This window comes from Lygodium microphyllum, chromosome 24 (genome assembly GCF_053477565.2).
Source record: "Lygodium microphyllum isolate KBCC chromosome 24, Lygodium_microphyllum_v1.1.10, whole genome shotgun sequence".
NCBI lineage: Eukaryota > Viridiplantae > Streptophyta > Polypodiopsida > Schizaeales > Lygodiaceae > Lygodium > Lygodium microphyllum.
Genome location: NC_141158.1, coordinates 98470702 through 98614880, shown reverse-complemented (window position 1 = coordinate 98614880; position 144179 = coordinate 98470702). Strand labels below are relative to the sequence as shown.

The 144179-nt window shown below is 40.8% G+C and overlaps 4 pseudogenes; 3 read left to right on the top strand and 1 right to left on the bottom strand.

Moving 5' to 3' along the window:
- Positions 1-62327: 62327 nt before the first annotated feature.
- LOC148015425 (plasmodesmata-located protein 8-like) lies at positions 62328-132788 on the bottom strand (annotated as a pseudogene).
- On the top strand, positions 123268-123907 carry LOC148015426 (uncharacterized; annotated as a pseudogene).
- Positions 132789-135102: 2314 nt separating the features above from the next.
- LOC148015424 (thiol protease aleurain pseudogene) lies at positions 135103-136008 on the top strand (annotated as a pseudogene).
- Positions 136009-136118: 110 nt separating this feature from the next.
- LOC148015423 (thiol protease aleurain pseudogene) lies at positions 136119-138077 on the top strand (annotated as a pseudogene).
- The last annotated feature ends 6102 nt before the right edge of the window (positions 138078-144179 follow it).

The following is a 144179-nucleotide window of genomic DNA, read 5'->3' as shown; positions in this document are numbered from 1 at the left end:
GTTCTCGAGAATCATAAGAACATATTTGAAGTTTCCTCTCGGGTAAGTTACTCATGAATATATGTGCATGCATCATGTGGGTTCAAAATAAGGTATTTTTAAAATATAAATTGTATATATTTTTTACATATAGAACGGTGTAATATAAAGGGGTTATTTATAGATTGAATAGAAAAGGGTTATGTATTATTCATAAAAAATTCACAGACAAGTATATTTATAAATAGGCCTTGAACGCACGTGATGTAGGGAATATACATATAGTATCTTCCCTGAGAGTTTCCTCCAATATTTACAAAAGATAGATCTAGTATAAAACTTTCAAGCTTGGCAATTTGGAAGTTTTTAAGATTTTGTATTTTGTTAATGTTATGACCCAAGTCACCTAGATCCTAAAATGCAAAAAATTCTCCCAAAGATCTCTAAATGTTTTGAAATTTTAGCAATTTACATGATACTAAGCCTTGTGTGGTGAACATTGGTTTCCTTAAAGTTCCATCTATGTTGGTGATATGGAACAATGAGACATTTATTAAGTTTCCTCAAAGCATTTGAAAGTAACTAACCAACACCTAAAGTCACTTAAGCATTCTAATCTAGGTTTTTTAACACAAATAAATTTAGTAGATTCTACAATTAGCGTGCCTTTTAGTAAAATTGTAGATATGTTGTTGTAGAGAGTTATATCTCGATTATACCTTGTGGACAGGGCCATATCCACCCACTCCGAGCTTATTGTTGAGATGAAAGCCCCTAGTTGCGATTTCAAGTTGATTCAGAGAGAAGACCATGACCTTGGGCTGAAGGAAATCGTTATATGTATCTGTGTCCAAAGCCGACTATTTATTTTTAATATTAGCTTTTGATTTATTAAATGATTGGGTATTTGAGGAGATGAAAGTTACTAACCCATTTTAACGCTTGAGTAACTCTTGCATCGGTATTAGGTAACAAAGCACCACAGCAACTAAGGATGCAGCCAGGATAAGGGAACCGACAACCCCACCTAGAATGGATGCGATTTTGCGGTCTATATAGAAATTGTGTTGTACCGCCTTGTCCCGGCCAACGCCGTCAGCCTCTCCAGCGCCGCGTCCAGGTTTGTCTTGAATGCGCTGCTATTGAGCGTTGTTGCGGAAGTCGTATTGCGGAGCAAAGAAGTGTGCGAGCAAAGAAGAACGTACGTCTGCTTGGATCATGAAGGCGGTATCCTTTGACACCGTGAGGTTTGCCATAACCGACAAAGATAGCTTTGACAGCGTGATCATGAAGTTTATTGCGATGATCACTTGGAACGAACACGTGAGCAGGAGTGCCAAAAATGTGCAGATGCGCATAATCAGGTATCTTTCCGAACCATTTTGTATATGGTACTGCATCAATACTTTGAGATGGAACTCGGTTTTGAATATAACACGCAGTGGACACGGCTTCTTCCGAGTAAGACGGGGCAAGTCCAGAGACTTTCAGCATGCTGCGAGCAGCATCCATTAAGGTGCGATTGCGTCGTTCAGCGATGCCATTTTGTTGAGGATTATCGGGAACTATCAGACGCTGTTGTATTCCATGAATGCGACAATAATTGCGAAACACATGTGAGGTATATTCCCCCCCATTGTCCGATTGCAGAGTTTTAACGGTATAGGGTAATTGATTCCCAACAAGGCCACGATATGATCAAAAAGCTGTAGGACACTTTCAGAGGTTTTATCCTTTAAAAAGGAAACAATGGTAAAACGAGTATAATCGTCAATGAAAGTGATGAAGTACTTGGTGTGTGTTAATGATCTAACATGCATAGGCCCACATAGATCAGAATGGATATTCTGTAATGGCTGATGAGTAGGGTATCGATTTTCAGGGAATTTTGTATTGGACAGCTTGCCATAAATCCACCCCTCACATAGAGATAGGCTGCTCTCGAAGGATAGCATATAATTAAGTGCTAAACGGTTTTTAAGAATGTGTACCATGGATTGATGGTTTGGATGTCCTATGTGATAATGCCATAAAAGAGTTTTGTAAGGATTATGAGAAGAGGTGGTAGCATACGCAGAATGAGTGGGTGTTATGATACGACCTAAGAAATAAAGACGACCATACTTAGGATAGATCACAACATAAGTGCGATCGACTGATGGAAGGCGACGATGTATGGCACAATGATCATCATGAAACTCGACAAATGTGGAGGGATTAATAATTTTACTAATGGAGATAAGATTCTTTGCAAGTTGAGGAACATAGTAGACATGGTCAATAGAGACCGTGTTGCCATCTGATAGCTCTATGTCGGTTGTTCCGACTCCAAGAGCTTGCGAAATACCATTATCCCCAAAACGTATATCAAATGGGGTTGACAAAGGGCAATAATGACGAAGCCAATATTGGCGAGAGGTAAGGTGACAAGTAGCACCCACATCTAAAATCCATGTCGAAGTAGTATCTGGTAGAGGAACATGGGAGGCCATGAAGGCCAAGTAAGCATCTTCTGTAGATGATGCATTCGAGGATGTTGAAACATCATCAAAGTTGTCAGAAAGGGTATCGTTACCTTCATAGTCAGAAGCATAACTGACATGATTCCCATTAAATTTGGAATTTTCCTTATTATTTTTATTGTACCAATAGTCTTGTGAAAGGTGACCAGGATGATTACATTTACGATAGTGGTTTAGTGAGTCAAAACTTTTTGGTCATAGAGGATGAGTGGTAATTATTATAAGAGTTAGGACCGGTTTGATGACAATTAGTGGAGGAGTTTGGAGGACTAAAAGGACGAGAACGTGACTTGGCATACATAGCAAGTGTGGAGGATGAAGGCATGGATGACGTGGAAGTTTGGTTTCGCATGCTAGCCTCTTGTAAAATGGCTGGAATTAATAGTGGATTTTTTTTCATGAAAACGTTAAAGTGTAAGAAAAAATAGTTACGTCGATGACGTTTTTAGCTGGAAGTCTAACCAAATATGAGAAATGACCATTCGGATGTTAGGCAAAAAGAATGGAGGTTGCCTATAGCCATTATAAAAACACTGAGGAATATATGCTTGCAACCATTTAGGGTCCAAAACAGAAAAGCATCCTTAATTTCACCATGGGTTTTGCTTCATTCTATCTGTATAAAGCTGCATTTCATGCTACAATGCTGAGCTCTCTTATGTAGGTCTTCTAAAACATCTTCTGTAGAGAGGATGTGGGGGATACTTCCATCAACTCCTCTTGCCTTGCTATGACCAACCTTCTTTCTTCCAGTCTCTTCTTGCAGGCAAGTTCGTGGGCTTCCAAAACAGCAGCTCTATGTTCAATTTTGGCCTCCAACCACTTTTTGTGCTCCTTCTCCATCTTGGACTTGATCTATGGAACCTACAAATATACCTCATGTAAGAACATATGCATTGGGTCTATATTCTTTTCCTCAAAAATCTTTTTATTTCTAGCCAACCATACAGCCCAAAGAAATGTCCCTCTAAGCCAATTCCAAACAACAGGGGGGATCCCATATATTTCTCCCAGAAGTAATTCTTTCCAAGTCACTGCTATGGGGTGATAAGGAGTCATCAATACCTGCAAGACATTTAGCACATTAGTATTTTCTTTGCAGTTGAGGAACAGATGGGGAATGGATTCCATACATTAATAGCAGCATGGACATGTCCCATTATCTATTCCAAGTTTGAAAGCCTAGTCATTTGTCCATACTACGTGGCACAATATGAGCCACAACATACAAGAAATTTTGGGTTGATTTACACTGTTCCAAATCATTCCAAACTTATTTCCATTGAATGGGGTGCCAATTTACTTTCCATCTCTTATTAAGCCTTATGTACAATAAGTTCTTTCTTGTTTTCATATATGGGATGGGTAGTAGAGGCTTATTGTCAGGCTAGCAGATTTCTCTGATGTTAAATCTCATATTTAATTGAATAGTCTTACACACCCTCGGGTCCCAATAGTGAATTCTTTGTTGTATTAATGTGATATCTGAGGGTGATAAGGCATACCTTTCTTTGAGGGAGTTAGAAGTAGTCGAGTCTCCCCTGTCCTAGTCCCATATGCCCTTCCAGCTTATTACTCCTTTTTTAAAAATTTAAATTCGTGACTTACCTGGTCCTCTTCTATGCAATCATGGAACACACTAAACCAGATGGAGTCCAGAGTAGCCCATGAGAGAGTAAAGTTTTTATTATTGGACAGAGTAGTCAACTCCTTGTAGGACATCCAGGTCCCCCTAGATGCTCTTGGTTAAATCTGAACTCCCTTGGATCTTTAGCTTTAACTTATTGAAGGCAACACTGATGACATTCGAATTCTTTCATCTTTTGCACTTAGGGGGATAGAAGTTTTTGCAGCTATTGTGCAAAAGAATGGCCCAATCTTCATTCTCATGAAAAAAGGATCGAACTACCCATTCAGCTACAAGTTGAGGTACATGTTTCCCAAGAAACTTTAGGTATTCTGAGTTTTTCACTGTCACCAGCCCATAGGAAGTTCCTCACTAGATTTTCTAGATTTTTAAGACCAGTTTTGGAGGGTTTCCAACATGATAAAAAATAGATGGTTGTTGGGATAACAACATGCTTTAGTACTATCCTTCTGCCTACCAGATTTAGGTGTAGAACTTTTAAATATTCCAATTTTTTCCTAACTTTACTTAGTACCCAATCCCATCTCTGCTTTAGGGTGACACCAAAGCCCATAGGTACACCTAGTAATCTGAACACCTGTCCATCTTCTATTTCTTTGCACCCTTCATCCAATAGCCATTAGGGAGGAGGCTTGATTAAGGACTTAATCCTAGTTTCTACAGGATTAACCAGTGATCCAGAGGCATACAAAAGGTCTACTAGATGACACCCTTGCTTAATGGATCTGAATAAGGGGAAAGGTTTTGATATTTCTCCATTAATGGCTACATTAGCAGTGGCATTACCAAAAAGGGTGCTCACTGCTTACATATCTAATGAATTTTCTGCCCATTCCCATGTCCTGCAGAAACCACCAGTCTAGACGATCGTACGCTTTATCGAAATCTATTTTTAAGAACATGAAATCCTGGTTATTTTGTTGGGCATATTCAAGTCCTTCCCACAACCCAATGATGGAGCCCAATGATAGAGTCTAGGGCCCACACGCTGGAGTTGGCGGAGGCGTAGCCGCCCTCGGCGGGGGCCCTGCCGATCACGTCCTCCATGAATATACTGGTATTTACTTTATTGGCCTGCAGGGCCACGGGGTCGCTGGTCTTGGCGACGCAGAAGCCGATCACCCAGCTGAAGTCCGGCCGCGACGCCGTGTAAAAGTCGGAGGTGTTGTCGTAGCGCACAAAGCGCTGTTGCGGAAGTCGTATTGCGGAGGCAGTTCAGGTAAACCTGAGCTGTCGCCGTTGGCTGAGGCTGCAGCTCACCATGACCAGCTGGAGAACATGTGTTTTCTGCAGACCAATCGGCCATTCCATTCCCTTCTCAAACCTGCGCTAACTACAGAAATCAAGGTTGAAACCTTCAGTTGGAGCTCATAATGGCTAGCCTGCACTCCATTCAACCGCCTTTGAGACGGTTGCGCAAGCATTACGGCCGTGGATTTCTGAAAGTCTAAAGATCTATCATGGCTGGTCACATTTGTGGTTGAACGGCAAGGGCAAATACCTTTTACGCTTTAAAGCAACCAATCACACAAGTTTGGTACTCTTTTCGCCCATTCATAATTTCTTTCTACACGCATTTGATAATATCGCTCTTCTTTTTTCTTCAAAAGTGACTATCACGCGTCTTCCTCCATTCAAACATTTAATGTTGGCGAATTGTTCAAACTTGGTACAATAAGTAAGTAGCACTCCTTAAATTGACTCGGTAAATTACCCTTCTAAAGTTCCCTGCTACGAATGGAGAGAGAGAAAGAGAGAGAGAGAGAGGATGAATAAGCCCACACGAAGGTTCAAGTCCTAAGTTAAAATAATTTCTACCATGACAAAAGTCCAATTGTCTATTTCAATGAAGGTTACATTTCTATTCTCTTCTTTTCAACCATAGAAAATACAAACTCAAAAAATGTATAGCCTTTATGTAAGGATAGAAACCTATTTTCCTTTCCCAAAAGTCTTAGAGAAGAAAGATCTTGCAATCACTAATGTCTAAAAGTTGCAATGAAGAAGTAAATCCTCTTCCTAATCACAAGGGTATAAAATACAACTTTCTTTTCATCACAAAAGTCATCAAGCCTTGGTCAAGGAGCACAACATGTATATGCAATATTGTCCTATAATTGCAACTAGGCACTGCACACCTAGATTCTCTCAGTGCTTCATGTCGATGTTCTCCCAATGCTTCACACTATTATTCTCCTGGTGCTTCACACTAATATGAGAGAGAGAGAGAGAGAGAGAGAGAGAGAGAGCTCTTTTTGCATACCAAACCTCCCCTTTTATGCCACATATGTTTGGGGATTTTCTCATTGGTTTGAGATTCTCAAACCAAACTTTTAAATAATATATAGAATAGATTTGGCATATTATGTTGGAGCGCACATACAACTCTTGGAAAACATACACGCATACACATACACACACACAAAAACATGTTCAAAAATGAATAAGTAATCTATACTACTTTCTTATTTTAGCTCTTAGTTCAACCATCTCCCGAACCTCCATTTTTTCCCTCGAGCCTATTGTTTCTCCCAAGCCTGATTTTGAATTTCTCCTAGGCTTAATTTTGAATTCAAATCATCATTCATTTTATAATCCATGATTCCATGATCTGTGATCATTGAGGCCAGTTGAGGTGGCTTTAATGCCTGATGTCCTCTTTCCTCTCTTCTCTATAGATAAGAAAGTAGTGTAGATTCTCTTTCTCATTTTTGATTTTGTAGGCTTGCAAGGCTTACGATTCTGAGAGGAAGCTAGGGGGAGCTTGCGGCAGGCGTCGTAGTTAGCAGGCACGCAGGTTAGTCTGTCTCTCTGTGTCTCAGGTGGGTAGTACACAGGTGGGCAGAGCACACAATCTGTCTCTCCCTCTCCCCGACTCTCTCTCTCTCTCTCTCTCTCTCCCCCCCTCGATGCCTCTCTTTCCTCTGTGTGGCCGACATGGCGAGCAAAGTGAGAGAGAGAGAGATTAGTTAGATTATTAATTAATTATTAATTATTAATAAATAAATAATAAATAAAAATAATCTCCTCCCCCTATCGATGCCAAATAGGTGGCGGGGGGAAGAAGAGAAGATAATGAAGATGATAATGATGAGGGAGGGAGGCCATGTGACCTACCACCCCCCCTAGCCATCTCGCCTAGTCCGCGGGCCACCTAGGGGGCTGAGGACTCCCCACCACCATGTGTACGCTGGCGCGTGGTGGTTGGGGTGAGACACCACCACCACCACCTCCCCCATTATAAAACCACCTCCCTTTCCCCCCCATGAAAACAGAGAGGAGGATGCCTCGGCACGCTGTACAAGTAAAGAGAGAGAGAGAGAGAGAGAGAGAGAGAGAGAGAGAGAAAGAGAGAGAGAGAGAGAAGGTTTTAGAAGGTTCCCATTTTTTCCCCTCCTTAGAGGGAGACCACATGCACCTTCCCTTTTCCTCTACCCCATGAGCTTATTCCCCCATTTGCCCCTCTAATTGAGCAAGAGGCTGCTGAAGTTCTTGCGAGGGTCGCACCTAGAAGAGAAGAAGATCGAGAATGGCCCCCAAGTGAAGAATGTTGCGTGCGAGTGGCAATCCCACAACCAGCAATGAAGCTTTAGGCGAGGGTATCACTGTTAATACAACTATGGTACTAGATATAAGTATTACATTTCCAAATTGTTAGATGCTTTCTTTGATTCCCACATGAGAAACATTAGGTCTCATTTTATACCACATGAGAATAGGTCATTAGAAGGGATAAATTCCATCTTTATAATTGTAGGATGCATATTCTAGTGCAAGAGTTAAAACTATGAAAAAAAACTTGTACTCATCTATGTATGATAAACACATCTACACCTAAGTGTAATTAGAGATGCAAAATTTATACTTGGCTGTGATTAATTAGAATCATGTGTACCTGATGGGATGGATAGGTTAATTTAAGTCAAAGGAAAGAATTTAAGTCAAAGGAAAGATTGATTCTTTTATACTTCTTTGGGAAGTGTAATATTTCCGCACGAAATATTAATGAATTTTGACCACTACACGCCCCGTGCAAGAGCAGCTTAAAATAATCTCCCTGCGACTAGAAGAACCCTGGGCTAAATGCTCCACCCTCGCATGTTAATAAACTCCACCCACATGGTGCATAAGAGGCCGCGGCTTGAAGACCGCAAGGCCGCACGAGAACACCCTTTACGAGAAAGGCAAAAGGATAATGGTTAAAATTGAGGTAAATTTTTTAATTAATAACACCTCCCCCTCAGCCGATGCATGGTAGGGGAGAGGAGTGTGAGAGGGAGGGTGAGAAGTCCTTGAGAGGTGGAGAGCATGGGGGAGGGAGAAGGCATGCAAGTATGCCACGGGGGTGGCTATTCCCCCTTCCCCCCCCCCTTAAAGGCGATATAACCTCCCCCTTAAGCTTGGGGGGAGGAGAGAGACGGATTGCTGCCACTTGAGGAGGACGCCGTGCTCCTTCATGCTGCCGTATTTCTGGCGCCAAGCTGCATGCCTTGCCGTCCCCATCTCCATCTTCGTCATAATCATCATCACCGTCATCAACATCATCACCCTCTCCTATTCATCATCACTCTCTCTCCACGACTTCAGCCTGACACAAGAAGCTTGGAAGCTTCTATTGAAGCTCTCCATAATCCTTGTTCACCCCATGTTTTCAGGTTTTTCAAAACCGTAACTGAAAGGCCCCAGTTTTTGCGTTGGAGAGGATTATCGGCCTAATAGGCAGTTTCGGAGATCAAGAACAAGGGCAATGAGAATTGCTGAAACGAAGTTGCTGCGACAAAATACACTACATAGAAGGCTCTAAAGCTAAAGATGCGAGGCGCACATGCGGGAGCTTCTACTCCGAGTTCGCATGTGGATAACACCTCGAACCCCAATGCCCAGGTTCTTAAAAGATTAATTCCGCATAAAAGGGATGCACTAGGCACGTTTAATTTTCATGGGAAAAGTTTTGAATGCAATTATTCATTCGTCTTACAAGATTTAGTTGCATGTTGCACATTGCTTGCACTTCCAAGTTGCAAACCTAATCGCATATTGCATAAAAGGTGGATTTGTTAAATGCATCCTTGATTGCCCGCAAAAAAGAAAAACACATAAGGCATTTAGGTAATAATTTTCTAGTTGTGGATTCGTATGGGATAATCGTTGTTGTCCATTGGATGTTGTCAAAGTAGTTGCATTGCATGAAAGGGATTTATGTACCTTGCAAGTTGCATGCGATGTTAATTACATCCTAGGTTGGGTTAGGTGTTGTAGGATGGATTAAGTCAATAAATAATCCTATGACAATCACTCATTCATGAACTTCTTTTATCGAAGTTGTTTTAGAAAAAGATGCATTTCATATTAAAGCTTGAATTCAATGCATTAAGCGAAGGGTTATGAGCATAGTTCTTATTGAAATTCAACATAGGGTTTATACGAGTTAGCCCTAAATTGTCAATCTTTATAGTTTAGGCAAAGAAAAGAAATGGTCATTGTAAATCTCATAGTTGCATAGAAGGAAAAAGTCCATGAACCGCATATTTGCATGGAATTTGCATTTTGAAAGTATTTACATCTTTCTAGGAAAAAAGTATTTGCATCTCTAAGAAAAGATCACCTCTTGTCGCAAGACCATTAGATCGATTAGGTAATTCGCTTGCAAAGGTGTAACTCAAGCGATGATCACCTCAATGCGCTAGGTAGAGTTAGGCCACGTTAAAATTCTGCCTAGTATCGCACTCGGCAAACTGACTTAATATTTTCAATCCTAAAGACCCTATCCACATTCACAGAATGTTAGGGTTAGTTAAATGCAAGAACGATCTAGGGTTTTTATCCTAAGGGTAAATTGGCCTAATACTAGACTTCTGATTGAGTTTAGAAACCCAAGGGCCAAACGTTGTCGGCCTAGTAAGATTAGGGTTGGGTTGAGTCAAGAGGACATCCCAAAACCCTACATCTTGACCAAACGTATTTCTTGACCAAGGAACATCGTTCGATGGGAGAAATGATCCCACAAGGTTGGCGGGATCTAAATACAAGTTTAATTTGCAAGAGGATGAGTAGTCATCCTGTTACATCACCCTTCTGTGAGGCTGAGTTGCCAAGTTAGGGTAACTATGAATTGCCTAGCAAGTAATTGACAAATCAAGTTAGAGTGACAAGGTTGCTCAAATTTACTATCTTAGTTTAAGGAACCTAAGGTGTTTGTTAGTTGGGTTAACAGAGTATAAACTCTAATCCAAGGTTAAAAGGGTAAACAAGCAACGAAACCCTTGGGGATCTTGCCAAGTGCCAATTGATCCCGGATCGAATGTTGGATGCATTCGGAGAGAAGGATTCACACCTTAGCAGTTGGCCAAACAAACGACCACTAGATTAATTGTGTTTGTACAGTTAGGAGCACTGTTTGTACTTCATTGCTCAAGGAACTAAAGATGGAAAAATAATTAATGCTTCAAGTTGAAGGCCTTGAGGTAGAGGCAGCATCAATTACCATTGACTGTTTGCCTGACCCTAACCAAGGAGGTTGTTAGCCGCGCCGGGTACGTGGACCGAACCCGCCGCAAGAGGTCTGTCCATGGGTGCTACTTGGAGCAAGAGGATGCTCGGGTGCCAAGGGGGGCTCTGGCCGTAAATCCCTTGCCTCCACGTCCTGCACAAGAGGCCGATGTGACTCGGGATCGGATCTCGAGGCCCGCATACTAGTCTACAGGCAAAAACTTGGATTAGTAAGCCCTGTGGATTAGCCTTCGGGTGGATTATGGATTAGCCTTCGGGCGGATTATGGAATAGCCTTCGAGCTGGATTATATGATGTATTCTAAAGACTGATAAATAAGATTAATTGTTGAAAAGGAACTTGTTTGACACTGTAATTAGGCAACTAAAATAACCCTGAGGAATGTGCGGTGGATGTGACCATGGATCCATTCTACAGAAGGGTGGTCCCGGTTGGCTGGGAACTTTTCTCAAAGAAGTTGACAGCAAGGTAATGATGACCTAGAATCTAGGAAGCTAGAGTCCCGATTTGTGATGTTTTAGGGGAACCGAATGGGACTATGCCTTATGGGAAGAGAGGTTGAGCTTTGCATCCCTCTCGTTTCCCATTCTCCTTGAACCAAGTGCAACATGAATCCGCTTCGACCCTGACGTTTTGGTGTAAAGTAGTTCGTCTAGGGCTCGACGCTAGTTACTTCCAAGGAACTTGACCTTTAGAAAAACCATGATTCAGGTAGATCCTAAGTGGGAATGACCGGAATGCTTTTGCTACATGGCAAACTCGGGAGGACCTAGATTGCAAACCTCGTGACATTCCGTGGGAGTCCCGGGCGGCACTTTCTGAACTCTCTTCCCGATGGGCTGCTAAGACGTGTCCTACGAGTGAACATGTGGACACGTTACAGTTGATATCAGAGTGAACCAACGAGGATCTAATAATTTGATGGAAACTTAATGAGGAGAAATAGAGCAAATTTTGCTATTAAGAACATTTCCTTACTTACTTATCGATGCTGACTTGCAAAGCCTGAAGCATGGAACAGATTCTTGGTATTCTAGATTATGTTTATCACTGCGATGTGTGCCTCGAGTTATCGATGGAGGCTAGATATTATGAATATTCTAGACCTCATCTACAATCCTTCACCCCTGTCCATGGAACGAAGATGGACGGGTGATTCAAGAATTTATTACATAGCTATCCACTGACTTGCGTACCTTCAGACCAACTTGAAGAGAATCAAGTGGATGGAGGACTTAAAGATTGTGAAGTTGTTCATCTTTGTGGAAGCTCACGCAAATGCAACCCTACATGTCAGCGGTCGAAAGGTCAAGCAGAACACATATGTGTATGAGGAAGTGACTTGAATAATCCCTACTAACAGAATCAAGGTGTTGGGACGTTATGAGAAGAATGGGTATCAAAGGAAAGGATACCCCAAGCTTCCTATGATCTATCGATTCCTGAAAATCCATGACCCCAATCCATACTATTACTCAATTCCCGTAGCTGAATGTAACACAATCTTATTCTCCCCAAATTAATGTATCAGCTTGTTCCATTATCCCAAGAATAATTGTACTCGAAAAGGGCTATGCCCATATGAATGAAATAGATTTTTTATCAATGATTGTCTTGATTGAGTATTGATAAAGAAGTTAAGTGATTAGGTCACTTGGCTAAAAGCTGAATTGGGCATGTAATGTAATGTGAGAAACGTTTAGCAAGTTTTTAACGTAGAGAATTTCAATGCCCAAGCATAACCTCAAGTGCAGATTCCTAGTATGACCCCTATACCAAGTATGGTCGTGATTCAGGAGAAGAAGCTTCTTCTCAAGCAAATCAAGCCACCATAATTTGATGGCAAGGGAAGGACCGTCCAAACTGATGTCGAGATCTGGATTAAATCCATGGAGGATTATTTCGAAGTAGCAAGTACTGCACCTACTAACTAGGCTATGCTTGCCAAAGCTGAAGCTTACCGACGAAGCAAGACTGGTGTGGAAGCAATGGTGCAGAGACCAAGGGATCTCGAAAGGGTCAGTTACTTGGGAAAAGCTTAAAAGAGCTGTGCAAGAAAGATATTTACCACCTGCCTACCGCATGTAGAAGATGAACGACTTCTATGAACTGAAGCAGCTTGGACTATCTCTTGATGCATACTATTCAAAGTTCGTCTCTCTTTTGAAGTACACACCACAAATGGATATGACACAACAAGTGTCAAAGTTTTGTGCCGGATTAAACCCACCTACAAACACCCGCCTCGAATCAATGTTCCCAACAGATCTACAGGATGCACTCATTTGAGCTGCACCCATAATTCAGGAAGTGCAAACCAGGCCAAGAAATAACAAGACTTGGTCTTACAAGGATCAAAACAAGGGAGTGTATAGGTCCCAGGCCAAGAGAGCACGAGCGAAAACTAGGGACAAAGGAAGAAAGTTAGGCCCAACACTGTTAATAATTTTGTTCCCACCCAAGGTAATGGCCACAATCTCCATTGCTTTCATTGCAATGAGCCCGGTCATTTTAAAAGGCAGTGTCCTAAGCTTAATGGAGGACAATGTCAAGGACCATTCCAGGGAACCGTCCGTTGGCCAAGGAGCCGTCGTCACGGCTAAAGGAAGAACCTCTAGTATTACCAATAGGAAGATGTGCGATGAAGAAGACCCGACCATGGAAGCAGACTTTGAGAGGGCGATAGTCCATGCCCCCCTTCACAAGAAAAGCCCGAATAGCCAATTTTCGGTGATTCGGACTCCATTGGATTATCAAGGTAAAGGCTTCAGAACCTTGATTGATTGTGGCAGTATACATTCATTTATCTCACCAGTTTGTGCAAAAAGATTAGGAATAGCCACAATAGATGCACCTACCTTACTTGTGGAATTCATGAGGTCACTTGTATACCAGGAAAACTGCTAAGGTGAAATTCCTATTGGGTGGAAAGTCGACTTTAGTCAAATTCAGGGTTATGAACCTAGGTATCCATGAGAGTCTACTCGGAATGGATTGGCTTAAACCTAATGATGCCCATATTCACTGTGGAAAAGGGCCAAGTTTCCTTTCAAATTTCTGAAGGGAAATTTGTCACAACTCAAGGAGAGGTTGGGAAGCCAAAAATTTAATTGGCCAAAGCATCTCGAATAATAAAGGGAGTTAGAAAGGGACAACCTGTCTATTTGATTAAGCTTAATAAGCTAGATCAGAATCAGGAGTCTGAGGAAGAACCTTCATGGCTAAAGGAGTACACAGACGTATTCCCTAAAGAGTTGATAGAACTTCCGCCTCAAAGGGAAGTTGATTATGAAATCAAGCTAGCGCCAAGAGCTGCACCAATTGCAAAGAGACCTTATAGAAGGTCCATCTGAGAAGCGATTGAGCTGAAGGAGAAACTCAAGCAACTGTTAGACCAAGGCTACATCCATCCTAGCAGTTCACCATGGGGAGCTCTAGTGCTATTCCAGAAGAAGAAAGATGGAACGCTTCGGCTATGTATTGATTACAGAAGGTTGAATTAATCAACCATTAAGAACAAATATCCTATTCCAAGAATAGATGAACTTCTTGACCGTCTTCAATGTGCAAAGATCTTCTACAAGATTGATCTCAAGTCTGGATATTATCAGATAAGGATCAAGGAATAGGATATCCCAAAGACGGCATTCAACACAAGATATGGACACTTTGAGTTCCTAGTCATGTCATTCAGACTGACAAATGCACCTACTACCTTCAACATGTTAATGCAGGATATCTTTAGGCCCTATCTTGATGACTTCATACTCGTCTTCTTCGATGATACCTTAGTCTACTCCAAACAGGAAGAAGATCATGAACCCCAGCTTTGCATTGTCCTTGAGACAATGAGGGCACACAAGCTTTATGCCAAGAAAAAAAAGTGTGCATTTTTCAAGCGACAGATTGAATATCTGGGATTCATTGTTTCAGCGGAAGGAATTTCAGTGGATTCGGCCAAGGTCAGAGACGTTCTGGAGTGGCCAACACGAACAAATGTCAAAGAAATATGTAATTTTCTTGGATTGACAGGATGGTACAGGGTCTTTATCAAAAACTATTCTTTGATTGTAGCACCGCTGACCAATCTACTGAAGAAGTAAACATCAATTGTATGGTCAACTGCTGACAATCCAGCTTTGACAAACTAAAGCAAAGCTTGGTATCAGTACCTATCTTGAAACTTCCAGATCATAGCAAGGAGTTTGAAGTAATAACTGATGCTAGCACACTTGCCTTAGGATAAGTGATTATGCAAGAAGGTCATTATGTAGCATACTCTTCAAGGAAACTAAAGAGCCATGAGAGGAATTATGGTACCCACAATTTGGAGCTGTTAGCTGCCATCCACGCTTTCAAGCTTTGGAGACACTAGTTTGCTCGGTAACAAGTTTACCCTAGTGATGGATCACAAAAGTCTCAAATGGATCTTTACCCAAAATGAGCTCAACATGAGGCACCGTCAATGGATCGAAGTGCTGGAGGAATATGATTTTGAAATCAGATACCAGCCTGGAAAGGAGAATGTGGTTGCCAATGCACTCAGTCGCAAGGCATTTCTGAATTCTTTGATTTTACAAGATCCATCAACAGCTAGATCTCTAGCGACAAAGGTATCCATGCCAAACAACCCAATTCTTGAGCTAGCTAGAGAAGAGGCATGCCATGACCCAACCTATCAGAAATTGTTAAGGGAGATCCCCATCAAGGATCAAGACCTGAAGCTATAGGCAAAGTATCTAGAATTCTCTATCAATAGTGGACTTGTCTACTATAGAACGAGATTATGTATATCGACAAGCGAGCCACTCAAGTAGAAAAGACTTTGGAAAGCTCATGACTCCCCTTTTTTAGGACATCCTGGCTATGCCAAAACCCTCAATACAGTCAAAAAGAGCTATTACTAGGAGATGCTTAAAGGTGACATTCTCAAAAATGTCACTGAATGTTTGTCTTGCCAACGTATTAAAGCCGAACATGTTAAAATGCCAGGGAAATTGCAACCACTTGACATTCCCCAAGTGAAATGGAAATTCATTAGTATGGATTTTGTTGTTGGCCTGCCCCAAGTTCAAGGACGATACAACTCCATTATGGTTGTGGTGGATATGCTCACCAAGGTTGCACATCTTATCCCTGTTAAGACAAACTATAAAGCCTCAGACATTGCAAGGTTATTTATCAAGGAGATATTCAAACTGCATGGGTTGCCCAGAAGAATCATTAGTGATCATGACTCTCTCTTCACATCACACTTCTGGAGGTCTATCTTCGATTGGGACTCAACTCTGTTTTAGTACATCTTACCATCCCTAAACCGATGGTCAAATGGAGCGAGTCAACCAAGATATTGAGGATATTCTAAGGGCACATTGTTGCCATGAGCCCAAGAAGTGGATTCAATATTTGCCACTGGTTGAGTTTGCCTATAATGCTTCCTATCAATAAAGCATTCAGATGACACCTTTTCAAGCATTGTATGGACACGATTGTCGAAGTCCTTTAAACTTTTCGGATCCAACCCTGAGGGTTGAAGCTTCAAGACAAATGTTGGAAGATATGGATGACCAAATCAAGTCAATAAGACAGGACAACCAAGCTGCCAAGGATAGACAAAAGGCTTTTGCGGAGTTGAATTGGCAAGATAGATCCGTCGTTGAAGGTGACATGGTCTTCATTCGTGTACGTCCAAAGAAGAGTTCCCTATCCTTGGGTGAATGCAAAAAGCTAAGTCCAAGGTATTGTGGACCCTACAAGATCCTCAAGTGCCTAGGGCCCAATGCTTATAGACTACAACTCCGTGAGAACTTAAAAGTTCATAATGTATTCCATATCAGTCTACTGAAGAAGTATGTACCTAATCCTAGTCACGTACTTGACGATCAACAAGTTGTAATGCCTAGCCAAGGAGTCCTTGAGCTATGGCCTAAGAAGATCTTAGATGTTAGGGAGAGGCATTTGAGATCCAGAACCTTGAGAGAATACCTCGTCCAATGGAAAGATTATCCCGAAGAGGATGCCACTTGGATGGATGAAAGTGTTCTCAACCAACAATACCCCTAGTTCTTGTCGAGATGAGGACATCTTGATTCCTCTAAGGAGGAGAGAATGTAATCTTTCCACATGAAATATTAATGAATTTTGACCACTACACGCCCCACGCAAGAGCAAGTTAAAATAATCTCCCCGAGACTAGAAGAACCCTGGGCTAAATGCTCCACCCTCACGCTGTCGAAGGGGTTTTCGAAAGCAAAGTCCTGTCTTCAGAAGACCTTGACAAATTTCAAGATAGAAGATCAATTCTATAGCAAGAAATATCTGTAATAATAGATGGATCAATGGATCATCCTGTGTTAGATCTTTTCTATTCAAAGCCGTGCACAGTTGAGAAGTACAAGGTCTCAAAAATAAGTTCTCCCCAACAATATGAAATCCAAGTTCAAGGAGAAATTGAATCAGTTCCACATTGTTGATCCCTCTATCCTCAAAATCACAGCAGTAGAAATGTATTCACAAACAATTTTCCACAGTTGGTAATTTGTATTCATTAACAGGATTTGAAAGCTTGTTTTTGTTAATTTTGCAGCTTCCGTATTTCTGGATAAAAGACCAGCACACTGAAAAGTGTGGATCACAAAAGGATTTTGCAATTCATGGTCACTTTCTGGAAAGCCTGAGCTTACAAGTTGTAAAAGGACACCTTCCCATTCTCAGCAAGAACTAGATCATTGCATTTAAAGTTTCTGAAGGCTAGCTTATTGAAAAGTGCAGTTAACAATACCATAAGTATATAGAATCAGCCACAGGTTTGGTTTAAACCCCCAGTTATCAAAGACATCATCAGTTCTGTGTAGAACTCCATATTCATTGAATGAAGAAGAAGCATTATTCTCTGTCTCCTCCTTGATTCCAGAGATTGGTACTGAACCTTTTTCTCTTGTCAATCATCTGAGTCAATGCCAAAACTCATCTCCTTTCGTCAAACTCTTCTTCTGTCCCACACTGGATATCCCCGCAGTAACGTGGAGGGCTCTGCCATGTCGAGTGTCATGTGAATTGTCACCTTGGCCAATCTGATTTGTGTTGTCGAAGTAGGTAGGCGGGAGATCCTAACGGCTACGCAGGTTGGTTAGCTCATCGACCCACGGTTAATCACATGGAATCAGATATTGACTTCTCCACAGAAGAGTCGAGCTTTTTCGTATTGTCTTCAATCATCAAGCTTTTCTTCTTCAGCTGCTCTCTAAATTCGATTTCCCCCCCTTTTGCGTGGACTCTCCGTCTTCTTCTACGTTTGGCTTCGTCTCTATCAGAGAAGGTGATCACCGAAACGTCTTCTCGTCCTTTCGGCTTGTCTACACGTTGCGTCCTCTCTCCGTTGCTTCGTGTTTGTTGATGCCGTTTCTTCTGTTAGCCACTGAAACTCTGATTACTTCTTTCTCTTCGGCTTACCTATCGCACTAGAATTCACTCTTCCAAACTTCTCAATTATCACAGTGTTTGCACCTCCGAGCTCTTTTGCCACAGCATCCTTGATTCCTTACTTCGTCCCAAGCTATCCCTTTGTTCTCCTCTATCACAGCAAATTCGTCCTCTTAGCGCAGAATATCCTCCTCCTTTGTCTTCTCTGTTGCATCTACGTCCACATCCTCTGAGCTCTTCTGCACCAGCAATCGTTTTCCAAACATTCGCGTCTGATTTGTATGCTCTACAGGGTTCGCCCCAGGCATTGCATCAAGCCTCTCCAAAGTAAGCAAGGTCCAGCCCTTCCTCTGTGCAAGTCGACTCCTTTCCTCCCGTCAATGGAAATGCAGTAACAAGCGACATCAAGAATTCAATTTTTCCAGTAAACTCCTCAATCCTGGAATTAAGGCATCATAACCTGCGTTCCCAGGGTACAATCCTCCATATCACAGCGTCCTGTGACTGCCTCTCCTTCTGCTACAGTGCTCACAATCCGATAGCTCCGTCCATGGCGTTCCTCCTTCCTCTATTTTCTTTCCTCCTTCATCTATTTTCCCTCTCTCTCCAATTCGTCCCGCACTCTCCTCCCCTGTTTCTGCCTGTTCGTCCCGCCCAAAATGCCTCCTTTTAAAAATAGCTCAAAAGCTTTTACTTTCCAGCCTGATCCACATCTTCTTTATCCCCTTGTTCTAAAGACTCTATCCTTGGCAATTCTTTTGCAGTTCCGTTACAACTAGTAGAGACAGTGTTACCAAGTATATGTTTACCATCCTCTGCAACCTTTTGATTCTTTCCACACGCATTCTTCTTTTCTTTCTTTTCAGCTAGACCATTACCTAAAGCAGGATAACTCGCACGTGCATCAGCTTGCTTGCCTTCAGTATTTGCCACTAATTCTCCTGAGGTAAACCTCAAATAATACTAGGTTCAGCATCAGTTACTTTGGTTCCTGATTGACCAGAAAAAATCTGAATTTCCCCTTCCTTTGGGCTAAGATCTGCAGGTAAGCTTTCCACACCTTTATTTGCATGTTTCTTCTTCCTTTTTGGGCAGTTGCATCTCGGGTTACCAGTCTACCAAAATTACTTATTCTTCTCCGTCTTCGGCATAGAATGAAAGATCAAACATAACAACTAAGTATGTACAAAGCATTAAATCACACACATGACTTTTGGGTGGTTTGCACACCTCGAATGCGCAGCAATACGACAACGCGTTAATAAACTCCACCCGCATGGTGCATAAGAGGCCGCAGGCTGAAGACCGCAAGGCCAAAAAAGGAACACCCTTTATGGGAAAGGCAAAAGAATAATGGTTAAAATTGAGGCAACTTTTTTTTATTAATAACCCCTCCCCCTCAGCCGATGCATGGCAGGGGAGAGGAGTGTGAGAGGGAGGGTGAGAAGTCCTTGAGAGGTGGAGAGCATGAGGGAGAGAGAAGGCATGCAAGAATGCGATGGGGGTGGCTATTCCCCCTCCCCTTAAAGGCTATATAACCTCCCCCTTAAGGTTAGGGGAGGAGAGAGATGGATTGTTGCTGCCTGAGGAGGATGCCGTGCTCCTTCACGCCGCTGTATTGCTGCCAGCAGGCTACGGGCCCTGCCATCCCCATCTCCATCTTTGTCATAATCATCATCACCATCATCAACATCATCACCCTCTCCTATTCATCATCACTCTCTCTCCACGACTTTAGCGTGACACAAGAAGCTTCCTTGAAAGGCCCTAGTTTCTGCGCGAGAGAGAATTATCGGCCTAATAGGCAGTTTCGAAGATCAAGAACAAGGGCAAGGAGAATTGTTGAAACGAAGTTGTTGCAACAAAATACAATGCATAGATGGCTCCGAAGCTAAAGATGCGAGGCGCACATGCAGGAGCTTCTACTCCGAGTTCGCGTGTGGATAACACCCTGAACCCCAATGCCCAGGTTCTTAAAAGATTAATTCCGCATAAAAGGGATGCATTAGGCATGTTTAATTTTCATGGAAAAAGTTATGAATGCAATTATTCATTCATCTTACAAGATTTAATTGCATGTTGCACATTGCTTGCACTTCCAAGTTGCAAACCTAATCGCATATTGCATAAAAGGTGGATTTGTTAAATGCATCCTTGATTGCCCACAAAAAAGAAAAACACATAAGGCATTTAGGTAATAATTTTCTAGTTGTGGATTCGTATGAGATAATCGTTGTTGTCCATTGGATATTGTCCAAGTAGTTGCATTGCATGAAAGGGATTTATGTACCTTGCCAGTTGCATGCGATGTTAATTACATCCTAGGTTGGGTTAGGTGTTGTAGGACGGATTAAGTCAATAAATAGTCCCATGACATTCACTCATGCATGAACTTCTTTTATTGAAGTTGTTTTAGAAAAAGATGCATTTCATATTAAAGCTTGAATTCAATGCATTAAGTGAAGGGTTATGAGTATAGTTCTTATTGAAATTCAACGTAGGGTTTATATGAGTTAGCCCTAAATTGTCAATCTTTATAGTTTAGGCAAAGAAAAGAAATGGTCATTGTAAATCTCATAGTTGCATAGAAGGAAAAAGTCCATGAATCACATATTTGCATGGAATGTTGCATTTTGAAATTATTTACATATTTTTAGGAAAAAAGTATTTGCATCTCTAAGAAGAGATCACCTCTTGTCGCAAGACCATTAGATCGATTAGGTAATTCGCTTGCAAAGGTGTAACTCAAGCGATGATCACCTCAATGTGCTAGGTAGAGTTAGGCTGCGTTAAAATTCTGCCTAGTATTGCACTCGGCAAACCGACTTAATATTTTCAATCCTAAAGACCCTACCCACATTCACGGAATGTTAGGATTAGTTAAATGCAAGAACGATCTAGGGTTTTTACCCTAAGGGTAAATTGGCCTAATACTAGACTTTCGATTGAGTTTAGAAACCCTAGGGCCAAACGTTGTCAGCCTAGTAAGATTAGGGTTGGGTTGAGTCAAGAGGCCATCCCAAAACCCTACATCTTGACCAAATGTATTTCTTGACCAAGGAACACCATTCGATGGGAGAAATGATCCCACAAGTTAGGTACGATACTTGTCTCGTGCAACAAGTTGTAATGTCGCATGACCTTGTGTTTAAATCAAAAGAGAGATTTGCCACTCCTTGGAACAAGGTTGGCGGGATCTAAATACAAGTTTAATTTGCAAGAGGATGAGTAGTCATCCTGCTACATCACCCTTTTGTGAGGCTGAGTTGCCAAGTTAGAATAACTATGAATTGCCTAGCAAGCAATTGACAAATCAAGTTAGAGTGACAAGGTTGCTCGGATTTACTGTCTTAGTTTAAGGAACCTAAGGTGTTTGTTAGTTGGGTTGATAGGGTATAAACTCTAACCCAAGGTTAAAAGGGTAAACAAGCAACGAAACCCTTGGGGATCTTGCCAAGTCACAATTGATCCCGGATCGAATGTTGGATGCATTCGGAGAGAAGGATTCACACCTTAGCAGTTGGCCAAACAAACGACCACTGGATTAATTGTGTTTGTACAGTTAGGAGCACTATTTGTACTTCTTTGCTCAAGGAACTAAAGATGGAAAAATAATTATTGCTTCAAGTTGAAGGCCTAGAGGGAGAGGCATCATCAGTTACCCGAGACTATCTGCTTGACCCTAACCAAGGGGGTTGTTAGCTGCGCCGGGTACGTGGACCAAACCCTTGTGAGAGGTCTCTCCATGGGTGCTACTTGGAGCAGGAGGACGGTTGGGTGCTAGGGGGGGATTTGTCGTAAATCCCTTGCCTCTGGGTCCTACACAAGAGGCCGACATGACTCGGGATTGGATCTCGAGGGCCGCATACTAGTCTACGGGCGGAAACTTGGATTAGTAATCCCTGAGTATTGCTAGATTAGCCTTCGGGCGGATTATGGATTAGCTTTCGGGCAGATTATGGAATAGCCTTCGGGCTAGATTATATGATGTATTCCAAAGACTGATAAATAAGATTAATTGTTGAAAAGGAACTTGTTTGACACTATTTTTTTCTATTTCAGTGCTAAGATTACGTGAAGGAATCAGTGATTAATTGGCTAATTAAGGAAGCTCTTTTTGTGCGTCAAACTAAATGTGGTAGGTAATTAGACAACTAAAGCAACCCTGAGGAAAGTGCAGTGGATGTGATCATGGGTTCGTCCTACGGAAGGGTGGTCCTGGTTGGCTGGGAACTTTTCTCAAAGAAGTTGACAGCAAGGTAACGATACCTAGAATCTAGGAAGCTAGAGTCCCGATTTGTGTTGTTTTAGGGGAACGGAATGGGACTATGCCTTATGGGCAGAGAGGTCGAGCTTTGCATCCCTCTCATTTCCCATTCTCCTTGAACCAAGTGCAACATGAATCCGCTTTGACCCTGACGTTTCTGCGCGAAGTAGTTCATCTGGGGCTCGATGCTAGTTACTTCCAAGGAACTTGACCATTAGTAAAACCCTGATTCAGGTCGATCCTAAGTGGGAACAGCCGGAATGCTTCCGCTACGTGGTAGACTCAGGAGGACCTAGATCGCAAATTCCGTGACATTCCGTGGGGATGCCGGGCAATGCTTTCTAGACTCTCTTCCCGATGGCCTACTAAGACGTGTCCTACGAGTGAACAAGTGGACATGTTACAGGAAGAATGTTGGATTGTCGATCAATGTAAGTGATCAATAGAACTTACAACTTGTATAGTTGTATGAGACCTTAACATACGCCTTAGCCAAAGGAAGGGAGTGTTAAGAAAAATTTTGCATAGTATTGCTCCCGCATCCCAAGGGGGAGAGCAAACATGAGGAAAAAGTGATATTGTACTTATTCGTGTACCTTTTGAAGAAATGCAATGGTCTTGCTGGTTGATCAAACATCTGCCATAATAGTTGTGCTTCCAAACTAATTATTGGTTGGAAATCGTCCAAGTGCTTGATTAGTTACATAATTTCGTGATAGGGTCTGTGATGACAAATTTGCCATGGAGATAAAAGGATGCATTTTTTGAAAGGTGATATTAGGATTGAATGCCTTGATTGTGCTTGAATTGGATTAATTAAGGAATTATATTTTGCACTGGTGGATCACCTCCATGATTGCATCACAGATCAACCCAAAAAAAGGCACTGCTTGATTCATGGGCTGAAGGTCGAGTGGTGAAAAGGCCAACTACGGGAATAATGTTTCACTCTTAGGCAGCTTGCGGGTCAAGGGAGCTCTAGACACCCCTTGCCAAGTCCGGAATGGAGTTGAAGACCTCCGTGGCCTCAACATTTGTGGCATTGGAAGATCCTATTCTAGATAAAGGATGGAAATTGTGGTGCCATGTGATTTGGACCAGTTACTTTTGCAGGGTAGAAGGAACATATAATTTCTCCTGTATGAGTAGGAGACAAAGATTAACTTGAAGATAAGTTCAGGAACTTGTTTGACCTTGTTTGCCAAAAGGACTGCTTGCTTTGTATTCGTGTCTGTGCTATAAATTACATGAATGAACCACGTTCCCTGAAAGACTTAATTAAGGAAGTTGATTTTAAATGTTAGACATAATTGTGGTAGGACCTAATTAAATAACTAAAGAATGCCTACTGAGGGAAGCGAGTGGACGGAACCCTCGACAGATCCACCTTACGGCAGGGTAGTCCTAGAGAACTGGGAGGCTTCTCACAAGTTATCTTGATCTTAGAAAAATATTAGGTTAGAACCCTGGTTCATATCATTTTAGGGGACTAGAATGGGACTACGCCTTATGGGCAGAGAGTTTAAGTGATGCATCCCTCTTATTTTTCATTCTCTTTGAACCAAGTACGACATGGATCTGCTTTGGCTTGTGTATCTTTGTGTAAAGTAGGATATCCAAGACCTGATGCTAGAATGTTGTTAAGAGACCTCGACCACTAGGAACCCAAATTTCAGGTCGATCCTAGTGGGTTTAGCCGCGAATGTTTCATTGCAAGGTGGACTCGAGAAACCCTAGGCGACAAACCCCATAACATTCCATGGAAATGCCGATGCGCAGCTTCGCTTAGATTCGTCTCTTGATGGACTGCTAAAACATACTTGGACACAAGCATATTACAATTAATTTAGATTAATTATTGATTAGTTAAATATATACTTATTAATTATTATTATTATTAATGTTAATATTAGTGTTAATATTTATTGTTATTATTATTAAGTTATTATTAGTACGATTATTATTATTATTATTATTATTATTAAGTTAATATTTCAATATTTTTTATTATATTATAGTTATAACTATAAATACATTATAGATTATTGTTACTATTAATACTAATTAATAGTTAATAGTTAATGGTTGCTTATTATTAATAATTATAACTATTATTTAGTTTAGATTTTAATATTGAATTGAATTGATTGAATGAATTAATTGAATGATTGATTGATAATTAATTACACACACACACACATATACGCACACACACACACACAATTAAGATAATATTATTTTAATATTATTACTTAACTTATGAGTTATTTTTATATTGTTATAGTTATTATCATATTACTATTATTATATTATATTCTATTATTATTATTACTATTATTGTTATTGTTAGTTATTAGTTGTTTTTATATAGTTATATTATATTGTATTTGTTAGTTATGAATAGTTATCGTATTATATTGTATTATTATTATTATCAATTATTAATTAGTTAAGATTATTAATTGGTATTGAATGAATGGATAATTGATTGATAACTAATAAGTTTAGTTATAAAGTATTATTATTATTATTAATTTAAGATAAGATAAGATAGGATAAGATTATATTGATATTATTATTATTATTATTATTAGTTATTTTTTATATAATTTATTATATTGTATGTATTTGTTAGTTTGTTATAGTTATTATATTTTTATTGTTGTTATTATTAGCATGGTGATTAATTATTATTATTATATTATTATTATATTATATTTATTGTTGTTGTTGCTATTGTTAGTTAGTAAGTTATTATTTTATTATTTTTAAGATTTTTTTATTAATTAAAATTGTTAATGTTAATGTTAATGTCAATGTTAATTAATATTATTATTGCTAATTATTGATTTTGATTAGTTATTTTGTTATTATAGTTATAAATATATAGTTTATGGTTAATGCTAATTATATATAATTAAATAATTAGAGCATAGTTAATTTAATTGAAAATGATTATTATTATTTAATATTTAACTGATAATTGATTAATTAATTAATATTTATTAAAGTTATTAACAATAAGAATTCAGATTAAAATTAAGATAATATGGTTAGTTAAGTTAATTGTTAGTTATTAGTTTTTTATTAGTTATTAGGATAAGATTAGATTATTATTTTTAGTTAAGTTTTTAGTTTTTTTTTATATAGGTATATTATATTGTATTTGTTAGTTACTAATAGTTATCGTATTATATTATATTGTTATTATTAACATTGTTATTGTTATTATTTGATATCATTATTATTATTGTTAGGTAAGTTATTATTATTGTTAACTATAATTGTTAATGTTAATATTAATGTTATTGTTGTTGTTAATTGTTATTGCTATTAATTATTGATTTTGATTTTGATGAGTTAATAATAATAATAATAATATAAGATTAAGATAAGATTAGTTATTAATTATAAGTTATTAGTTGTTTTTATATGGTTATATTATTATTAAAAGTTGATAATTAATATTAATAATGATAAGATTAAGATTAAGATAGGATTTTTTTAAACTTGTTATTGGTTATTAGTTGTTTTTATATAGTTATCATATTTGTTAATGGAGAAAGAGAGCAAGAGAGTGAGAGAGAGTCCTTAACTAATTATAGTTAGTTGGATATTGATTAATTAGTTATTTTTGTTTTGTTTTATTATATTATATTTGTTTGTTTGTTAGAGTTGGTAGTTAATAATTAAAGTTAGTGAGAGTTTTCTTTGTGACGTGGAGAGAGAGAGAGAGAGAGAGAGAGAGAGAGAGAGAGAGAGAGAGAGAGAGAGAGAGAGAGAGAGAGAGAGAGAGTGTGTGTGTGTGTGTGTGTAGTTTCTTATTTGTTAGCTTATTTTATTTGTTAGTGGGAAGAGAGATCTACCTTAGATTAGAATAAACATTTTAAGATATCCATTTTAAGACATGGAATGGAAGATATCAACAATACATGGATTTAAATCTATGTTTATTTTATTACCTTTTACACTGATTTTAGTACATGGAGTGGAAGATTCAGTTCTCTCTCTCTCTCTCTCTCTCTCTCTCGTGTAGGGTATGAATTTTTAGTATTTTGATTTGAGTTTGTGTAATAATTTGGTTTTATAGGCAAAATGTGTGGGTATGTCTCTCTCTCTCTCTCTCTCTCTCTCTCTCTCTCTCTCTCTCTCTTTCTCTCTCTCTCTCTCTCTCAGCTTTTAAAATAGTGGAGTTTTCAATGTTGGATTTATATAGAGAACACCTGCCACACACTTTAAAATATGAGGATCTACATTATGTATAAACATTTTAAGATATGCATTTTAAGACCTGGAATGTAAGATATCAACAATATGAGGATTTAAATCTATGTTTATTTTATTATCTTTTGTACTAATTTTAAGATATGTGTTAGATTTTCAACCCCTATAGGTACCAGGATGGTGCCATATATCTTAAACTCAAATGTAGAGACTACGAATTTCTATACTTATATTCTTCACGGATTATCAAATAACACTTTTCTAGGGAAGGATATTGTGTGGTGTGCACCCTTGGACTATAGGGGTCCATCTTATACATGCAAATGAGATCAAGTAATGAGGCTGTTTGTGCTGGAGAAAAGGCCTCATTCAAATTGAAAAGCCAACTCATTGGTAGTTGTAGCATTCAGTGCACCATGGGCTAAGTGATAATACTATTTATTCATGACTTTCATTATTGAGAGATAGATCCATCCTTTACTTTGTTCATTGCAATTTGTGAGGCTAGTATGCATATAATAATACTTTAATGACATAAAAAACCCTATTATTCACATTTTTAAACTTTGGGAGTTTTTTAATGTGGATTTTATTAGCAGGGATGGGGATTGTTGCATTGTTGCAGAGCATGATTTTCTAGGGAAGGATGTTTTGTAGTGTGCACAAGTAATGAGACTCTTTGTCTAGGGAAAAAACCTCATTCCAATTAAAAGGCCAACTCACTGGTTGTTGTAACATTAGGTACATTAAAAGATCCATCCTCGATTTTTCTCATTACAATTTGTGAGGTGGGTATAATTATAGAGAACTTTGAATTTTTCCATCGGTTGTGAACAAAGATAAATTGTCAAACTTGAGACTAAGAGAGGGGTTTCGCATCATGATGGATGTATTCATAGGGATATTCAAATGAATACATCCATCGTGACAAAAACTCTAATCTCTCGCCTACTAGGAAGCTTGAACACACGTGCATGACTTGTATGTGAGTTGGTGAAAGACCCACTTGAGTTCTCTGTGTGAGATAAACATATTGGAACCTCACTCCAAGTGATGCTTGCTATAGTAAATCTTATCGTAATCGATCACATGGTGTAAAGCATGTATGTTTCAAATTTAATGCATTGGAAGGCTAATCTAATGCCATCTAGGATTTTTCCATGTTTCTAAATTTTAAGGATAGTTGATATGCACCTCAATGTTAACGCATGTGTTTTGCGTAGCATGAAGAATTTTGTAGCAAACAAGAACGTGTCTACATCAAATGTTGTACAATGCATTCCCAACGTGGAAATGGGTATGCGTAAGGCAAAAGAGATTACAAGGAAGAAGGCAATTCATCGTGCACTCAAGCATGTTGGAGGGTATGATAGTTCTATTGGGTTCTTGAGAATCATTCATTGCTTGGATAGGATTGAGAAGTAAGTGAAGACACTATTTCGACATCAAAGAGCTTTGATTTCTCTTAGTGAGAACATTAGTAGCCATCTACAGAGGATTGAGAGAATATTGGGGAAGAAATATGAAGGGAACCTTGGTGATGGAGTGAGGATATATGACGAGTTAGAAGAAATCAAGGGCCATATAGGGGAGATATATGACCATATTTGAAAATATTGGCCACATGCTAGATCCTTGGAAGATCGTGATGAGAAGATGAAAGATCTCATTGACAGTGCAGGTCGTATAGAGGATGGAGTATATGAGTTAATTGCTCACAAGAATGAGAGCTTGGTCACACCCGAGAGCATTGCCCTTGATGTGCAACTTACTTCTTTGAAAGTTTGTCTTAATAGGTTCTCAATGATGTTGACCCAGATGAATCGCCATGTAGGCTCATCCCCTTGCACTAGAGAACATTGCCGTTGATGTGCAACTTGCTTCTTTCAAAGTTTATCTTGACAGTTTTTGGCAATGTTGACTTGGATGAATAGCCACACAAACACATCCTTGAATCCATGCTTTGCTTTATATATATACATAACCTCTACAAGGCTTCTTGAATGAGTTATGATGAAAATCTCCATTTTGAAATACATTGTTTATCTCTTCCAAATTACAAAAAAAATTTAGAACCATTTTAATGGTTTATTTTCCCATCTTTCATCTTTGAGTCTAGGTCATCGATTTAGGGTTTTCGGTTACAAATGTGTTTATTAATTGTATCTTGAATATCTTTGAGATTTCTCTATTAGAACTCTTATACTCTCTTGAAAGTTTCGCATAGCCATCATGGAACAAAACAAAGCCATGGACTATGTTCTAGACATAGTGCATTCAACTTCATTGAATGCAGTTCATTCAGTAGAAATAATGAAAACGACCACGACATCATCTCTTCCTACTTGTAGCTATTCACATGGGTATGGGAGGTAGTTCTAATTGTGTTTATATCAAGGTGTTGTATGCTTTTTTTGGAGTTAATTATTTTTATATTTTGTTGTAGCCAAAATGTGGAGTCTAATAGAGTGAATAAAGTTAATGTGAGGAAAATGAAAGAAGTGGCAAGGAGACAGGGAACACATGTTGCTAAATCTACAAGAACATCAAGGATTCGAAGAACCACAAAGGCTACTTCAAGTTCTTCAGACTTGAAGCATCTCGAGACCAATATGAATGAGTTGATGAGATTGCAGATGAGTTTATATACACTGTCGATCATGCACTTACCATTTACTCTAAAAAGCTACATGAACAACTAAAGGTTTGTATAGTGTTGTGTTCAAGACAAAGCACACCCAGACTGTTCTTCAACAAGTTTTGAGTGGTTTGGGTGGTGAAGGGAACTTTTGACAATTGTCTCTGAGACAAGCAGGTTGATGAATTTATTGGTCAAAGGGGTTGTCGACTACCATTCTTGCATTTTCAAATGAATGTTAATAGGTTTAATGCTTTGCTGCAATAATTGAATTCTCAAATGAATGGTCACAACTAAGGAGGAGGACTTGCTCGGGATGAAGCTTATGGGCCATTATTATCTCACTTATTGTCTTAAAGTGTGTGGGCCACCACTTTTTTGTGATGATGTGTGCTCCCTTTTTGTGAGGTCTGCGTTGGTTTTGATGTGACGAAGCTAAGCTGAGTAAAATGTATTGGGTACCTACAATGTTATGTATTTGTTGCTCGGGATGAAACTTATAAGCTACTATTGTCTTGTTGATTGTAAAGTGCTTGGGCTGACCCTTTTTTGTGGTAATATATACTTCCTTTTTGTGAGGCCTGCATCGGTTTTGAATTGTAATGGGTACATACAATGTAATGCCTCTTTCTTGAGGTTTAATCTATGTAAAGACTTATTGTGTCTTGCAATCTAGAGAGAAGACTTAATTGATTTTTGCAATGTTATACATGTGAGAGAGTAATATTCTCTACAAAATACTTAGTGTATAGTTTAATTTTGATATCTAGGATTTAATATTCTCTACAGAATACTTAGTGTATAGTTAAATTTTGATATCTAGGATTTAACATTCTCTACAAAATACTTAGTGCATGACACATTCTTTTTGTAATGTTGTGTGCTTTCTTTATATAAAGTTGCATTTCATGGGTGCAGCACTTTTGATGTGACAAACATATCTAGGATTTAACATTCTCTACAAAATACTTAGTGCATGACACATTCTTTTTGTAATGTTGTGTGCTTTCTTTATATAAAGTTGCATTTCATGGGCGCAGCACTTTTGATGTGACAAACTTAAACTAAGCTAGAGAAGATGTATCAAGAAACAATTTTGCTGCTGTTTTTGTCATGGCAAAGGTAGTTTCTGAATCTCCATCAAGTCTTCGGTAAGTAGTGGCATAATTTCATATTAAATGCATATGTATGCATTGGTTTCTCTCCCTCTCTTTCACTTGCACACACACACTCTCTCTGTGCATCCATTGCACTTAGGAAGGTAATTGATAATGAAAAAAGCTTTGAGAATCATTTAGATGTCCAGTTTGTGGCTAGAGATTTGTGTTTGAATTTGTATATAGATCATGTGTAGATAATTTAATATTGAATAATGTTAAAAACGTATTCTCATTTGGGTCTCTCTCTCTCTCTCTCTCTCTCTCTCTCTCTCTCTCTCTCTCTCTCTCTCTCTCTCAACTCTTAGTGATACCCATGTATAACGTTTGAGGAAGTTATTAGTGTTGGAAATAGTTTAAGAATCTTAATGTTTTGGGTATAATGCGCATTCATTTGAGTTATAGGCTTGGGGGATCGCTTATTGGTTAGATAGACTTTTTATTTGTCTCTCTTTGGATGAGATATAGGATTATATAGAATATGTAATTTTAAATTTGATTGCTACAATGTTTTGGATTATGTGATTCTATTGATCCTACTTTTAAGTCTTTTTGAAAATAATAATCCCAATCAAGTCTCTCCTTGAAAGAACACATAAAAACTCTTGATGTGTAGGCTTTGTGGGAATCCAATCAATATGGGATTTTCACATTGGACAATTAGTAGAGATAATGTATTACGTGTTCATAGGCATAGACTCAACTCTATGCGGCGTACATGACGACAAGTTGCTAGGCTTAAGACGCAAATGGTTTGGCTACAACATAATCAGAGAAGGCACAAAGAGATGTGTTCTGCCATTGTTGGATGCCAAGATATTTCACAGAGATAAGCTCTAAGTCATGATAGCTTGATTCATGTGGGAGTCAGGGTTTGGTGCATGTATGCAAAATATGCCTTCTCGCGTGGGGATTTTAGGTGGGAATAGTGAATCGAGCAACAATTTGCTATGAATTATAATTGCAATACTAAAAATCACCAAAATCTAGGAAATCCTATTATTGATGAGTCACGTGTCAATAATGCTCCAATCTTTAGCCCTCAAAGTGGAGGTTTTTGCTCCATTTTGCATGCTTTACCCACAATGGATATTCATCCTACAACTACAATATTTCTATTTCAAGACCCGATTGTGCATTCCATGGGAAGTCTTTCTAAGGTGTGTGAGCAATGTTCAACTAAATTGTGGAGATGTGAGACTCAAGTGCAAGGATCAATTTTGTTTGGTAAACATTGTTGTCAGAATGGAAAAGTAATGTTGCCACTGTTGCAACATCCACTGCAACCATTGCATGATTTGTTGCATGGCATACATCCTCAAAGTAGAGTATTCAAAGATAGTATATGGGCATATAATAGTGCTCTTGCATTTGTGTCACTTGGTGCCAATGTTGATGAGTTTTTGTCTATTGCAGGAATTATTATACCTCTAGAGTACATGGCTCCATTTATCATCATATAGGCCCTCTACTTCCTAATGTGCAACGACAGGAAAGGCCAAGATTTGCATACTTTATGTTGATGATACTAAGCATGAGTTATCTAATCGATTGGGTGTTATGCCTAATTTATTACCAAATTTACTTGGGGATCTTCAGTCTATGATGCATCAACACAATGTGTATACACAAGCTTTTAGATATGTGGATATGCAATTGCAAAACAATCCCTTGCATGATTTAAGAATGACTATTTTTGGAGTTCAAAAGGCTAATAGACAGTAGTCAGCTCCAAAGGCAACTAAAGTTGCGACTATCATGCCAAGATAAGGTGATGAGAATACTCTTGATCATCGAGACATGCATGTTATAGTTGAGATGGATAATTTTTTGCTATTTCAAACTTGCATAGGGCATGTATGTCAATGTTATATGTTCTTCTTTTTCCTATGGGTGATGATGGCTGGCATATAAAGATACATTATAGCAATGTTGATATTTCAATTAATATACATGCATTGTCTAATAAGGACCGTGTTACTTAGATGCAATTTTGTGCATTTTGACTACAAGTGCATGAGGACACTGGGGTGTGCATGTTGCGTGTGGTGGTCGATTGTTGCAACAACTTGTTGTTGATTCTTATTGTAGTATAGAGCAATGTAGATTGGCTTGGTGTCATTCAAATCAATCAGTTTTACGCTTGCAAGTTTATAAAGGCTTGGTAGATATGATGGGAGTGATGGATAATGGGACAATACAAGTTATTAGTGCCTCTATTGGTAAAAGGGTGGTTTTGCCATCTTCTTTTACTGGTGGGCCAAGACACATGTATCAGTTGTATCAAGATGCCATGGCTATAGTGCAAAGTAAGGGGAAACCTAATCTCTTTATAACAATGACATGTAATCCAAAGTAGCCAGAGATAACTAATGCTTTGTTTCTTGGACAGCAGACTGATTATGATCGACTTGATTTGACTGCTCGGGTCTTTCATTAAAAACATGCTGATATGATGCATACATTGTTGAAAGGGAATTTGTTTGGAAATGTTGTAGGCTATGCTAGTGTGATTGAGTTTCAAAAACGAGGGCTACCACATTCTCATACTTTGCTAATTTTGGAGCATCCTTTTAAACCCTCTGAAGCATGACATTATGATAGATTTGTTTGTGCCAAGTTTCTTGATAGAGCAAGGTTTTCAGCTTTGTTTGAAACTATCTCAAAGTGCAATGTCCATGGTCCTTGCAGTGCATTGAATCCCAGGAGGCCTTGCATGCATGATGGTCAATGCACTAAAAATTTTCATCGGAGGTTTGTGAATGTGACAACTGTTGATAGCTCTGGCTATCCTATTTATAGAAGATGGGATGATGGAAATAGAGTCACAATAAAGGGTAATACTATTGATAATCGATGGATTGTTCCATACAATCCTTACTTAAGTAAAAAATACAATGCACATATAAATGTTGAGGCGTGCTCAACAATGGCAGATGTTAGGTATTTGTATAAGTATATATACAAGTGACATGATCGTGCAACCATTAAATTTTTTATTGGAAGCTCAGGGTTGAATGGTACAAGCATCCATGAAGTGGACAAGATTGAGAGTTATTTAGATGCATGATATGTTTCTACTTCAGAATCATGTTGGTGAATATATGACTATGCATTGCATAATGAGAAGCTTGGTATATAGCATTTTTATGTGCACTTTCCTCGTGAGAATTATGTGGTGTTTCAAGATACATCAATATATTAGATATTATGCAAAATGAAGATATCAAGAAAACCACTCTTATAGAATGGTTTACATGCAATTGTATTCATCCAGAGGCTCGAGCTATTTGCTATCAAGACTTCCAAGTGTATTGGGTGTGGAATGAACAGTTGAAAGGTGTGGACGAAGAGAAAGTGTGAAAATACATGTGGTCGAATATAATTTGTGATGCCTATGTGTGGGGAGAGTTATTACTTGAGAATGCTCTTGACAATGTCTTGGGGATGTACATCTTTTGAGGATTTGTGTAGCATTGGCAATGTGATATACAATACTTTTAAGGAAGCGTGTGTTGCAAAGGGCATGTTAGAGGGTGATGATGAGTGTGCAATGTGCTTGGAAGAAGCTGCCTCTGTGCAGATTGGTGCTCAATTGCATGCTTTGTTTGTTGCAATTTCGGTCTTTTGTGAGCATGCTCAGCCTGGTTAGCTTTGGGATAGGTTTATGGCACCAATGGTAGAGGATATTCTATATAAATTACAGCTAGAAGATGTGAATGTATCTTCTATAATTCTACAATAAGAGGCATCAAACAAGGCTTTATTGCATCTTCAAGATCTTTTACAACAACATGGGAGAAGATTATTTGACTTTGATGGATTGCCAGAACCTCATCAAACAAATTCTCAATTATGTGCTAACCCTATTTTGGAAGATATGATGTGTTGGAGCAATGTAGAGTTTGTGTTTCTATGGAGGCAATGTTGAATGATGGACAGAGAGTTGCATATAATGCATTTATAGATGCTATTGGTGCAAACTGGGGGAGATTTTGTTTTTTCTGGGTGGTCTCAATGGGTCTAGGAAGACATTTCTTTATAAGTATGCTAGGTTATGGAATGATCATTGTATAGCATTAGTAAGGGCATCATCTAGCATTGTTGCTTTGCTTCTACAGGGTGGTCGTACTGCTCACTCGAGGTTTAAAATTCCATTAGATCTAAGTAATCGATTCACCTGTAATATTATTGTTTAGAGTGATCTTGCTCAACTATTGAGATGGTCAAGCCTTCTTTTGTGGGATGAGGCTCCCGTGATGCACATGTATGCATTTGAAGTGGTTGATAGAACTTTAAGGGATATTATGAGTTGTGATAAACCATTTGGTGGAAATGTCACTTTACTTGGAGGTGATTTTAGATAGATCCCACATGTCGTGATGAAGGGCTCCCATGAAGATATTGTTAATGTGATGCTATGTTACTCTCATTTATGGCAGTATGTTAAGGTGCTAAGGTTGTCTCGGAATATGCGAATGTCAACCATTGGTGATGTAATGGATAATGGGTTTATTAGTTGGATTCAAGGAATAGGGGATGGAGTGGGTATTACAAAGAATTGTGATAAGTTACATATTCCATTTGGCATGGTATTGAAAGGACACTCCATTGAAACATCGGTTGATAGTGTGTATAGTGAAGCATACACAATGAGAGACTTTGGAGCATATTTCAACGAGCGTGCTATCCACACAATAGCAACTTGCTTCTTGAGTAAATCAATTAGAGGTGCAACAATCAAAGCATAATCCTTGATAAAAATCATGTACCATCCAGTTAAGCCCAAAAACCTTTGGACTTTCTTAACCATTATTATCCCTGGTAGGGTCTACCACAATCCCTTTATTAGATACGATAAATCCAAGACACTCAACGTGTCTCTTGAAGAAGCCACATTTCTTATTCTTCACATAAAGCTTGTGTATCCTCATTCTTTTGATGACAACTTGGAATTGCGGGTCATGATCCTAATCTTTCTTTGAGTAGGTTAGGATGTCATTGAAGAAGATAAGGAAAAAGCCATTAAGATAGGGCCAAAAAATGTCTTGCATTAGCTTGTTGAAGTTTGCAGGCATATTGATTAATTCAAAAGGCATCACAATGAATTTGTAATTATTGTACCTTGTGTTAAAGGAAATTTTTGGAATGTCTTCTTCTTTGATCCTATTCTGGTAATAACATGATCTTAAATTAGTTTTTGAGAAGATCTTTGCACCTTAAAAATGGTTAAGTAGTTGATCTATCCTTCTAATTGGATACTTTTTCTTGAATATCACCTAGTTTAGCCCACAATAGTCGATGTAGAGACGAAGGGTCCCATCCTTCTTCTTTTGGAATAACATTGGGGCTCCCCATGGTGAATTACTTGTCTTGGTGTATCTTTGATCCAAGATTTTCTTGAGTTGTTCTTTCAACTCAATGGCTTCTAGAATAGACATATGATAGGTCATTTTGCTACTAGAGTAGCTCTTGGTATTAGCTTAATTTAATGAACAACTCCTCTTTGTGGGGAAGTTCTATCAACTCTTTCAAGAATACATCTACGTATTCCTTTAACCAAGATGGTCCTTCTTCAGCTTTCTTTCCTTGCTCAATCTTATTAAGTTTGATTAGGTAAATATGTAGTCATTTTCTTAGCCTCTTCACAATCTGAGAAGCTTTTGCTAGTCGGATTCTAGGGTTCCCAGCTTCTTCCTAAGTGGTTACTAACTCTCTTTTTTTATCTTGGAACGCGACTTTGGCCTTCTTGTAATGAATATGAGCATCACTAGGGATTATCCAATCCATCCCTAGTGAACACTTGTAAGCTCCTAGATTCATAATTGTGAACCCCATATTGGAAAGATTGCCTCTTAAGTGAAATTCCACTTTTCTAATCTATTGAGGAGAAATTACCTCTTTCCCATTTGCTAATTCTACTAACAACTTTGATGCAGTTGCAATGTCTATTGCTAGTATTTTTGCAAACTTCAGTGATATAAATGAGTGGGTGCTTCCACTATCAATCCAAATCTTAAAGGCTTTACCTTGATAGGTTATCAAGGGTTGGATCACCAAGAATTGGCTATTTGGGCCCTTCTTGTTGAGGGAAGCATGTACTATTGTGCTTTACATGTCTCTCTCTAAAGTGGGATCTTGGCCTTCATCTATTTTCTGATCCCTTCCCTTGAAGGTTACTCCAGCAACCTTCCCCTTTGTTATTCAAGCTGCTCGATTCTAGCCACGAAATTGTCTTTAGTGTATTGTTTAGCCTAATTTTGGGCATTGTCTTTTGAAGTGGTTAGGCTCCTCACAATGGAAATACCTTGAAGCTTCCTTATTGCCAATTGTAGGTATAAAGTTTCCAAGTGTATTTGTCTTTGCCCTCTCCTTTAACTGGTCCAATATTATCCTTGGATCCTCTTGACATATCCATGTAGTCCTTTGTATAGAGCATCTTGTCCCCACCAAAATTTGCCACTCTTGGATATTTTTTGAAGCTCTTGGACAATGGCCCTTGCTCCAATTAATGTGTCTTGTAAGTCAAATGGGTGTATTTCTTGAGATGAGTATTCAATGGAGGGTTTAATCTATGGAGCAAAACTCTTAAGGATTTTCAAGAATTGAACCCAGATTTTAATTTTACAACGTAAGTCTAGAATAAAAATACACAATCTTGCAAAGAATTTGAGACCCTTTTCCCTTATTCATGGTTGCAATAATGCTAGCCAAATTTTCTTTATTACATCAAGTAGAGATTATTAAGATCAAGCTAGGAAGATTTTTGTTACAACTTGTTAGCTGTTGACCTGACACACTATGTTTGCCCTCAGCATGGTTTAGAGCCTTAGTCTTTACTATTTGTTATATGAAATTGTCTTAAAATGCCTCATGAAGCGTAGTTTATAGGCAGTTGTAAAAACATGACGTGATGAGACACACGGTGTCATTCTCGTTTTTGGGCTCTTCTCTGATGTTTATGACCTGTGTATAATGGATTCTCATTAATATATAGCAGATCTCACAATTGGTGCCCTCATTTATTATGTTCTTGTTCTATTCTTAGCATGTTCTTTGTGTTCTACTTCTCATTGTCTGATTATGAGTGTTGAAGTTTGAGTTCTTATGTCTCTATGTGATTATCTTTGAGTTTCTATGAGTTTTTGCTATAAAATTAGGTATTCTTTCCATGAAACACTATCTGACATTTTATGTATTCTGCATAGATAGGGCAACAACACTTTGGTAATCTTGCCATGCTTTTTGAAACTCTAGTGTGGAAGTTTAATAACAAAATGACTTCAATTGATGCCAAGAAAAAATGACTTTGTTTTATGGACAAAAAATGAATTTGCTATATGAAGTTCAAAGGGGATACGCAGCAACAATTGTTGAGGTGAAGAGATACACTTGAGATTTTGCAAACCTCTTTGTAACATGTGAGACATTGGACCAATTGAGGTAGCAACTAGAGTGAGCTATGTATGGACAAGGGACAGAGCATCTCGAAAATTAAATCTTGATTGATGAAGAAACATTTATCATTTTTGAGAGCATGGCTCCTACCCAGATATAGATTTTGGCCAAGAAAGAGAGAGTAGCCAATGACTATGCTTTGGGCCATGCTCAAATGCAATGTGTGCTTTTTCTGTAGGGGTAATTCTCTCTTCCAATGGGGCTTCCATCATGGCTCTTTGTTTTTTGGTATTTATGTCTTTTTCTCCATAATGGTTCTTTGTGCGGTTGGTGGTCTTGTGGTGACTTGGAAATTGAACACTTTTGTACAAAGACCTATGTCATCTTGCATTCACTTGGAAACTCATGAGAGTACATGCAAGTAATATGCTTCAACCATAATGAACAAATGCAGCTCAAAGAGACATCACTTATCTGAATCCCATAGTGTTGACTTCAATAGTATCATCTGCACTTGATTATCATTGCTTGTGTGTGTGATGACTTTGCTTTTTTTGGTATTATTTATACGTAGTCACAAAACACATTGTTTATTTATGTACACATTTATGAATCCATGTCACTTCGTGAAGATAAAAACCAATTGTAGAACTCATGATTGTACTAGAGTGTGGCATACATATCTACTAATCATGGTAGGCTACTCAATAACAACAGATATTTTGCAACATCGAGCAACATTGAGTAGCATGGTGTCTTGTCTGAGTCTACTAGCAACATATAGCTCCTCCTTAGTGAGAATTTTATCAATCAGAGATTTCTCTTGGCTAGCTTCAGCTAAGTCTATACCTCAAACTGTAGTCAATACCTTGAAAGGAAGTTGACACCACATAGGTCAGGTCTCTTTGAGAGCGCCGCCATTTGGCTAGTCGCTCCTTTGAGACTTTTGTCATAATCTGGGCTCCAAGTTCCATTATAGTGCAATTTTCAAACCAATGTTTTCAAATTGACTTTGAATCTCTAATTCTCGCTTCATTGAATGTCACAGTTTGCATGCATTCATGTAGGAGCTTATCATATACTACAACAAAAAGGCCTCATAAACGCACTTTTAGACACGATTTTTGAATATAGAGAAAATCTTACGAGCACGTCTATTCGCTCGTCTATTTGCACGTCTACCGTGTCGCGTCTATAATCGCATGTATAAATGAATTTACATGCAAAAATAGACGCGCAATAGACGCACATACACACGCGTGGATACATGCACATAATAAACCAAAATTGCTATTTATTTAATTCATTTTGTGCATCTATTAGCACGTCTATGTGGCAGTTATACGGGCATATAGACACGCTTATAGACGCACTTTTACAAGCACCCGTAGACGCGAATGGAAAACAAAAAATCTCATTTTTTATAAAAATATTTAATTTCTTTTTTAAATCTGAATTATGAAACGTGTGTATAAGCGCATGTACTCTGCACTGTAGACGCGCGTATAAACGCGTATTTTCTGCAATTTAAACGCGCAGATAGATGCGCAAAACAGAACTGGAAAAAAAAACCCGGAGAGCATGCAACCACATGCTCTCTGGGTTTTTTTTTCCCCTCCCATACATCAGATTGTGCATTTGGAAAAAAGACAATGGATCTAAAAGCACGAGAATTGAAAATAAAAGTCCATGTATTCATTATAGATCAAAAGCATTTACATGGGAAGTTTAAGTACTTGCGACCTAAAGCGTGGCCGCAAGCAGTAGGCTCAAAGATGGATCATACATATACAAGAAAACAAGGCCATAGAGGAGGTATGGTGCTCCTCTACAAATCTGAAGAAGAAACATCTTCGCTAGTACCACCATGGCTACTAGCGTTGCTATCCCCCTTCTCGTTATGCTCCATATCCGGGTTCGCCTACAAACAAAATGCTTACATAGACATGGTGGAGAAAAAGTTATAATTAGCTATACTTTTAATAGGAAAGTAAGAAAAACATACCTCCTCTGGCTGTTGAATCCTCATGGCCCAGTTGTGTTGGTCCTCAGTGATGAGACTCTCCTCATAGAAGTGAAGTCATGTGGCTACGAGGTTATGGCCTCAATGATAACTTACCTCTCTAGGAGTAGGTATCCTACCAACGATAGTACTCTGCAAAACAATTATGATATATACAAACAATTATGAGTCACAATATATTAGAATAAATTATATAAAGAATTGAAAGAAATATAAATTTTAAAAAACTAAAAATCAAAATATACTTACAAAATCTGCCTCTCATGACTCTCTGCCGCCCAATCCGTAATGCGATGATCCCAGGGTTTCCATTTGGATCCGTCGCGCCTTTGCGTGCTGGAGACTCTTCACTTTCTCTGCTACTTTCTTCTTGGCTTTCTTCCACTCTATGCGGTGGCACATAGGTGGTTGGCTATAGGCTCCACACCCCTCCTCCTGCCTTCGCAGTGAGTCTCTCGCACGTGTCATGAGGTGGGATCTTTTGTTGTGAAGCATATCCCTCACTTTTGTGCATCCCCAATCATCCAAGAATCACTGACCCTCAGGATTTGGATACCTTCTATGGACTGCCCTCAACACCTCCTGCCACAAGCCACTTTTCTGATTTTTAAAGGCAATGAAACAATCTTTATACGTCGTATACACGATGCTCCTCATGTACGCCATTACATCCCTTCCTTCATCATCATGGAAGATGCCACCAGCATCTGTAACTATATAGTACTGGAGTACAAGCTCCTCTACGTGATCTACTGGTGAGGGTGATCACTCGCCACCTCCTAGGCAACCCCCACACAAGCCTCGTCCTCCCCCTCGACTCTCTCTCCGCCCTCTTTGTCAACTACCCTCTGCCTCGCTGGATGCACGTGCTTCTGCAGATGCTTGTGCTTCAGTTGATGCACATACAGGTGTTGCACGTGGAGTACCTGCATATGGAGTACCTGCATGTGGAGTTTGGGAAGTAGTGCCAGGCAAAGACATCAGAGGCGTTCCAGACATGACACTGAACACCTCGTCCGCTGTGGGAGAGTGGCCAAGGTGTCTGGTCATCTCTCCCATGAAGTCTTTCCTACTAGGAAAACCTCCAAAAAATGCATTGATCCCCTGCAAAACGAGGCCAATGTATCATTCATGCGATCCAAATCCGGGTCATTGCTAGATGAACCAGGATACGACATCTGCAAAAAAAACACAGGAAAAAGACAAATTTGTTTGCATACAAAAAATAATATATTACCTACATTTTCAAAGAGCTTTCTTTAGACATTAAGCATAAAACTTAAGTGCTAATGCTTCTCATAAATAGGAAAATTGATAAACACAAACATGGGATTGGTCACATTCATCATTACAAAAATATATTGTTTTTTATCAGAGCTAGGAGAGCTGGCGCATGTATAACCGTGTCTAAATTGTAGGTTAGACGCGCTCTCAGACGTGATCCTAAAGTCAACCTTCTGTTCAGGGCATCTATATTCGCATCTAAGATGCAGTACAAACGCGCTGTTAGACGTAAATTCCAGGTCAATCTGCGTGCGCGTGTATCATCGTGTGTAGATTGACCAGTACACGTGCTCTAAGAAGCACCCTCAGACGCAATGAGAGGAAAAAAAATTTCGCGTCTATACCTCGTCTACACTGAAATGTAGACGCGCTAGCAGGCGCGCTCAATCGGCTGATTTTAGCTCGACGACCACCATTGATGATTTACAAAATGCAATATATAATGAAATCAGAAATCCTAATACACAGACAGAGCAGAGAGAGAAAGAGAGAATCAAAGAGAGAGAGAGAGAGAGAGAGAGAGACTCACCTTAGGTGTTTGGTGTGGCGGGTGGTGGCTCTTCTTCCTTCTCCTTCTTCCTCTCCTTGGTAAGTTACCCTCCCTTGATGCTTGCTTGCTTGCTTGCTGATTCTTCTTGTTCTCCTCTCTCTTGTTCTCTCTTTCTTCCTCTCCTTGGCTCTCCTTTTTTCCTTCTTGTGTGTTTGAAATGAAAGAAGAGGTGAGTCACGACGAGGTGAGGCATGAAGAGACTGCATATCGGCTAAACTCAAGCTTCAGAACCGCAAAAAACGCAGGAAAGGAAAGACGCAGTTTGAAAAGAAATGATTTAAGTATGGTTTGAATTTTGACGTGTGTGTCTATTTTTGCGTGTATATGCGCGTCTATTGTTCATGTAGATGTGAGTATAGATGTGAACATAGACGCGCAAGTAGACGCGCATAGAGACGTGTACGTAAATGCGGATATAGACGTGCATTTAGGCATTATCATAATTTTTTGTTTTTAAGATAAGTTTTGATAGTGAATTCTTATCATAAGTTTTAATGTATTTATGATGATTTTTGTGTATTTAAAATTGAGATCTTAGAATAATTAATACGCTAGCTTTAAGTTTTTATGTAAACATATGAATGACAAATATTTTGATGTTGTCATGAATTAGGTTTAATCATGTCGTCGTCATCACCTAGTGTGGTGCATGCTAATGAGTCAATGAGCACATCCTCAAGTGAGGATGAAATATTGCGTCTTCATAATCGAGATGCATGGCTACAACGAAAAATTAAATGCATGTGTGATCGTTGTCGAGGGTATATTTTTCGAGCACATCGAATTGCAATGTCACACCTCAACTTGTATGGAGAATGGGACCAAGAAAAATCACCGGTATTCATTTGTTTTTTTTACCACTAAGATTGCTAGTTTATGTTACGAGAATTATATATCAACGTACATGAAACTCCCTTTTGTGGTTGAGCAGGATGCGGTACCACATCCTCAGATGCTTCCTCCCGGGTGTTGAGAGGCTACAAAATGTCGATGCGAGGAGGCAGAGTCTTCAAGAAGAGTAGAGATTGATGACCATTATAGTAACCCTCATGAAATGCCCCATCAAGTCGTAGAGGGTGAGAATTTGGACAACATGGTACACCATCTATTTTCGCAACCGGTTTAGGGAGAAGGTCACTCTATGAAGCCAGATGATCCACTATATGTAGCATCATCTACTCCGTTGTATGAAGGTTGTACGCACTCCATTCTTCGTGCGTCCCTCGAGATACTTAACTTGCAAACAATTTATGGATGGAGTAATGTCAGTTTGGATGCATTATTGAAGTAGGTATCAATTCAGTTTGGCTTATGAATCATAATATTAATTGTTCTATTTTGAAATCAGACAGAAATATATGTTGGTGGTTTTTTAACTCACTTTTAAAAATATATATAGGTTATTATCACAAATGCTTCCAAAAGGAAACAAATTGCCAACTAAGAGAGAGCAAGCAAGACATTACTTGATATCTCTGGGAGGCCTCGATTATGTCAAGATCCATGCATGTGTCAATGATTGTGTCTTATTTCGTGGGATCCATAAGTTCGCACGAGAGTGTCCTGTTTGTGGCGAATCAAGATACGAAGTTGAGATGAAGTCAATGAATGTGCCTCGTAAGGTTTTGCGACATTTTTTGATTGTTCCACGTATAAAACTTATGTTCAAGTGTAAGTCTATTGGAAAGCTCATGTCATGGCATGCTAGTCATCGTTCAAGTGATGGAAAATGGAGGATCCCTGCAGACACACCGGCATGGCAACATATAAATAATTTGTGGCTAGTTTTCAAAGAAGAGCCAAGAAATTTGAGATTTGGTTTAGGTATGGATGGAATCAATCCATTTGGCATCAAAAGCACATCATACAGTGTATGCCCAGTGGTATTGGTGAACTATAATATTCATCCATCCATGGCAATTAAAAAGGGACATGTAATATTGTCCCTTCTGATTCCTGGAAAGCACAAGGTTAAAAACATGGACATTTACTTAGAGCCTTTGATTGAAGAGTTAGAAATTTTATGGGAAGGTATTGAGGTGCAAGATACAAGTGCATCTGCATCCTCTAGAGATTTCACATTGAAGGCCATGTTGTTGTGGACCATGCATGACTTTTCAGGATACGGAGATTGTTTGTTTTTTAGGTTCTCTATATTTTTTCGTCTTCCGTACTGGACTGAAATCTATATACATGTGATACATATACATAATATAATAAGTATTTAAGTTTCTTGCTTTTGTTTTTCAAATACAAGTTGTGTATCATCCAATGGTAAACAATAACCGATGGTGGTATGTCATCCCTATATCTAATCATTCAAAATCAATATATGGTAATATTACCAACATGGAGATAGTAGATGACAATCCAACAATTAATGACGATGTGCATGATGACACCATAATGGATTATATGCGTGATATAGTACAAGATGAACCTCGTGAGGATGTTCAAGGAAATGCAGAAGAAGACAATAATGTGATTGTCGATGATATTGATGAAGTTATTGAGCAATATAGCAACACATGTGATAGTGGGATAAACTTATTTGTTTCGTTACCTCTTGGTAACATAGACCTAGAAGTAGATAGTTTAGAAAGGGCTGATCTCATTGAAGATGAGATGGATCATTCACTGTAACATACTTAATTTGCTTAATGATTTAATGTGTATTCTTAATTCTATGGTTTAAATCATGTGCACACGTGCATACTCAAGAATCAATAGTCAAGTTTAAAGCTAAGTTGAATATTCCATAATAAAAAGGAGGTATTTTTTATCATCTTCAAGTAGAGAAATTACGAGATACATATTGAAATGCTTGCTAGTAATTGTAAGGTTTCTGTCGTTTGCCGCTAATTACTTATATTAGGCTTGTCAACTGGAGGAACTGCCATTCATTAGAGAGCAATGAAAAAGTAATTATTAACTCTATTTTTTTAATTCAATGATTCAATGTGTATTCTTAATTCTATGGTTTTTATCATGTGCACACGTGCATGCTCAAGAATCAATTTCAGATGGTTAAAGAATTATTAACTTTGGTTTTTAATTATATTAATTCCAATTTTAGGTGGTTAAATAATTGCGCGTCTGCCGGCGCGTCTATATTGGCGTCTATTTGCACGGATATATAGACGTAAAATTTGCGTCTATTTACACGCACTTTTACACGCACATTGTCGTATTGCTGCGCATTCGAGGTGTGTAAACCACCCAAAAGTCATGTGTGTGATTTAATACTTTGTACATACTTAGTTGTTATGTTTGTTCTTTCATTCTATGCTGAAGACGGAGAAGAATAAGGAATTTTGGTAGACTGGTAACCCGAGATGCAATCTCATGGGCTACACTTATTTCAAGATATGCTGATTATGGGCTTTGTGAGGATGTTTCCAATAATTACAAATGGATGAGGCTTATCAAGTATTTGACACACTTTCAGAACAAGAGAACGAAGTCAGTTTGGTTTTGAATGCCATACATGTAGGTAAACTTAATGAAGTTGGGACATCATCCCTGTATCTGTTCCTCCCTACTTGTCATGGTGCGCCCCTAATTGGATGAAGAGGGAACTATGCAAGCTTGTGCTGTTTGGTTGGACTGTATTTGAGCCAAACTGCACCATTTCCAATGGGCTAGCTGGTAGTCCGAGGATGATTTAATTAATGACTGGTACTTTGGTCACCATCTTGTGATTTAATGACAATCCAAAAAAATTGGTTTGGACCGTGCTCATATGACAGTGCTTGCTTTCTTTTATCCTTCAACCTATATTTCAGAGGAGGAACAGGGTCTAAAAAAGGAAGAAAAGCAAATGGTTATTTTTGAAAAGGGAGCTTTTTGAATTGAAAAGAAAGAGGGAAAAGGCAAGGAGTTTGAAGAAGGGAGAGAAGGAGGATAATACGGGCGCAGAATTCTGGGGGAGGAGAAGAGTCGACACGCAGAGAAAAAGCTCTTGAGTCTGAGTGAGCAGCAGCTCGTGGATTGGGATCATGAGTGTGATCCAGATTATGGGAAGGATGGTTATGATTTAAGGTGCCATGGTGGTCTGATGACCAGTGCTTACAGTTACATTATGAAAGCTGGAGGCTTACAGCTAGAGGAAGATTACCCCTACAAAGGCAGACTGAGTGCGGATACTCTGCGTTGGAAACAAAATGGAGGACGGCATCAGCTGTGAGGAGGAGGCTTCAACGGAAAAGCATCGAATACAGGAGAGGGGCCTTCTCTCTGTATGAAGGCACCGTCTTGCACGAGAGGCGGACTCCCATCCATCACAAGTTCGCATATCACGTCCGATATGCCCTCGTCAACCTGGATTCTGCACCTTCCTGGTTCAATTCCGCAGCCTCTCGTCATCACTTGAGTGCTCAGCAAGCTCGCAGTATCGCGTAGACCGTGGGCCCAGTATACTTGCTTACTGTGCCTACTAGTGTTGGTTATGAGCAGAATCCACTGAGTGTCTACTATTGCTTCGATGGAAATGAGAAAAATCTGTCCTGCTGCATTGCAGAGGCCTTTTTCTGGTTGATGCCTCATAAAACAGCACTGGGAATTTATTGCAGGCACATAATCAGGCTCTGTATGACAGTGCAAAAAGCAAAGAGAAGATCATACGAGTTTATAAAGGGATGATGCACTTTCTTCTGCAAGGGAAGTCTGATGACAATGTGACCATCATATTGAATGATATCTCATCGTGGTTATTGACGATCTATCCTTCTATCTTGAAATTATTCAATGTCCTCAGTGGTCGTGACTTGGCTTTCGAAAACCCTTCGACATCTTTGGTGAACCCGACGTGAAAGCGTCGCAGAAATTTTAGGATGGGAGACACTTCAGCCTCTATTTCAGCTTCTTCTACAATTCCAGCTGCCTCTACTTCAGCTGCATCTATGACTGCTGCGTCAAGTACTTCAACGGAGGATCTAAAACAGATTTTGCAGAATATGTCCATGTATATGCAGCTCCAAAATCAGCAAACACAATTGTATATGCAGCAGCAACAACAACTGCATCAACAACAGTTGTCTCAGCAAAGGCAACTCTATTCGGAGCAGGAGAATGCAAACAGCGCGACTAAGGCTATTGAAGCAGTTGAGAGTGAGAAGAAGCTATTTGACGGGCGTAATGTTTCAGCATATTTGAAGACATATGAGATCAAGATGGGGTTTTTTGGAGTTTCTGCTGGACTTATGAGTAAGTACTTCCTTCGTCTTGTCACACCTGCTTTGAGGACAAAGGTGACTGATCTTTTTATTCAAAACACACATTGGCAAGATTTTAAGAAGGCTCTAAAAGAAGAATACTTCCTTGAGGACTTTGGTATGGCTACTCGGCGGTCATTCCGAGAGTGGGTCTACATGCCAAACAAAGGTCTTGCTGCTTCGGAGTTGATTCGAGAATTCGAAGAGAGGTATAGTCAGCTTGATGCTATTGAACAAAGAGCATTGGATGTTGAAAAAGTTGAGCTTTTCTTGCAAGCTGCAGATCCTGCTCTTCAAAAAGAATTGGGTGAGCTTCTTGAAGATCGTACGAAGCCTATGGGTCTTAAAACTGATTGGCAGGATGCTCAGGATGCAGTTTCGACTTTGACCAAGAGGAGGATATGGAAGACTCGCCTACAGAATGGTTCCATGACACCTACATCATCATCTGCTCCTATGCCTACTTCTATCCCTGTTATTTCTTCTCCTCCTCAGCCAGTTTCTTGGCCTATGCCAGTGCCTACTATTTCCACTCCACCTATTCCTCCTGTTCCACGACCGATGCCTACACCTTCTACTCCAAAACCATCCGCTCCATCGGTGCCTACCTCTCTTGATGACATAATCAAAGGCATCACAGATTTGACACTTGAGTCAGTCAAAGCGGAGTTGGTGGGTAAGTTGAAGGAGCAGTTTGCTTCGACTGTGCCTACTACTTCTTCTAGTGCTCCTAGTGCACCTAAGAGTGCTCCTAGTGCACCTAGGAGAGATCGGAGATGTATTTGGTGTGATAGTACGGAGCATCAGCATTGCAGGGATTGTGACTCTTTCCAGGATGCAAGGAGGCAGAATTTGGTATATTGGGGGCAAGATGGTAAGATTTGGTTGACTGAGACAGGAGCTCCACTTGCTACTAACTTTGGTAAAGGTGGAATGAAGAAGTTAGTGGAGGACATGACTGCGCGTACTTCTTATGTGACAGTTAGAGGTGATGCTTCTGCATATGGAGTACAGATTGAGAAGGGATCAGAGACTCAGTCCACACTATGGACTTATGCTATGGAGACTGCAAACAAGGGAAAAATTCAGCAAACTGTTTTGACTAGTGCAGGCTCTAGCATCAGATCAGAGACAGGTTGGGACTCGCCTGTTGACAGGTATTCTATTTATGCTTATTTGGCTAAATCTCATGGTGCAGATGTATTTGTTGAGGAGAAGTGTAAGAGGGGTGAAGAAAATCCAAGTGCAGCTAAGAAGACTAGAGGGGGTGAGTTTGTTACTCCACCTACTGCAGGACCGTCTTCACGATCAGGGCCAGATCAACAGATGGAGGATGCTCAAAAGAGAGAAAAGAGGCAAGAGCCTAGAGAGAGAAAGCAGCCAGGATTCAGATTGATGTCCGACATTGAGACCTCTACAGACATGAAGAAAATCTTTAATGATAAGATACTTGGCAGTGAGGTGACTTTCACTATTTCTGAGATTTTGGGCATCTCAAAAAGAGAGTTTCAGGATCAGTTTCAGGAGGTCCTGAAGAGAAAAAGACATGCATTGGCTACCACTGATACACAGTGAGTTTTAATTGGAGAGTTGGATGAGGATGATGATGAGGTTATGGTTGATAATGCTTCTGTTTTGCCGCAGGTAGAGAAGAGGGTTCAGCCTATGCATTATGCTGAAATTGATGAGCCTGTTTTGATACCGCGTAGTCACTTTTCGCGGAGCCATTGGGCTAGGGAAACTACAGAGACGATGGTAAAGATTGGAGAGAAACAGGTGCCTTATGTTGCATTGGTTGATCATGGTTCAGAGATTAATCTCATAGTTCGTGGAGTTTATGAGAGTAATAGATGGCCTATGGATGTAGAGCATGGGTGGCGTATGAGAGCCGCCAATAACACTGCAGGTGATTTATATGCTGCTTGCCCTAGTGTTAGGGTTTCTATTGGTGATGTAGAGGAGGATTTTCATTTCTTTGTGCAGGATTCATGCTCTTATCCCATAATTCTTGGACAGCCATTCATTACAGAGATGCGCATGGAAACAAAGGTCATGGATGATGGATCTGCTTATGCACGGATTCGCAGTAAAGATGGTATGAGAGCAGTTCAGTTTATGAATGTATGTGTGAACCATGTTAGAAACAGGGATACTCTCAGAGATGCACCCTTACCCACTGTGAGGGATTCGGGTTTTCATTAGGTACCGCCGTTTCGCGAGACGACGGTGGTACAGAGGAGAGGAGATTGGAGTTCTCGCCTCCTGGTAGCAGTGTTTTCTCCTCCGGTTATGTTGGGATTTCAGCAAACAGTTCGATGAGCTATCAGAAGACTTCTAGGTTGTCTAGAGCTGCCAGGCAGTATATATGCAGGAAGGAGAAAAAATTGAAAAATGCAGGAATTTTGGAGGATGATGAGCACATAGATGGTATGTATGACAGTGTGATTTGTGCAGATACGATGACAGAGATGGGAGATATGCTGAAAACTGATATGCTGAACTGTCATGGTAATGTATTAGTGCAGTCCCTGGACATGTTTCATGAAATTGCAGATTTTATGTCACAGATTGAGTCAGAGGCTGAGGTAACTCAGCAAAGAGTGTTGAGTGCTGAAGAAATTCAGCAAACAGAGTTTCCAGCTGGTTATGATCAGCTTTCAGAGAGACAGAGGGCTGAAAATTTTCAGCCAACAGAGTTTACAGCTGAAATATTTCAGCATTCAGAGTTTGGGGCTGTTCCTATGCAGTCCATAGAGCAGAGGGCTGAGAATATTCAGCCATTGGAGTGCAGAATTGCTGATTTACAGCAAGGTTTATGTAATGCAGAAGAGCATAATGAAGCCATGGTTGACATGAAATACAAAACTGTGGATAAGAAGGTGAAGCCGGTTGCTGTACCGCTTCCACCTGACAGTGATGAGCAAATAGAGAGGGCTGCTAAACAGCAGATTTTGAGGAATCCGGAGCATATTGGTCATAAATTTTCAGCAGAGACACTTGCTGAATTGAAAATTGGAAATGGTGATTTCTTGTTACCCATAGAGAAGCAATGCTTTCAGGATATGCTTGAGCGTCATGGAAGGGGATTTGCTTTTGTCCCACATGAGATTGGATGTGTGAATCCTGATGTTGTTGCTCCTATGGTCATTTTTACTATTCCTCATATCCCATGGAATCTCTGACCTATTCCAGTGCCTAAAGCACACTTGCCAAAGCTGATTGATTTATTGAATGAGAAAATCAGGATGGGAATCCTTGAGCCTTCATCTGCACCATACTCAAACAGGTGGTTTACAGTTCCAAAGAAGAATGGTACTCTCCGATTTATTCAGGACATGCAGCCAGTGAACAGAGTTACTATCAGGAATATTAGTATAGGTCCAGTTGTGGATGAGTTTGCAGAGGCATTTGCTGGACGTTGTTGAGATGGCAAGCTCAACACATGTGGACATGGATGATGGACCGCCTGGTTAGATGGGTCCACACGTCTACACTTAGCACGTCGGTGGTCATTATGACTCTCACATGGCCACTGACTCATTACTTATTATATTCAGGTTGTTACACCTATTTACAGCTGGCATAGTTATAGCGCTAGTCGACTAGTATAGTCGGTTATGCATTGTTTGACTTAGTAGGCCACTTTCCTTTTATGTTGTATCTTATCTATACTTTGTGTACATTGTAAAGAGTGTGGAAGAAGAAGAAGAAATCAGCAAGAAAACGTTTTGGCCTCCATCTCTCTTCTTGTCTCTTGAGTGAGCTTCTCCTTGTGCATTCTGTGTGTGTTCGGCGCAGCATCTTGAGCATCTCCCCCCACCACGCGATTCTTGACATGGTATCAGAGCCGCGCCATTGAGAGAGGCTGATTTCGAAGGTTGAAGTGAAGGAGAAGAAGCAAGGTTCGAGCAAGCAAGCTACGGGTAAGAATCTCTCCCATTCTTCCACTCCTTCTCTTGGATAGTGCCTGTGGAGGCACCGGAAGCAGGGCAGAGCAAAAATCTCAGATTGCAGTGAGATTTGGTGTGCGCGAAGAGCGCTGTGTATTCTGCAGTTCAGCCCTTTAGGGCTTTCCCACAGAGATTTTGGGCATTTGAGGCCGTTTCAGGGCCCGTTTTAGAGCCGCAAGGTTGCGGACAGCAGTTTCGGGGTACACTGTGACTTCGACTGTATTGACCGAACGTGGGTGCGCAGGTTACAGATTTCAGATCTATAAGTTCAAAGGTGTTTATCAGTGAGTAAACACAAGGTTTATCTGCAAACTGGTTGCAGATTGCATGTATTGTTGAGCAGACAGTAAAAAAGGCTGTCTGGTGTATTGTTGTGCACTACAGGTCAAGGGTTGCAGAAGATTTGCTTGCTGTTTGGTATTAGTTTTGTGATAATGGCAGAGAACAGTGGAAGCCCCATCATTGAGAAGCTTGACAAGAACAACTACCCATCATGGAAGTTTCGTGTCACGAACTTCCTTATTGGAAAAGGCCTCTACGAGTTCGTTTCAGGTGAAGAAAAGGAGCCGGAGGTGAGCGATCCTCCAACTGCAGAAGAGATAAAGGCACGAAAGGAATGGAATGCAAAAGACAAGAAGGTCATGTATTGGTTGTCTGCAGTAATTGACAATAACATGCTGGGACACATTAGAAATGCAGAGAATGCATATGCAGCTTGGACCATACTTGAAAGTATGTTTTCTGTAAATACAAAGGCACGAAAGATTCAACTCAAGCAAGAGTTGAATACATTGAAGAAAGGGAAGATGTCTATCAATGAGTATGCACTGAAAGTAAGAAGCATTGCAGATGCATTGGCAGCGATTGATGCAATGCCCGATGATGATGATTTGGTGTCGTCTACCTTGGGTGGACTTAACAATGAAAAGGCTTGGAAGTCTTTTGTAACTTCCGTATATGTCAGAAAGCCATTTCCAGATTTCGATGAGTTGGTCTCCCTTATGATCACTGAAGAGATCAACATGCAGAGTGAGACATCTGAAAGAAGTGGTGAACAGGTCCAAGCTTTCTACTCCAGTTCTGGAAGGGGACGTGGCAGGTTCTCTTCAAGAGGCCGTGGTACAGGACGTGGTAGTGACAACCAGCAAAACAGATTGAATCAGCAATTTGGCGATATGCAGGTTTCAGGAGGTCGTGGTAACTTTAGAGGCAGGGGGAGCTTTAGAGGAAGAGGTGGATGGCAGAACAGAGGTTCTAACAACTCTAGTATTGTGTGCCACTACTGTGGCAAAACAGGTCATATTGCAGCCCAATGTTATGCTAAGAGAGATGATATCCGCAGTGGTAAGTTGCAGCAAGGAAACTATGCATCGTCTTCACGACAGAATGAAGACAAAAATGAACGATTGTTCGTTATGCAGCATATGCTGAATGCTGTTACAGGAAAGGAAACACATGAAGATGTTTGGTATGTTGATTCAGGTGCATCCAATCATATGACCAGCCATGCAGAATGGTTTGGAGAGATGCAGGATTTGCAGAATGCAGGTTATGTGCAGACGGGTGATGACTCATGCCACCCAATTTCACACATTGGAAAAGTTCCCTTGTCCTTGCATGATGGTAAGACAAAGAGTCTTTCAGATGTATTGCATGTGCCATCTATTACAAAGAACTTGGTGTCAGTCGGTCAAATGGTAGAGCAAGGGCTGCAAGTCAGATTTAATGCAAAGGGCTGCTTTGTAGAAGACTTCAATGACAAGTGCAGGTTGGTAGCAAAGGGAAGTAGAGTTGGACGTATGTTCACTCTAGATGTTGGAATTCCTACTATGAATGCGGCTATGTATGCCAAAGGAAAAGGTGTTGTTGCAGACATTGAAATTTGGCACAAACGCATTGGACATGCAAATGTACAAAGGCTGAAATTAATGCAGTCCAAAGGGTTGGTTACAGGTTTGCCTACATTTAAAGTTGCAGAATTTCAGAAGGTATGTGAAGCATGTCAGTTTGGTAAGCAGGCAAGACAACCCTTTTCACATGACAGAGATGTAAGTAGAAATATCCTTGATGTTGTGCATACAGACATTTGGGGGCCTACACAAAATGTATCTCTTGGAGGCAGTTCATACTTTGTCACATTCATTGATGATTGTTCTAGAAAGCTGTGGGTATATTTTATGAAGGAAAAGAGTGAAGCTTTTGAGCACTTTAGAACTTTCAAGGCTGCAGTTGAAAGAGAAACAGGCTTGAAAGTAAAGTGCCTGAGGTCAGATGGAGGGGGAGAGTACCTCTCAAATGAGTTCAGTGATTTTCTGAGGTCTCATGGGATAAAGAGACAGTTCACATGTAGGTATACCCCACAGCAAAATGGGGTTGCAGAAAGGAAAAACAGGCATATTGCAGAAGTTGCACGCGCCTTGATGGCTGAAAAGAATATGCCTAAGCATTTTTGGTCTGAGGCTGTTCATACTGCTGTTTATATTATGAACAGAACTCCCACAGCTGCAGTTCATGGTATGACCCCCGAAGAATGTTTTACAGGTAAGAAGCCTGATGTTTCACACTTGAAAGTGTTTGGCTGCATTGCGTATGTTCATGTACCAGATGAGTTGCGGAAGAAACTGGATCCAAAGGCTGAAAAGTGTGTCTTTATTGGATACTCTTTAGAGCAGAAAGGGTATCGCTGTTACAACCCTGTCACATGTAAGTTCAGAGTGAGCAGGGATGTCATCTTTGATGAAATGAGCAGTTGGTATGCATCTAGTGGTGATGCATTGGATGATGATGATGATCATGACACTCATGTGCAGGCTGAAAAGCAAGAATCACGAACTCTTAGTGGACCAGAGACATCATCTGGTAGTCCTTGGTCTGGGAGACTAAGGAGTACCTCTACATCTTCGGGTGCATCTAGTAGCACTACAGGTAAAGACAAAGGAAAGAATAAAGTGTCAGATGGCATTGAGTACAGAGAAGCTTCAAAAGTTTCGAAGCTTACTTGGAGTTGCAGAGATGCAGTTGAGCTTGAGGGGGAGTGTTGAGATGGCAAGCTCAACACATGTGGACATGGATGATGGACCGCCTGGTTAGATGGGTCCACACGTCTACACTTAGCACGTCGGTGGTCATTATGACTCTCACATGGCCACTGACTCATTACTTATTATATTCAGGTTGTTACACCTATTTACAACTGGCATAGTTATAGCGCCAGTCGACTAGTATAGTCGGTTATGCATTGTTTGACTTAGTAGGCCACTTTCCTTTTATGTTGTATCTTATCTATACTTTGTGTACATTGTAAAGAGTGTGGAAGAAGAAGAAGAAATCAGCAAGAAAACGTTTTGGCCTCCATCTCTCTTCTTGTCTCTTGAGTGAGTTTCTCCTTGTGCATTCTGTGTGTGTTCGGCGCAGCATCTTGAGCATCTCCCCCCACCACGCGATTCTTGACAGACGTGCCATCTATTCTTTGGGTGATTTGTATTCAGGTTATGATCAGTTTTAGCTGGCTTTGGAAAGCATGGACATAACCACCATGAGAACTCCTATTGGGCTTGTGAGGATGTGTACCTTGCCTCAAGGTGCCACTAATTCTGTTGCGCATATGATGAATGCCATGCATAAGGTCCTTCGTGATTACATACCTCAACTTACTATGCCTTTCTTGGATGATGTGCCCATTAAGGGGTGTGCAGAAGAAGAGAAGAATGAGAGCCTAAATGAGCAGGGATGCAGATACTTTGTGGCTGATCATATTTCAGCATGTGAGAAGATTTTGGCCAGGTTAGAAGAAGTGAACTTGACACTTTCAGGGCAAAAATCTGTTTTTGGAGTGAATGAGGTTGTCATTGTTGGGCATATGTGTGGATATTATGGCAGGAAACCCTCACCTGATAAGGTGAATGCTATAGGCAAGATTGCAGAGTATTGTTCTACTACTTCAGAGGTACGGAGATTCATTGGTGCTTGTGTATTTTATATGATTTGGATACCTCATTTTGCACACATAGCAGATTGTTTGTATCAGCTGCTTCGAAAGGGGCAGAAATTTTATTGGGATGAGAGCCACACTAGAGCCATGCGGAAATTGAAGAAGTTATTGCAGAATGCTCCTACTCTCAGGAAAGCGGATTATAACTGTGATAGGCCTATTGTATTGACAGTTGACACTAGTCCAATTGGCATAGGTTGGGCTGTGGGTCAAGATGATGCAGAGGGAAACAGGTATGCTATTCGGTTTGGGGCGAAAGTCCTAAGCGAGAGACAGAGGAGATATCCGCAAATCAAGAGGGAGTTATTGGGGATTGTCACGGCTCTCAAATGTGACAAGGAGTACTTTATTGGAGCTTCAGTTGTGGTAGAGACAGATTGCTTGCCATTGATTGGTATGATCACGAGTTGCTCTACTCCGGATATAGCCATGTTGAGATGGATTGCATACATCAAATCATTAAATCCGGAATTTAAACACATAGCAGGGAAGGATAATCCAGTGGCAGATATGTTGTCTAGAGCCAGATATGATGATGAGGAGACTCTACTTGCAGAAGAGGATGATGCAGAAATTTTAGCCACTATGGTTGATCATGTTTGTCATGTCTATGATATTGTGGCTTTCACAGAAGAACTTTATGTTGGAGATTGGTTGTAGATTGGCAGGTACCTTAGTACACTAAGCAAAAGAGATGAATGGACAGATGAAGAGTTCAAGAAGATCAGAAGGAAAGCCTATGGTTATTTTCTCAAGGACGGATTTCTTTGGAAACATCCGAAGAAAAGAGGCGGATTACCTTTGCGGGTTGTCTGCGATAGAGAGACACAGTTACAGGTGATGAGGGAGTTTCATGAGAGTCCTTGGGCTGGTCATAGAGGAGTATGGGCTACTTATGAGAAAATCAAGGAGAAATATTGGTGGAAAGGTATGTACAGAGATGTTTCTCACTTTGTTGAGACTTGCAAAGACTGCCAGATGTATTCAGTAGTGCGTCATCGAGATGAGCTTCATCCGACCTATCCACTATGCATTCATTATAAGTGGGTAGTTGATTTGGTTACCATGCCTATGGGTCTATGGCAGATGAGATACATTGTTTTGGCTAGAGAGGATCTTACCAATCATGTTGAGGGCAGATCTTTGAGAACGAAGACCACTAGTGCAGTGTGTAAGTTCTTATTGGAGGAAATTTTCTGCAGGTATGGTTGTGTGGGTAAGATCACTGCGGATCGTGGTGAATTGGATGCAGATGAAGCTAGGGAGTTTTTCTCTCAGCTAGGAATCAAATTGGCTCTAACCACAGCATACAATCCAGAGGGAAATGGAAAGAGTGAAAGAGGGCATCCGCCGATAGTGAAAGCATTAGCCAAAGCATGCAGAGGACGGATTGGAGAATGGCCAAGACTTTTACCATTTGCTTTGTGGGCTGATCGTACGACTCATAGTGTTACCACAGGATATATGCCTGCAGAGTTGATGTATGGTCAGAAACCTGTTATGCCGATTGAGATTTGTGCTTTGACTTGGTCAATTTTACCTTGGCAGGAGGATTTGACGAGAGAGGAGCTCTTAGCTCTTCGGATTCGACAGTTGGAGAGGAGACCTAAGGATATTCAGCTAGCTATTGACAGGTTGAAGGTTGCTAGACTAAGGAATAAGGACAGGTTTGACAGCAGGCATCGCTTGCGGCCTAGAGCAATAGAAGAGGGAGATTGGGTACTGGTCTTTGATAGCAGCCTTGAAAATCAGCATACTGCACTTCGGAAGATGGTGAAAAGATGGTTTGGGCCATACATAGTCAGACATGTCTTTGATAATGCAACATATGAGCTGACAGAATTGGATGGGACAGTGCTTAGAGTGCCTATTGCTGGAAAAAGAATCAAGATTTTCAAGAAAAGAGATGATGAGGATTATGCATTGGAAGAATTTTCAAGAGAAGAGCAATGACAAGAAACTCTAATGGAAGAGACAGATGATATGGCTGATAATCTTGTTGATCTACCGGAAATGCATAACGAAGAGATTGATTTGTTTGTGGATCTTGATGATAATGATCATGGGTAGTTGGCCCATCCGGAGGATGCGCAGGATTAGAGGGGGTGGATGTCGTATTGCTGCGCATTCGAGGTGTGTAAACCTCCCAAAAGTCATGTGTGTGATTTAATACTTTGTACATACTTAGTTGTTATGTTTGTTCTTTCATTCTATGCCGAAGACGGAGAAGAATAAGGAATTTTGGTAGACTGGTAACCCGAGATGCAATCTCATGGGCTACACTTATTTCAAGATATGCTGATTATGAGCTTTGTGAGGATGTTTCCAATAATTACAAATGGATGAGGCTTATCAAGTATTTGACACACTTTCAGAACAAGAGAACGAAGTCAGTTTGGTTTTGAATGCCATACATGTAGGTAAACTTAATGAAGTTGGGACATCATCCTTGTATCTGTTCCTCCCTACTTGTCATGGTGCGCCCCTAATTGGATGAAGAGGGAACTATGCAAGCTTGTGCTGTTTGGTTGGACTGTATTTGAGCCAGACTGCACCATTTCCAATGGGCTAGCTCGTAGTCCGAGGATGATTTGATTAATGACTGGTACTTTGGTCACCATCTTGTGATGTAATGACAATCCAAAAAAATTGGTTTGGACCGTGCTCATATGACAGTGCTTGCTTTCTTTTATCCTTCAACCTATATTTCAGAGGAGGAACAGGGTCTAAAAAAGGAAGAAAAGAAAATGGTTATTTTTGAAAAGGGAGCTTTTTGAATTGAAAAGAAAGAGGGAAAAGGCAAGGAGTCTGAAGAAGGGAGAGAAGGAGCATAATACGGGCGCAGAATTCTGGGGGAGGAGAAGAGTCGACACGCAGAGAAAAAGCTCTTGAGTCTGAGTGAGCAGCAGCTCGTGGATTGGGATCATGAGTGTGATCCAGATTATGGGAAGGATGGTTATGATTTAAGGTGCCGTGGTGGTCTGATGACCAGTGCTTACAGTTACATTATGAAAGCTGGAGGCTTACAGCTAGAGGAAGATTACCCCTACAAAGGCAGAGTGAGTGCGGATACTCTGCGCTGGAAATAAAACGGAGGACGGCATCAGCTGTGAGGAGGAGGCTTCAATGGAAAAGCATCGAATACAGGAGAGGGGCCTTCTCTCTGTATGAAGGCACCGCCTTGCACGAGAGGCGGACTCCCGTCCATCACAAGTTCGCATATCACGTCCGATATGCCCTCGTCAACCTGGATTCTGCACCTTCCTGGTTCAATTCCGCAGCCTCTCGTCATCACTTGAGTGCTCAGCAAGCTCGCAGTATCGCGTAGACCGTGGGCCCAGTATACTTGCTTACTGTGCCTACTAGTGTTGGTTATGAGCAGAATCCACTGAGTGTCTACTATTGCTTCGATGGAAATGAGAAAAATCTGTCCTGCTGCATTGCAGAGGCCTTTTTCTGGTTGATGCCTCATAAAACAGCACTGGGAATTTATTGCAGGCACATAACCAGGCTCTGTATGACAGTGCAAAAAGCAAAGAGAAGATCATACGAGTTTATAAAGGGATGATGCACTTTCTTCTGCAAGGGAAGTCTGATGACAATGTGACCATCATATTGAATGATATCTCATCGTGGTTGGATGACAGAATAAGGTCCCAGTCCGTTCATGACTGAAGATTCCCATCTTCATATGTACTAAATTATTGTTACCCGAGGGGAGACTTACCGAGTTTTGATGTTTCGTATTAAGGAGTGATTTTGCTGGTTTTTCTCCTATGCCAAGAACAGATTTGTGACTTCAAATTCCTTATAGTATTGGACATTATTATGATCTATACTAAAACTGTTTTCTAAACCTCTTGTATATACCTCTGAGGATCTTCTGTACTTGTCCTTTATTGCTACTGTAACTATTCTGAAGAAATATAAATATGATTCTTTGTGGAGGCTGCCGCTATTGACGATCTATCCTTCTATCCTGAAATTATTCAATGTCCTCAGTGGTCGTGACTTGGCTTTCGAAAACCCTTCGACAACATATAGACACAATGATAGACGCGCCTGACTTTGCGTGTCTAACATGCGCGTGTATGCCTCGTTTCTGTTATAGTGATATAGTGCCCATTAAGATATCCTTGCTCTTCCCAGGATAGCGAATATGGCAAATATTCCTCAAGTTGCTCCCTAGGGAATGTGCCCATGTCTGCAAGGACATAGACACATGCAAATAATTTGAGTCTAGCATCCAACTCAATCAAGCACTATGTTTGATGAGGGCTTGCTTAGTTGCTATCTCATGCAAGGTCCTGGGAGTTTCCCTAGGCTTTAGCATAGCTAGGGGCTCACGCCTAGATGAGCAAGATTGGTCAATGCTAGGATTGCTTATGCCCTCATGGTTTTCATGTTTCTCCTGAGGCCTTACTGCTATTGTGTTATGGTTCTCCTTAGATGTGACTAATAGAGTTTTGTCAACTTGTTGTGGCAATGTTGTATCCACTCTTGATTGGTCAATGTAATTTCTGTTGTCGATGGATTGAGCGTTGCAAGCAACCGTTGATGGTAATGGTTGCTTTGATTTATCAAAATACATGGATGTGTCTAAGGTTTCACCGCCATTATGAGAGATGGCAATGGGTTCATTCATGGGTGGACTTGATGCTTTATTCCTCAGCTCTTCAACACTCTTGGTCTCAATCTTCTTGGAGTCTATAGCCACTTGCAATTGCCATTGTTTTCTCCTCTTTTTCTTGGGAAATCGAGGTATATCCTTTAAAGACTCAAGACCTTGAACTAGGTCAACCGTTGATGTGCTTGGTTAGGCCTCAGTATTCTCTTTCTCTGGTGTGTCCTCATGGATCATAGCAGCGGCCTATTGCTGAAAAGCCTCTCTAGGTTGTGAGGGTAACTACCTTTTTTTTTGGATAATCTATCTCTTCAGCTAATTCCCCTCCATTTAGCCCCTCATCCGATTGTATTGGCAGTTGCTCCTTGTCGAGCATTTTCTCTAGACTCTTGTGTTTACCCACTAGAACATGCCTCCAGTGCTTCTTATCAGAGCAGGCATTGTGTTTAGAGTTGTTTTTCTCTTGCTCTGGAGGTTTGGGTGATTCTAGTGTAGAACCAAGAGACGGTTTAGGGTTCTTGTCATGTAGGCTTGGACAAAACTAGCCAAAGAAGTCAAGGTCGTATTTATGGAAAGCATATAGATCTAGGATTGCAAGGTCTTGAGTGAGGCAGAAGACATATGTGCTAACATTAAGTACCATGCTCCCTACACCTAGCCTATTAGCCATGTGTAGATCTTCTTCTAGAAGCAATTTATCATACAAGGGATGTTTTTAGACAATGATAGAAAGATGGACCTCATGGACCATTTCCAACACTCTTAATGAGGTCGGGGAAATGTACGTGGGATCATGTATTGATGTCCAAAGGGCTTTCTTGTGCTCAGCGAGTGTCATTAGTCAGTGGCCAATTTTGGCTGCCAAACTTTGATTAGAGTACCATTTCTGCACAAGGTTACCTTCTTCTTTCCCTTTTCATTTGATTGCTTCAAGCTTTTCCTTGTTTGTCTCACATTGAGCACTATAGAGTGAGGGTATCAAGTGTAATTCTCTAGCTGTGGCTTTTGGGATTTCCTTTATGACTTCTTCAACGACAACTACATCGCGGGAGCAAACATATTGGGGAAGGGCAAAAAGTGAGTTTTTTGAGCAAGTTTTTTTTTGGCAACCCCTCTATTCTTATTCCACATAGTACTTATTCCAGCTAGATGTACCCACCTCCACTTCCACTTCCACTTCTACTACCACCACCACTGCCATCGTCGTTGCCACTAGCTCTGCCACCACCACTGCCACTATTACCTTCACCACCACCTTCACTCACTCACTCACTCACTCACTCTACATATAAATATCCAATTTTCTCTATCTCTCTCTGTCTTTCTCTCCTCTCACACAACACACATTCTTAGTCTCTCTCTCTCTCTCTCTCTCTCTCAACCCAAAAGTAATTTGTGCTAGTAGTCTGGATTGATAGAATCTATATTATATTATATTATGAAAGGTGTTTCAACAAATAGTTCTCTCTCTCTCTCTCTCTCTCTCATGTTTGCAATATGAAAACATTTGTAGAAGCACTCGAAATTGATATAACTTGTATTACATTGGATTGTGATATGTCTTGCAACAAACAATTCTCTCTTTACTGATATATAGAGCTCTCTCTCTCTCTCTCTCTCTCTCACACACACATTTGCAAGACAAGAGTATTTTTGTGAGTACTCTAGGTTTAACAGAACTTATTTTACATTGGATTATAACATGTATTGCAATTGCTCTTTACTTGTAAATAGTTCTCTCTCTCTCTCTCTCTCTCTCTCTCTCTCTCTCTCTCTCTCTCTCTCTTTTACAATACAAAATAATTTCTACAAGCAATCCGGATCTAGATTTATATTACATTGATCTGTGGAAAGTGTATTATTGTTCCATAATATAATAGACAATGATAGTAAAACATTATCATAAGTTTGATCATAGCTAACCAAGTGATGTATGCCTGTATTTTCTCAACAAAATAAAATACATTTGCTATAAGAATTAGCAGTCTTTCCTTTGCTAGTTACATTATAGGCGATGTTGGAAAACTTTTTCTCTTTCCAAATATGAGATGCAAGTTCTCTTCAATAAGCATGGATTGGTGTATAAACATGTCTATATTTGAATCCATTCCAAATACTCGCTAAACATTTTTCTTTATACATGGCTCTAGCAACCTCATTAAAAATTGGTTAAAAAATAAAAACTTATTATTAAAGCTTGCATATTTGTGAATTATTTGTTGTGGTGGCAAGAGAGGATATTGATTGGTGAAAATAAGTATAAATTTGATGCTCAATCAATATGCTTAATGAGAGAGAGAGAGAGAGAGAGAGAGAGAGAGAGAGAGAGAGAGAGAGAGAGAGAGAGAGAGACCATCATCTTGATCTCTCATTGTGCATGCCTTTGCTAACTTAATATCATGTTGTTGTAATATTAATATTCATAGGCTATAAAATATGTATAGTTATATTTTTTTGAACTAATCATATGTGTATATATGTGTGTGTGCGTATTAGGACTTCTAAAATACACAGATAAATACATGCACACATATATATGTATATATATTAATGAAAGAGAGGGAGAGAGAGATTTTTAGTGATAATTGTTTTTTAATAAGAGAGAGATATAAAAACAAGTTCTTAATGAGAGACACACACATTACAAGATACATGCCTCATACCAACATTCAAAGCGATGAAACTATTCACAAAAAAAATTGCCCTTGTCATTGCTAAATACATTAGTGTTAATGACGCCATAGAACTGTCACTATTGGCATCCTTATTTGTGTCATTGTTTGTATCGCATTTGTGATGCAAATAACGACGACACCAATAGCGACGGTTTGTGATGCAAATTGTAACGATAATAGCGATGCATACAGGTAAATATGTGATGCTAATAGTGATAGTTATAGAGAAAAAATAATTGGACTATACAAAAGGGTTACAGTAAAGTGTACAATGGTCGTCAAAATGAAGGCAAAGTATACTTGAATCCATAAGATTGATACATAAAATAAATAAAAGATCGCTTAATGAAAGCGCTTATGGAATCATGGCAAGATACAAAGGATGATACTAACATAGTGCATAGAAAATGCCCTACATAAATCACAATACCAAAAAAGAAGAGGCTGTGCGCTCCATGGATCCAAGCGCAAGCTATAGATCCTTGCCATTCGAAAGCTCATCTCCTCGCAAAGGAGCATCGGACCGACTCTACAAAAAAAGAAACAACTACACATCAGTCCACCATACAATAATGCATTTTAATTAAAACTAGTAACTATGGACAAGAAAAATGAGTGACTCACTGGGCAGTCGCGTGCATGCAATCTATCGATCAATTGCAGTGAGACCATGTTTTTCTGCATATTGAGTCTCTAGGCCAATGGAATTACAGTTTGTAATGGAGTGCTGCAAAGAAAATAAAATACAATTGTTAGAAACATGATTGTTAGTACAAGTGATATTGCAAAAAAAATAAGTGAGAAGAACAAAAAAAAACTTTCAAAGTCCTCAAGATAAGTCACGCAGCCGCCACTCCCAAGATGATGGACCACTCCTACCACCAATCGTGCCCACACTGCCTTGTGATATTATCTCCAATGTCCTAGAGAATCTGTAGTCTCCTCCTCGAGTCGATACCAGTCATCTACGTCTAGCTACTCAGGCTTTGAAGTCCCACTCTTAAGTGCCTTACGTGTGTCCGATCATCTATGTGACATGTACACACACATGCACTCCATCATCTAGCCTATGGAAAACCTATCTACTATGGTAGGTACCAGAAACTCCTCATGCAAGGATGCTACTATGTAGTCCTTGCTTCCCTCCAATATGTTCTTCCAATGATCTAAGACGTGCCGAAAAACTTGTTGGCACAACTCTCTCATACAAGCCATCACCCTCCTCCCTTCATCATTCATGATGACGGCTCCTATCCTATCATCTACAAGGCATCCATACCCCTCTGGGGTATGTCTAACATGTGTCATCTCCTACCTACAACCGCGGTCGTGGGCATATCTAGGAGACCCCTATATATCTGGTGTACCCACCGGGGTAGTATCTCTCAGACTAGTACCCATAGGGCCTGCAGATGGCTGGAGCAAAAGCTGGAGTGACTAGAGTAGACATTCCCATAGATGTGACAAATACCACATGTGATGCAACTCTAGCAGAATGACAAAACGGAGACACTATGTCGGTACCTCCATAACAACCACTTGAGCCACCCTCTTTTGAACCTGCATGAGAGTGAGGAGTAGCACCTGTATCTCAAGCCGACTGTGGGCTCACCACATCCATGTCTCTACAGCATTCCTCGAAACCACTCCCTCAGTCCGGCCCACCGGACCAAGTGTGGAGTGTCGATCTCATCTACTGGAAACCAAAGCATCAGAGCGTGCTGAAGTAGATCTAACGGAATGACATGATGGTGTTTGAGACAGCTTTACCATATCTCTGAATTGAGCCATCTGCTCTGGAGACATACATGTGAAGATCTCCTATAGGCCCTCTCGCTCATCCCTTGACTCATTGTGTTGTCCAAATATCCACAAAGGTTACCTGCATTAACAAAAATTGATGTTAGCATAATCAATATAAAGATTCTAGCAAAGCATGATAATATAACTCTTAAAAAAATGATCTTACTTAAAATGTATATTCTAGAGTACCCTTATAAGCGATTCATCAACGAATTGAGTAGATGGATGCTTCAAGTATGACATAGCCTATGGTCCTATATCAATCTCCCAACACAACTCCGCATACACTAGAAGGTCGATAGAAAGGTCACCACTAAACGATGAGTCCACCTCGTTCTCAATTCTTGGCCTCCTGTCTTTCCATCATTGTTACCCGATTTTGCCTCCTTTACTTGCTCCAAGCTTTGGGCAGCCTCTACCCTTTGCAATATCGACCCCTCTATTTGCATACAATCCTCATCTACATTGGAAACATTGCTTTCATCATATACTCTTGCAGTTCAGGGAATTGAAGGTACAACATACCACCATCGAGGTTGTCGAGGGTTTGAATAGAAAATTACTTGTTCAAAATTTGATATAAGAGAGATTTAACATTTGTGATATATACCATGTCGTAATAAAATTTAAAAAAACATGAGTTCATACACCTGTTCACAATGGGCCGACAACACAAACATGTCGTGCAAATCCATCCTACGTATTTCTGGAGTAAGGCATCCTGCAATCACGATTGGTAGTACAAACTGCCACAAATGAAGAAACATTACGAACAATGACTACACTCTAAATAAAAAAATATGCAGGACACTTTACAATGCATTCGTAAAACAAACTTGACATATCTTATGCCAATCATGGGATTTTAGCCCTAATAATTAGTCGTCTTTAGAAAATACGGATCTAAGAGAATGCATTGTACATGTTGGAGTGCGAATAGACCTGATAATTTGCTTCACAAAGCACTCTTCTTTAGTGGAAAAAACCCAAGGAGTGTGAGGTAGTTGCAAGCAACTATCAACACTCAACTGCGGCCAACGACTATGGCCAAAGCGCCTCTATCTTGCCTACCTCCTTCAAATCCATTCGTGCCCCTACAATGTCTCTCTTTCCTGTGATGTGGTCCCATAGTAAGCTGCCCACATTCTTGAAAATATGCATGGGATCCAACTAGTGGTTGATTTGTAAGTGGGTCTAATATGACAACTCATAGAAAACTGAGAGCCATCACATTCCATTTGGATGTGACTCTGAGGGAACCATTTTCAGCTTATACCAACTTTGGCATTCATTCGTTCTAGAGGTCATCCAAGAAAACCTTTCCTCAGTTCATGACCCTCCGGCAAGAAAGTGATGTGTCCTTGATATACCATCTTCTTCACGGTTTGTGACCTTTGGGAGTCTAACTGTGTCCTACACAATGGACATGCATGATACCCTAAGGTAACCAGCCAATAGCTCTATCATGTGAATACAAACTTAAACGAGCTATGATAGATATTACCGATGAGAACGGAAGCCTAATTACCTAAGCACTCTGCGAATCCCAAAAATTCATGCATAGTCCACATGAGAATGCTCGTATATTGGCAGACCGTCGACCATCATGCTTGCTCATATCTTCCATGGAAACCTCCTCCTCCCACAAAATCTTAAGCTCATTGACTAATGGACAAAGATAGAAGTCCATATTCTTGACTTTTTAGCGGCTCAGAACGAGCAAGCTAAGGATCAGGTGTCCTTTCTTCATAGAAAGTCATGGTGGGATGTTGTAGTTAACAAGGACTACATGCCACACACTGTAAGAAGTTGAGTAGAGACCGAATGGGTTCACGCTATCCATAACAAGACCAAGCGCCGAAGATTCCTTGCCTCTTATGCAAAGCCTGGAAAGGTAGAGTCAATGTGGCTCCATGCACATGAATCTGCTGATATTCATTAGACTCCATCAATGGATCTATTTTGTGCATGCCACGTTGTCAAGCTCGTCATGCCTGACGTACGAAACATGTCATATATACGGTGGATAAGTGGAAAGTATCTAAGAACTTTTTGAGGGATGGTTTGCCCTTGCAAGTCCTGTCAATACTTGTGAACACCACACTTTGGACATGTCTCCGTAGTCTCATATTCTCCTTGAAACAACACACAATCATTGACACATGCGTGGATGTTGTTGTAGTCCATGCCAAGCTTTTCTAAACATGCTACACATCATCATGAGACTCAAGCATGGTATTTGCAAGTGTTAATATATGATACTTTAGCAACCCGAAAAGAAATCATAAAACACCTTGAAAAAGCACGATTGTTTTTTATAATGTTACCAAAAAGAAATCAATGAAGCATTCGTAGAAGGTACCTAAACAACTCGGTCACACTTGCATCACTCCACCCGTATTTTGCTTTCACACTTAGGAGTGCAAGCAACGTCTTCATGTGAGATACTCGGCACCCATCATATAATGGTATGGATGCTTCCTCTCTAATCGAATTAGATGTCTCGGCATCCATGGGCATCAATGCATCGATCATTGCCTCCATCTCAGGCTCCAAGTTTGTAGGAATTTTTGAAAGGCTACCTATCTCCTCTGGTATTAATGGTATAGACTAGGTAGTGCCTTCCAAGTGGTGGATTGGCTCAGGCACTCCATCCATCGAATGCCCTTGAACTCTTCTAACTGGCTGCAATAGGGGCACTCTTCCTTGGGATGAGACATCACCTCCTTGTAATAAATTTTACGACCACATCCAATGTTTTAGTATATGATATTCAATTAGTTTATGAATACAATGCATGATTGATATACACTTTTCTTACCATTTTCTCAAAGTCTAAGATCGCCTAATCAATTATCTACGATTGAAACTTGTCGAAGCGTCGTACGTGTTCTATAGACAATCGGTGTTTTCATTTAATTCATGGCTTGCATTGAGAACAAGGGCACGGGACACACTGATTAAGATACGCCTCCCGATCTTGAACATCATGACCTTCATCATTTTCCATTGGGTCTACGTTATGGCAAACAATTTGTTTTTATTCTCATTATCTTTTTCTTTCTTAAATTGTTTGAGAAGGGATTTCTTCTCTTGTAACTCAACAAAAATTAACATCAACTAAAGTCTTGGTTTTCTCCCCCTTTCTTTGCAGCTTTCTTTGCGCTCTTTGTTTTATGTTCTCTCCCCTTTCTCTTTCATGTTTTGTTTGTCTTTCATGTTTATTCTCTCTTTCTCGTTCTCTCTTCCTCTTCCTTTCTTCTTCTCCCTCTCTTATTTTCTATTTTTCTTTATTTCTCTCTCTTTCTTTGTTTCCTCTCTCTTTGTTTCTCTCCACCCCCTTATGGGCGGGTCTATAGTATGTAAAGTCTAATATGCTATGCATGGGGGCGAGGGACTAGCTACCCTACGTCGGAGTGTTCCCCATCCCATGTTATTGTACTGGACCTTGCTACATTTTTTCATTTGTGTGTGACTCGATATACAGAGCGTGGGAGGAGGTAGCACAAAACATGTCAAGAAAACCATCCATTCACCTCCAAGTCCAATCTCTCGTTCGCTTTATTAGGCCTGGAGACACAGGCCTTCCGCACCTTTCTAAAGCATCGAACAAACCCAAGGTGTACCTTTAACAAAACCTCTCTCTCTCTCTCTCCACTACTACTACTACTACTACTACTACTACTACTATAGCCACCATTCCACCTTTCATATATTACTCAATAGTTTCAAAACACGAGAGTACAACAGATGCAATGGCCATTTCTCTCTTCCTCTTCCTTTCTTCTTCTTCCTCTCTTATTTCCTATCTTCCTTTCTCTCTCTCTCTTTCTTTGTTGCCCCTCTCTATTTCTCTTCAACCCTTTATGTTTTCTCACTCATTCTCATCTCTCTCTCCCTCCCTCCCTCCCTCTCTCTCTTTCCCCATTTCTTTGTAATCTTTCATGTTTATTCTCTCTCATTCTCTCTTCCTTTTCCTTTCTTCTTCTCCCTCTCTCGTTTCCTATCGTTCTCCCTCAATGCACCACATTCTCCGCCCTCTCTCATTTCTTATCTTATTTACTCTCTTTCTCCCTCAATTCACATCATTGTAAAAAAAAACAAACAAGAAAATAAGAAATTAAAGAACAAAAACAAACCCTCTCTTTGTTTTTCTCTACCCCCTCGTATTTTCTCATTCATTCTCCTCTCTCCCTCCCTCTCTCTCTATTTCTTTCTTTCTTTATTATGTTTCATGTTTATTTCCTCTCTCTTTCCCATTCTTTCTTCCTTTTTCCTTCTTCTTCTCTCTCTCTCTCATTCCTCACTTTCTCCCTCAATGCACATCATTGTTAAAAAGAAAAGAAAAGAAATTAAAGAACAAGAACAAACCCTCTCTTTTTTTTTCTCTACCCCTCGTGTCTTCTCATTCATTCTCCTCTCCCCCTCCATCTCTCTCTCTATTTCTCTCTTTCTTTATTATGTTTCATGTTTATTCCCTCTCTCTCTCATTCTTTCTTCCTTTTTCTTTCTTCTAATCTCTCTCTCATTTCCTCTCTTTCTCCCTCAATGCACCTTATTCTCAACAAAAACAAACAAAAGAAAAGGAGAAAGAACAAGAATAAACCAAGACAGAGCAATGCACTCATCGCAAAGGCCCAAGGATAGATTCTTCATCTCCTCTTCGCGACAGCGGCTCCTCTTCACCCTTCGTCCACTTTCTCCTCTTCTTCGCGAACATTGGCAACAACGGTGATAATGTCTCCTTCTCTCCTTCTCTCTTCTCCCAAACGCGCGATCTATTTGGCTCTCTCTTTCTCTCTTTGCAGTAAAATGCTGCACTCGGGTTTCAGCTTGTTTTTTTTTGTCTGAGTATCGTCGCTATTAGCGGCATTGCTAATATGCATCAAAACTACCTATCACTATTTTCCTATATCCTTGTAATGATAGGCGTGTATGCATACACATGCACATACACATAGAGAGACGAATCAAAGTATTTGAATAAGAGAGAGATATAGAAACAAGTTCTTAATGAGGCACACATGTGGGTACATGCATATACACACATATACACATAAAGAGACAAATCAATGTAGGTTTATCTAGTATATATTATAGAAATAAAGACATATCTTTAAATATTATTTCTCATACAAACTCTAATCCACCTTGATTAAGTAATTAATCAATGTTTTGCTTAGTCTTTAAAAAAAAAATACATTCTCTAGATACTTTGAATGTAAGGAATTTCAATTGGAAGGGTATTAGGACTCAATGGAGAAGAGAGGGAGGAGAGAGGTATAAAAATAAATTTTGGATGTGAGATATATATATAAATATATAAATATAAATATATATATTGATTTCAATCATGAAGGGCTCAATCACTCCAATGTTGTTGACTCGAGACTTTGATTTTTGTTTAGATATCCTCCTATGCTTCTTTGCTTTTGATACGATTTGGTCTTCTGCTGACATAGGTGGTTTAACAGGGGGTTTTGGTACCCAAATCAATCGGTTACTTGCATAATACCCTTGAGCGCATAGCAACATTTTGGATATCCATCACAGCATTGTACTGGCTCTCTATCGATACCTTTGTCTATAAGGCTTGGGCTTCTTTTGTGGTCTTCGACGATATTTGTAAGCCCAAAGTCTATCCTTAGCATTCTCTCCTAACCTTCTCGTTTCAAGCATGGCCTCACTCACTGGTTCTCTTTGTTCAACATGCGCTTGTATCAACTCTTTCAACAAGTCCTTGTTCTCGTTACTAGGATTTCCTGGTATGTTAGAATATTCAGTCTTTTCCTCGAGGTTTGATTGGTCACCCTTGCTAAAGGTTGTGATTATCCTCACACCTGGTAGTGTCAAGTGTATCCTCTATGCTACATAATCGCCCTCACACTTTGTTGCTCTTTTGAAGGGTCTTCCTAGAAGGGTTTTCTTTCCACAAATTGCACTATTTGGAGGAACATGGAATGGGATAGGAAAGCTTTTCGTTTCAATAGTTACAAGGATTCTTCACTTCCCTATAAGTGCTTGTGGGTGTCCCCCATAAGGATTAAGAGTTTCATTAGTCGGTCTGAGCTCTGGTTAGCCTAGTAGAGTCCATGCTTCATAGGTCAAGATATTAAAATCTACTCCTTCATTGATGAGAGCATCGACACCGTGCTCTCCTTTTGTGGTGAGTTTGACCCTAAGATAAGAAAGCCATACTATGTCTTCATCTTTTGGGACTTGACTTATAAGTTTAAGCCTTCTAATCAATGCCATTGAGTCCCCAACTGCACAATTAGATGGATTCTCTATTGATTTCTTGTGTCATCTGTGTAGTGCCATTCAAGGTGCATCTATCGTCAAGGCTGTCATATCTAATCATCCTCGCAGTTGCACTTGATGTTATTGCATTCCGCTTTTCCTAGATGCAGTCCGAATGCAACATATACATGTTTTTGTGGTGTGTCCTTTTTTCCCTTATTGGTTAGATTGGCCCATTGAGGTTCTAGGGTCTCTGTTTGTCTTTCTTCGGGTATGGGCTTTTGGTTATTGTTTTGCAAGTGAGAATCTATGCTTGTGTAGAGCCATTACTACACTAGGATCTAATTTGGAGGACTTAGCATGGTGCACATTTTCTCTCCAGTCTACTTGGGGGAGGTGCAGAGGGCAGAGCCCCCTCTGCAAGGGTTTCAGGGGTTAGATGTGTTAAATTTGTTTTATGCTCACCTATCCAATTTTGACAATTTTCTATCCGATTCTCAAGAGTCCCATTATCATAATCAGATATCCGATTTTGGGTTAGTACTGATCCGAGCATCTGAATCGGATGAATTCTGTGTGTTCGATCGGATGGGTTTTTAGGATATCCGATTCCGAAAATTGGACTAGGGAATCAAACCATCCGAGTTTGATATTCTAGGAGTCAGACTCTGGTAACAGTGTTTGATTCCTACATACAAGTTTCTTAGGATAATGAAAATCAACTCAATTCTAATGATTTTAGTTATAAGGGGTCACACAAACTTCTAGAATCTAAGAATAGACCCTAATGAAGGATTGTATATACCTACAATAGTAAGTAAACTCCAAAATACAAATCGGCAAACAAATCAAGCCCTCTTGCCCTGTTATGACAACAAAAACCCTAATGCTTGTTTTCCTTTTTTTTTTCCCCTACCCTAATACATCCAAATCAAAAAGCAAACATCTACACTAGTCCAACCTACTTTTCCAAATTAAAAAAACCAGAAACTTACTTGCTAAGGGGATCGAATACCTCTTCAAACTCCCTCGCTTCCTACCTATCTACCTCAAGCACTGATTCGAGGAAAGCCCTACTTCAATGCTTGATTCTGAGCATGCAAGTACTCAAGGCTTGAATCCATTGGTCCTAAAAATGGAACCAAAATGTAGAGGCGCTCTCACGCTCAACCATCAAGACCCATGGACTGCTTGTTGTTCAAGCATTTCAAGTGAACACCTATGGCTATCTCTCACCTAGCCAATGCATATTTGATTCTATCGGGGTGTAGTGAGCTTACCTTGATGCCCAAACGAGTTGCCTCTTGTCTTAAGCACATGCAAGCAAGCAAGAAGAGAAGAGAAGAAGAGAAGAAGACGAGTCTACTTTGCCACACACCAAAGAATGAGCTTCTCATTCACTTTTTGAGTTTATATACAAAACCCTAAATCCCTTTTGAGCGATCATCCCCTTATCCCCTTTTTTACATGGCTGGCCATGGCCTACTAGGCCCTCTTTCCCATTGTCCTCCTATCTCCCTAGCTTCCTTTCTACTGCCCATCTACCTTTACAATTTGCACAAGAGGGAGCCTGGTGCTCTTTTACAAAATAAATCATGATGCATCTTGCACTCTTTTACAAAAGTATTGACTTGCGCTTTTTCTTGTGCACCTCTCTCCATGATTTAGGACTTTTTTGCACCTCTTGTGTTTCCAGATTTTTCTTAGTACGCCTTCGTCTTCCATTTCACTTTTGCCTTGGCCTTGTCTTTTGCTTTAGATTTTTCAGATTTTGCACCTTGTTCTTCTAAGGGTTAACACATTTATTCATGAAAAGAATGCTCTTAAGAAGAAAGTTGATGGGATACATGTTGAGTATCATAGACTTCTAGAAATGGTTGCTAGTTTGTAGAGTGTTAAGTAGATTGATCATGCTGAAAATTGGTCTTCTGATGTTGATATTATCAAGGCTAATATTACTAATGTATTGCATGCCATTAGTGAATGGGTAAAGATTAGGGAGCTTACAGTTTATAAAATTCATGACATAAATGTTTTACCTCTTGTATCACATGAGCAGCATGCACATGAGCAGTTTATTACTGACTCTCATGATGCTCATGAGCATCATAGCTCATGAGACACTTTCTTGTTCCACTGTCAAATTTTGTCTCTTTGTTTTTTCCATCGTACTTGCTATGTATGCCTTTATGTTTTGTGATTGTATTTTGAGGGAATTATACAACCATTTAGAGGGCCATAAGTATCCTACAAAAGAGGCTCTACTTATCATTACTCTTTATGGCTTACTTCATGGTGCAAGGCTATGAGTAAGGCATAATTTTTCTCACTATATATGTTAGTTTTCTCAGATAAGGAATTTGACACCATGATTCATGCAAGGGTTTGATCCATGGCTATGCCAACCATCCACCATGCTATGCCAAGTGTTAGTTGTTGGCCTAATACACTATGTTTGCCCTTGGCATGGTTTAGAGCCTTAGTCTTTACTATTTGCTATATGAAGTAGTCTTAAAATGCCTCATGAAGTGCAATTTGTAGGCAGTTGTAGAAACATGACCTAATGAGGCACATGATGTCATTCTCATTTTTGGGCTCTTCTCTGATGTTCACAACTTGTGTATGATGGATTCTCACTATTATACAGCAAATCATCTGATAGTTGGCACCATCATTCATTATGTTCCTGTTCTATTCTCAACATGTTCTCTGTGTTCTACTTCTCATTCTCTGATTATGAATGTTGAAGTCTGTGTTCTTATGTCTCTATGTGATTGATTTTCTATGAGTCTCTGCTATAAACTTAGGTATTTTTTCCAGGAGGCATTGTCTATCCTATTATGTATCTGTAATGATAGGGCAACAAAAGTGTTTTAATTATAAAATTCAGATACATCAATGATTATATAGGTTGGAGGCTCATCAAATATATTTAGGATTTTGAAAAGATTTGAGAAATTATATTTACAATAATTATTGCAATGCAAGTGCCCTAAAATGGAAACTTACTTGGTTGGGAGAATGCAGAGCACTTGATCACAAAGATAACGATTTTGGCGAATCAATTCTCTATAACTCTTTAAAGATGAATAGCTTGACTAGCTTAAGATCTTCCATCCACTTGATTCTTTTGAGGTTGTTATGAAGATAGGAAAGTCAATTGGCATTGATGAAACATTAGAGTTTGCTTTACATTGATTGACACTCCCAATACAGTGGTGAGGGATTATATATACGCTCCAAGATTCTCATGAAGCAATCCCGGTAATCAAAATCAAGGGAATACATTATAGAGGTAAACATTGCTCAGAACGCCAAGATTTTTTGCCAATCTTCATTAATCTGAAAGAGATCCCATCTATTAATCATTTTTGCATCAAAATTTTGCTTAAACAAGGTTGCAAACAAATATTTCTATACATCAATTCAATTTTTGCTCCGATACCTTGTGAGACATGACCAACTAAGATATCTTCAACGGCATGATTTAATGGTCCATCGAGATATTTTTCTATATAATGCTACTTGTGGTACTCTTTCAAATAACAACAGTTTGTTGCCTAAGCTCTCTCAAGTTCACTTCACAATGGAAGGTCTTGGCCATTCCCACAAGCATCAACATGACTTCGAGCATCTACTTGTGCTAGATCTTTTGAACTCACTCATGTCACACTTAGTTTGAGGAGGGTGACTATGGGCACACCAACCCTTTGCCTATAGGGCAAAGTCTCACTTCGTTCCCCTAAAATGATATGAAGTCAAGGTCTAATTGATTTTACGTGGTCAATGCTACCTATACTATAATGCTTCGAACTATGAAGAAACTCTTAGCTTATCGAGACCACCCAATGTTAGAGCGGATTCATTGTGAATCTCGCTCTCCCGCTTCCCTCAGTTGAATTATAGCTTTAGTTAACCAATTACCTAACACATTTGTGTTGCATAAATAAAATCAACTTCTTAAATTAGCCTTTTAAGTCACAGTGTTTGTTCACGTAACTTAAGTCCCAATACATAAACAATGAAAATAATGCTTTGAAATACAATTTCTTTATGTATTAAAGAGTCTTATACAAGTGTCCACCATATGGAAGAATGACCTGAATGCCTTTATTTGACCAATATTTCACCTTTAACTAGTAACACGACCATCAAGAAGTCCATCCTCAATCACATAGGGGTTTGGGCAATTCCTAAGAGTCTAAGGAGTTTACTACCCAGAGCCCCCCTGGCACTCTTAACTCCTCCTATCCAAGGGTTCCCTACAGAGCGACCTCTCAATCGAAGATCTTCGAGGCAGAAAAAAAGCCAATCCCCCTTGGTGAAGGGTTCTGTAGCCAGCCTTAGGGAAGGTTTAGAATGATTCCTTTTATCCTATTATAAATTTGGTGTATTAGGGTTCTAACTAGTACAATCAATTCTCCTAAGTGCATCAAGTTTTATCCTATTGTAAATTTGGTGTATTAGGGTTCTAACTAGTACAATCAATTCTCCTAAGTGCATCAAGCAAAACTTGCGTGCACCATTGCAATCACAAGCAATTATTTTCCAATATTATTTCTATAACCTAACATCAATTTTTTCCAACTTGATTTGTTCCCTTCTTGGATTTTCTTAGGTTTCCCTGAACCCTCAAATGGTTCTTTCTATTAGACCTCTCCTTAAGCATTATCTGTTTATCTCCCCTTGTTGAAGGTTGGTCAATTTCCCTTAATACGAGCCCTATCTATTTTACTAGAGTTCTATGTGTTAGGGTATGGATAAGGCTTATCTTAGCTTGCAAAAGCTAAGTTGACAACCTTAGAGTCCTCTCAAGTGAGCTTGTTTAGAAGCTACATAAGCTAATAAGGCAAATATTTTTCCTAGGAAAATTTAAGCTTCTAACTTTTCCAAAAGAGGATCACTTAGGCTTTTACATTTTTTTTTTAGCTAGCTAATCTTTGTACTAAAATATTTTATAAGTTTTATTCTAATTATCCTTGGTTTCTAATGGCTAGGAACACAATTTAATAATTTCATCTTAACTAACGACTAAGTATGTAATTTGATCATTTCATCTTAGCTAACAGCTAAGTATGTAATTAAATAATTTCAAATTAACTAATAAAAAATGTGATTTACTCTATAAAGAAAGTACCTTCCATTTAATTAGTTTAAATTAATAACCAATTTAATAAATTCCATTTAACTATCTTAATCACTTTTTTCTATGACTACATGGCTCGTATGCCTAAAATATTTTTGATACAACTGTATGCTCCCTATTTATTAATAAAAAATTTGACATAGATTTAACCCTTTTGGATTTAATATTAATCTACTCCATACACATGTTTACATGCAACTATGCTTGAGTTTTTTCTTTTAAAGTATGAGCCTATTTGATGCATTATGATGCCATGCAATTATCCTTCCTTTCAAAATTAATATTTCCTACTCCATTCTAATAAAAAATTTAACTTGTTTATTTGTTAATTATAAAATTTGCATCTAAAATCTAGAAGAGCTTTTGTTATGCCTATGAAAGGAACTTGGGATTGTGTTGTGAGAGATGGTCCGTTGTATACACTCGTGGCTCCATTTGCAACTCCCTCGCTCCCCGCTCCAGAGTATCATCTCTTGAGAACCATCGTAGATAGGGTAGCCTTCCAAGCTTTATAGATCTTCAAGATGAAGATCTTGTAGAGATGAAGGAGATGTTCATAGATGCTATAGTTGAGGCAAGCGGAGTTCTGTGAAAGGTAGTGGTTCTTGGTCCAATAATCTTGACCCTCTTTCTTTTGTAACTCTTCTCTTCCATCTCTTTACTATTCCACCCTCTTCTTCTTCTCTCCTTCCCTTCGTTCCCTATCTCTTCTTCTTCTCTCTTTCTACTTCCCTCACTCCTCTATCCTTCTCTATCCCCTTCTAATCCTTAAAATGTTTTACTTCTTCTCCTTATAGTTCTTCTCTCCTTTCTTCTATCCCCTTCCTTCCTCCTACTCTTGTCTTTCTTCTTCTATCCTCTTCCTTCCCCCTCCTTCTATTCTTTTCTTTGTTCTTCTATCCTCTTTCTTACTCTCCTCCTCCTCCTCCTCCTCCTCCTCCTCCCCCCCCCCCCTCTCTCTCTCTCTCTCTCTCTCTCTCTCTCTCTCTCTCTCTCTCTCTCTCTCTCTCTCTCTCTCTCTCTCTCTCTCTCTCTCTCTCTCTCTCTCTCTCTCTCTCTCTCTCTCTCTCTCTCTCTCTCTCTCTCTCTCACTCAGAATATATTAGCAACAACTAGAGGGTAGAAAAGATTTCTTAGCTAGCCTAAGCTAAGGATTTTATAAGCCTTAGCTAAGGGCTAGGTGCCTTATTGTGGTAATGGTGTCGTATGCTCCACTTCAATTGTAACGCATGATGTGTGATGGCATGGTAGCCTAGAAGGTGTTGAGCAGTAAGCATCGTTTATTTTTAATGGGAGGTGGTTATGCAGATGATGGCGGTAAGCTCAAGGGAAGGTGTCCTCGTTTGATCCTATGACGGTAGCATAGTTCGACTGGTCTTGACGTTCAATTTTTTTCCTATGGTTTAATTTTTTAAAAGTGCACCCCCTCCTAGACCCAAGTTCAAACGGAGGGGGGTGGGGTGGGAAAAGAAAGAAGCATTACAAAGAGTGAAGAGATTGCCAAGACTGATCATATTTCTGCTATAGTGACCCTGCTATGCTTGGATATCTTTTCTCAATGGAATCTCAATTTTTAATGTTAGTTCTTGGTATTTATTTGTACCTCAATAGCATTCCTACTAAATGCCTTACATGCATTGGAATAATATTGTATAATCTTATTTCACATAAATTTCAAAAGCTTTATGCACTACCACAAATTGGAATAATAGAGAGTTATTGCAATAAAATCCATAGCTAACCTTAGGTACAACATGTGAAATTCATATATGGATATTATAGCAATAATATCCATAGCCATCCTTGGGTACAACATGTGAATTCACCTAAGAACTATGCTAAAGAGAATAACCTTATCTCTAAATGACATTCTATCCTTCAAAACTTTGTCTAGCACCTCAAAAATGCAACAATACATCATTGGGGCTCCATCTTGTATCCAAGTTGATTGCCTTGAATTGGACCAAGAAGATGTGGAACCAGCAAAGAAATGAAGCTAGAAAAGTTCAATGTTGAGTCTACCTCAAGATGTGGATAGTGATGAAGGCCTACAACCAATGTGACTTCCCAAGATGAATAGAGACCCTAGAGAAAAATTGGTGTGATAGCAATAAACCATATACTTGTAATGGGCCTTGCTTTGCTATAGCAGTTGAACCACAATGTGTTGCAATAAATTTGTCTTTGATTTCATTGTATTAACTTAAAGTTTGAATACTTCTGTGCAAGTAGAGTAGCACAACAAAAGTATTGTGGATCCATAACCCATAATTCCTCGGATGATCCAATAACAATTCACCATTGAACACACTAACCCTAATTTTTCTTAAGATGAGAACATCTTGATTCCTCTAGCAGGGAGAGGATGTAATGTCCTAAGTAGACAAAATTTAGTACTAATTCCCAAATAAATTTGTTGAGTTGAACTTTTAAAATTCAATCACAACATGGTACCCTTCCACATGTGCACACTCCCTCTTTAGAATATGAGAGCTTAAAGCTAGTAGAATACAAGCGGGTGTGGCTACGAGAGAGAGAGAGAGAGAGAGAGAGAGGCGTGTCAATGTAAGCGAGGAAAGGAGAGGCCCGAAATTGACCAGATATGGGATGCCTTCATCCACTTGATGAAAAAAAGGAGGAGGAGGAGGAGGAGGAGGGGCTATTACACACACTTGGCCGCGATAGAAGAAGACCATCGCCTTGATGTAGAAGAGGGATGTTAATGTACTTAGCTTGAACAAGCTGCACCCCACCCCATCCATCACCTGGCACCCACTGTCTTCTAAGCTACTTGATTAGACCACCTACTAGAGAGAGAGAGAGAGAGAGAGAGAGAGAGAGAGAAAGAGAGCACAACAATACTAGTTTGGAGACACAGTACCTTATCAAGATCCTTCAAAGAGCATCAAGGCTCAAGAGCATTCAAAAGGGGACGTGAGTCTTGAGTGTATTGTAATATATTAAAAATATAAAAGAATTTTTTTATTAGCCCCACGGCGGCGCATCGAGTTGGCATGTGTGAGGGGGGATGGAGGAGCCAGCAAGCTCCTCGCTGGAGCTTGCTTGGCTCCCGTGCCATGCAGCTTGACAGGTAAGGGGGGGAAGGATTCCCTCCCCTCCCCTATATAAGGAGGAAGGGCCGTAGTTGCAAGGGAGGAGGGGAGGAGGGACGAATCTGATACTACTGCCGTCGACATGCTGTGAGAAGAGAGGGAGGTCCGCCATATCGCCACCGCCAATGGTGATCAGACCGCCGTCCGCTGGTACAAGGAGCCGCCACTTGCTTGCTGGGTCACGACCGTCGGGCCACATTCGACTTCGTCATTCCATCTCCCCTCCCTGCCACGACTGCAACCTGAAGCTATATAAGATTCTAGAACTTCTAAAGGCCTCCTCCCAAGCCCCCTTTCACCCCCCCTTATATCCCTTTTAACCTTTTCACCACCCCCCCTCATAACTCTTTTTTACACAACCCCCTAAGCCTTTTTTTTAATCCCCCGTGTCCCCATTACTTCTTTCTTTTCCCCCCCCCTGGACCCCAAATCCAAACCATCATCATGGGCCCTGGATGTTGTCCCGTGAGGAGTAGAGAGGAATAAGGTAGAAGATAAAGAAAAGAAGAGGGGTGAAGGAGGAAGAGTAGAGAGGAGTAGGGTGGAAGAAGATAAAGTAGAGAAAGAAGAGTAGAGTGAAATAGGGTAGAAGAAGATAAAAGAGGTAAGAAAGAAGGAATAGAGGGAGGTAGAAGGGTAAAAAGGGAGGAAAAAAAGAGGAATGAAGGAGGAGGAGTAGGGAAGGAGAAGAAAAAAGTAGAGGAAGTGCAAGGAAAGAGAATAAGTGCCTTCTATACCTTTTACCCCAAGCCCAAAGTTCTCCAAGGGTTCATGTGGTTGCAAAACCACACTCACCCATAAACTTTTTGCCAAGTATAGACCCTATAGGGCCTTCTTAGGCTTTGTAAATCTTTCCCTTTCCGAAGAATCTAAGAATCTAAAGGTCCTATCATTCCTTCTCGTGATCAACCATTCAAACGGCACCTTGCCTCGAAAAAAAGTCGGTGGAAATCCGGAAGAAAGAGTAAAAGCTACTGATCCGAGAAAATCACAAAAAATATTTGTCTAACATTTTGTTGATTTTTTGTACATTTGGAGCTTTGAAATAAAGAAGAGGGTGGGAACAACCTCTTGGGAAATCCAAGAAATCACTGGATGAAAATATTTCATGGACCGGTTTACCAAGGGGGGGTGAAGAGTAAAGATCAATGGAGGAAGGTGAAGGGAAAATGTATAATGTGAAAAGGAAAGATATGAAATGGATTTGGATCCATCCAAAGGGCATGTGAGGCTCATAATGTCATGACTTTGGAGCCTTATGACAATTCAACCAAATGGGACCCTTCTTGGAAACATTAGTGGAAGAAAAATCAGGCACATGATTTTGTAAGATTTTTTAAAAATACTTCCACTCCGATCCAAAAAAAAATTTCAACATGAAAGTTGTAGCGCGTGAGCTGAAGTTTTGGCTGGTATTTTTTTATAATTTTTTGGAGCTACGAGTCGGGAGATATGGCCAAAATGGTGGATGCCAACTTTTTCCAACTGCAGTGGAGACCACCTCCCAATTTAATACACATCCATACTTTCTTCCCCACACTTAACACTTCCATAAAACATCATTCATTAGACCCCCAACCCTTTCCCCTCTCTTATCCTCTCTCTTAAGCTAATAAACCATTAGAATTCCCCTCCTAAATCACCCTCAAATCATCCTTAGTTGTAGTAGTAATGTATGAACTCTCATTACTCTCTCTCTATTATTGCTAGATATGATCTTATTTTATGAAGATTCTCTATATTTTTTTATAGGAGAGCTCTTGGACTCAAGCTATGGGGGGGAGAATGGAGACAACTCACCTATGATGGAGCTTGATTAAGTACAAATTGGTCAACAAAACATCTAGATGGAGCTTCCATATTGGTGGAACCGCCTTAATGCAGCTTTGGTGGTGTTAATTCCTATTACATCTTAACCTCCTCCCTAAACACCCTCAAGGCCTATATAAAGAGGCCTTCTCCTTTGTAATTGGGAAGAAGAGGAGAGAGAGCAAAGAGGCCTCCTTCAGCCCTATTGAGCCTTCCCCATTCTCCTTCATGAGCTTATGGAATTCCTTCTCTTACTATAGCTTATGTATGCTCTACAATGTAATAAGCCCAGGATATTGGTGTCCATATTGTGTATATTGGTTATGTCCCGAGGGTTCTCCATCTCTTAAGTTTATTGATTCATCTATTTTTTCGTAGTTCTCTCATTCTCACTCATTCTCTCTCTCTCTTCCTCTCTTAGTTTTCATCTCTTCTCCCTTACAATCTCCTCTCCCTCTTGCATAGCGTCCTAGTCCGCTCTTCCATGACTAGGTGGTGCCCTTATCTCATTCACTTTGTGGCAGAAGGGAGTTTGGCATAGTATAGAGGCTGCCATACCGAATTTCCTTCGTCATAAATTGGTGCCCCCGCTGAGGACATTCTCATCCATGCGGGACGATACAACACATGGTGGTGCATCCTCTAAAACAAGTACTCCAAGTGGCTCTTCTCCAACGCCTTCACCAACTCTTTTTGAAGCTGATCGAAGTCCACGACTCCCACAATGGTCTCCCAAGGAAGCCCAAGAAAGGAAGTATGCCTATCGGATGACGGCACGTATGCGGGTAAAAGGTGTTCACCTCAGAAATTCCATTCTCTCACAATGGAAAAAATCATGTTGCCATCAATTGCTAGGTTCTCATAATTGTGGTGAGTGTTTTGCAAACAAAGTAAAGGCTCTTCCGGAGGGTCCTCGTCTCCAAATCATCAAATCCCTCTCTCTCTCTGGCCTAATCCACATCAAAGGAGGACAATTATGCATGAACGGTGTGGAGTTTTGTAGAAGTGCAAAGTATGAAGACTACCTTCAACTGTTGTTAGCTCGAAGGTTGGGTGTGGTTGAAAAGGTGGCCATCACACCTTATGAAATATATGTCGCCGAGGATGGACACACTAAGGCAAGAACAATCACTGGTGAGCAAATTCTCCGTATAGCAAAGTTGGTGGGATCCAAAAAGAAACATTCTGGGAAAAATCCTTCATAATTCAAGAAAGTGCATTCCCTCTACTCCCTTAAGTAGTTTCTACTCATGAATAATAATAATGGCCTGAATTTCTACACCTTCCACTCTGTACAAAACATCCAAGTTAATGTATGCATCAGTAGGAAGATTTTCTTCCAACAGCGTCTTGTCATGTACTTTGGAGCTGAAAGATTAAGGGAGATTCTTGTATCACCAGAACCTATAATCTTCCCAATGCTAGACTACAATGCATCCTTCAATGTACATGTCTTTATCCTATTATAATAGTTTCTCATGAATCACAACGAGTTGTATGGACCTATCCGTCCACTTGCTATGCAAACTGTGCATATTGTAGCTAGCACAAAGCTTAGATTCCAAGGCATTATTAGAAGCATATTGGGGCCTAGACGTCTTGCTGAAATCAATGCATCTGTAAACCCATTCATCCTTCCCCTCATAAAATACAACTTAAGTCTAGACGTGTTCATCTTTGTACTCTACTAAGGCAACATGGCATTTCCAAGCTTCTTTGGGCGCAATGGAGAAAATGCATTGGATTTTTTGGACAACCTTGAGATGGCCTTCCTTGTCTCTGGGAGGGATGATGAAGCATTAAAGTTGAGGGCTTTTCCTTTGGTGCTCAAGGAAGAAGCTAGAATGTGGTTCCAAACTCTAAATCCGGCCCAAAGAGCTGAATGAGAAGGATTGAAGGCAGCTTTCTTGCAGAGATTTCAACAAACTAACTCAGCTGAAGAGTTATGGCAACGGCTTTTGGCCCTCCATCAAAGTGATCCTTATGGTTATGCAACTTATGAGGAAGGGTTTTTGAAGCTTTGGGGACAATGGTCAGACTCACTAAACCCTGGAGAGAGAGCTCCAAACTGCCTTCAAAAGGATCGATTTATTTCAGGTTTGTATCCCTTGCTTAGGGAGAAGGTAAAGGTGAAATTTCCAAACACTTTTGAAGATGCTTTGAGAATCACTAGGGAAAAGAATCGAAAGATTCTGTACCAAGCCCAAGCTAGCCAAACAGGTTTGGGAAACAACATCACAACTATGGAGGCCTCTCAAGTTTCCCCAAATGTATCTAATGCACCAGGCCTTGTTAGAGGTCAAGAAGACATGATCCAACAAATAAACAATCTTACTAATCAACTAGAGGGTTTGAGAGTGAATCTTGTGCAAGGTGCAAGAAGACCTATCGAGGGGAATGGTGGGAATCGACCACAAATGCGGCGACAAGCAAGGGAGATGTTGTGTTACAACTGTGGAGAAAATGGACATGGCATGTACAATTGTCCTCACCCTAGAAGATATGATCACCCTGCCAGAGGTCCTCGACAACAAGTAAGCCCTCCTCGTGCTAGGACTCAAGAGCAAGAGCAGTCACGACCTGCAATCTTACAACCACCTTATGTTCAAGCTGAAACCCCTGTTGTTCAACCAAATGTTAATGTCATAAAAATAGAGGAGGTGGTCAGGGATAGAAGGCTCCAAGAAGAAATAGCAAGAGGTAAGATGAAGGTAGATGTAGTAGAGACCATGCCTATCAAGCGGGTACGTGTCCAGACTGAGGCAAGCAAGGAAGCAACCAATGAGGCAAGTACATCACGGGCACCTGGAGATGAAGGGAAGAAGAGAAAGACTCGAACTAGGTCTAAAATTGATATCTCTGACTTCCCTTTGGGTTCTCGGACACAACCTTATGATCTGGTAGCAGACGTGAGCTCTCAAGGGCCAAAAATTACTTGGCCACAACTACTTCATGCCTCTCCAAAGCTACGACGACAATGGTCAAAAATGGTAAGCACAAGGGCAAGGCAAGGTAAAATGGTTAGTGCAATCAAGGCATATGGACTCAAAGATATAGTGCCTATAGTGGAGGCTCAAATTAAAGGTCAACGGATTCGAAAAACATACATCGATAGTGGAGCAGAGGTTTGTGTCATGACAGAAAAACTTATGCATCAATTAGGTTTAGAAGTAATGGAATCCTCAACCTTCAGGGCAAAGATGGCCAACAATGATGCGGTCACATGTGTGGGTGTAGTGAAAGCTTTGAGAGTTTCTGTTTTTGGAATCACTGCAGCAGTGGATGTTTATGTGATGCCAGTAAAGGGGGAAGGATATCCCCTCATCCTAGGGAGACCTTGGCTTATGGGCATCGGAGCTAGGCAAGATTGGGCAACAGGAGATCTGGAGTTGAGGCCACGTAAGGTGGGTGGCCACGATCAAAAGGTGGTTTACAACTTGAAGAGTGGGCGTCAAGAGAACCTTGAACTAGAAACATCTACCGATGAGTGGAGCTCAAGTGGATGTTCCTCATCAGTAGAAGAGGAAGAGAGTTCAAGTGGAGAGAGTGATAGCACTCTCGAAGTTATGGGCGTCACCTTAAAGGAACCTACCTTATCAGAAGACAACCCAAGAATCCAAGGAGAAGATGTGTGGGATGCTAGCCTAGAGAAGATGATATCCAAGGATATAAAGGATGAAGAAAGGAAGGGTTATGTGAATGTTCTCAAGAAGCATGCATCATTGTTTATTTTTGATTATACTCACATTACAGGTGTCACTGCAGTGAAGCATCACATCCAACTCAAAGAAGGAAGCAAACCTATAGTACAAAGATTGAGAAGACTGGGAGTTGTGCAACAGGATGCACTGTTGATGGAGGTGAAGAGACTCTTGAATGCAGGATTCATATACCCAGTGGAAGATTCAGAATGGGTCTCCCCAGTAGTAGTGAGGCCAAAGAAAAATGGTAAGTGGCGAGTATCCATAGATTACAAGCCACTAAATGCTGCAACAAAGAGGGACCACTTCCCTCTCCCATTTCAGGATGAAATCTTGAATGAAGTAGCGGGACATGAGCGGTATACGGTGTGTGATGGCTACTCTGGCTACTTCCAGATTCGCATTGCAGAGGAGGATCAAAAGAAGACCACTTTCATCACACCATGGGGTTGTTTTGCCTTTCGGGTCATGCCCTTTGGTCTCACAAATGCCCCAGCAACCTTTCAACGATTCATGAATATGGTTTTCCAACCTTACTTTGGTAAGTCCATAAGGGTTTTCATAGATGACTTTTGTATTTACAGCTCAAGGAACATACATCTACGCAAGGTTGATGAAGGATTTACTCGCTTAGCTAGGTTGGGTGGACAACTAAATAAGGATAAATGTCACATTGGGGAAAGCAAGGTTACACTACTAGGGCATGTAGTGTCAATTGAAGGAATTGAGGTAGATCCAAATAAGGTAGAAACATTGCTAGCTCTACCTTCCCCAACCTCCATCAAACAATTGGTCTCCTTCTTACAAAAGCTAAGATATTTGGGTAGATTTATACACTTACTCTCTCAGGCCATATACCCCCTACAGCAACTGACACACCAAGAAACACTTGTATGGAGTGAACAAAGTGAAGGACATTTTAAGGAGATAAAGAAAATGTTGGGGTCACTTCCTATAATCCTCCAGCCTTGTTGGGAAGAAACATTCTTTGTAAACCCTAGTGTGGGAGAAGAGGCCATTGGTGCTGCTCTCCTACAAAAAGATCCAAAAACATCCTTCATGAGGCCTGTGTATTTTGCCAGCCGCCTCATGAAAGCCTCAGAGAAGGCTTACACCTCCATGGAACAACTAGTGTTGGCCCTCATGTTTGCAGTAACCAAATTTCGGCCATATTTACTTCCAAAGAGGTTTGTGATCATCACTGTGGAGGATATGTTTCCCTATGCACTACAACATATGGAAATCTCTGACAAAATAGCAAAGTGGGTGGTCCGACTTCAAGAGTTTGACTATACAGTGCAGGTTGAAAAAACAACTCGGGCATGCTTGGCTGATATTTTGACAAATAGGAGCTATGAGAAAAATCTCGTGGCGAAAAGAAAGAATCTTCCACCACCCCCATCCATAAAAACTCTTGTAGATGCTTATAGCCTCTACTTTGATGGTGCATACAAGAGAACTAAGGATAAGGCAGCTGCAGGCATCGTTGTTTTCTCTCCTTTAGGAGAGAAAATCTATTGTGAAGGAATCATCTTGGAAGGTGTCCACTCTAACAATGAGGCAGAATATCAAGCTTTAATTCATGGTCTTTGTTGGTGTCTTAGTAATTCAATCGAGAGATTGAATGCTTTTGGAGACTCCATGCTATTGGTAAGGCAGATGCAAGGTACATGGGCATGCAAAAATACAAACCTCTCTAGTAAAATGAGAGAGGCCAAATCTCTTATGAGAAGATTTAGGGAGGCACAAGTACATCATGTGCCAAGAGACCAGAACAAAGATGCCGACCATCTAGCATCATCAAAGCTGAATGAGTCAATGGTGGGAGCAGTGGCGATCAAACCCCCACTTCGACAAGGCAAGGAAGACTTAGAAGATATTCTACATCTCTTAGAACAAGGAGAAGCTCCCAAACACCTGACTAAGGGAGAAAGACAGTGGCTAGCTCGGAAGGCTACAAGATATCGCATAGTAAATGAAAGTTTGTATTGTCTTGGTAAGGATGGTGTGCTTAGGAAAGTGCCATCAAAATGGGAAATTGAAGAAATCTTAAAAGCTTGCCATGATGATGTGTGTGGAGGCCACTTTGCACACGACATCACAAGTAGAAAGGTTCTACAAGCCGGCTTTACTTGGCCCAGTCTACACCGAGATGTCAAATATTGGTGTCAAACATGTGAAGAATGTCAAAAATCAGGACCACGACGGCTCATAGCAGAACCCCAAACCCCAATCAAGGTCTATGGACCCTTTGAGAAGTGGGGAATTGATGCCATAGGGCCTCTACCACGCACTCCATCAGGAAAAGAGTATATTATCATGGGGGTAGATTACATGACTAGATGGGCCGAGGCTATGCCAACTAGAAGAATCACTGCTAAGGAAGTGAGTAAATTCATCTTTGACCACATTTGTTGTAGGTTTGGTACCCCTCTTGAAATACTATCAGATAGAGGACCAGGGTTTAGAGCTAATGTGGTGGGTGAACTCATGCAAAAGCTAAATATTCAACGACGACACTCTACCCCTTACTACCCTCAATGCAATGGATTGGTCGAAAATGTAAATGGAATGATTTGTAAAATCATCAGCAAATAGGTACATTCAAGGCCCCGGGATTGGGACAAGCACCTTAGTGGAGCTCTATGGGCTTACAGAACCTCCTTCAAAACCATGTTAGGGTTCACACATTTTCATCTAGTTTATGGACAAGAGGCTCTTTTGCCTATTGAGGTAAAATTAGCTAGCCTTCGAGTATTAGGTGGCACAGTAGGCTCTCAAAAGGAGAAGTTACATCAAAGATTACTGGACCTAGAGAGGCTACAATTGGATCGTGAAGAAGCCATCAACCACTACTCCCAGGAAGCTGAGAAGCGTAGAAAAAATTTCAACAAGAAGCTAACAGATAAAAACATCAAGGAGGGATCTTTAGTGCTTCGATATGACAATCGCTTTGATAAAAGAAAGGATGGCAAGTTTCTCTACCGGTGGGAGGGACCGTTTTGGGTCACAAAAAAATTCAACAATGGCTCCTACAAACTTCAAGACATTGAGGGAAAAGTTCACAAGACCAGTGTAAATGGATGGCGCTTAAAACCCTATCACATCAGGGTGGGGTTAGCTCTAGATACCAAAGAGTGTCTAGAGGCATAAATACCTCTAGCCAGGTTGGGGGGGGGGGCTATATGATCCGAGAAAATCACAAAAAATATTTGTCTAACATTTTGTTGATTTTTTGTACATTTGGAGCTTTGAAATAAAGAAGAGGGTGGGAACAACCTCTTGGGAAATCCAAGAAATCACTGGATGAAAATATTTCATGGACCGGTTTACCAAGGGGGGGTGAAGAGTAAAGATCAATGGAGGAAGGTGAAGGGAAAATGTATAATGTGAAAAGGAAAGATATGAAATGGATTTGGATCCATCCAAAGGGCATGTGAGGCTCATAATGTCATGACTTTGGAGCCTTATGACAATTCAACCAAATGGGACCCTTCTTGGAAGCATTAGTGGAAGAAAAATCAAGCACATGATTTTGTAAGATTTTTTAAAAATACTTCCACTCCGATCCAAAAAAACTTTTCACATGAAAGTTGTAGCGCGTGAGCTGAAGTTTTGGTTGGTATTTTTTTATAATTTTTTGGAGCTACGAGTCGGGAGATATGGCCAAAATGGTGGATGCCAACTTTTTCCAACTGCAGTGGAGACTACCTCCCAATTTAATACACATCCATACTTTCTTCCCCACACTTAACACTTCCATAAAACATCATTCATTAGACCCCCAACCCTTTCCCCTCTCTTATCCTCTCTCTCAAGCTAATAAACAATTAGAATTCCCCTCCTAAATCACCCTCAAATCATCCTTAGTTGTAGTAGTAATGTATGAACTCTCATTACTCTCTCTCTATTATTGCTAGATATGATCTTATTTTATGAAGATTCTCTATATTTTTTTATAGGAGAGCTCTTGGACTCAAGCTATGGGGGGGAGAATGGAGACAACTCACCTATGATGGAGCTTGATTAAGTACAAATTGGTCAACAAAACATCTAGATGGAGCTTCCATATTGGTGGAACCGCCTTAATGCAGCTTTGGTGGTGTTAATTCCTATTACATCTTAACCTCCTCCCTAAACACCCTCAAGGCCTATATAAAGAGGCCTTCTCCTTTGTAATTGGGAAGAAGAGGAGAGAGAGCAAAGAGGCCTCCTTCAGCCCTATTGAGCCTTCCCCATTCTCCTTCATGAGCTTATGGAATTCCTTCTCTTACTATAGCTTATGTATGCTCTACAATGTAATAAGCCCAGGATATTGGTGTCCATATTGTGTATATTGGTTATGTCCCGAGGGTTCTCCATCTCTTAAGTTTATTGATTCATCTATTTTTTCGTAGTTCTCTCATTCTCACTCACTCTCTCTCTCTCTTCCTCTCTTAGTTTTCATCTCTTCTTCCTTACAATCTCCTCTCCCTCTTGCATAGCGTCCTAGTCCGCTCTTCCATGACTAGGTGGTGCCCTTATGTCATTCACTTTGTGGCAGAAGGGAGTTTGGCATAGTATAGAGGCTGCCATACCGAGTTTCCTTCGTCAGCTACCTTCACATTCGAACTGCGATGCCGCCTAAGAAAGTCCAAGGAGTAGCTGCGGGAGGGTCATCTCCCAGTATCCATGTGGATATCTCACCCCAAAACCAGGTTTTTCTTCTTGGATTTAAATCGGTTTTAAGTCAATAATGCAAAGAGAAATTGTTAGGGATAGGATATAATTGTCCGAGTTATTTATAATGAAGGAGTTTAGCTTATAAATGATAATGTATAGAACATAGTTTCCTTCGAATAGCATCATGCATTATAACGAATTACGAGCAAGATTATCTATTTACTATAGTAGTATATTTCAGTTAAATCTTGAGGGTATAGAAATTGTATCTTGCACCATTAGTCCTATTCCTTTTTGCAACGAATCATTGTAAATGATTAAATTCATGAAAGGTTTCTTTCGTTGCTCAAATTACTAGGAAGTTATCATTGCTAATTGCACATCTTAGCAAGGGAAATGATGGTTATTTGGCATGAGTTCGTCTGCAAGGAAAAAGGAAGATTAAATTGAACTGTATCGACTGGAAAGTCAATTGTCACAAGGATAGCAAAACTGTGACAAGGCGATCAATATTACCTTCCAAAAGATAACCAAACCAATCTAAACTTAGAAATACCATGCTGAAGAGAAAAATATGCCTTGGAAATTATTTAAAGACCAAAGAAACGTTTATACCTTAAGCACTTGACTACTTTTCTTATTGTAGGGTCAATAAATTCGTAAAGATAAGGAACTAGGGTTTGTCCCTGAGGTTCTTAAAAAGAAACCCTAGGTTCGACATACGTCAACTTAAAGAAACTTAAACGGATTATTTCAACGCAGGACTTGTGCAGCAAGTATGAAGTCATGTAGTCTTGTGACTGGTTCACAAGACGAAAGGGTAAATAACCTCAACAAGGATGGCAGAGACGTATTCGTGAATATCCTTCTAAATAAGGAAAGTTATAAACCGGAAACTAAAGTATCTAATGAACTTTAGGATTGACCAAGTTGGGTTAATAAGGTACGCCCTAACCCGGACTATAAAGGATCCCGCCAAGTTACAAGACACCTTGGGAACGAGTGTTGATACACTCAAAAGGAAAGAATAATTCCTTAATAGTTTGCCAAACAACATGATCGATTTTAATGGAAATGTTTGTGCTTGCTAGAGATTTTTTTGAGCACTGTTTGAATTATGAATTACAAATTAAATGAATGCCTATACTTCAGGTTGAAGGCCTGAAGGGAGAGGCAGTTTCAGTTACCCCCGACTGCCTGCCTAACCCTAACCAAGGGGGTTGTTGACCGCACCGGAAACGTGGACTGAAATCGCCACGCGAGAGGTCTCTCTGTTGAGCTCTACTTGGAGCAGGAGGATGCTTGGGTGCCAGGGGGGCTCTGGCTGTAAATGCCTTGCCTTTCGGGTCCTGCGCAAGAGGCTAATGTGACTCGTGATTGGATCTCGAAGCCCGCATACTAGTTTACGGGCAGAAGCTTGGAATAGTGATCCCTATGGATTACTGGATAGCCTTCGGGCGGATTGTGGACAAGCCTACGGGCGGAACTCATTGTATTTCAAAGATAAAATGATGAAGTGTTAATAAAGAACTTGCTTGATATTGTTTTTCTATGTCACGTGATAAGATTACGTGAAGGAACCAGTGCTTAATGGATTAATTAAAGAAGCTGATTGTTATATGTCAAATCAATGTGTTAGATAATAACATAACTAAAAACAAACCGAGGAAAGTGCGGAGGATGGGCCATGGGTCCGTTGTCGTAGAGTTTGTGTAAGAGCTACTGAACACATGGTTCAAGATTCAACAAGAAAAGAGGCTAACAAGAAGAAATCAAATTTTTGATGCCAAAGATCACTATATTGTTTGTCAAATTCATAGAGTTACAACAAAGAAACTGAGCAAGCCCATGTTCTTTATATGCTATCATGAACAGTTTTTGTATCTCAACAAGTGATCCTCACCTTGGTAACCAAAGATCTTTCTATTTTATTACTGCTTCTCTATCTCCACTCTTATTTAGGTGTTAATAGAGACTAGGGTGATCTGTAAGCAAGCTAGACAGAATGTTTCTCCTTTTTTACAAGCTCTGATTCAACTTCTTCAACAACTGTACTGAAGAACCGGATGAAGACTACTGCATTCAAATTCATCCAAATAGATTGTGGCTATTAGTCAAGGATGTCCAATCTGCTATCTCTTTTAGCTACTACTGATCTTCAGATGCCTGGAACTGCTACAGAGAGTTCTTGTAGAAGCATAAAGAGTGAAACAAAGTTGCAGCACTAGCACCCAAGCATAAGCTAAGTCTCCCAAAACACCTACTGTTGCCTTCCAACTGCTTTTCATAAGGCATACAATCTGAACCATTATTTGGATCAGTATTCCAAGTTGCTTAAAAGAGCATCAAGCAGCAGGTTAATTGCACTTCTGTAAGATACTCGACGGATCTGACCAAGCACCTCACTCAGAATATATGATGTTATCTATAGATTCACCAATGTCCGTCTCAGTAATCTACTTCTTGCGAAGCTTGCGCTGAAGATGAGCAGCGATCCATATGGTTCCAAGGGTCCTTTTTTGGACCAGAGATACTGAGAATAGAACAAGGCACACAAAATCTGATGACAAAGGCTTCAGCTGGCTCCTCACACCAACCTTGGCGAAAGCTGACGGAGTGCCAGCACGTGAAGAGGCAGCGACCGCAGAGGATTCTAAAACGTGGCTTCCCCAGATATCGTGTTTACAGCAATAGAAGAGATGGAAGACGCCGACTGTATATCATGCCCATGATTGTGCTTTACAGCCGTCACCAATTGTAGACTAGGATATGAGACAAGATCCAAAAGCATTTTGATTAGTTTGTGCAGCACAAAAGCCACAATGCATCTACAAACATCCTGTGCAATCCCAAGAAAAATCAATAGCTTTCAGATAGTCAGGACAGGTATCGTTGGCATTCTGGAACGACAAAGGTTTATTTGTTAAGGGAAAGCCAAGTGATGTGCCATAATTCCTGTCGTCAAATCCCAGAGTTCGCTTAGCTTGCTCGTTGGTTTTTCTGTTTTTTCGCCCATGTCTTCGTCAACTTCGTCTCCATCACCATCAGTATGTCTTCTGCAGATTTATCGCCTTTTCTTTATCTATTGCACCATTGAGAGGATTCTCGCCTTCGTCGAAGAGCGGGATCTTTTTGGCACCAGCCTTCTTCGCACCTCAGTCCCTCGTCTCCTACTACGCCTTTTTCCATCCCTTCATGCTACTTCCTCTGCTTGACTGTCCTCACCCGATGGTATTGTTGTAGCAGAGCGCTGAAGTTGTCTTTTCGTTTTCATCAGAAAGAAGCTCGATTATTCTACTTTGACTCGTTCTTTTGCTCTCATCGTAGCAATACCATCGTCGGCTTCATTTCCTCTAGTTCAATGTCGTCAACTCCCTCCTTTGCATCACCTATGTCATAGCAGCCTTTCCTGATGATCTCTATTTGTTTCCCCACCGAAGACAACCAGCCCCTGTAGACGTCCTTTCTTTTCTGATGATCCCCTCTTTTCTTAGCTTCCCCCTAAATTCCATAGCAATGCACCCCTTTTGAATTTTGAGTGCCCCCAATCTCAACTTAGCATTAATAAGGCCATTTTGAGGATACAAAGCTTTTGATTTTTCCCTCCAAATTTTGAAACAGAATGCCTTCTCTCAAAACACTAGGCTCTATAGGATTTTCTCCTAGATCCATCCGGATAATCGAAAGATTCTCTGTAAGTGTCATTACCATCACAACCCCAAATTTATAAAAACTTTCTACGAGTCTTCTTGTAGGCATCCAAGAGTCCATTGAATTAACGTTCCCCTCCTTTCTTTGCAGTCTTAACTTCATTGGCATGGCGAATTCTAGCATAATCAAGGGAATACACAAGAAGGAGGGAATAAGCAATCTTTGAGATAGCCGCAAAGACTCCTCCATTCAAAAAGTCTTCGGCAAAGGCATATGAACCCTTCTCCTCCATGGCAGATAAGGCTAATGGATCTTCTTCCAAAATGCTTTAGCCCGCATATTACGTTGACCTTGTTCATGTGCAACCTTTATCTTCATAGCTTAAATGTCGGCTTCTATAAAGCTTCCTTTGATTTCACGATTTCCTGCACTTTTCTTGGAGATCATCATTGAAATTAACAGCTTAATAATGTCTTTTGGCATCAGTTTTTCATATTTTTCTGACACACACACAACATGCATACAAACTGAAACACACACAAACACAAACACACAAGTGGAGTATGTACACTGGATGTAGGTACTGAAAAGGACGAAAAGATAATGCATCAATCACACACAATGAAACACATGCGAAAAGATAACACAGATGCACAACAAAAATGGAGGTTTTTACGGCTCGGATGCACATCAGCACGACATCCACCCCCTCTAAACCTGTGCATCCTCCGGATGAGCCAACTATCCAGGATCATCCAAGTCCACAAATGGGTCCACTCCTTCATCAATTTCTGGTGGACCTGTTTCTCCATCAGCTTCATCATCCATATTCTCTGCTTCTTCTGCTAGACTTTCTTCTACCTGCTCTTCTTCTGCCAATGCTTCAAGTGCATACTCTTCATCTTCTCTTCTCTTGAAAATCCTGACTCATTTTCCAGCAATGGGCACCCTCAATACCGTCCCATCCAATTCAGCCAACTCATAGGTAGCATTGCCAAAAACCTGTTTCACCTCATATGGTCCAAACCATCTTTGAACCATTTTTCTCATGCTACTATGCTGATTCTCTAGACTACTGTCATAGACTAGAACCCAATCTCCTTCTTTTATGGCTCTAGGCCTCAAGTGATGCCTCAAATCAAACCTGTCCTTGTTTCTGAGTCAGGCTGCCTTCAAACGATCAACTGCTAGCTGCACATCTTCTGTCCTTCTCTCTAGTTGGATGAATCCGAAGAGCTAGTAGCTCCTCCCTTGATAAATTCTCATGCCATGGAAGAGCACTCCACGTGAGAGCACAGATTTTTGTAGGCATGACAGGTTTTTGCCCATACATCAACTCTGCAGGGATATATCCAGTAGTCATGCTATGTGTAGAGCGGTCTGTCCACAATGCAAAAGGTAATAATCTCGGCCAATCTCCAATCCGACCTCTACAAGCTTTTGCCTATGCCTTAACTATCAGCGGATTTCCTCTTTCACTCTTGCCATTTTCCTCTGGATTGTAAGCAGTAGTAAGAGCCAACTTAATCCCAAGCCGTGAGAAAAGTTCTCTAGCTTTGTCTACATCTAGCTCTCCACGATCAGCAGTAATCTTGCCTATATATCCATACCTGCAAAATATTTCTTCCAACAAGAATTTACATACTGTAGTGGTGGTCTTCGTCCGCAAAGATCTGCCTTCAACATAGTTTGTAAGATCCTCCCTAGCCAAGACAAGATATGTCATCTGCCAAAGTCCCACTGGCAAAGTAACCAAGTCTACCACCCACTTATAATGCATACATAGTGGATAGGTCGGATGCAACTCATCACGATGCCGCACTAAAGAGTAAAGCTGACAGTCCCTGCAAATCTCCACAAAGTGGAAAACATCTTTATACATCCCTTTCCACCAGTATCTTTCTTTGATTTTCTCATAGGTAGCCCACACACCTCTATGACCAGCCGAAGATGTAACGTGTCCACTAGAATCATCTAGGACACGTCTTAGTAGTCCATCGGGAAGAATGTCTAGAAAACTCCGCCCGGCACTCCCTTGGAATGTTACGGGTTTTGCAATCTAGGTCTTCCCGCGTCTACCATGTAGTGGAAGTATCCTGGCCGTTTCCCACTTAGGATCGACCGGAATTAGGGTTTCCCTGTTTGGTCATTAGCTAACAGCAACTAGCGTCAGACCCGAGCGAACTACTTTACGCAGAAACGCCAGGTCCGAAGCGAATTCACGCTGCACTTGGTTCAAGGAGAATGGGAAACGAGAGGGATGCAAGGCTCGACCTCTCTGCCATAAGGCATAGTCCCATTCCGTTCCCCTAAAACAGCGTGAATCGGGTAATAGGTAATTCTAAGTCATCGTTCTCGTTATTTGTTTTGGTGATGATGATCATCCCTCTGTTCGTCGAAGATTTTGAGAAAAGTTCCCGGCTAACCGGGACCACCCATCCATAGGACGGACCCATGGTCCATCCTCCGCACTTTCCTCGGTTTGTTTTAGTTATGTAATTACCTAACACATTAATTTGACATATAACAAACAGCTTCTTTGATTATCCCTGTTAAACACTGGTTCCTTCACGTAATCTTATCACGGGACATAGAAAAACAATGTCAAACAACTTCTTTATTATCATTTTATCCTTTTATCTTTGAAATACAAGGAGTTCCGCCCGTAGGTTAGTCCATAATCCGCCCGAAGGCTATCCAGTAATCCGCCAGGGATCACTATTCCAAGCTTCTGCCCATAGACTAGTATGCGGGCCTCGAGATCCAATCCCGAGTCACGTCAGCCTCTTGTGCAGGACCCGGAAGGCGAGGGATTTACGGCCAGAGCCCCCCTGGCACCCAAGCGTCCTCCTGCTCCAAGTAGAGCTCAACGGAAAGACCTCACGCGGCGGGTTCGGTCCACGTTCCCGGCGCGGTCAACAACCCCCTTGGTTAGGGTCAGGCAGGCAGTCGGGGGTAACTGAGCTGCCACTCCCTTCAGGCCTTCAACCTGAAGCATTTATATATCTTTCATCCTTTAGTTCTTTGAACAAGCAATGCAAACAGTGCTTTCTAAACTGTTACAAGCACAATCAATTCCAGTGGTCGTTTAGTTGGCAAACTGTTAAGGAGTGACTCCTTCTCACCGAATGCGTCCCGCATTCGATCCGGAATCAATTGCAACTTGGCAAGATTCCTATCGTCCTTGGGTTAGGGTCATACCCAACTTAACCAATACCTTAGGTTTTATTAATAGTAGATCCCGGCGACCATGTCGCTTTAATTTATTGACTAATCATTTGCGCCGAGCAATTACTTAACTTTCCTTAACTTGGCAAATTTTTCCCTATTGAGGGCGATGTAACAGGATGACTACCCATCCCTTTTCAAGTTAAACTTGCGCAAGAACCTGCCAACCTCAATCCAAGGAATGGCAAACTTTCTTACGATCAAACTGCAAGGCTATGCGACGTTGCAACTTGTTGCACAAGTGTCGCCTCCATTCCAAGAGATCATTTCACCTATTGGATGGCATTTTCTGGTCACGGAATTATCTTCAGACGAGAGGCAGGGTTTAGGGTGTCTTTTTACCCGTCCCATCCCTAATTTCATTAGATCGACAACGTTTAGTCCTAGGGTTCCAACTCAATTCGAGTTTCATCATTTTGAGCGATTGATCCTTAAGGTAGGAACCCTAGATTATTGTTTGCATGAGCATCCAATTAACTCAACATTTTGGGAATGTGGTTAGGACTATTGGCCTTGAAGGTTTCGACTTAGCGACAATTGGAAAATTTGGCCGAATCCTTAACGTGCTAATCCCTAGTTAGTGTTTGGGGTATCTATCGTGTCAAGAATCGCGTGGTGGAGGGGATTGCTCAAGATGCTGCGCCAAACACACACAGAATGCACAAGGAGAAGCTCACTCAAGAGACAAGAAGAGAGATGGAGGCCAAAACGTTTTCTTGCTGATTTCTTCTTCTTCTTCCACACTCTTTACAATGTACACAAAGTATAGATAAGATACAACATAAAAGGAAAGTGGCCTACTAAGTCAAACAATGCATAACCGACTACACTAGTCGAATGGCGCTATAACTATGCCAGCTGTAAATAGGTGTAACAACCTGAATATAATAAGTAATGAGTCAGTGGCCATGTGAGAGTCATAATGACCACCGACGTGCTAAGTGTAGACGTGTGGACCCATCTAACCAGGCGGTCCATCATCCATGTCCACATGTGTTGAGCTTGCCATCTCAACACTCCCCCTCAAGCTCAACTGCATCTCTGCAACTCCAAGTAAGCTTCGAAACTTTTGAAGCTTCTCTGTACCCAATGCCTTCGTGAAGATATCAGCTATCTGATCCTGTGTGGTGACATACACCAAGTCAATCTCACCTGCTAGTACCTTCTCTCTCACAAAGTGGTAGTGTACCTCAATATGTTTTGTCCTGGCATGGAACACAGGGTTCCTAGCCAACTGTATACTGCTCATGTTGTCACAATAAATGACAACTGGACCTTCCACCTGCACATCCAAATCAGCCAATAACTTTTGCAGCCATACTACCTCACATGCTGCAACAGCAGCACCTCTATACTCAGCCTCTGTACTTGACAAAGCAACTGTAGATTGCTTTTTGCTGCTCCATGCAACTGCTGCACTACCAAGAGAGAACATGTATCCGCTGGTAGATCTTCTATCAGACATACTACCAGCCCAATCTGCATCTGTGTATCCAAACACATGTACGTCTGTACCTGCCTCATAGAAAAGTCCATAATGTAATGTGAACTTGACATATCTCAATATGCGTCTCACTGCATCCAAATGTGGCTTTCTAGGTACTTGCATAAACTGACTCACAAGACCAACAGCATAGCTCAAGTCTGGCCTTGTAATGGTCATGTAGATCAAACTCCCCACTATCCTCCTGAACATAGTAGGGTCTTCTATCTCATCCCCAACATCAGCACTCAGCTTTACATTCTGCTCCAACGGGACTGAAAGTGGTTTGCATGCTGTCATACCATACTTGGACAACATATCCAAGCCATACTGTCTTTGGGACAGCCATATACCATCATCACATCTGATCACCTCAATGCCAAGGAAGTACCTTAGCTCACCTAGATCCTTCATCTCAAACTTCATCTTCAAACAACCCTTGACTTCAGCAATCCCACTATCACTATCACCTGTAATAATCAAGTCATCCACATAGATGACTGTGATGACCAAACCTGCATCTCCTTTTCTCACATAAAGTGAGTGATCAGCATCAGAAACATAAAAACCAATATTGACAAGATACTCTCTAATCTTGTCAGACCATGCTGTAGGTGCTTGCTTGAGCCCATAGAGTGCCTTCTTCAATCTGCACACATACGTGGGATGCTCTAAATCTTCATAACCTGCTGGCTGATCCATATACACTTCTTCCTGCAAATCACCATGCAATAAGGCATTCTTTACATCCATTTGCTGCAACCTCCAACCTTTGGCTGCTGCCAAAGCAGTCACACATCTGACAGTTGCCATCCTAGCAACTGGATTGAAGGTTTCATCATAATCTATGCCATATGTTTGGGCATAGCCTTTTGCAACCAGCCTAGCTTTGTACCTGCTAATAGAACCATCTGCATTGTGCTTAATCTTATAAACCCACTTACATCCAATAGCTTTCTTTCCCTTCGGCAATGATACTAGATCCCAAGTCTTATTGGCCTCTAATGCAGCCATCTCCTCATCCATTGCTGCATCCCAATGAGCATGACCAACAGCCTCCTCAAAACATGTAGGCTCAACATCCTCAACTAGTTTCACCATATAAGCATAATGGTGAGCTGCATAACCTTCAAAACCAAATCTTTTAACAGGGTCTCTCACCCTGCTAGACCTACGTACCACTGGATCATTCAATGGAGTCTTTGCATCAGCCCGTGCTCTCTGCACACCTGGAGTTCTCACTGAAGGAATGCCAAGCTCATCATCCAAGCTCTCTGAGCCACTGGAGTCTCCATCAAGAACTACATCAATGCCTTCTGACACTTTATTATTTCCTTTGTCTTTACCTGTAGTGCTACTAGATGCACTCGAAGATGTAGAGGTACTCCTTAGTCTCCCAGACCAAGGACTACCAGATGATGTCTCTGGTCCACTAAGAGTCCGTGATTCTTGCCTTTCAGCCTGCACATGAGTGTCATGATCATCATCAACATCCAATGCATCACCACTAGATGCATACCAACTGCTCATTTCATCAAAGATGACATCCCTGCTCACTCTGAACTTACATGTGACAGGGTTGTAACAGCGATACCCTTTTTGCTCTAAAGAGTATCCAATAAAGATACACTTTTCAGCTTTTGGATCTAGTTTCTTCCGCAACTCATCTGGCACATGAACATACGCAATGCAGCCAAATACTTTCAAGTGTGAAACATCAGGCTTCTTACCTGTAAAACATTCTTCGGGAGTCATACCATGAACTGCAGCTGTGGGAGTTCTGTTCATAATATAAACAGCAGTATGAACAGCCTCAGACCAAAAATGCTTAGGCATATTCTTTTCAGCCATCAAGGCGCGTGCAACTTCTGCAATATGCCTGTTTTTCCTTTCTGCAACCCCATTTTGCTGTGGGGTATACCTGCATGTGAACTGTCTCTTTATCCCATGAGACTTTAGAAAATCACTGAACTCATTTGAGAGGTACTCTCCCCCTCCATCTGACCTCAAGCACTTTACTTTCAAGCCTGTTTCTCTTTCAACTGCAGCCTTGAAAGTTCTAAAGTGCTCAAAAGCTTCACTCTTTTCCTTCATAAAATATACCCACAGCTTTCTAGAACAATCATCAATGAATGTGACAAAGTATGAACTGCCTCCAAGAGATACATTTTGTGTAGGCCCCCAAATGTCTGTATGCACAACATCAAGGATATTTCTGCTTACATCTCTGTCATGTGAAAAGGGTTGTCTTGCCTGCTTACCAAACTGACATGCTTCACATACCTTCTGAAATTCTGCAACTTTAAATGTAGGCAAACCTGTAACCAACCCTTTGGACTGCATTAATTTCAGCCTTTGTACATTTGCATGTCCAATGCGTTTGTGCCAAATTTCAATGTCTGCAACAACACCTTTTTCTTTGGCATACATAGCAGCATTCATAGTAGGAATTCCGGCATCTAGAGTGAACATACGTCCAACTCTACTTCCCTTTGCTACCAACCTGCACTTGTCATTGAAGTCTTCTACAAAGCAGCCTTTTGCATTAAATCTGACTTGCAGCCCTTGCTCTACCATTTGACCGACTGACACCAAATTCTTTGTAATAGATGGCACATGTAATACATCTGAAAGACTCTTTGTCTTACCATCATGCAAGGACAAGGGAACTTTTCCAATGTGTGAAATTGGGTGGCATGAGTCATCACCCGTCTGCACATAACCTGCATTCTGCAAATCCTGCATCTCCCCAAACCATTCTGCATGGCTGGTCATATGATTGGATGCACCTGAATCAACATACCAAACATCTTCATGTGTTCCCTTTCCTGTAACAGCATTCAGCATATGCTGCATAACGAACAAACATTCATTTTTATCTTCATTCTGTCGTGAAGACGATGCATAGTTTCCTTGCTGCAACTTACCACTGCGGATATCATCTCTCTTAGCATAACATTGGGCTGCAATATGACCTGTTTTGCCACAGTAGTGGCACACAATACTAGAGTTGTTAGAACCTCTGTTCTGCCATCCACCTCTTCCTCTAAAGCTCCCCCTGCCTCTAAAGTTACCACGACCTCCTGAAACCTGCATATCGCCAAATTGCTGATTCAATCTGTTTTGTTGGTTGTCACTACCACGTCCTGTACCACGGCCTCTTGAAGAGAACCTGCCACGTCCCCTTCCTGAACTGGAGTAGAAAGCTTGGACCTGTTCACCACTTCTTTCAGATGTCTCACTCTGCATGTTGATCTCTTCTGTGATCATAAGGGAGACCAATTCATCGAAATCTGGAAATGGCTTTCTGACATATACGGAAGTTACAAAAGACTTCCAAGCCTTTTCATTGTTAAGTCCACCCAAGGTAGACGACACCAAATCATCATCATCGGGCATTGCATCAATCGCTGCCAATGCATCTGCAATGCTTCTTACCTTCAGTGCATACTCATTGATAGACATCTTTCCTTTCTTCAATGTATTCAACTCTTGCTTGAGTTGAATCTTTCGTGCCTTTGTATTTACAGAAAACATACTTTCAAGTATGGTCCAAGCTGCATATGAATTCTCTGCATTTCTAATGTGTCCCAGCATATTATTGTCAATTACTGCAGACAACCAATACATGACCTTTTTATCCTTTGCATTCCATTCCTTCCGTGCCTTTGTCTCTTCTGCAGTTGGAGGATCACTCATCTCCGGTTCCTTTTCTTCACCTGAAACAAACTCGTAGAGGCCTTTTCCAATAAGAAAGTTCGTGACACGGAACTTCCATGAAGGGTAGTTGTTCTTGTCGAGCTTCTCAATGATGGGGGTTCCACTGTTCTCTGCCATTATCACAAGAATAATACCAAACAACAAGCAAATCTTCTGCAACCCTTGACCTGTAGTGCACAGCAATACACCAGACAGCCTTTTTAACTGTCTGCTCAACAATACATGCAATCTGCAACCAGTTTGCAGATAAACCTTGTGTTTACTCACTGGTAAACACCTTTGATCTTACAGATCTGAAATCTGTAACCTGCGCACCCACTTTCGGTCGATACAGCCGAAGTCACAGTGTACCCTGAAACTGCTGTCCGCAACCTTGCGACTCTAAAACGGGCCCTGAAACGGCCTCAAATGTCCAAAATCTCTGCGGGAAAGGCCTAAAGGGCTTATCTGCAAAATACACAGCGCTCTTCGCGCACACCAAATCTCACTGCAATCTGAGATTTTTGCTCTGTCCTGCTTCCGGTGCCTCCACAGGCACTATCCAAGAGAAGGAGTGGAAGAATGGGAGAGATTCTTACCCGTAGCTTGCTTGCTCGAACCTTGCTTCTTCTCCTTCACTTCAACCTTCGAAATCAGCCTCTCTCAATGGCGCGGCTCTGATACCATGTCAAGAATCGCGTGGTGGAGGGGATTGCTCAAGATGCTGCGCCAAACACACACAGAATGCACAAGGAGAAGCTCACTCAAGAGACAAGAAGAGAGATGGAGGCCAAAACGTTTTCTTGTTGATTTCTTCTTCTTCTTCCACACTCTTTACAATGTACACAAAGTATAGATAAGATACAACATAAAAGGAAAGTGGCCTACTAAGTCAAACAATGCATAACCGACTACACTAGTCGAATGGCGCTATAACTATGCCAGCTGTAAATAGGTGTAACAACTTGAATATAATAAGTAATGAGTCAGTGGCCATGTGAGAGTCATAATGACCACCGACGTGCTAAGTGTAGACGTGTGGACCCATCTAACCAGGCGGTCCATCATCCATGTCCACATGTGTTGAGCTTGCCATCTCAACATATCGTATTGACTGAACCATGCCCATACGAATCCTTTGCGGCTAGGTGATTTGGGTAATTCACTATGCTTGTCTCGCGACAAGGATGAATCCTTCCTAGAGATAATAAACTAGATCTAAAGAAGAAAAATGGCTTCGACTACCACAATACATGTAAACATGCGACTCACTCTATCTTTTATTGGTAAGTAAAAATACATGATAAGTTGGATACCAACTTTCTTAGGACCTACTAGGCCTTACTTCAAACAATCATGTCTGCTACCTTGTTATCTTCACTTTAGAATCTCATGCTTGTTTAAATCCTGCAACCTTTCCTAACGGCAACACTTGATGAATGAGTTTTTATGCACGATGAAAGTGCAACATGCAACCCTTACATAACTACAACGTAGTTAAATGAGATTATTGTAGAGTTAGTGTTGGTATATTCTTTCTTGCAAGCACATGCCACATGCCAATCCCTAGATTCAATTTTTGATACGCCATCATTACTTTTCGGATAACCTCCTACGGGTGTTAACAACTTTTTCCCATGAACCATTACAATAAAGATTTTTCCTAAATTGCGACATAAGCTTATTCTTTCCATGTCTAGTCAACAATACGCTTAATAACTTCAGCCTTATAATGATAGGCGGTAGGTGTTCTAGGCTCGTCACTTTGAAATGCATGATAAGACAACATAATACTAAGGTCGTAAGATGGATAGACAACTCACGTTCATCATATTGAAAATGTTAATAACTCCATTTCATGTCATGAGATAATTCTAGTAATCAATCGAATAGACAAATTTTCCTCAATTTCCTTTTAATTCGGCTTGGTAAATTTGAACATGCATAGGTGCTTTCTATTCCGAGAGAGTTATTATACCTAATGCATTACTTTTGCGTAGAATCAAAAATCATAAAAACCTGGGTCTGTGGGCTCGGGGAGATGTCCACTTGAATGCTAGGAGATGAACCTCCCACAGGCGCGCCTTGCAACTTCTTGGGAGCCATCGTTAGCGTGCTTACGGACTTCCGGGTTGCCTTTACCCTTACACGTTCGATGAGTCTTCTCCAATTTTGTGGGCCGCTTTAAAATCGTATGCCAGAGATCCCTTCCCTAGTGCGGACCCTTGAGAGTACCGGCCTCACGGGTTTTTGGGAGTATGGAAGGCCCGGTTTTAAGGCTGAGAAGCCCGCATAGGACCAAGGCTTATGGCCTTCCCTTAGAAGCTTCTAAGAAGCTTCTGGGAGTCTGCAGCAACGTCGGGGGGGTCCCAATGATTTGGAGGAAAAGGTGTGGTCGAGGCGAGGACGGCGGCGGCCTGGTGGTTTCCTGCGAGGTGGCGGCACCCTGTCGGCGGCTCCCCAGCGGCCAGCGACTCCCCCCCCTTCTATTCCCACGCCACTCTGGTCTATGGCGATGGCGGCAGCCACGTCTCCCTCCCTTCCCCAACACGGCGTGGCAACAGCGTCCGTCTCCTCTCTTTTTTTCTGATCCTCCCCTCAGCACGGCGACCTCCCCCCTAGCCTCTCCCTAGAGGGTGTTTATATAGGCATGGGGGGGGAGAGGTGAGCTCCACCACGTGGCCACTGCATGGGTTCCCCCCCCCCCTCCCATGCAGCCCACGACTCTTCCTTGACCCATTCCCCCACACTCCCTCTTCTCCAGCCGTGCATTGGTTGGGGAAAAGGGATAAAAATACAAAAATTTGCCTTGAATATTCAAATTACCCCTCCCAAGAGGGTGTTTATGTAAGACTTGCGGTTTTGAACTTCCGGGTTTAATTTACCAATGCGGAGAACCCCATTTCTCGCGTGCGGGTCACACATTACACCGCCAATAATTTCAATACGAGAGATAACCTTTGCATAAGGTTTACGTCGTGTGCGGAAAGTTAATATTCACGGGTGGGAATATTACATTCTCTCCCCCTTAGAAGAATCGAGATGTCCTCATCTCGAGATAAACTGGGGATATTGAAGGTTGAGAGAGCTTTCATCCATCCAGGTAGCATCCTCTTCGGGATAATCCTTCCACTGGACGAGGCATTCTTTCAAGGTTCTAGATCTCAACCGTCTCTCCCTAACATCTAAAATCTTTTCCGGTCTTAGTTCAAGGACTCCTTGACTAGGCATTACAACTTGTTGGTCATCAAGTACATGATTAGGGTTGGGCACATGTTTTTTTAAGAGACTAATATGGAATACATTGTGAAATTTTAGGTTCTCCGGAAGTTGTAATTTATAAGCATTGGGTCCCAGGCATTTGAGGATTTTATACGGACCACAATACCTTGGACTTAGCTTCTTGCATTCACCTAGAGATAGAGAACTCCTTTTTGGGCGTACACGAATGAAAACCATGTCTCCTTCTCTGAAGACCCTCTCTTGGCGTTTCAAATCCGCATATGCCTTTTGTCTATCTTTGGCTGGTTGTATGTCTTGTCTTATTGACCTTATTTGGTCATCCATGTCCTCCAACATTTGTCTTGAAGCTTCCACCCTTAGGGTAGGATCAGAAAAGTTTAGGGGACTTCGACAATCATGACCATACAATGCCTGGAAAGGGGTCATTTGAATGCTCTGCTGGTAAGAAGCATTGTAGGAAAATTCTACTAACGGCAAGTACTGAATCCACCTCTTCGGCTCTCGACAGCAGTAAGCCCTAAGCATATCCTCAATGATTTGATTTACTCGCTCTGTTTGTCCATCTGTTTGGGGATGGTAGGCAGTGCTAAAACAGAGTTGAGTTCCAATAGCTTCAAAGATAGCTCTCCAGAAGTGTGAAGTGAAAAGAGAATCTCGATCGCTAATGATCCTTCTAGGTAACCCATGTAGCTTGAATATTTCTTTGATAAACACTCTAGCAATGTCGGAGGCTTTATAGTTTGTCTTTACTAGAATCAGGTGTGCAACCTTAGTAAGCATGTCAACTACAACCATAATGGAGTTGTATCCTCCTTGGACTTGGGGTAAGCCCACCACAAAATCCATACTGATGAATTCCCATTTCATTTGGGGAATGTCAAGTGGTTGTAATTTTCCTGGCATCAAGACATGTTCAGCCTTGATACGTTGGCAAGACAAACATTCGGTGACATATTTGAGGACGTCACCTTTGAGCCTCTCCCAATGATAGCTCTTCCTAACTGTATTAAGAGTTTTTGCATAGCCAGGATGTCCTGCGAAAGGGGAATCATGAGCTTCCCATAATATCTTCTGCTTAAGTGACTGGCTTGTTGGTATACATAGCCTTGTTCTATAGTAAATAAGTCCATTGTCAACAGAAAATTCATGATACTTGGCCTGATACTTCAGATTCTGATCCTTGGTAGATATTTCTTTTATCATTGCTTGGTAGGCTAAGTCATGGCATGCTTCCTCTCTAGCTAGTTCGAGTATAGGGTTGCTTGGCATAGATACCTTTGTAGCCAGAGATCTGGCCGTTGATGGATTCTGCAAGATTAGGGAATTTAGGAATGCCTTGCGACTGAGTGCATCGGCAACTACATTCTCTTTCCCTGGTCGATACTTGATTTCAAAATCATACTCCTCCAATACTTCAATCCATCGACGTTGCCTCATGTTGAGCTCGTTCTAGGTAAAAATCCATTTGAGACTCTTATGATCGGTTACTAGAGTAAACTTATTACCCAACAGGTAGTGTCTCCAAAGCTTTAGAGCATGGATGACAGCTAATAATTCCAGATCATGCGTGGCATAATTCTTTTCATGACTCTTCAATTTCCTTGAAGAATATGCTACTGGATGACCTTCCTGCATAAGTACACACCCCAAGGCAAGAATGCTGGCATCAGTTACTACCTCAAACTCCTTATTGTGGTCTAGAATTTTTAGGATCGGTGCTGATACCAAACTTTGCTTCAACCTATCAAAGCTAGTTTGTTCGGCAGTTGACCATGCAATGGACGTTTGCTTCTTCAATAATTCTGTCAAAGGTGCTGCAATCAAAGCATAGTTTTTGATGAAGACCCCATACCATCTTGTCAATCCAAGAAAGCTGCGTATTTCTTTGACAGTTGTTGGTATTTGGCCATCCTAGAACATTTCTAACTTAGGCTGGCTCCACTGAGATTCCTTCTACCGATATGATGAATCCCAGATAACCAATTTAATGTTTGAGGAATGCACATTTCGTCATCTTAGCATACAGCTTGTGTGACCTCCTTGTCTCAAGGAAAATCCGAAGTTGGGGTTCATGATCTCCTTCCTGTTTGGAACAGACCAGAGTGTCATCAAAGAAGACGAGCACAAGGTCTAAAGATATCCTTCATTAACCTATTGAATGTGGCAGGCACATTCGTAAGCCCTAATGACATAACTAGAACTCAAAGTATCCATATCTTGTGTTGAAGGTCGTCTTTGGGGTATCTTCTTCCTTGATTCTTATCTGATAGTAACCAGACCTAAGATAATCTTGGAGAAGATCTTGGCATCCTGAAGACTATCAAGAAGCTCATCTATTCTAGGAATATGATATTTGTTCTTGACTGTTGATTGATTCAACCCTCTATAATCAATACATAGTCGAAGTGTTCCATCTTTCTTTTTCTAGAACAGTACAGGTGCTTCTCATGGTGAACTGCTAGGACGGATGTAGCCCTTTGATCTAGCACTTGTTGAGTTGTTCCTTCAGTTCAATTGCTTCCGGTATAGACATTCTATAGGGTCTCTTCTCAATTGGCACAGCTCCTATTACTAGCTTGATCTCATGATCTACTTCACTTTGAAGCGAGAGTTCTGTTAACTCTTCAGGAACTACGTCCGCATATTCCTTTAGCCAAGTGCCCAAATCACTTTACTTCTTTATCAATATTCATAGTCAAGACAATCGTTTAAAAAAAAGTTTTATTCCATTCATATCAGCATAGCCCTTTCGGGGTACAATTATTTCTTGGGGCAATGGAACAAGTTGATACATTAATTCGAAGAGAATAAGATATTATTGCATTCAGCTACAGGAACTGTGTAATAGTAGGGTTTTGGGTCATGAATCTTTAGGAATCGATAATTCATCGGGAGTTCAGGATATCCTTTTCGCTGGAATCCATACTTCCCATGGCGACCCAACACCTTAATCCTATCAGCTGGAATTACACGGGTTACTTCCTCATATACATATGAGTTCAATTCAACTCTCCGACCTCGAATATGCAAAGTCGAATTTACGTGAGCTTCCAAAAAAATGAACAGCTTCACGACTTTCAAATCTTCCAACCACTTGATCCTCTTCAGGTTGGTCTGTAGATAAGCGAACCGGTGGGCAGCTATGTAGTAGATTCCTGAAGACTCAGTCCATCTTCATTCTATATATAAAGGTGATGGATTATAAATCTGCTCCAGGATGTTCATCATTTCAATTCTCTGCCTATAATGCGGAGAATGCATTGCAGTCATAAACATAATCCGGAACACCAAAAACTTGTTCCACGCTTCATAGTTCTGCAAGACAGTATTGAAGATGAGCAACAATTTTATTTCTTCATTTTATTGAGATAAAAAAAAACAATTCTGTCGTTGGTCGGCTCTGATACCAACTGTAACGTGTCCACTAGAATCATCTAGGACACGTCTTAGTAGTCCATCGGGAAGAATGTCTAGAAAACTCCGCCCGGCACTCCCTTGGAATGTTACGGGTTTTGCAATCTAGGTCTTCCCGCGTCTACCACGTAGCGGAAGTATCCTGGCCGTTTCCCACTTAGGATCGACCGGAATTAGGGTTTCCCTGTTTGGTCATTAGCTAACAGCAACTAGCGTCAGACCCGAGCGAACTACTTTACGCAGAAATGCCAGGTCCGAAGCGGATTCACGCTGCACTTGGTTCAAGGAGAATGGGAAATGAGAGGGATGCAAGGCTCGACCTCTTTGCCATAAGGCATAGTCCCATTCCGTTCCCCTAAAACAGCGTGAATCGGGTAATAGGTAATTCTAAGTCATCGTTCTCGTTATTTGTTTTGGTGATGATGATCATCCCTCTGTTCATCGAAGATTTTGAGAAAAGTTCCCGGCTAACCGGGACCACCCATCCATAGGACGGACCCATGGTCCATCCTCCGCACTTTCCTCGGTTTGTTTTAGTTATGTAATTACCTAACACATTAATTTGACATATAACAAACAGCTTCTTTGATTATCCCTGTTAAACACTGGTTCCTTCACGTAATCTTATCACGGGACATAGAAAAACAATGTCAAACAACTTCTTTATTATCATTTTATCCTTTTATCTTTGAAATACAAGGAGTTCCGCCCGTAGGCTAGTCCATAATCCGCCCGAAGGCTATCCAGTAATCCGCGAGGGATCACTATTCCAAGCTTCTGCCCGTAGACTAGTATGCGGGCCTTGAGATCCAATCCCGAGTCACGTCAGCCTCTTGTGCAGGACCCGGAAGGCGAGGGATTTACGGCCAGAGCCCCCCCTGGCACCCAAGCGTCCTCCTGCTCCAAGTAGAGCTCAACGGAACGACCTCACGCGGCGGGTTCGGTCCACGTTCCCGGCGCGGTCAACAACCCCCTTGGTTAGGGTCAGGCAGGCAGTCGGGGGTAACTGAGCTGCCACTCCCTTCAGGCCTTCAACCTGAAGCATTTATATATCTTTCATCCTTTAGTTCTTTGAACAAACAATGCAAACAGTGCTTTCTAAACTGTTACAAGCACAATCAATTCCAGTGGTTGTTTAGTTGGCAAACTATTAAGGAGTGACTCCTTCTCACCGAATGCGTCCCGCATTCGATCCGGAATCAATTGCAACTTGGCAAGATTCCTATCGTCCTTGGGTTAGGGTCATACCCAACTTAACCAATACCTTAGGTTTTATTAATAGTAGATCCCGGCGACCATGTCGCTTTAATTTATTGACTAATCATTTGCGTCGAGCAATTACTTAACTTTCCTTAACTTGGCAAATTTTTCCCTATTGAGGGCGATGTAACAGGATGACTACCCATCCCTTTTCAAGTTAAACTTGCGCAAGAACCTGCCAACCTCAATCCAAGGAATGGCAAACTTTCTTACAATCAAACTGCAAGGCTATGCGACATTGCAACTTGTTGCACAAGTGTCGCCTCCATTCCAAGAGATCATTTCAACTATTGGATGGCATTTTTTGGTCACGGAATTATCTTCAGACGAGAGGCAGGGTTTAGGGTGTCTTTTTACCCGTCCCATCCCTAATTTCATTAGATCGACAACGTTTAGTCCTAGGGTTCCAACTCAATTCGAGTTTCATCATTTTGAGCGATTGATCCTTAAGGTAGGAACCCTAGATTATTGTTTGCATGAGCATCCAATTAACTCAACATTTTGGGAATGTGGTTAGGACTATTGGCCTTGAAGGTTTCGACTTAGCGACAATTGGAAAACTTGGCCGAATCCTTAACGTGCTAATCCCTAGTTAGTGTTTGGGGTATCTATCGTATTGACTGAACCATGCCCATACGAATCCTTTGCGGCTAGGTGATTTGGGTAATTCACTATGCTTGTCTCGCGACAAGGATGAATCCTTCCTAGAGATAATAAACTAGATCTAAAGAAGAAAAATGGCTTCGACTACCACAATACATGTAAACATGCGACTCACTCTATCTTTTATTGGTAAGTAAAAATACATGATAAGTTGGATACCAACTTTCTTAGGACCTACTAGGCCTTACTTCAAACAATCATGTCTGCTACCTTGTTATCTTCACTTTAGAATCTCATGCTTGTTTAAATCCTGCAACCTTTCCTAACGGCAACACTTGATGAATGAATTTTTATGCACGATGAAAGTGCAACATGCAACCCTTACATAACTACAACGTAGTTAAATGAGATTATTGTAGAGTTAGTGTTGGTATATTCTTTCTTGCAAGCACATGCCACATGCCAATCCCTAGATTCAATTTTTGATATGCCATCATTACTTTTCGGATAACCTCCTACGGGTGTTAACAACTTTTTCCCATGAACCATTACAATAAAGATTTTTCCTAAATTGTGACATAAGCTTATTCTTTCCATGTCTAGTCAACAATACACTTAATAACTTCAGCCTTATAATGATAGGCGGTAGGTGTTCTAGGCTCGTCACTTTGAAATGCATGATAAGACAACATAATACTAAGGTCGTAAGATGGATAGACAACTCACGTTCATCATATTGAAAATGTTAATAACTCCATTTCATGTCATGAGATAATTCTAGTAATCAATCGAATAGACAAATTTTCCTCAATTTCCTTTTAATTCGGCTTGGTAAATTTGAACATGCATAGGTGCTTTCTATTCCGAGAGAGTTATCATACCTAATGCATTACTTTTGCGTAGAATCAAAAATCATAAAAACCTGGGTCTGTGGGCTCGGGGAGATGTCCACTTGAATGCTAGGAGATGAACCTCCCGCAGGCGCGCCCTGCAACTTCTTGGGAGCCATCGTTAGCGTGCTTACGGACTTCCAGGTTGCCTTTACCCTTACACGTTCGATGAGTCTTCTCCAATTTTGTGGGCCGCTTTAAAATCGTATGCCGGAGATCCCTTCCCTAGTGCGGACCCTTGAGAGTACCGGCCTCACGGGTTTTTGGGAGTATGGAAGGCCCGGTTTTAAGGCTGAGAAGCCCGCATAGGACCAAGGCTTATGGCCTTCCCTTAGAAGCTTCTTAAAGAAGCTTCTAAGAAGCTTCTGGGAGTCTGCAGCAATGTCGGGGGGGTCCCAATGATTTGGAGGAAAAGGTGTGGTCGAGGCGAGGACGGCGGCGGCCTGGTGGTTTCCTGCGAGGCGGCGGCACCCTGTCGGCGGCTCCCCAGCGGCCAGCGACTCCCCCCCCTTCTATTCCCACGCCGCTCTGGTCTATGGCGATGGCGGCAGCCACGTCTCCCTCCCTTCCCCAACACGGCGTGGCAGCAGCGTCCGTCTCCTCTCTTTTTTTCTGATCCTCCCCTCAGCACGGCGACCTCCCCCCTAGCCTCTCCCTAGAGGGTGTTTATATAGGCATGGGGGGGAGAGGTGAGCTCCACCACGTGGCCACTGCATGGGTTCCCCCCCCTCCCATGCAGCCCACGACTCTTCCTTGACCCATTCCCCCACACTCCCTCTTCTCCAGCCGTGCATTGGTTGGGGAAAAGGGATAAAAATACAAAAATTTGCCTTGAATATTCAAATTACCCCTCCCAAGAGGGTGTTTATGTAAGACTTGCGGTTTTGAACTTCCGGGTTTAATTTACCAATGCAGAGAACCCCATTTCTCGCGTGCAGGTCACACATTACACCGCCAATAATTTCAATACGAGAGATAACCTTTGCATAAGGTTTACGTCGTGTGCGGAAAGTTAATATTCACGGGTGGGAATATTACAGAAGAACTCTCATGAAACTCTCGCATAATCTGTATCTGCATCGCTACCTCACAAACTACTCTCAAGGGTAAGCCGCCTCTCTTCTTTGGATGCTTCCAAAGAAAACCATCTTTCAAGAAATACCCATAAGCCTTTCTTCTGATTTTCTTGAATTCATCATCTGTCCAATCAGCTCTTCGAGTCAATGAACTTAAATACTGTCCAATTTGCAGCCACTCGTCAACATAGAGTTCTTCAGTAAAGGCTTCAACAGTAGATACATGACAATCATGAACAAGGACAGAAGCTGCAAACTCTGTCTCATCATCTTTTGCAAGCATTGACTCCTCATCCTCATATCTCGCTCTAGACAGCATGTCAGCAACTGGATTATCTTTTCCTGCTATATGTCGAAATTCTGGATTCAATGATTTGATATAGGAAATCCATTGAAGCATCGCTATAACTGGAGTTGAAAAACTAGTAATCATGCCAAGCAAAGGCAAGCAATCTGTTTCCACAACAGCTGAAGCACCAATAAAATACCCTTTATCACACTTCAATGCAGTGACTACTCCCCACAACTCTCTTTTAATCTGCGGATATCTCCTCTGCAGCTCATTAAGAACTTTAGCTCCAAAGCGGATTGCATATCTATTTCCATCAGCATCATCCTGTCCCACTGCCCAACCTATGCCAATAGGGCTAGTATCAACTGTCAACATGATTGGCCATCCACACTGATAATCCGCCTTGCGAAGAGTAGGAGCTGACTGCAAAAGCTTCTTGAGTTTACGCATGGCTTTCGAATGCTTCTCATCCCAATGAAACTTCTGCCCCTTTCGAAGCAACTGATAGAGAACATCTACTATGTGAGCAAAATGAGGAATCCAAATCATGTAAAATACACAAGCTCCCACAAATCTCCGCACCTCTGAAGTAGTCGAGCAATACTTTGCAATCCTGATTATGGCATCCACCTTTGCAGGTGAAGGCTTCCTGCCATAATAACCAACCATATGTCCAACTACGATGACTTCATTAACATCAAAGACAGATTTCAGCCGTGAAAGAGTCAAGTTCACCTCTTCTAATTGTGTCAATATTTGCTCACAAGCAACCTAGTGTTCAGCCACAAACTGTCTACATCCTCACAAATCAAGACTCTCATTCTTTTCTTCTTCTGCACAACCCTGAATAGGCACATCATCTAGGAAAGGCATGGTATACTGCAGAATATAGTCTCGTAGAACTCTATGCATAGCATTCATCATATGAGCAACTGAGTTGGTGACACCTTGAGGCAAGGTACACATCCTCACAAGACCAATAGGTGTCCGCATAGTAGTAATATCCCTACTTTCCAAGGCAAGTTGAAACTGATCATAACCAGAATACAAGTCACCTAGAGAATAGATGGCTCGTCCTGCAAAAGCCTCAGCAAACTCATCCACAATTGGACCTATTCCCACATTCCTGATTGTCACTTTGTTCATGGGCTGCATATCCTGAATAAATCTCAAGGTACCATTCTTCTTTGGTACAATAAACCACGTGTTAGATTAGGGCGCAGAAGAGGGTTCCAAAATCCCCATCTTAATCTTCTCATTCAGCAACTCTATCAGCTTTGGCAAGTGTGCTCTAGGCATAGGTATAGGACATATATTCCATGGCACATGAGGGACAGTGAAGATGACCATAGGCACAACCAATTCGGGACTAATGCAGCCAATTTCATGAGGAAAGAAAGCAAATGCCTTACCATGACGTCCAAGCATCTCTCTAAAACATTCTTTCTCCACTAGAAGCAAGAAATCATCATTTCCAATCTTCAATTCTGCAAGAGTTTCAGCTATAAATTTATGTCCAATATTTGCAGGATCTCTCAACATAGGCTGCTTCATAGCTTTTTCTATCTGCTCATCACTATCAAAAGGAAGCGGCCCTGAACCAGCTTAACCTTCTTATCAACTGTTTTATACTTCGTATCAACCTTGGCATCAGTCAGGCACTCTTTTCTTTGTTGCAATTTCTGCAAATTTTCAGCAACTCTCAACTTTGTTGGCTGAAAGATCTCAGCCCTTTGCTCTATGGACTGCATGGGTGTAGCCTGAAACTCTGTATGCTGAAATTTTTCAGCATTAAACTCTGTTGGCTGAATGGTTTCAGCCCTCGGCTCTATGGATTACATGGGTGCAGCCTGATACTCCATATGCTGAATTTTTCCAGCATTTAACTCTGCTGGCTGAAAGGTTTCAGCCCTCTGCAACTCTGAAAGCTGATCAAGATCAGCCATAGATTCAATTTGCTGAGTTTTCTCAGCCTCTAACTCTGTTTTCAGCATAAAATCAGAAATTTCCTGAAACATATCCAAGGTTTGCATAGGTATGATCTTTGAGCCCTTACATACATCAGTTTTCAGCATAGTTCCCATCTCAGCCAATGTATCCGCATAAGACATCCCTTCATATAGCCCATCAACATGCTCTTCTACTTGCAAAATACCAGCAACCTTCAACTCTTTCTCCTTACGACCAATGTACTGCCTGGCAGCTCTAGACAAATCTGAAATTTTCTGATAACTCACTGAACTATCTGAAGAAAAACCAATAAAATTAGTGGAGAAAGACTGGCTGCCAGGAGGCGAGATCTCTTTTCTCCGCTTCGTACCACTGGCGTCTCGCAAGACAGCAGTACCTAATGAAAATCCAACTCCTTCGCAGGTAGTGGTGCCTCACGCAAGGAGTTCCTATTTCTCAGATGATTTACTCCAATAGTCATAAACTGAATAGCTCGCATACCATCCTTATTGCGTATCCGTGCATAGGCTGAACCATCATCCATCACTTTCGTCTCCATTCTTGCTTCTGTAATGAAAGGCTGTCCAAGAATAATCGGATAAGAACAAGAATCCTGAACAAAGCAATGATAATCCTCTTCAACATTACCAATAGAAATTCTGATGCTCGGACAAGCATCATACATATCAACAGAAGTATTATTGGCCGCTCTCATGCGCCAGCCATGCTCTGCATCCATAGGCCACTTGCCACTCTCATAAACACCTCGAGCAATAATATTAATCTCGGAACCATGATCAACTAAAGCGACCAAAGAAATCTGTTTCTCTCCAATCTTTACCACCGTCTGAGTGGTTGCTCTAGCCCAATGACTGCGTGAAAAATGGCTGCGAGGAATGAGGACAGGGGTATCATCATCTTCATACTGCATAGGCTGAACTATTTTCTCCAACTGCGGATTGATAGAAGCATTCTCAACCATCACTGCATCATCATGCTCTTCCCCAAGAGCTCCATGTCATAATCCCTGTAAAGCAGGTCCTTCCATCGCATGTCGTTTCCTCCGCAAAAGATCTTGCATCTGATCCTGTATTTCTCTTCTAGCAATCCCAAGAGCTTCTCCAACAGTAAAAGTGACTTCACTATTCAAAATTCTTTCATGAAAATCTTACTCATATCCGTCTGCATATCAATGTCTGACAAGAGCTTGAATCCTGGCTCCTTTCTTGGTTGCCTCTTCTCTTTCATCTGCTTGTCTCCCATAGGTTGTTCAGGACCTGATTGAGCTGGAGAACTCGTCATAGGTGGAGCTGTAATAGGTGGCGAAACAAAGTCACCCCCTCTAGTCTTTTTGGAGGTGCTGAGACCCTCCTCATCTCTTCTTCACTTTTTCTCAACCATGGCATCTAAACCCTGTGTTTTCGCCATATAAGCAAAAATAGAATACCTGTCAACAGGAGAATCCCATCCCGTTTCTCCTCGAATGCTAGAGCCCACACAAGTCATAGTGGATGCCTGAACTTTCCCTCTTCTTGCTATCTCCAAGGCAGAGGACCATAAAGCTGAGTCTCCATCTGATTTCTGCTCAAGCTGGACTCCATAAGCTGAAGCATCTCCTCTAACACTCACATAAGCTGATCGCGCAGCCATATCATCAACAAGCTTCTTCATGCCTCCCTTACCAAAGTTCGTGTCAAGAGGAGCACCAGTCTCTGTCAGCCATATCTTCCCATCTTGTCCCCAAAACACTACGTTCTTCTTACGCGCTTCCTGAAAAGCATCACAATCTCTGCAGTGTTGGTGCTTTGTACTATTGCACCAAATACATCGTCTCCCTTTTCTCTGGCCAGCTGGAAATGCAGTCACTGGAGCAGGTGCTACAGCAGGTACTGACATAAGTTGCAATAGTATATTGGGGAATATGGAAATTTTCCATGAGTTTGGGACACGTGGTCAAATCTTTGGATTTATCATAACTTGAACACTATAACTCCAAATCAAGCGCTCGATAGCTTAATAGATTCCATTTTTCAAGAGCTTTCCAACGATAGGTCACATTATATGGTTTTGAGAAACTTATGGGCATGTTATCTGTGTGCCACCTTTTTAGTATCTAAAAAATGGGAATTGGGAAATTCCCAAACTCACTAATATTGTGTTTTGCTCTTTTAACCTCCCAACTTTAGCATTGACTACCTCTATTGTCAAATCTGCCAAGCCTTTAATAACGTCATCTACGGATAAGGGCACTGGAGCAGCAGGAACTGGTGGATTTACAACAGGAGGAGTAGGCTTAGGCATAGAACTTGCAGCAGGGGTAGAAGTAGAGGTCTCCAAAGATTTTTCAGATGCAGATCCTGTATTACGATGCAATCGTACTCTCCTGCGCTGCTTCTTAACAAGCGCATTCACAGCATCAATGACATGCCTCCACTCGGTCTTTAAACCTAAATCGGTAGCTTGATCTTCCAAAAGATCATCCAACTTTTCCTGTAATCAGCATCAGCAGCTTGTAAAAATAATTCCACTTTTTGCATCTCCAAAGCTTGCTGCTCAGTTCCATCCAACTGATCATAGCGGCTCTCAAACTCTCGCAGAAGGGCGGTAACTAAAAGTCCCTTATTAGGCATAGAAACCCATGCTAAAAATTTTCTACAGTTCATAAGACCTGTATCCTCCAAGAAATATTCATCTTTTAATGCTTTTTTAAACTCTGCCCAACCGGCATGTGTTCCTTGAATTTCTGAAATTCGGACTTCAAGTGCGCGAACCACGATCCACAAGAAGTAGCGGCTCCAAACATCTTGAGAAACCCCAAAAAACTTCATCTTTTCTTCATACAAATGTAGGTAAGTTGACACTTGTTGGCCGTTGAACTGCTTCATCTCCTGTTGGACAGCTTTCAAGGCATCCATGGCATCACTATCACGTTTCCCGTGAGCTTGCTGCTGCTGCATATAGGTTGTAAATGACTGAAATAGATGCTTCATGTCAAATTTTTGATGCCAAAGATCACTATATTGTTTGTCAAATTCGTAGAGTTACAACAAAGAAACTGAGCAAGCCCATGTTCTTTATATGCTGTCATGAACAGTTTTGGTATCTCAGCAAGTGATCCTCACCTTGGTAACCAAAGATCTTTCTATTTTATTACTGCTTCTCTATCTCCACTCTTATTTAGGTGTTAACAGAGACTAGGGCGATCTGTAAGCAAGCTGGACAGAATGTTTCTCCTTTTTTACAAGCTCTGATTCAACTTCTTCAACAACTGTACTGAAGAACCGGATGAAGACTACTGCATTCAAATTCATCTAGATAGATTGTGGCTATTAGTCAAGGATGTCCAATCTGCTGTCTCTTTCAGCTATACTGATCTTTAGATGCCTGGAACTGCTACAGAGAGTTCTTGTAGAAGCATAAAGAGTGAAACAAAGTTGCAGCACTAGCACCCAAGCATCAGCTAAGTCTCCCAAAACACCTACTGCTGCCTTCCAATTGCTTTTCATAAGGCATACAATCTGAACCATTATTTGGATCAGTCTTCCAAGTTGCTTAAAAGAGCATCAAACAGCAGGTTAATTGCACTTCTGTAAAATACTCGACGGATCTGACCAAGCACCTCACTCAGAATATATGATGTTATTTACAAATTCACAAATGTCCGTCTCAGTAATGTGCTTCTTGCGAAGCTTGCGCTGAAGATGAGCAGCTATCCATATGGTTCCAAGGGTCCTTTTTTGGACCAGAGATATTGAGAATAGAACAAGGCACACAAAATCTGATGACAAAGGCTTCAGCTGGCTCCTCACACCAACCTTGGCGAAAGCTGACGGAGCGCTAGCACTTGAAGAGGCAGCGGCGGCCACAGAGGATTCTAAAACGTGGCTTCCCCAGATATCATGTTTACATCAATAGAAGAGATGGAAGATGCCGATTGTATATCATGCCCGTGATTGTGCTTTACAGCCGTCACCAATTGTAGACTAGGATATGAGATAAGATCCAGAAGCATTCTGATTAGTTTGTGCAGCACAAAAGCCACAATGCATCTACAAACATCCTGTGCAATCCCAAGAAAAATCAATAGCTTTCAGATAGTCAGGACATGTATCATTGGCATTCTGGAATGACAAAGGTTTATTTGTTAAGGGAGAGCCAAGTGATGTGCCATAATTCCTGTCATCAAATCCTAGAGTTCGCTTAGCTTGCTCGTTGGTTTTTCTGTTTTTTCGCCCATGTCTTCGTCAACTTCGTCTCCATCACCATCAGTATGTCTTCTGCAGATTTATCGCCTTTTCTTTATCTATTGCACCATTGAGAGGATTCTCGCCTTCGTCGAAGAGCGGGATCTTTTTGGCACTAGCCTTCTTCGCACCTCAGTCCCTCGTCTCCTACTACGCCACTTTCCATCCCTTCATGCTACTTCCTCTGCTTGACCGTCCTCACCCGATGGTATTGTTGCAGCAGAGCGCTGAAGTTGTCTTTTTGTTTTCATCAGAAAGAAGCTCGATTATTTTGCTTTGACTCGTTCTTTTGCTGTCATCGTAGCAATACCATCGTCGGCTTCATTTCCTCGAGTTCAATGCCGTCAACTCCCTCCTTTGCATCACCTCTTTCATAGCAGCCTTTCCTAATGATCTCTCTTCGTTCCCCCATCGAAGACAGCTAGCCCCTGTAGACGTCCTTCCTTTTCTAATGATCCCCTCTTTTCTTAGCTTCCCCCTAAATTCCATAGCAATGCACCCCTTTTGAATTTTGAGTGCCCCCAATCTCAACTTAGCATTAATAAGGCCATTTTGAGGATACAAAGCTTTTGATTTTTCCCTCCAAATTTCGAAACAGAATGCCTTCTCTCAAAACACTAGGCTCTATAGGATTTTCTCCTAGATCCATCCGGATAATCGAAAGATTCTCTGTAAGTGTCATTACCATCACAACCCCAAATTTATAAAAACTTTCTACGAGTCTTCTTGTAGGCATCCAAGAGTCCATTGAATTGACGTTCCCCTCCTTTCTTTGCAGTCTTAACTTCATTGGCATGGCGAATTCTAGCATAATCAAGGGAATACACAAGAAGGAGGGAAGAAGCAATCTTTGAGATAGCCGCAAAGACTCCTCCATTCAAAAAGTCTTCGGCAAAGGCATATGAACCCTTCTCCTCCATGGCAGATAAGGCTAATGGATCTTCTTCCAACAACATGGAATCAACCATAAAGCACATCATTCAACAACCTATTGCTGAAAGCAAACCCTTGGTCCCTACATAACCATATTGAAGCACAAAACTAGACCAAGGGGATGAGTTGCTCAAGCCCTACACTAAATGCATCAAATTATTAGGTAAGCCCCTTGCATAAATGGCAAGGGGATTCCAGCGAATATGCCATTGGACGATCTAATGCATCCATGAAAGAATAAGAAGATGGTCAATCACTACCTGGCTCATAACCCATACTAGCCACCATCGATGGCCAAAACACGATATGTCAACATAAGCAATCCACATAGTAGCCCTAGGCTATGTTGAAATATCAGAGTGAGAGCAAGAGAGTGTGCACAAGAGGGAGAGAGAGAGAGCTAAAGTACAAGAGGATCTTGCTTAATGAGTTATTCACAAGTACAATTGGTACACTCTCCTCTACATTAAGAGTGATATTTAGGCTATTTAAATAGCCTCTAGATGGCTAGGCTTAGGGTTTCCCTTGCCCTCCAGTTCATTCACACCTAGCTACCCTTATCTACCCTTGCATACATGGGGTTCACATGCCTATCTCTTAGCACCCCCTTCATGCCGGAGTGGTATTGGAATATAAGACATGTTAATGCCCCCCCAACCAAAATGGGATGCCTTTATAAATTAGGCTACAAGAGTGCTTCTAAGTAGGGGATTTTTAGTTCTTAGAAAATTCAATCATTAGATGTTTTGGAGACAATGTTGGCATCCAATTCTTTTGGTACTTTAGGGGTGGTAGAACATTTACTGGTAATATGCCCTATCTTCCTACATTTGTTGCACTTCATTTTTTCAGGATATTTTTTCCAACAATTATTGACAAGATGTCCCTTCTTCTTGAAAAAGGAGCATTTAGTAGAGACAGTATGAACCAAGAGTTGCTCATGAGCTATCGAACTAGATCCCTGACTTCTTTTCTCCTTGTCTAAATAAGATTGTATGGTGCATTCCAAGGTTGGAAAACCATCCCTCAAAAAGTTCTCAGACACTTTCCGCTCATCCCCCGCATAAACCACATGTTTCGCACGTCTGCCATGGCAAGCTTGACAACGTGGCATGTGCAGAATAGGTCCACGGATGGAGTTCAACGAATATCAGCAGATTCGCGCGTATGGAGCCACATTGACTCTACCTTCCCAGGCTTTGCACGAGAGCCAAGGAATCTTCGGCTCGGTCTCGCCATGGATGGTGTGAACCCATTCGGTCTGCGCTCGACTTCTTACAGTGTGTGGCCTATAGTGCTTGTCAACTACAACATCCCTCCATGGCTTTCTACGAAGAAAGGACATCTCATCCTTAGCTTGCTCGTCCCAAGCCGCTACAAAGTAAAAAATATAGACGTGTATCTTCGTTCATTAGTCGATGAGCTTAAGATTTTGTCGGAGGAGGGGGTCACGGTGCAAGATATAAGCAGGCGCGATGGTCGGTGGTCAGCCAACATTCGAGCCATTCTCATATGGACGATGCATGACTTTCCGGGATTGGGAGAGTGCTCAGGTGAGCAGACCTTTGTTCTCGCTGGTAATATCTATATTTTATTTCATTCAATTAAGTATTCACTAGGTCGTGGATCGCCTTGCAGGTCTGGTTACCTAAGGATATCATGCATGTCCATTGTGTGGGCCATAGTTAGACTCCCGAAGGTCACGAACCATGAAGAAGATGGTATATCAAGGACACACCGCTTTCTTGCCGAAGGATCATGAACTCAGGGAAGGTTTTCTTGGACGACCTCTAGCACGTATGAACGCTGCAAGCTTGTACAAGCTGAAAATGGTAAACCTGGAATCACATCCAAATGGAATGCGACGGTTCTCAGTTTTCTACGAGATGCCATATTGGACCCACTTAGAGGTCAACCACTTGTTGGATCCCATGTATATTTTCAAAAATTGGGCAGCTTGCTATGGGACCACATCACAGGAAAGAGAGACACTATAGGGTCATGAATGGATTTAAAGGAGGTAGGTAAGATGGAGGCGCTTTGGCCATAGTCGAGTACTGAAGGAGGAGTGCAGCTTCCTCGCGCTCCCTGGGTTTTGTCTACCAAAGAAGAGCGCATTGTGAAGCAAGTAATCAAGTCTATCCGCACTCCGACGGGTATGATGCGTTCTCTCATGTCCGCATTTTCTAAAGATGACCAAATGTCTGGGCTAAAATCCCATGATTGGCATAAGATATATCAGGTTTGTGAACATAATGGATTTTAATTAGCGTGGACATTTTGAAATTTGAAAAGTGACCATTATTCTTAATGCTTTATCATTTATGGCAGTTTGTCCTACCGATCGCGATCGCGGGATGCCTAACTCCGGAAATTCGCGGGGCCATTTACAAGTTGTCGACTTTGGTGCAATGGATCTCACAGAAAGAGATTAAGACGTCCTCTATTCAGACTCCTAGGGGTTATGAATACCTAGTGGATAGCAGGTCAGGAGCCATCATCATGAATGATGAGGGGAGGAGGGTGATGGCTCGCATGAGGGAGTTGTGCCAACAAGTTTTTCGGCACAACGTCCTGGATCATTGGAGGAACATACCGGAGGGGAGCAAGGACTACATAGTAGCATCCTTGCACGAGGAGTTCCCGGTACCAGCCGCAGTGGATAGATTCTCTACGGGCTGGATGATGGATTGCATGCGTGCATACATGTCACATAGACGATCCGACGCACGCAAGGCAATCAAGAGTGGGGCTCCAAAGCCCGAGTGGTTAGATGCAGACGACTGGCACCGACTGAGGGAGGAGGCTACAAATTCTCCAGGACGTTGGAGTCAGCACCACGAGGCGGCGAGGGTACGAATCGAGGCCGGATCGGTGCATCATCTTGGGAGTGGCGGTCACAGGACATATTTGGAGGACTTTGTAAGTTTCTCTTTTGTTTTGCTTATTTGTTTTTTTGAGATATTCTTTGTACTGACAATCATGTTTCTAACAGTTAGCATTTTGTTTTCTTTGCAGCACTCCGTTACAAATCGCGATCCGCAAGGCCTTGAGACTCGATATGCAGAGAGGCACGGTTTTAGGGCATTGATCGACCGATTGTATAGACGCGGCGGCTCTGTAAGTCACTCATCTTTCTTGTCCGTAGTTACCATGAGATATTTGAATGTATTATTGTATGGTGGATTGATATGTTGTTTCTTTTTCTGCAGAATCCGTTTGATGCTCCTTTGCAGTGGGTCGAGCTTTCGGGGAATGAGGATTTGTAGCTCGCCCTTGGATCCTTAGAGCTCACACACCTTTAGTTTTTAGTCACCCGATCTATGTAGACATTTTCTATGTATTAGTGATATCGTTTCATGATTGTACCAATCGCATTTTATGTGATCATGTATTTATTTCATGTATCAGTTTTATGATTTCAGTATACATTCTTTTTGTTTGCAAACGCTTTGTATGCAGGAGTGTAGAAACTATTTTGTATGGCTCTCATACAGCACACAGTGCTATATGTGCTGCCCTGCCACAAATTTTTTTTTTCTCTGTTACCGTCGCTATTTGCGTCGCAAATTTACTGCACGCGTCGCTATTGGTGTCGCTATGAGCATCGCAAATTCTCTACAACCGTCGCTATATGCGTCGCAAATAGCGACGCATATAGCGACGATTCTACGGCGTCGTCAATAACGGCGCTTTTTGCGACGACGGAGGCAAATTTTGTTGTTTGTATTTTCGTCGCTTTAAACGTCGCTATAAGGTCTATATCTTGTAGTGTAGAAGAATGAATTCTAGGAAGCAAAATTGAATTCACCTTAGGCGAAATTCTTGGAATTTCCAAACGTGAATTCCATGATGTAATTATTAATGCAATCAAAAAGAAAAGACAATATGTTGGTGATGAAGTTGAAGGAACAGTGCATGCTTTTTTGCAAGTTCTTCGAGTTTTTGTGCAGGATGAAGATAAGCTGACTTCACAAGGAATTCATCTTGAAGCAGTTGAAGAATTAATCGCAGTAATTGAAGCTCAAGATAAAAAAGCATGAATGAAAAAATTAAAGAAGTGAAAGCTGAAAATGTAATGGTCAGCTGGTCCAAACTAGTTGGATAGCCCACCTTTAAAAAAGAATGTCCTCTACAGCATATGCATGAGGAGAAAAAGGCTCGGTTCATTCCAAGTAGTCAGTACTCCCGTACGCATTGGGCAAGAGTAACAACGGAGACAATCATCAAAATTGGAGAAAAAGAAACACCATGTATTTCAATCTTAGACCGTGGCTCGAAGATAAACGTCATGGCAAGGAGTCTCTATGAGAGTGGCGGTGTCGTATTGCTGTGCATCTGAGGTGTGAAATCCACCCAAAAGTTGTGTGTGTGGGATTTGATACTTTGTACATACTTAGTCGTTATGTTTGCATCTTTATTCTGCATGGTAATATAGTAATGAGAGGCTAGAAAAGGATACTGTTGTTGGCAGTGCATTGGTTGGTATGTATGCCATGTGTGGTTTATTTGCGAAAGCATAAAAAGTGTTTGACAAGCATCGACTTTGTAGCGTAATCTCGTGGAATGCTGCATTATCTTGGCTTGAAGGTGACAAGGGGTTTTGTTTGCTTGTATTGTGATGATCAAGCAAAAGAATTCAAAAGTTTGGAGGCAATTTGAAAGCATATGATATGAAAGAGCCATTGTAAGCTATGATATGAAGATGAGGGCTTGTATGCTTTTCTAAGGGCCGCTTTTCTAGAGCCAATGATGGAAGGAGCTTTTTCAAATGGGCTTTTTGGGGAGATGAAAATATCCAATTTTATGTTTACAGTGGTTGTATGCAGATTACCAGGACCAGTACATTAGTGGATGAGCCAGGTTACTCCGGCTCGGAAGGAACCTGAAGTTCTGGACATTCCAAAGCACGCGGCTACAAAATATCTGATTGCTCCCCTGGAAGCTTCAGAGCCAAGAGGTCTTAACAAAAAAATCAGGGAAAAAGTATCGGCGGAAAAACTCCAGAAGTATGACTGATGTAGATTTTGAAGAACTCCAGGGGTTTATGGACCTGGGTTTCAACTTTAGCCAAGACGATCTCACTCCACGAATTGTCAGCATGTTTCTTGCATTGAGACATCAGCGTGGAGAGGAGTATCTTCCAGTTGGAAAGCTCAAATTTCACACTTTCAAGAACCAGAGCAGTTCAAACTGAGGCATGATTATTACAAAAGCCTAGACGTCCCCTACATAGCTGGCGAATCTTAGCCCCAATTGATGGCTCTATAGACATGAAAGAACAGATAAGATTTTGGGCCCAAGCTGTGGCATGTACTGTACGCCAAGAATGTTAGCACAAGTCAAGACGACCAAGTTGAGTTAAAGATCACATTAATCAGAGCACGATGGTTCGCTATTCACCTCTGTTTTGGGGGAGAGAAAGCAACAAGTGGTGATTACTCGGTGCTATCATGTATGAAATGCTGATTGGCTATCTACCCTTCTATTCAGATGAATCAATGGCAACCTGTAGAAAGATAGTGAATTGGAGGAGCCATCATGATGTATTGAGAATCGTTAGTAAAGGCTATCAGTCACTCTGCTATTAGATTTAGAAAAGTGGCAAGGGGAAAAAGGCAATTGGCTACTGTTGAAAGGCTCTAAGCCCCTACTGTAATTGCAGTATACTATCCAGAAGGCCACATGTTAAGAAGTTATGTCGCATGCTTGCAAGTAGTTTATGGAAACAGGACTTTACCATGGCTCCTTGATGCATCTCTTTAAACTAGATGCGAACATCCCATTAATTTCCTTCACCATCTTCAACCAGTTCTGCCGCATGGCCAGCTATAACAATAATAATCAGAAGCTTGATTATGTTTACAAAGTCATCATTTTCAAGAGTCAAATTGTCATGATTTGAAGAGCTATTCTCAGTTTTCATACTGCTCATGAGAGGGTGGCACAGATTTGTCAACTGTTGCAATCACATATAGATGATGCAAAGCAGGCAGAAACTGTTGTCAATTGTGTGCATTTGAAATCTTGCTTCTCATAAGCTTGGACTTGTATACATGGCATGGGTCAATTGCATAGAACACATGTGGTTTGTTATGATGTTTCTCTATGCTCAGAGATAACTTGGCAGTAATACAATTGTTACTTGACATCATATTTGTCTTGATTATTTGCTTCGATTGATCTTCTGTCTTGGAATTTCTCAAGAACCTCTATGGTTGCGACTTTGCTTTCGAAAACCCTTTGACAGCGGATGGCCCATAGATGTTGATCTAGGTTGGCAAATGAGGGCTGCAAAAAAATCTTTTGGGGAGTTATATGTTGCATGTCCTAATGTGCAGGTAACTATTGGAGATGTAAAAGACAAATTTCACTTTTTTGTTCAAGACTCTTGTAGTTACCCTATCACTCTTGGGCAACCTTACATTTCTGAAGCCTGCCTGGAAACAAAAGCTCTTGATGATGGTTCTTCCTACGCTCGAATCTGAAGCAAGGATAATGAACGAGCTGTCCAATTGCTTACTATATGTGTTAAACATCATCAAAACAAAGATCGACTATTGATTATCATGTGTCTCCTAATGCCCGAGAATTCAAGGGCTTTCGGGCTGCACTGCTATAAAAGAAGACAATGGCAGTGCGTCATGTAAAAAGATTGAACCTCCTTATGCTATAGAAACTGTCTCTAGAAAATGTGTATATATGTACAGTCAATAGTATGGGTTGTTATAAGTCTCTTCCAGCCATGGCTAAAGCTAAAAGAAAATATTTATGTCATGTAGAAAGGGAGCTGAAAACTTATGACATTGGTTGAAAATGAAGATATTTCAGGCATTTTTTAGACTGATTACTATTGACACATTGGCAAAGATATATGCGAATGCTCATATATAAAATCAAGCTGAAATTCAGTCCATAGAAGTATGTACATTGGATTTTTATCAAACAATTCAAGATTTTGTTGAGCAGGAAGACATTGGTTTGCTCAACAAGGCTACAGCGGAGACAAAATACAAGATGGTGGATAAGAAAGTCAAGCCTAGTGGCAGTCCCACTGCCTCCTGAAAGTGAAGGGCTGGTTGATAGGGTAGCAAATCAGTCAAGTCTTCATGATCCTTCCAACATTGGTCACAAGTTCACATCTGAAAGTATAAAAGAGCTCAAAATAGGTGAAAATTCTTTCCTTTCATCGGCTAAAAAACACTCTTTTATGTAAATGCTAATGAAACATGGAAAAGCTTTTGCATTTCAACCAAGTGAAATAGACTGTGTGGATCCAAATATTGTGACTCCTATGGTCAATTTTACGGTCCCACATGTGCCTTGGAACCTCAAGCCCATTCCCGTTCCAAGGGCGCATTTGCCCAAATGATTGGAACTTCTAAATGAGAATATCAGAATGAAGATTTTAGAACCTTTTTCAACTCCTTACTCAAATCGATGGTTTATCATGCCCAAGAAAAATGGATCTTTATGATTCATCCAAGATCTACAGCCTGTTAATCGTGTCACAATCCGAAATGTTGGTTCAGGACCAATTGTTGACGAGTTTGATGAAGCTTTTATAGGTAGAGTAATTTATTCTATGGGCAACCTATATTCAGGATATGACCAATTTTAGCTTTCATTAGAAAGGGGAGACATTACCACAATGAAGACAACTCTTGGATTGGTCCGCATATGCACTCTATCACAAGGTGCAACAAACTTCGTAGCCCATATGATGAATGTCATACACAAAGTCTTAAGGGACTTTATTCCACAACTTACTCTTCCATTTCTTGATGATGTACCTATCAAGGGATGTGAATTCAATGAAAAGAATGAGGATCTTGACGAAGATGGTTGCAGGACATTTGTACTTAACCATATTCATGATTGTGATAGGATTTTGACAAGGCTAGAAGAGGTACATCTTACCCTTTCTGGAGCTAAATCGATTTTTGGAGTAGAAGAAGTCCTAGTGGTTGAACATCTATGTGGCCCCTACGGAAGTAAACCTTCACTAATCAAGATAGATGCCATTAGCAGAATATAAGAAAAATGCACAAATATCTCAGAGGTGAGAATATTTCTTGGTGCATGTGTATTCTATCTCATATGGATACCACATTTTGCTCATGTAGCCAAAAATATTTATCAATTATTAAGAAAATGCCAAAGATTCTCTTAGGGGAAAGAGCATACTCTCATTGTACACAAACTAAAGAAGTTGTTAATTTCAGCCCCCACTCTCAAAAGGGTTGATTATTCAAATGGTCAACCCATCATCCTTATTGTGGATACAAGTCCCATTGGGATAGAATAGACTATTGGCCAAGAAGACCTTGAAGGTAACATGTATGCAATTCGTTGTGGAGCAAAGGTTCTCAATGAACATCAAAGAAGGTATGCACAAGTAAAAAGGGAATTGTGGGGAGTTGTAATAGCATTAAAGTGTGATCGTGAATACTTTATAGGTGATTCCGCAGTGGTAGAAACTAATTGTCTTCCACTCTTGGGCATGATTGCCAATTGCTCTACACCTGACATTGCTATGCTAAGATGGATTGCATATATTAAATCTCTTAACCCCAAATTAAAGCATATTGTAGGAAAGACGAATCCAGGCTGATATGCTGTCATGTGCAAGATATGACAATGAAGAAGAGCTGATGAAGAAGATAAAGCTAAAGAATCTATACTTGTTGAATTTCATTCCATGGCTGTTGAAAGAACCTTTTTAGTTGCTGCATATACAAACCCAAAGCTGAATCTTGCAGGTGAAGATGATCTTTTTAATGGTATAGCATTAAGTACATTAAGAACATGACAAGGTACTGCTATAAATTAGCATACAGCAACAAAGATCAAAGATTTATCTATGGAAGAAGGGTGGTCAACTAGAAGCCAACATGCTCATTGCATTGCTCAAGTTCTAGTTCATTTCCTTGAAGAAGATTATGAAGAAGATTGGCCAATATTTGAGCACAATGAAGGAGGAGGAGTCTTGGACTAATGAAGAGTTCAAGCATATTAAGAGGAAAGCATATGGCTTTTTTCTTAAAGAAGGACATCTATGGAAGCATGCAAAGAAGAATAAAGGAGCGCATGTCCAAGTTTTAGGTAACAAAAGATTGCTGGCCATAAAGGCATATGGGGAACCTTTAGTAAAGTTAAAGAAAAATATTGGTGGCAAAACATGTATCGGGATATAGCACATTTTGTTGAAACTTGTTATATGTGTCAGATGTATTCTATGGTCAAGCAACGAGATGGGTTACAACCGACTTATCCCTTGTCTATACATTATAGATGGGTTATTGATCTTGTAACCATGCCTACAGGGATATGGAATATGCAGTATTTAGTGCTTGCAAGAGAGGATCTACCCAATCAAGTTGAAGGAAAAGCCTTAACAACCAAGACCACTTAAGTTGTTTGTCATTTTTTGTTTGAAAAAGTGTTTTGTAGATATGGTTGTATGGGTAAAGTAACTGCAGATAGAGGAGAGTTGGATGCTGATGAGGCACACAACTTCTTTGATCAATTGGGTATTAAGTTGGCTTTAACATCAACCTACAACCCTCAAGGCAAAGGGAAAAGTGAAAGAGGGCACCAGCCTATTCTCAAAGCCCTAGCAAATTCTTGTAGAGGAAAGATCAAAGAATGGCCTAAAATGCTACCTTTTGCATTATGGGCTGACTGGACTACTCACAGTTCAATGATTGGCTATATGCCCACTGAACTTATGCATGGACAACAACCAATTATGCCAATTGAAGAGTCTATTCTCACATGGAGTCTTCTACCTTGGGAGGAAGTCATCAATAGATAAGAGTTGTTGACTTTGCGTATATGGCAGCTAAAAAGAAGGCCTGAAGATGTTCAAGCAGCTATTGAGAAGCTAAAGACAGCAAGACTAAAGAACAAAAGAAGATTTGATAAGCGACATCAACTTCGGCCAAGAGCAATTTAAGAAAATGACTGGGTGCTTGTTTATGACAGCATCCTAGACAATCAATTCAGTGCTTCTAAGAAGATGGTAAAGCATTGGTTTGGCCTGTATGTGGTAAAGGTCGTTCATGACAATGCCACATATTCATTGGCTGAATTGGATGGGATCAGCATGAAGATACACGTAGGCTGGAAAAAGAATCAAGCTCTTCAAATGAAGAGAAAGTTCAACATATGAGTTAGAAGACTTGGATATAATTCAAGAGCATGAAGACATAGAGCAAGGAGAAGAGGTAGAAGATGAAGACATTGAAATGGCAGAAGATACTTCTTCTGACACTGCAAATCCAAAAGACTTTGGCACATGCCAGAGGATATGCAGGTTAGGAGGGGGTGGATGTCCTGCCACTATGCGCACACTGTGTAAAAAATTATAGAGTGTGGCTTTCTTATTGAGTTAGAGAGTCAATGCCATTTTAGACATTAGTGTTAGTGTCCATGGTTCAAAAATATTAGATTTTAGTCAATTTTTGATATTTTAGATATTATCTCTTGTAAAAATCCATAAAACTGTAGACAACTTCTAGATTAGGATGACATGTAAAAGAAAGCATGTAGCTTTCAGCCAATTTGAGAAGATTTTATGTAAAAAGAGAGATTGACAAAATCGTGCGACACACGATCGTTGTTTTCAGGCAGCGAACAACACTCCGAAGGGGAAGATGAAAGAGTGATCTGGCAGAATTCTCTTCAGGTGTACTGGTATTTTACCCCCTTTCAGAGTCAATGGAAGCATCAGATTGGTGATCTAAGCAGTATATATGAAGGTATTATTTTATACATATTTTTGTCTATTAGAGTTATATCTTCTCATAATGTTGAAAGAAACTGACAAGCTTCATCTCTGTTAGTATTCTTCTACATTTTCTAATTCTTTTTGGGAGTATTCTTCTACATCTTCAATTTCTTCAAACTCCTTCTCTTCCGTCTACTCCTCTCTCTGACTCTATCTTCACCATGCTGTCTCTTACCCCGTGGTGGACTTTTGACACCAAACACTCTGACAACGTGTTAGGGGAAGTTTATGCTATTATCAAAGGTGAATTCTGAAAGATATTTGGGCTGATATCTTCAACCATATTCAGAGAATTAGCTATAGCATTGTTCTTTTAATTCAATTCTTACTCTACAGAAGACATCTTGTCAAAATATGCAAGTATTATGTGCCCCTATGGCAGGGCAATGTTTGTAGATCATTCATAGATGCTTTGAGTTGAATTAAGAGGAGCTTTTTCTCTTATTTCTTGGCTATGGTAACTTATTCTTATCAGGAACTCAATTTGAAGCTCTCTTGAAGTAAGTTTCTTTGCCCTACAAGCCTTATAATTGACTCATAAGCTTTTGTCCCTAACAGTCTACATTGAATGTAATCATGCAAAGTTGATTCATGCTATGGCATCATGTATGAAAGTTGGGATGCAGAGTTGTTTATGGTACATGACAGCATATTGTATTTGATTTTATAATTTGTGATTGCTCATACAATCAAGAAAACAAGCTTGATTTGAGTTAGAACTTATGAGATAATACTCTTGTGATCTTTGCTAAGAACATGCAATTGGAAGCTCTATCAACATCTTCAAGAACTTGGCTTGAAACCTTCAACCCTTCTCTTATCTCTACCATCTCCAGAGTCTAAACTCTTGAACCCCCATACATTCTTCTCTCTCAAAACCCTGTGATTGATCGTGAAGTACCTCTCGAACCTTCAAACATTCAATGTAATCTACTTATCTCTTAAAGACACATCTCCATCTATCTTGTCCACTTTTCTTGCCAAACCCCTGTGGTGACCTTCAACCCTACGCGCTGCAACAACGTTATATATACATATATTTATGAATGATCCCCCCCCCCACTAGAGCTCTCACTCAGAAGTGTGGAAGCTCCGTAACTTAATTTTATGCTTTGGAGAGTGCTGCCCACAAACTACCCACATGTGATAAGCTGCTGTAGAATTTTGATGTCTCCTTTATGTCATCTCTATGGCAAGAAAAAGGAGTGTGTATATCATATTTTTTGGGCTAGCCAATATGGAAGTAGATTAGAAGATTGCTTGAGAAAGGCAAGTTTAATGGCTCGTTGAATCCAAATGTCACATTTCACATTGCTTGGTGACCCTAGAACCTTTGATGAGGAAACCATTAAACTCAATATCCACCTACTGAGAGGTGCTAATGATTAAGTTCCTTTGGAGTCATAGAAATGCTACAATCTTTGAGAATAAAAGATTGCATGATCCTATAAAGTTATGTATAAGAAGCTACTCCAAGCTTAGCTTTTCGGCCTTATGCTAAAAGCGTCAATGTAAGATGCTTTTTTTAAACTTGATATCAAATGACCACATTACAAAAAAAAAAATTATGGGTTCTTGAGAATCATGAGAACATATTTGAAGTTTCCTCTCGGGTAAGTTACTCATGAATATATGTGTGCATCATGTGGGTTCAAAATAAGGTATTTTTAAAATATAAATTGTATACATTTTTTACAAATAGAACGGTGTAATATAAAGGGGTTATTTATAGATTGAATAGAAAAGGGTTATGTATTATTCATAAAAAATTCACAGATAAGTATATTTATAAATAGGCCTTGAACGCACGTCATGTAGGCATGAGAGTTTCCTTCAATATTCACAAAAGATAGATCTAGTATAAAACTTTCAAGCTTGGCAATTTGAAAGTTTTTAAGATTTGAAGTTTTTAATATTTTTAAGTTTTTAAAATTTGGAAGTCACCTAGATCCTAAAATGCAAAAAATTCTCCCAAAGATCTCTAAATTTTTTTGAAAATTTAGCAATTTACATGATACTAAGCCTTGTGTGGTGAACATTGGTTTCCTTAAAGTTCCATCTATGTAGGTGATATGGAACAATGAGACATTTTTTAAGTTTTCTCAAATCATTTAAAAGTAACTAATCAACAGCTAAAGTCACTTAAGCATTCTAATCTAGGTTTTTTAACACAAATAAATTTAGTAGATTCTACAATTAGCGTGCCTTTTAGTAAAATAGTAGATATGTTGTTGTAGAGAGTTATATCTCGATTATACCTTGTAGACAGGGTCATATCCACCCACTCCAAGCTTATTGTGGAGATGAAAGCCCCTAGTCGCGATTTCAAGTTGATTTAAAGAGAAGACCGTGACCTTGGGCCGAAGCAAATCGCCATATGTATCTGTGTCCAAAGCCGACTATTTATTTTTAATATTAGCTTTTGATTTATTAAATGATTGGGTATTTGAGGAGATGAAAGTTACTAACCCATTTTAATGCTTGAGTAACTCTTGCGTCGGTAACAAAGCACCACAGCAACTAAGGATGCAGCCAGGATAAGGGAACCGACAACCCCACCTAGAATGGATGAGATTTTGTGGCCTATATAGAAATGACCAACAATAGTTCATCCAACATTTATGGTAAAGGGAGTAAGTAATTTGATATGCACATGGAAACAATTCTTGGGAAAGGCAAACGTTCTCCCCAATAGGTGAAAAACCTTTCGCTTGAAAGTATAGAGGTAAGATAGAAGTATTTGAAAGTTTTTCTAATACTAAAATCTTTCAAATTTCGAAGGCTTCCTCACATCTTAATTTTAGTATTAAATGTAAATATTCCAAAATTTAGAGTTCGGATTACAGTAAATCTAGGTTCGATTCAAGCAGCGCTGGCAATGGCACACACCTTGTGGTTTGCCTCCACTCGACGTCGTCGTGGATCGTAATAAGGGCTCGGGGCAGGGGTGGGGATGAAAAATGGGTAAGGCTCGTAACGGAAGTAGCAGCTAGCGTAGTGAGCCTGCTCGCCGGCCGAGGGTGGAGTCACAGAGGACGCGGCACGACTGCTGGGTAAGGCAGGAGGCACACTGGGTCTGGTTGAGGTAGCCGACTCACTGCGCCAGGGCCGACTCCACTCTGGCGTTGGCGGAGGCGTTACCGCCCTCGGCGGGGGCCCTGCTGATCACGTCCTCCATCAGCGTCTGGATGGCCTGCAGGGCCACGGGGTCGCTGGTCTTGGCGAAGCAGAAGCCGATCACCCAGCTGAAGTCCGGCGGCGACGCCGTGTAAAAGTCGGAGGTGTTGTCGTAGCGCACAAAGCAGGGGTCGAGCTGGATGCGCGCCCCGACCGACGACGGGCATCCGGCCTGCAGCGACGCCGTGGCCTCCCTCACGCATTCCTGGCATGATGATGATGATGACGCCCCCTGATTATCGCCATTGATTAACGTCGTCCCCTGCAGACGCTGTGCTGTACCGCCTTGTCCCGGCCAACGCCGTCAGCCTCTCCAGCGCGCGTTCAGGTTTGTCTTGAATGCGCTGCTATTGAGCGCTGTTGCGGAAGTCGTATTGCGGAGGCAGTTCATGTAACCTGAGCAAAAGGGAGAGGGAGAGAGAGAATGCACTCTCCCTCCCTCTCCCTCTCTTTCTCTTTCTCTCCCTCTCTCATTTCTTCCCCCTATCTCTCCCTCTCCCTCTCCCTCTCTTTCTCTCTTACTCTCTCGTTTCCTCTCCTAAACAAGCAAAAAACTCTCCTAAACAAGCAAAAAAGAAAGCGATTTAAACATTAAACAAGCAAAAGGGAGAGGGAGAGAGAGAATGCACTCTCCCTCTCTTTCTCTTTCTCTTTCTCTCCCTCTCCCTCTCCCTCTCTTTCTCTTTCATTTCCTCTCCTAAACAAGCAAAAGAGAGTGATTTAAACCTTGAACAAGCAAAAGAAAGAGAGAGGGAGACTCACCGATGAGATATGGTGAGTGTAGGGCGGCTTCTCTTTGCGATGAAGGCTCCTCCTCTCCTTCGCGAACAACGGCGACGGTGGCGGCGGCAAGTCTTCTTCCTCTCCTTCTCTCACGACGGTCACTCTCTCCCTCGCTCTCGCTCTCAAAACTCTCAATGGAGCAAAAGAAATGAAAAAAAGCTCGGGTTTCGGCCGCGTTTTTTCCCTACGGCGTTGGCTGAGGCTGCAGCTGATGCAGGATCAGAAAGGGGCAGATCACCATGACCAGCTGGAGAACATGTGTTTTCTGCAGCCCAATCGGCCATTCCATTCCCTTCCCAAACCTGCGCTAACTACAGAAATGAAGGTTGAAACCTTCAGTTGGAGCTCATAATGGCTAGCCTGCACTCCATTCAACCGCCTTTGAGACGGCTGCGCAAACATTACGGTGGTGGATTTCTGAAAGTCTAAAGATCTGAAACCTTAAAAAGGAGTGGTTTTTATTTATTTATGAAGCTAGAGACATTGAAATTCTATGTTGGAATCCCAATCTGGAGGGCTACTGATATTTAATTTATGAAGCTAAGAGACATCAAAATTCTGTGTTGAAATCTCGATATGGAGGGCTACAACTGTGACAATCATATCGAGGGTGTTGTATGCGGTGGATGCCAACCCATGTATGAGGATATTCTTAGCATGTCATGCAAGACATATACATCATACATTGTGGATAATTCCTGTGACAACATGGAGATTGATTAAAGAGAGGAGATGCCTAGGATAAAGTCAACAATCATTGGAAACATGGCTACATTGGTTTGGAACTTGTAGTAGCATTGATCTTAGATAAGATTAGCATTAGTGACAACAACCACTAGTAGTAGTTGCCTCTTTGTCTATGTATACATAACTCTTGAATCTCAACCTCTCCAAGATCCCTCACCCTCACACACTCACTCCTTCACTCACACTCCCTTCCTCAAGCACTCATAAGCAATCAAGCAAGACAAGAGAAGGAGAGAAGAAGAAGAGTCCACTTTGCCACACACCAAATAATGAGCTCTTCATTCACTTTTCAACTTTATATACAAAATCCTAAATCCTTTTTTGGGCTGTCATTCCCTTATCCCCTTTTTTACATGACCACCCATTGTAGCAAGTTCATTTTTCCATTTCCTTCTATGCGCTTTCTATTTGCCTTATTTCTTACCTATGCCCACCTACCTTTTAGAATTTGCACAGGAGGGAGCTTGGCGCTCTTTTACAATAGTTTTAGAAGCACCTTGCATTTAAAAATGCGCTTTTGCCTTTGACTTGATTTTAGAGGCCGCCCTTGTGCTTTTAGCCATTTTCCATCATGCATTCCCAACATGGTATCAGAGCGATGGTGAGCTGTGACTAGCTTCATTAGAGTAGAGTCCTTCTTTAGCCCTGTTTTATTATGAATGGATAGTAGGAGTTGAACCTACCTTAAGGCCTTTTCCATATCCATACCTTAGGCCTATTCTCCATCTCATATCCTTCTCCTCACTTAAAATCCACCCAGCTCCCCTCCCATCTTCTTTGAAACACACAAGAAGCTTAAGCAAGCATTAGCAGGTCTCTTCTCTTCCCTTCTTCGTTGACCCTTCTCCAAGCCACTTACTGTCTATCTTGAAGATAGAGAATTATCAAACATGACAGAGGAGGCCACCATCTGAATGTTGTTCCCACTGCAATGGTCTTAGCAGTGGTGAAGGCCCGTCTAATCTATGCCACCAAAGGCCACTAGCTTCTCAAGAAGAAGAGCAAAGCCCTTACTGTGCAGTTCCTGCAGATCTTGAATGGATCGTCCAGGCAAAGCAAACCATGGGAGACTCCCTCAAAGCAGAGAGATGGCTGCCTCACAGATGGAGCTTCTTTGCAGGGTGCTCCTTCTACTATTTTTTCTGTTGTTTTGTCTCTGCAACTACGAGGAACCAACATCTCTTCAAGACATCGATATATCAAGCATCATTTGGGACTCTCAATTGGCACATCTATTTGCATCCTTTGCACATAGGAACGGGAAGCATTACAACTCTACCACTGCAGAGGCCTGCCATCGCTTCTCTGCATTCATTTGCAATGTTAAGCTTATCAATTCCACCAACATCAAGAAGCTCCCATCCACTCTCGTTGTTAATCAATTTGCTGATGTTACATGGGACGAGTTTAGGAAAACCTACTTGAGATTTGGGCAACAAAATTGTTCAGCCACCAAGGGTACCCACCTCCTGAGGAGCTTCTCTACTGACCTTCCTACAAGGAAAGATTGGCGTGATGATGGCATTGTGAGCCCTATCAAAAATCAAGTGCATTGTGGCTCATGCTGGACATTCAGTAACACTAGTGCTTTGGAAGTTGCACATGCTCAAGCCACTAGATAGATGGCGTTGCTTTTTGAGCAGTAGCTAGTAGATTGTGCAGGAGATTACAACAACTATAGATGTAATGGAGACATGCCCTCTTAGGAATTTGAGTATGTTAAGCACACGGGTGTCTTGGAAACCGAAGAAGCATACCCTTATAAGATAGAAGATGATGTGTGCCAATTCAATGCAGACTCAATGGGTGCTCAAGTGTATGATGTTGTCGATGAAAGCTTTTTCAGTGACCCAGAACACTATCAGCCACCATCAAATGCATGGTATATGCTATCAAAAACACTAATAGAAGTTGACGCTTGGAATTTCTCAAAGGAATATGGCTTAGATCTCGTGACAATAAATCCAACAATGATTTTGGGAGTTCTTTTATAGCAAACCTTGAATACAAGAAAACACCTACAACGCCAAAGCAATGCACTTGTGTATATGCATCATAAAAGCATTGGGCAAAAGATTGTGTCAATAATACTAAAGTAAAAGGCATGTACCACATATCAACAAAGGGGATAAGGAGCACAACAAAAGCCAAAAAGTATGAAGATAAGGAACTGCAGAAAGATGATGAAGATCAAAGGTTTCCAAAGAAGCAACAAAACCAAAAAAAAAAGATAAAGAAAATATTTTGCAGTGTTGCAAACAAAAAAAATGTTTTTTTCTATAGAGGATCTTAATTTGGTTTCCATAGTGGATGTAAAAACCCTACCAATATATAAAGTTTCAAGCCTTAACTTGACTAGGTTGCCAAAGAGCTAGTCTCCTGGTCCATGTTTGCATGCAGGGGGGCAGAAGCCAGCAAGGGTAGACATCATTTGAGGGGGGTTGTTAAGAATAGAAAATGATGCTTGTATGTACTCCCATAACGGCTTGCCCATAAGTGGCTTTGTATGAGAGAGAAGCAATGATGAATGCTCTAGGAAGAGATGTCCAAAATCCCATAAGCACGATGAGGAAAGGTGGTACTATGCAAAAAGCTATAAAGTCATGTACCTGAAACTCATTTGAATGGAATGGTACTTTTCAGTTTGAGTTACTCAAGATTGTGTTTATGAGTCCAAGCTAATCTATCTTGGAACCTAATTCACTTGAGTTACAATTCTTTATCTCAATTATATTTTATGTTTATAATCTTCATTCGCCATAGCTAGCATAGCTCTAGATCCTTGTTTCCCAACATGGTATCAGAGCCATGGTGAGCTATGACTAGCTTCATTAGAGTAGAGTCCTTCTTTAGCCCTATTTTATAATGAATGGATAGTAGGAGTTGAACCTACCTTAAGACCTTTTCCATATCCATACCTTAGGCCTATTCTCCATCTCATATCCTTCTCCTCACTTAAAATCCACCTAGCTCCCCTCCCATCTTCTTTGAAACACACAAGAATATTAAGCAAGCATTAGCAGGTCTCTTCTCTTCCCTTCTTCATTGATCCTTCTCCAAGCCACTTAATGTCTATCCTAAAGATAGACGATTATCAAACATGCCAGACAATGCCACCGTCTAAATGTTGTTCCCACTACAATGGTCCTAGGAGTGGTCTGATCGCAGTGCCACCAAAGGCCAAGAGCAATGCCCTTATTGTCTAGTTCCTGCAGATCTTGAATGGATCGTCCTGGCAAAGGAAACCATGGGAGACTCCCTCAAAGCAGAGAGATGGCTGCCTCACAAATGGAGCTTCTTTGCAGGATGCTCCTTCTACTATTATTTCTGATATTTCGTCTCCGCAACTACAAGGAACCAACACCTCTTCAAGACTAAGAAAGATGTTGATATATCAAGCATCATTTGGGCCTCTCAATTGGCACATTGATTCGCATCCTTTCCACATACGAATGGGAAGCATTAAAACTCTACCACCGCAGAGGTCCGCCATCGCTTCTCTACATTTGTTTGCAATGTTAAGCTTATCAATTCCACCAACATCAAGAAGCTCCCATAAACTCTCACTGTTAATCAATTTGCTGATGTTAGATGGGACGAGTTCAGGAAAACCTACTTGAGATCTGGGCAACAAAATTGTTCAGCCACCAAGGGTATCCATCTCCCAAGGAGCTTCTCTACTGACCTTCCTGCAAGGAAATATTGGCGTGATGATGGCATTGTGAGCCCTGTCAAAAATCAAGTGCATTGTGGCTCCTGCTAGACATTCAGTACCACTAGTGCTTTGGAAGTTGCACATGCTCAAGCCACTAGATAGATGGTGTTGCTTTCTGAGCAGTAGCTAGTAGATTGTATAAGAGATTACAACAACTATAGATGTAATGGAGGCTTGCCCTCTTAGGCATTTGAGTATGTCAAGCACATCGGTTGCTTGGAAACTGAAGAAACATACCCTTATAAGATAGAAGACGATGTGTGCGAGTTTAATGCAGACTCACTGTGTGCTCAAGTGTATGATGTTGTTAATGAAAGCTTTTTCAGCAACCCAAAACACTATCAGTGATCAAATGCATGGTATATGCTATCAAAAACATTAGTAAAACCGACACTTGGAAGTTCTCGAAGGAAACATGGCTTAAATCTGGTGACAATAAATCAAACAATGGTTTTGGGAGGGCTTTTATAGCATACCTTGATACAAGAAAACACCTACAACGTCAAAGCAATGTACCTGTGTATATGCATCACAAAAGCATTGGACAAAAGATTGTGTCAATAAGACTAGAGTAAAAGGCTCATACCACATATCGACAAAGGGGATAAGGAGTACAAGAAAAGCCAACGAGCATGAAGATAAAGAAGTCCAAAAAGATGAAGAAGATCAAAGGTTGCCAAAGAAGCAACAAAACCAAAAAAAAAGATGAATAAAATATTTTGCAGTGCTGTAAACCAAATTTTTTTTATTATAGAGGATCTTAATCTGCTTCCCGTAGTGGATGTAAAAAACCTACCAATATATAAAGTTTCAAGCCTTAACTTGACTAGGCTGCCAAAGAGCTAGTCTCCTGGTCCATGTTTGCATGCAGGGGGGGCAAAAGCCAGCAAGGGTAGACTCATCATTTGAGAGGGGCTGTTGAGAATAGTGAATGATGCTTGTATGTACTCCCATAAAGGCTTGCCCATAAGTGGATTTGTACTAGAGAGAAGCAATGATGAATGCTCTAAGAAGAGATGTCCAAAATCCCATAAGCACGATGAGGAAAAGTGGTACTATTCAAAAAGCTATAAAGGCATGTACTTAAAAGTCATTTGAATGGAATGGTACTTTTCAGTTTGAGTTACTCAAGATTGTGTTTATGAGTCCAAGATAATCTATCTTGCAACCTAATTCGCTTGAGTTACAATTATTTATCTCAATTATGTTTTATATTTATAATCTTCATCTGCCATAGCTAGCATAGCTCTAGATCCATGTTTCCCAACAATAAGAGGGTCTAAGGCCAGAAGTAGGTGGTTGAGGTTTGATAGAACTAGAGAGTTTAGTAGGCTGATGGTTGTTTCTTGGTTTGCTCCTAAGGTTGTGGCTTGGCCTCATGTTCAATGGGATTGGTTGGAGCTACGTGTGTTGCGCTCCTAGGTGCTTCTGAGGTCTGAGGGGCACTAGTGGGACTAGATTCAAGCCTAGGCATCGGTGCTTGATGTTTAGGTGACCATTTGAACTAGGGTTCATGGGCTTTTTCTTTGGGTTTAGTGGGTTGTTGGCATTGAAGCTTGGCAAGTTGTGACAAGTCACAACCCCCCTCCTTAGACTCGATAGTGGGATTCTCTATCAATGGCTTTGTAGACTTTGATGGAGTTACGGAGCCATTGTTGAAAACTATGACAATACGTACGTTGCATGTGGCAAGGTGAATTCACTAGGACTCGTATTGGACATTGCAATGATTTTGCTTTTTAAACATGCGTCCTAATAGTGATTCCATACCTACATCTTTAGTGTTTGGCAACACATAGAAGATCATTGGCATGCTTTTAGACTCGATCGAGATGGCAACCTTGCACTTCCTCAAGAGTGCATGTGATTGGCCTCCATACGGGCTGAGTTTGGCATTAGTGGGTTGTAGCTATGGTTTGTTGATTTGAAGCCAATGATTGTGAGTCATGACATTAAAATCAGCTTTCTCATCCATCAATGCATTAAAGAAGCCTATGCCCTTTCCTTCTAGGGTTTCAAGTTCTATGTTGCCAGTTTGTCTGATGATGCAAACTCTGAAAGGTCCTAGCTGCCAAAATTTAAATTTCTGTTTTTGTCCCTTGAGTGAGTATAATAGTACTAAGTCGCCCTATTCAAAGTCTCACTGGTTGACATGCTTGTCAAACCAGTTTTTGTGTCTTGTCTTCTCGCATATTAGTGCATGGGTGGCTAGAAGCTGAGTCTCCAATAGGCGTTCTAGCTCGACTAAGTGCTTTGTCCATGCCTCCTTTCCATCCCATCTCTCTTGATGAGCAATTCTCAGGCTAGGAACGAAGAACTCTACATGTAGAATTGCTTTAGTTTTGTAGGTCAACATGAAGGGAGTTTGTTCCATATCTATTTTATAAGCTGTGTGGTAGGTCTACTAAGCACTTTGTCCATGCCTCCTTTCCATTCCATCTCTCTTGAAGAGCAATTCTCAAGCTAGGAATGAAGAACTCTACAGGTGGAATTGCTTTAGTTTTGTAGGTCAACATGAAGGGAGTCTGTTTCATATCAATTTTATAAGCTGTGTGGTAGGCCCATAAGGCTTCCATGAGCTTGTTATCCCAGTCCCTGCATGAAGTAGAGACTACTTTGGTCAGGACATTTACTAGAATTTTATTCATAGACTCAGCCTGGCCATTAGCCTGAGGATAGTATGTTAAGGATTTTCGATGGATGATTAGAAAGGCGGATAGGAGATGAGCAATCACTTCATTCGTGAAGTGTGTGCCTTAGTCACTAACAAGTTCAATGGGTAACCAAATCATGAGATCATCTGCTCCCAAAGGAACTTGATAGTGGTCCTAGCATCATTCTTTCTTGTAGCTCGTGCTTCCACCCACTTTGTGAGATAGTATGTGGTGGCAACAATGATGTATTTTGCTTGTGATTATTGTGCTACGGGACTGATTGGCCCAATAAAGTCGAATCTCCATTTCTTGAATGGTTTCCTTGTGATGATCGGACTTAACACCATTTTTTCCTTGTGAACTCGTATCTTGGTCCTTTGGCACTCATCATAGTGCTTTACGAATCGTGTTGTGTCTTGGAAAAGAGTAGGCAACCATAATTGAGGCTACAGCACCTTGCGGGCTGTTGTGTCTCTACTAAAATGCTCTCCTACTATTCTATCATGTGCTTCTGTGAGTGCATCATGCATTTCATGCTTGCACACACATCTACGCAACAATCCTTCTTGCCCTAGCCGATAGAGTTGGCCTGCTATCAATTGATAAGGTTTAATTTTGAGAATGAGCTGCCTAAGCCAGGCTTTCTCTATTGGTCATTCAGGGAGTTCGTGCTCAAGCACTTGGACTATGTCAACTACTTAGTAAGGCATCAAATTAGCTCTAAAAAAATATCTTTTGCTGGATAGACTGAATAGACGTGCATCAGGTAGTATGTCTGCAATGCCTTGCCTAGTGGCTTCTCCTGTGGGGATGTGAGACATGTGGTCAGCCATATAATGTTGCTTTCCCTTATGCACAACCACGAAGAAGTCGAATTCTAAAAGTAGAAGTAGCCATTGAGCTATGCATCCTATGGCGCATGGTTTATTAACAAGGTAGAGCATGGCTTGATGGTCAACAAAGAAGGTAAAGGGTGTAGCCAAAAGATCGTGCTAAAACTTCTTTACAACAAATACCATGACTAACCTCTCTCTCTCTGTTGTCGAATAATTCATTTTTGTATTTGTGAGTTATCTGCTAGCAAAGCTCACAGGATAGTCTAAGCTGTGTTCACCAGACTGGCACAACATCGCTCTTACAATGAATTTAGAAGTGTCAATGTGAACATGAAAGGTGATTGTCCAACCTGGTTGTATGTATCCTATACATATTTATGTCCCCCAATTCAACATGGGATTGTACTTCCCCATACCTATATTATCCTTTGAAATGTTGAGTGGAGAAGTACCCTATGAGCTATACCCACACCAATAAGTCCTCTTTTTGTATTTGAGGGCAAAAACCTTTGGAGTCAAGATGGAATGTAAAAGAGTGGAGATAGATGGATAGGACACAGGGTTAGCATGAGAATACATGATTACACTAATGGGGTATTTAAGATGTTGAGAGACCAAATTGTAGCATCAATTATCAATAATCAAGTCTCTTTTACCCTTCCTTTCAGCTTTCATGAAATCCCTTGTCTTTCTCTCCCTTTTCCTATATTTCTCTCTCCTTTGCCAGTATTTCTCTCTCTTATTCTCTCATCTTCTCACTCTTTCTCCATCCTCTCTATAGTCTCTCCCTTCTCTCCTAGATCTCCTTCATTACAATGCTTAGACTCCTAAGCCCATCAGCCACTCATACAGTGCCCCCTTGTAGCCCAATTGGCCACCACCTTGGTATAAGACAAGGCAAACGAGTCCAAATGTGAATCACGATGGCCTCCACCATTGGACCCGCTTCATGGCCCACATGGTATTCTTGGAAGTAAGGATATCCCCCCCTCCACATTTGAGATTGGTTAGCCTTCTCAGAGTCAAGATGAGTCTCTCTTGAGCTCTACCATCATCCATGCACCCAATCCCCCTGTAAGACCCTTGCCCCATACTAGCCGAACCTCACCCACTCTCCCTAAGAGCCCTAGTGGGCCTTATCTGGCTCAGCCCCATCATGGACAACACGGTATTAATGGCTATCATGGTAAAAATGGGTAGTATGGGTTCAATGCACAATATGGCATATATGGACAACATGGTATGTATGGGTAACATGGTATGCATGGATAGTAATACTACCATGGGTAGCAAGGCCCCAACGAAATTCGTGACAAGATCATTCTTACCAAGTATAATGTGCAATCACCATCCCCATCGAATTTGAAAGAATGGACATCCAAATTAGAGTCCTATTTCAATATTTATCCATGCATTGATGATTAGAAAAATTCTCTTTGCTTCTCTCCATCTAGAGGGATTTGCCCACACATGGTGGCACTACATCTACCGTGAAAATAATCAATTCATTGATTGGGAAGACTTCAAGATGCATATGATTCAGGTTTTTGTATCCCCAGTGGAGAAAGAACAGTTAGAAAGACAATGGTATCAGATTGACCAACGTAATCTCACAGTATGGTAGTATATTGATTAGTTCATGAACTTGACCTTGTATGTTGAGACTATTAGTGATGATGTAGAATTGCATAAGTACATCTATTGGTTAGAGCTTAGCTTGTGGACTAATGTATTGGCTCAAAAGCCTTCCACTTTATTTGATGCAATCTAGTTGGTTGAAAGATATGCAAGAAAGTACTGTAAAAATGAGAATTTTTAGCAAGGTTATGGACAACCCTGCAACCCATTGAGGTCAGTCCCATATGGGGGTGTTTTTAGTTTAGAGGCAAACCCATGCCTAGTAGCAACCCCAAAGTATCTACTTACCCCCCTTAATGTTGAAAGAAAACATGGTACTTTTGGGACAGCACTTGGCTCTAATTGGGAGAGTAAATATGTTGAAAATAGACCCCAAACTATATCAACCTCGACTAATCCAAGTGGTCAAAAGTTTATCTCCCAAGATGCTATGAAGGAGTAGAAATAAAAAGGCCTATGTTCTAAATGGGGTGACAAGTACACGGCCAACCATGCCAATTCATAGCATGTATGTAATGGAAGATCTAAATAATGAGAAGAAGGAATTGCATGCAGAAAATGAGGAGTATGCTAAGGATTTGGACCAGAGAAGTTCTATGATCTAGATGATGGGTTTCCCTTTAACCTAGGTGGTTTCCCATCTCATGCTCTTGATTTGACTACCCCTACTACACCCCACCTAATTACCACTTTCCTTTGCTCCATCTACATGGATGAATGGACTAGCTCTAGGAACTCCAATACTCTATGCATTCAAGGTAGTATTAACAGAACACATGTATTTATCCTTATGCATAGTGGTAGTACATACAACTTTATCAGTAAATCAACCAGATCAATTGAAATGCACTACTATGGAATTATAGCACCCCCCTAAAAGTTTAGGTAGCAAATGGTGAAGAAGAAATCAATACACATGTATGCTCCATAGTTCCTCTATGCTTGGTTGAAAATTATATGGCATTAGTTGATCTAATTATATTAGACATGGGCCCTATTGATATTGTCTTGGGTTTTGTGACTGGCTAAAAAATTTGAGTAAAATTGCTATAGACTTCTCTCAGCTCTACATGGAGTTTATTATGCATGGACAACTCATCCACTTAGAGGGAATTCATGATAATATTGATTGTTGGCTAATTACAACAAAGTAACTCAAAAGGGAGTTTAAGAAATGTTCACAGATCTTTGTCTCGCACTTGAATACTAAAAATTCAAATCAACCCTCCAAAGTGTCTTAGAATTCATCCTTGAAGGCTTTACTTGAGGAGTATAATGATTTATTTCAGATGCCTACAGCCCTCTCATATTCTTCCCAAGTG